This window comes from Astatotilapia calliptera, chromosome 15 (genome assembly GCF_900246225.1).
Source record: "Astatotilapia calliptera chromosome 15, fAstCal1.2, whole genome shotgun sequence".
In the NCBI taxonomy this organism is placed as follows: domain Eukaryota; kingdom Metazoa; phylum Chordata; class Actinopteri; order Cichliformes; family Cichlidae; genus Astatotilapia; species Astatotilapia calliptera.
This window is the reverse complement of record NC_039316.1, coordinates 26,048,441-26,187,179: the sequence shown is the minus strand read 5'-3', so window position 1 is coordinate 26,187,179 and position 138,739 is coordinate 26,048,441. Positions and strand designations below refer to the sequence as shown.

The 138,739-nt window shown below is 44.2% G+C and overlaps 5 protein-coding genes across 17 annotated transcripts; 2 read left to right on the top strand and 3 right to left on the bottom strand.

Annotated features, from left to right (window-relative positions):
- Nucleotides 1-34,755: 34,755 nt before the first annotated feature.
- ccr6a (chemokine (C-C motif) receptor 6a) lies at nucleotides 34,756-44,085 on the bottom strand. The gene is made up of 2 exons (XM_026194949.1): nucleotides 42,917-44,085; nucleotides 34,756-37,455 (listed from the first exon to the last, which is right to left on the bottom strand). Exon 2 carries the CDS (start codon nucleotides 37,403-37,405, stop codon nucleotides 36,215-36,217), a length of 1,191 nt encoding a protein of 396 aa, XP_026050734.1. The 5' UTR covers nucleotides 37,406-37,455; nucleotides 42,917-44,085; the 3' UTR covers nucleotides 34,756-36,214.
- A 1,865-nt stretch (nucleotides 44,086-45,950) lies between these two features.
- cep43 (centrosomal protein 43) lies at nucleotides 45,951-78,053 on the bottom strand. 5 transcript variants are annotated; one of them, XM_026194942.1, is made up of 19 exons: nucleotides 77,864-78,053; nucleotides 76,899-76,952; nucleotides 76,302-76,356; nucleotides 61,413-61,501; nucleotides 59,890-60,027; nucleotides 58,603-58,659; nucleotides 58,440-58,510; nucleotides 58,277-58,338; nucleotides 58,111-58,172; nucleotides 57,927-57,989; nucleotides 57,153-57,200; nucleotides 56,153-56,310; nucleotides 55,577-55,651; nucleotides 54,290-54,358; nucleotides 53,434-53,543; nucleotides 53,115-53,180; nucleotides 50,307-50,340; nucleotides 46,194-46,281; nucleotides 45,951-46,119 (listed from the first exon to the last, which is right to left on the bottom strand). In XM_026194942.1, exons 1-19 carry the CDS (start codon nucleotides 77,945-77,947, stop codon nucleotides 46,039-46,041), a joined length of 1,464 nt encoding a protein of 487 aa, XP_026050727.1. In that variant the 5' UTR covers nucleotides 77,948-78,053; the 3' UTR covers nucleotides 45,951-46,038. The 5 variants fall into 5 exon arrangements, with proteins under 5 accessions (XP_026050727.1, XP_026050730.1, XP_026050729.1 ...); XM_026194945.1 differs by lacking the exon at nucleotides 77,864-78,053 and adding an exon at nucleotides 77,140-77,817; XM_026194944.1 differs by lacking the exon at nucleotides 55,577-55,651.
- A 3,044-nt stretch (nucleotides 78,054-81,097) lies between these two features.
- On the top strand, nucleotides 81,098-93,133 carry mboat2b (membrane bound O-acyltransferase domain containing 2b). Its single transcript, XM_026194951.1, has 13 exons — nucleotides 81,098-81,330; nucleotides 83,188-83,333; nucleotides 83,871-83,948; nucleotides 84,374-84,469; nucleotides 84,554-84,609; nucleotides 84,684-84,738; nucleotides 88,759-88,942; nucleotides 89,142-89,334; nucleotides 89,510-89,613; nucleotides 90,767-90,831; nucleotides 90,922-91,054; nucleotides 91,203-91,354; nucleotides 91,611-93,133. The coding sequence occupies exons 1-13, from the start codon at nucleotides 81,241-81,243 to the stop codon at nucleotides 91,780-91,782; spliced, it is 1,524 nt and encodes a 507-aa protein (XP_026050736.1). The 5' UTR covers nucleotides 81,098-81,240; the 3' UTR covers nucleotides 91,783-93,133.
- A 5,642-nt stretch (nucleotides 93,134-98,775) lies between these two features.
- Nucleotides 98,776-118,926, top strand: kidins220b (kinase D-interacting substrate 220b). 9 transcript variants are annotated; one of them, XM_026194936.1, is made up of 30 exons: nucleotides 98,785-99,021; nucleotides 100,775-100,930; nucleotides 101,226-101,324; nucleotides 101,462-101,560; nucleotides 101,649-101,747; nucleotides 101,885-101,986; nucleotides 102,308-102,406; nucleotides 102,510-102,707; nucleotides 102,788-102,886; nucleotides 103,267-103,365; nucleotides 103,446-103,544; nucleotides 104,002-104,179; nucleotides 107,487-107,651; nucleotides 107,748-107,927; nucleotides 108,016-108,181; nucleotides 108,262-108,413; nucleotides 108,509-108,798; nucleotides 109,134-109,274; nucleotides 109,532-109,769; nucleotides 110,130-110,218; nucleotides 110,473-110,617; nucleotides 110,789-110,951; nucleotides 111,026-111,204; nucleotides 111,325-111,560; nucleotides 112,136-112,261; nucleotides 112,739-112,768; nucleotides 114,187-114,324; nucleotides 114,400-114,498; nucleotides 116,063-116,293; nucleotides 116,374-118,926. In XM_026194936.1, exons 2-30 carry the CDS (start codon nucleotides 100,799-100,801, stop codon nucleotides 117,565-117,567), a joined length of 5,265 nt encoding a protein of 1,754 aa, XP_026050721.1. In that variant the 5' UTR covers nucleotides 98,785-99,021; nucleotides 100,775-100,798; the 3' UTR covers nucleotides 117,568-118,926. The 9 variants fall into 9 exon arrangements, 8 of the variants coding, with proteins under 8 accessions (XP_026050726.1, XP_026050721.1, XP_026050719.1 ...); XM_026194934.1 differs by having other exon boundaries at nucleotides 110,127-110,218; XM_026194935.1 differs by having other exon boundaries at nucleotides 100,772-100,930; nucleotides 110,127-110,218.
- A 5,313-nt stretch (nucleotides 118,927-124,239) lies between these two features.
- On the bottom strand, nucleotides 124,240-126,298 carry sox11b (SRY-box transcription factor 11b). The gene has a single exon (XM_026194948.1). It carries the CDS (start codon nucleotides 126,105-126,107, stop codon nucleotides 124,830-124,832), a length of 1,278 nt encoding a protein of 425 aa, XP_026050733.1. The 5' UTR covers nucleotides 126,108-126,298; the 3' UTR covers nucleotides 124,240-124,829.
- Between the last annotated feature and the right edge of the window lie 12,441 nt (nucleotides 126,299-138,739).

Sequence of the window (138,739 nt, the reverse complement as noted above, 5' to 3'; positions counted from 1 at the left end):
TCAGGAAAGCGATTCCGCTCCCTGAAGACCAACACAAAGAGACTGAGGAGGAGCTTCTTCCCGCAGGCGATACGGTCTCTCAATCACACCACCACACAGTACTGACCCACACATATAGTTCTTACACACACACTGGACTTTCTGGACATTGTTTTCACTTCATCACTTAAATCACTTTAAGCATATTTGCACTGCACAAGACATAATGTGGATTGCACAACACTGGACATTATATTCTTCATTTCCGGTTAATACTTGTACAGCTGCTGTTATTGTATATATATTTATTTATATTTCTTCATACATTCTTATATAGTTCTATATTGTGTATTTTGTTGTACAGTTATTTTATTTTCAACTTTAATTTATATATTTTATCTTATTCTTTCCCAGTTAAATTTACCCTTCATTCTAATTTGTGTTGTACAGTTATTTCATTTTTAACCTTAATTTATATTTTATTCCTTCCTAGTTAAATTTACCCTTTTTAATTTTTCATATTTATTTCCTATCTTATTCATAGCCTTTTCCTTTTTTGTTTTCTTTAGGTCACGAGCAGTTGTCCAAGCATTTCACTACATATCGTACTGTGTATGACTGTGTACGTGACAAATAAAATTTGAATTTGAATTTGATTTGAATTTGAACAGATCAAAACACTGACAGAATCCATGTATGGCAGGCTTTTGAGTGTCCTTGCAAAGAAAGGTGGCTATATTGGTCGCTGATTTGTTTTTGTTTTGTTTTTGAATGTCAGAAATGTAGATTTGTGAATGTGGAGATGTTATATTGGTTTCACTGGTAAAAATAAATAATTGAAATGGGTATATATTTGTTTTTTGTTAAGTTGCCTAATAATTATGCACAGTAATAGTCACCTGCACACACAGATATCCCCCTAAAATAGCTAAAACTAAAAACAAACTAAGAACTACTTCCAAAAACATTCAGCTTTGATATTAATGAGTTTTTTGGGTTCATTGAGAACATGGTTGTTGTTCAATAATAAAATTATTCCTCAAAAATGCAACTTGCCTAATAATTCTGCACTCCCTGTACAAAGAGGACACTCTGAAAACACTCTGAGACTTCTAACAATCAGAGAACAATAAGAAACATGACGCACAAGGGCATCAGTGAAATCATCCAGAGGGGCACCACAATCATTTTTTTTTCAGGACCCGTCTTTGATATCGTGTACACACTTAAACAGAGACATCAAAATAACCGGGAAATAAAATTTGGATGTCATCAGCAAACTTCCTGAAAATCATCAGCAAGTGCGATGAAAACAGAGTAGGACCCAAAGCAGAGACCCGTTGTACACCACAGGAAACACAGGCTGAGGAAGAGGAGGATTTCGCGATGGCTACAGAAAACAGCCTTTCTGACAGACATGAGCCTTCAGGACCAACAGCATGCTCCAGTTTAGATGAATGAATGTATGATCACCACAAGAGTCCAAAGCAATCTAAAAAACACATGCAAGGACATTTTTGATAATAGGCTTCAGCTGGCACATTTAATAAAGCATTTAATAAAAGTAAATTATAATAAAATATACTGTACTATATCCCTGGCCCAATAGCGTGGAGCGATTCATTAAGAAGACGACAGGGGAGGATATCTGGAATGGAATTAGAAGCTCTTAAATAAGAGATTACTTCCTTTAAAACAAAGAAATGTCCCAGGCTCAAACAGCAGTGTTTAGGAGGTAAGAACAGGCCCAGCACAGCCTGTTAAAGCACAGATTTTATTCATTCTCACTAAGCACAGAAGAAGCCTCCACAGGAACAGTCACAGGTTTGGACACAGCCAGGGCAGTAACGGCTGCCATTAGTGAAACAAAGAGTTGTAACATGAGGTCTGTCTGTCTCTCTTCCTCACTGTAATGCGTTTGGAGACAACGACAATGATGCAACTCTAGATTAAATTTGGCACTCAGGAAACAGGAAGCAGAGCTCAGGCGCTCACAGCCAAATCATGCTGAGAAACCGCAATGCCACAAAGCTGCTGATGAGCCTGTTTTATAGTTTCACACTTCAGTCATTCACACAGCTTTATCAGCACACATCTGTTTAACCCATTGCTGTAAAGTCACTGTGTGCACCAGGGGGAGCATCTACACTGCGATAAAGGGACAGGAGGATCCAGACGTGTGAAGGAGCTGCTGGTTTCACTGGAAATGCAGATATTATGTGGACTCGGTGTCACTTTATGACATCCTGCTCTGTGTGAGGCGCCTCAAGTCCTCACAATCATAACTGACTCTTTCATCTGCTCCAGCAGTGGATTTCAAATGGAGACATAAGGGAGAGGCAGCACGAATGCAGCTCTCGGTTTCTGAACTGGTGACATCGAGCTCAGTGCTGTTAATATTCCCACAGCTACAGCGTTCCCTCGTCTGCTCGGAGAACACACTCCTTCATATTTTATCTGCTGGGCGATACAGGCAAGCCACCCTGCAGGCCGGTCTCCACAAATGACTGGATTTTAGTGTGCTCATTTCAGTGTGAGGAAAGCTGCAGACTCCACAGTCCTACAGTATCGATCAATCAATCACGTCCTCTAAAGAATCCAATCAGAGGCTGAGACCCCCCGTGCATTCTGTGCTATCCCAAAAACAACCACTTACAGACTAACTGATGTTTGTGTCTGCGCATGTTTTAACAGAGCAACAGCAAATCAAAAGTCAGACTCACCCACAGTGGCCCCAGCAGACTGTTGAGCTGCACTCCAATCCCATACGTGAGGTATCCGCCAACTCCCTTCTTCCCAGTTCTTTTTTAAATTTTTTCCGTGTCAGTGTGGAGGGGCTTGTGGAAACACAGACCCAACATTTATTTGGTCCTTCGAGCTGGATCCTAAAACATCGCATCCACCGAGGAGCGGGAGAGGACGCCACCGCAACGTCTGGGATGATTGACGTAAAGCCCTGGTGTTTCACTTTGCTTTGTTACCAGGCCGGGAAGTTTGCGCCTGAACTCCCCTCGGGATGGATGACGATTGACGGGATCCAGAGACTCTTCCCATGAATGAAGACAACACGAACAGTAAGTACAGGAGGCCTTAGAGAGCGGCTACGTGATCCTGCGTTGAACACAGGTACGGGAGCGCACTAGCCGCGTGAGAGAGACGCAGGGTTCTCCGCCGTGTGGGGCGTAGAGACAACCTAGGTTTGGTGACTCCACCGTGAAGAGAGTCTGGAATCTCCGCCATTTGGGGCGTTTGAGAGTTTAACAGAGAGCGCTAGCTGTGCGTGTAGACGCAAGCGGTAGGCCTATGTTGTGTGTGTGCGGGCCAGACGTGGTCTGCATGAGTGTGGCTGATTGTTGTCTTGTAATGGGGAATAAACTGTGTAAGCCTGCCTTGAAAGAGGATGAAATACACTGCAAAGTCTTTAGTGGGCAGCACGTGGTGTGTGGATCGCTGACGATTACTGTGAGAAAGAGTGTATACACCTGCGCAGCGCTAACATTTACATTTCTTTTTACAGCAGATGGTTAATCATGTGATTTGATCATGTGATTTACAGCAGGGCACAACTTAATGATGTTTTTCTACCACAGGATTACTGAGATTTTGTGTGAAGAAAACTGTAGTTACAGGCTATATGTTGATGATGAAATTACACTGTGTTGTTGAGAGAATGTTGGAGAAAATGTGACTGTTACAGGGGAGAAATTAATACAGTGTGATGAGACCATTGTTACTTTTTCCACAGCGAGTGTTAACTTTATGACTTTTCACAGCTCCTCTGGAATCTGGATGGCCGACACCTGACAACCAGGATGAACCGTGTGTTTGGCTAATGTTTGTTTTTCTTTAAGAGTGCTTGTAAAGGATTCAGCACAGACAGACAAGTGACAATTGAACAGATGTGCAGTGGTTACAAAATAGTTACATGGGGCTCATTATCTGACCACTATTGGGCTCATGGTGAGTAACAAACTTAAGGGAAGTCACTGATTACAATGTGGAATGACGTTGAGATGTTAAATGATTTGGCAAGGCAAGGCAAGGCAAATTTATTTGTATAGCACAACAAGGTGATTCAAAGTGCTTTACAAAGTGCTTTACAGAGACATTAGAAACAAAAACAAATAAAAAGTATGATTTAAAATTGATTAAAACAAGCAAACAAACAAACTAACTAAACACACACATTTCACACCTGTTCGCGCGATCTGAAACCTTATCGTAAGGGGAGCTACCAGTCCTTCTGTGGACGAGCTACTTTCTATTTTAAATTCCCTGAATTTAAAATACTCTCTAGACCCAGTCTAGACCCAGCTGGGGAGCTACCAAGAGCTCTAACCCACTTAACAAACAAACAAACAAACAAAACAGTATGTAAAATCAAAACAGATAAAATCTGAACAGTAGATAAAATCAGTAGTTAATGTAAGTTTTGAAATTTAAGCTTAACTAATTAACAAACAAACAAAACAGTATATAAAATCAAAACAGATAAAATCAGAAATAGATAAGATCAGTAGTTAATGTAAGTTTTGAAATTTAAGCTTAAAAGTTTGGAACAAATTATGGGAAAAAGTAGGAGTTTAATGAGTTTAGAATAAACCTGCAATGATACTTGTCTCTGTGACGCTGAATACTTTATTACTCTTATGATCTATAGTTGGTTGCAAATGTGAAGTTGTTTTAACTTAAAGACTTTTTCTTCTAGGATACAGGCTCTGGGTGGAGCTGGGAGCTAAACAAGCAAAACATTTAATTGCTGACTAATGTTTTTACACAGGGTTACAGCTTGGAGTGAAGCTGCTCCAAGGGACAAACCCTGGAGATTGTTTTAGGGAGACTGTGCAACATTCTTGTACATGTCTCATTGGGGAGTTGACACATGGCGAAAGCCGTGTGGCAAGAGGAGTGTCATTTTTTAATTTGTAGAGACAATATACCCTGATAGCCAGTGTGAGAACTAGTAGAACAGTAAAGTTAAGACTTAGGAAGACAGGCAGGTAGGGATGGGTATTGATAAGATTTTAACGATTCCGATTCCATTTTCGATTCTGTTTAACGATTCGATTCTTTATCGATTCTCTTATCGATTCTTATTTTTAAAAAAGGAGAACACTAAGGTCGATTAGCTTAGAACTTTGTTTTTTATCTTCTCTTTGAACAAGATAGAAATTTAGGAGTAACATGGCCTTACAAACCCAACAGTGAGATCTTAAGAGATCCAGCCTACGGCTCTTCAATGGGGTGTCACAGGGTCCCCAGGAAAAAAAATGTAAATGTAAAATAATAAAATAAATATTCTCCTGTAGCAATAACAAAGTGTAACATAAATTATTCTGTAGCAATTACACAAGAATATCCAGTAATGTCCTGCCTACAATTAAACACATTCACTTACCAAAGTGAAATCGGGGCATCTGCTGTGGCAAATGGGTGCAAGCCTTTGACCACAAACTCAGTCACTGCTCGGTGACATTCGTCTATCCTGGCCTGAAAGGAGACGCTACCGGTAGACTGCAGTGAGAACTGCCAGCATCTGAGCCAGACTCTGTCTGTCTCTCTCGTCATGGTCACCTAAATGCACAGTAATGGCAGGTTTTGTAATAAGGCAGATCGCGCTAACATAATATGCACTGTTAGTTGATTATTTACCTGCCGCATTAACGGGAGAGGACGTGTAAACGTTACCGCTGCTGCTGGGTTGAGATTCACGAGTCACTGATTTCTAGAATCGATTCAATTCCGATTCACAAGGTCCCGAATCGATTCGATCCACGATTCGATTTAATTCGATTTAATTCGATTTAATTCGATTCGATTCGATTTAAATCTGGGAAATTTTGACAGTCAGAAATATTATAATTCAAATCAGTACATTTACATATTTTTGTATCAATAAAAAGGAAGCTGACACACGACATTCATTTAAGGTTATCACGTGTTTTGTGAGCAAATGCTTTTGCATATTCGTAGTGTTTCCTCCCTTAAATGAAATATCTACTTTGCAAGTATTGCAAGTTGCCCTGTTGTCATCCGTTCTCGTAAAGTATAACCAAGCTTTTGAGCATTTGAGCCGCTGGCGCCATGTTTCCTGCCAGGTAAATGACGCTCCGCAACGTGGTGACGTCATTCGGGGCGACTGGAATCGATAAGGGAATCGTTTGCAAAAATGGCAAACGATTCCAAGGAATTGAAACAGTGGGAACCGGTTCTCAACAAGAACCGGGTTTCGATACCCATCCCTACAGGCAAGACATGGTTAGACTGTATAGAATTAGTTAGGATATACATGAGGACTACTCCAACAGAGAACGGTCTGACTCTTTGAGATTACATATGTTAGAGCATTTAGAGTTCTAGTCTTCTATAGTGATGATAGAAAAGCAGAAGAGAGCATATTAGCAGATTAGATGCTTGAAATGTTTAAAAATAAAGAAGTCTTGAGAACAAATGATCTGCCAGATGATTCTGTTTCTCCGCAGGAGCAGAGTCTGAAGTCTGGAGATTGGATGTTGATAAGGCCATGGAGAGGAAGTGCTGATCCAGTCCGCGATGGAAAGGTCATATCAATGTTTACCTCAAATATTGTATGATAAGTAGGGCTGGGTATCGTCACTGATTTCTAGAATCGATTCAATTCCGATTCACAAGGTCCCGAATCGATTCGATCCACGATTCGATTTAATTCGATTTAATTCGATTTAATTCGATTCGATTCGATTTAAATCTGGGAAATTTTGACAGTCAGAAATATTATAATTCAAATCAGTACATTTACATATTTTTGTATCAATAAAAAGGAAGCTGACACACGCAAGACTTTATCAAAGGTGTGAGCATCACAGCAGATGCCTTTGTGTCAAAGTAGCTGAAGATAAAACAAAGAAAAACATGAAGGTGATTTTCCTGGCCTGGGATTTTATAAAAATATTCTGCAGTACATCAAAAATGAAAGAAAACCATTAACCCTTTAAGACCTACCATAGAACCAAGTCCGCCAGAGCTTATATTATATTTTTACATGCTGTGGAGCCATTTTTGGGAGCATTTCAAGTTGCTATACATCAATACAACCATTATAGCCCAGATGTTAATAATATGTATTCATTAAGTGCATAGTAATTACATAAATTGCAAAAAAGTGCAATAAACTACAAAAAAATTGAAAATCGTTTTTGATTTTTTAACATATATTTGTAGTTAGAGAAATTTAAGAGGCTTATCCCTCAAAACTGTAAATACAAAAAAGTTGCACAAAATAGTTTCCCACCACAGGAAATTTATTTTGAGTGTCTTCATAGTTTTATTTTTGAAATACACCAATTTTTATACACTGCAGGAAAAACAAAAATAAATATTATACTGCAAATTTGCAAAAAAGCAGCATATGCATCAAAATAAACTATTTCCAGCAGTGCAATATGAGTCCTAAGCATCCCAGAAACGACACAGAAAGTCATAAAGTCAAAGATAACTTTTAAAAAGAGCAGTATAGGCCCTGAGGCCCTGATCGCAAAAAAGACTACATTTCCGCGAAAATGACGTCACTTCCGGTTTCGGCCAGGTAATGGCGGAAATGCAAAAGTTCGCGCTGACGTCTATTCCAACGTAGGAAGTGTTTTGATCAGCTGATCGGACCGGCAAAGCGTGTTTCTGGAATATTATGTTTTTGTTCCTGCAAGCGCTTTTTATGCAGTTTTTGCAGAGCTTTATGTGGAAGGAAACCGTGACCTAGGACAAGCTGATGGCACAATATGTAAGTAAAAAAAATTTTGCGCTAGCTTACGTGGTTGCAGTGCTACCGGGATTTAAAAATAGTTACGCATAACAGAGCGTTCCCACTCCGATCGGCTCTAAAGGGTTAATCAGCATATGAACATTACCTCTGAAGTTACAGCGGTTTTATTAGAGACACGGTTAAGCGTTTTGCATTTTGAATAATTTTAAAAAGTTTACATTTGTTCAGTAGTGAACAGCAGAAATGAGGTTTTCTTTTCGGAAGAATGTAAAAGGGAAAAAAACAGTGGCTGACAGCGCTGTAAACTACGGTAGACTGGTGCGTAACAAGCAAGCGAATAATGAAGAAAGGGAAACTGTTCTTGAAGTACAGAGAGAGAGAGGGGGGGGAGGGAGGGGGAGGGAGAGAGAGAGAGCGAGAGAGAGAGAGCTGTGCATCGCGGTGGAAGCAAAACAGTAAAAGTCAGAGTGAATTCATGACGATTTTATGTGAATCGTTTGGATCTTCTTTTGCTGCTGGTTCGGTCAATATTGTTTGGAGAGAGATCTGTCATGATCCTGGGTCGTTGACCCAGCGTTTTGTGTTTCTTTTTGGGTTCATCTTGTGTTTGGTGTTTATTCTGATTCTGTATTAATTCTTTGGGTTGGTTGTCGTGTTTATTATCCCTACCTGTGTCTCCCCTCTGTGCTCCGTTCAGGTCCCTGTGGTTTTGTTGCAAAACAGTCTGGGTGTTTCCGGTTTTACTTTGTAGGTCTGCCTCTCATCATGTCCATTAGTATCAGCTGTGTCCACCCCTGCATGTCATCTCCTCATTACCTAGTGTGTATTTATAGTGTGTGTTGGCTTCTGTTCATCGTCGGATCGTCTGTGTTTCTTGGTGTAACTACGTCTCTCTGCATTGTCCGCTCCCCGTTTCATGCTTAGGTTTGTTATTTAGTTTTCCCAGTCTAGGTTTTTTCAGTTATTCGTCTTGTCTCACTACCTGTTCAGTCGCTCCACTTCTGCAAATAAAACTTCATTCTCATCACCAGTCAACTGCCTGCATTTTGGGTTCTTTTCCTCCTACACCACACGGCTCACGCCGGCAGCCGTGACAGCACGATCCGACCATACTATGGACCCCGCAGGCTCCGCCCGTGAGGAAGATATTCTCCGCGTACAGTGTCTGATGAGCCGAATAACCCGCGCCACGGACCCACGGACAATTTCTGTTGGACTAAACGCTATTAAGGCGATCGTCGAAGGAAATCCTTTCCTTCGTGAGCTTTCCTGCTATGGAGATTTCATGGGAGAATTAAGCCGAGGCCAGGAGGCGTGGCGGGCTCGGGAGCGGTCAGAGCGCGTCGATTCCCGGAAGGCCTCGCTGCAGTCGCAGCCGATGGAGATCTCTGCAACGCAGCAGCAGACTTTACCACGGAGAGCTGTTTCCGTGCCCGTGCCAAGGAATTCTTCAGCCTCCGCGTCCCGCTCTGATCACTACACACCTGCCTCTTTCCTCGCGGCTATGTGGTCAGACGATGAGGAGCCAGCTTCCTTTTCCCCATCACCACTAGCCTCCTCTGTCGTCTTCTCCGCCTCCTCCTCCCGCAAGAAATGGCGTATGCGCCGCCAGCGCTCCTCTCCTCAGCTGGACTCTGAGATTATGACACAGCCAGCTGTGGTGAGTGGTAAAGACTGTCTTTCTGCTTTCTCCGAACTGCAAAGTGTTACCCCAGAGACTGAATCCAAAGTTTCTATGGGCTCAGGATCAGATATCACTGTCTCAGTTAATGCTGAAGCGGCAAAATTAAAGACTGTGGTTTCAGAGACCATTTTTTCCAGTCCCAGGGATTTAAGGGGCTCTCTTCATGCACCCTCTGAATCCAGGGATGCTTTAAAGGGTACGGTTAATACTGACTCCAGGATTGGAGATGCTAGCCCTGTTTTTCAAGGGACTGCGACCCCCTCCGGGGCCTCCCCAGAAGCTGAGCCACCTTCCTCAGCTGATTCTGGACCCCTGGAGGTTAAGGAGCCAGGGCAGGTCGTTCAGGAGCAGTCGCCTTTCCCACTGTTAGCACAGCCGTTAGCTCAGTCTCCAGCATCAGCTGCTCACTTGCCCTTAGCTCAGTTACCAGCTCAGGTTGCAGGTCAGCTATTAGTTCCACCACCTGTTCAGCCATCACCTTCACCTACTCCTCCTGTACATGCAAGCCAACCCATAACGAACAGTTCAACAACTTCTTACTCTAAACAGAGAGACAAACCCAATAACAATGGAAACATTCCTCAAGAGCTGGCCAGTTCTGAGACTGAGACACACTCCAGGGCCTCCCCAGAGGCTTGGTTTCGGCCCCCAGCTGACTCTGGACCCCTGGAGGTTAAGAAGCCAGCTGAGGACTGCACCGGACTGTCGCTGCCTGAGCTGAGTCACTGCTCAGTGCAGCTGCAGTCTGCTTTATGTTTGCCAGAGGCCCGTGTGCCTGCTGGTTCTGTTGCGTCCCTGCCAGAGGCCCGTGTGCCTGCTGGTTCTGTTGCGTTCCTGCCAGAGGCCCGTGGGCCTGCTGGTTCTGTTCCGTCTCTGCCAGAGGTCTCCGCACCTGCTGGTTCTGTTCTGTGTGTGCCAGGGGCTCCAGTGCCCACTGGTTCTGAGACTGTTTTTTCTGGGGGGCCGGAGGAGCCCGTCCAGCGTCCTGCCTCGTCAGCTGGGGGGCCCGAGGAGCCCGTCCAGCCCCAAGACTCGTCAGCTGGGGGGCCCGAGGAGCCCGTCCAGCCCCAAGACTCGTCAGCTGGAGGGCCCAAGGGGCCCGTCCAGCGTCCTGCCTCGTCAGCTGGAGGGCCCGAGGAGCCCGTCCAGCCGCCAGCTGCAGCCTCATCATCCTCGCCAGCTGCAGCTTCATCCACGCCGCGGGCAGCAGCAGCTTCTTCCACGCCTGCAGCGCTACAGTCTCCGGCTTCCACGCCGTCGCCTGCTGCAGCCTCATCATCCTCGCCAGCTGCAGCCTCCCTGTCTTCACCCACACCGTCGCCTGGTCCAGCCTCTCTGTCTTCACCCACACCATCGCCTGGTCCAGCCTCCCTGTCTTCACCCACACCGTCGCCTGGTCCAGCTTCAGCTTCATCAGCTTCGCCGTCGCCTGGTCCAGCTTCAGCTTCATCAGCTCCGCCTGGTCCGGCCTCCTCATCAGTGTCATCAGCTTCGCCTGGTCCGGCATCTGCTTCAGCATCCTCCTCGCCTGGTCCAGCGTCTGCTTTGGCTTCATCCGCTTCGCCTGGTCCAGCCACTGCTTCATCCTCGTCTGGTCCAGCCACTGCTTCATCCTCGTCTGGTCCAGCCTCCGCTTCATCCTCGTCTGGTCCAGCCTCCGCTTCATCCTCGTCTGGTCCAGCCTCCGTGTCTTCAGCATCGCCTGGTCCGGCTCCAGCACCCTCATCAGCTTCGCCTGGTCCATCAGCTGCTGCCTAGCCTGGTCCAGCTTCTGCTTCTGCTTCAGCCTCGCCTGGTCCAGCTTCTGCTTCTGCTTCAGCCTCGCCTGGTCCAGCTTCTGCTTCTGCTTCAGCCTCGCCTGGTCCTGCTTCTGCTTCTGCTTCAGCCTCGCCTGGTCCAGCTTCTGCTTCTGCTTCAGCCTCGCCTGGTCCAGCCTCCGCTTCTGCTTCAGTCTCGCCTGGTCCAGCCTCCGCATCCTCATCATCCTCATCAGCCTCGCCTGGTCCAGCCTCCGCATCCTCATCATCCTCATCAGCCTCGCCTGGTCCAGCCTCCGCATCCTCATCATCCTCATCAGCTTCGTCTGGTCCAGCCTCCGCTTCCGCCTCGTCTGGTCCAGCCTCCACTTCGCCTGGGGCTGCAGGGGCCACGCAGCCTTCAGGTCCCCTACTACCGCCTCCTCATCGTCGGTCATCTGCCGGGCCGCTTGTTGGGCATCTCCGCCACCGTGGACGCCCTCCTGAGCACCCCCCTGAACGCCGCCACTGCCTTCCGCGTGGCCGGCCCCCTTCTCCCATCACTCGCGAACAAGACCCCGAGATACTTGAACTCCTCCACTTGTGGCAGGAACTCATCCCTGACCCGGAGTGGGCACTCCACCCTTTTCCGGCTGAGAACCATGGCCTCAGATTTGGAGGTGCTGATCCTCATTCCCACTGCTTCACACTCGGCTGCGAACCGTTCCAGTGCGAGCTGGAGGCCTTCACCCGATGAAGCCAACAGAACCACATCTTCTGCAAAAATCAGAGATGAGATTCTGAGGCCACCAAAGCGAAAGCCCTCCGCCACTTGGCTGCGCCTAGAAATCCTGTCCATAAAAATTATGAACAGAACCGGAGACAAAGGGCAGCCCTGGCGAAGCCCATCACCCACCGGGAACGAGTCCGACTTATTGCCGGCAATGCGAACCAAGCTCTTGCAACGGTTGTATAGGGATCGAATGGCCCGTAGCAATGGGCCAGACACCCCATATTCCCGCAACACCTCCCACAGGACACCCCGAGGGACACGGTTGAATGCCTTCTCCAAGTCCACAAAACACATGTAGACTGGTTGGGCAAACTCCCATGCACCCTCAAGTATCCTGGAGAGGATAAAGAGCTGGTCCAGTGTTCCTCCTGTATCCGAGGTTCGACTAACGGACGAACTCTCCTTTCCAGCACCCTGGCATAGACTTTCCCAGGGAGGCTGAGGAGTGTGATCCCCCTGTAGTTGGAACACACCCTCCGGTCCCCTTTCTTAAAGATGGGGACCACCACCCCGGTCTGCCAGTCCACAGGTACTGCCCCTGATCTCCACGCAACATTGCAGAGGCGTGTCAACCAGGACAGCCCTACAACGTCCAGAGCCTTCAGGAACTCGGGGCGGACCTCATCAACACCAGGGGCTCTGCCACCAAGGAGTTGTTTAACTGCCTCAGTGACCTCGCCCCCGGAAATTGGCGGGTCATTCCCCTCATCCCCAGACTCTGCTTCCTCCTCGGAAGACGTGTCAGTGGGATTAAGGAGGTCCTCGAAGTATTCCTTCCACCGCCTGACAATTTTCTCAGTCGACGTCAGCAGCGCTCCGCCAGCACTATACACAGTGCAGGTAGAGCACCGCTTTCCCCTCCTGAGACGTCTGACGGTTTGCCAGAATCTCTTCGAGGCAGTCCGAAAGTCTTTTTCCATGGCCTCTCCGAACTCACCCACACCCGAGTTTTTGCTTCAGCCACTGCCCGAGCCGCATTCCGCTTGGCCTGTCGATACCTGTCGGCTGCCTCCGGAGTCCCACAGGCTAACCAAGCCCGATAGGACTCCTTCTTCAGCCTGGTGGCTCCCTTCACCTCTGGTGTCCACCATTTGGTTCGGGGATTACCACCACGGCAGGCACCCACCACCTTGCGGCCGCAGCTCAATGCAGCAGCTTCGGCAATGGAGACTCTGAACATGGTCCATTCGGACTCAGTGTCCCCAGTCTCCCTCGGAATGCTGTCGAAGCTCTGCCGGAGGTGTGCGTTGAAGATCTCGCGGACTGGGGCCTCTGCTAGACGTTCCCAGCACACCCTCACTACGCGTTTAGGTGCACCAGGTCTGTCCAGCGTCCTCCCCCGCCACCTGATCCAACTCACCACCAGGTGGTGATCAGTTGACAGCTCAGCCCCTCTCTTTACCCGAGTGTCCAGAACATATGGTCGCAGGTCTGCTGATACGATTACAAAATCGATCATCGACCTACGGCCTAGAGCGTCCTGGTGCCACGTGCACTTATGGACACTCTTATGTTCGAACAGGGTGTTCGTTATGGCCAAACTGTGGTTAGCACAGAAGTCCAATAACAGAGCACCGCTCGGGTTCAGATCAGGGAGGCCGTTCCTCCCAATCACGCCCCTCCAGGTCTCGCTGTCGTTACCCATGTGAGCATTGAAGTCTCCCAGCAGGACAACAGAGTCTCCAGGTGGAGCACCCTCCAGCACCCCCCCCCCCCCCCCCCAGGGACTCTAAGAAGGCTGGGTACTCTGAACTGCCACTCGGCGCATAAGCACAGATGACAGTCAGGACCCGTTCCCTGACCCTAAGGCGCAGGGAACAAACCCTCTCGTCCACCGGGAAAAACCCCAACGTACCGGCAGCAAGCCGAGGGGATATTAGGATACCCACCCCAGCCCGCCGCCTCTCACCAGGGACAACTCCAGACTGAGACAGAGTCCAGCCCCTCTCCAGGAGACTGGTTCCAGAGCCCAAGCCATGTGTAGAGGTGAGCCCGACTATATCTAGCCGGTACCTCTCAACCTCACGCACTAACTCAGGCTCCTTCCCCACCAGAGAGGTGACATTCCATGTCCCTATTGCCAGTCTTGGCAGCCGGGGGTCAGTCCGCCAGGGCCTCCGCTCCTGGCCGCCACCCGGCACACAATGCACCCGACCCCTATGGCGCCTCCTGCGGGTGGTGCCCGGCCTCTCGGCCTGGGGCTCGGTCACTCAGGCACAGCTGGCGGCCGGCGGAGCTCACGGGCGCGTCACTGCAACTCCCCCTGGCTTCTGCTCCGCGGCTGCTGAGTGAACCCTCATCTGGGACTCTCCTCAGCTCTTACTGGAACAGTGGCGCGGCTGCCCCTCTGTTGGTCTTCCATGGTTTCTTGTGTTCTGGGGGCCTCTGGATGTCTGGAGTTTTGATCTCCTCCATACCTGCTTCACACCCTGGAGGACGGGGCTGTGGCCCCCCCACACTCCCTAGCAGATCGTTACATGGAGAAACCTTTGGAATGCAAGCATGCTGATCCACACAGGTATGCACACAGGTGTACACATGGGTATTCACAGACGCGGACTACAGCTTTCTTGGCTGCTGCCTCAAAGCACATTGTGCGCTGTCTATCTTGCGTGCTGCACAATATCGTTTATTATTTAGTATCTACTGATATCTACTGCTAGCTAGTTTATTGTGATGGTGCTGTTTTTTTTTATTATGTTGCTCTTTGTTGTTTGCTTTCTCTTCTGTTTTTTTTCTCCATACAGGTGACCCAGGTGTTTTGTTTTTTTGTTTGTTTGTTTTTTTCTTTCTTCCCCCCCTTCTCACCGTCTCTTCTCCCCTTTGGTTTTCTTTCTCTCCCTCTCTTCCCATATGGAAAAGAAATAGTAAAAACATATATGATTTACTCATGAAAGTGGCCAATTTCTCATTACTTTCATATATTTTTTTAGTAAGTATACAAAACATACAAGTTTCATTGTATAATTTTTCAAGGGATCTTATATGTGTTTTCACTCTTGTATGCTTTTCGTACAAGTTTCATACAAGACAGATAAAAACTTTATAAGATTTATATATATCTTTTCCATGTGGGTTTCTTTCATTCTTTCTCCCTGTCCTATCCCCCAGTCATGTCTGTCCCGTTTGTAGCAACTGAAAATAAAATAAATTCATAATTATAATAAAGGTCAATCAAATGGACCAATATGGCAAGGCCATGATGATCCACTTGGTAAAATAAATCCGCTTGGCATCTTTCTTGGCCTTAAGACAACAATTCTGATGGCTAAAGATCCAAAAGGGACACAAAAAAACAAACAAAAACAAAACAAAAAAAACACAGCGCTGTAAACAACGGTAGACTGGTGGGTAATAAGCAAATGAATAATGCACAAAACAGATTTGAGACGGGAAACTGTTCCTGTGTGTGGGGGGGGGGGGGGGGGGGGGGGAGGAGAGGAGAGGGAGAGAGAGAGATGAAGTGTGATTTTTTATAAAAGTCAGAGGGAATTCATGACGACATTGATCAAATGTGAAGCGTAGTTTGCTGCTTCTTTTGCTGCTGGCTCGGCGAATTTTGGTTGGAGAGAGTCAAAACCTGCAGCTCAGAATCTAGCGCAAAAAAGACGTAAACACCCGGAACCGACGCATCGGAATCGCTAAGCTCCGACAGTGTGTCCGTGTACAGGCCGTCGGGTGAGAAAGCCGAGAAAGACAAAGCTCTGTGTTTACGTCTTTGTGTGGAATCCGTTAATGAATTGATATCGCTTTATTCAAGCTACTCACCTCTCTCTTCCACCTGCACTTTCAACTGGACCACGGCCAATCAGAGAGGTCCCGCCCCTGACTATCTCTGATTGATTTAGTCCACTATAGGGGCATAATGTGTGTCTGCTGTTGACCAGTTTGGGGTTTTTTTGTTACCCGAATTTATTTATTTATTTATTTATTTTTGCGACCAAATTGGTCACACTCTAGAGCCCTGAGTGTATATTTATTTTTATATATATTCTTATATATATTTTTTGTTTACTTGCACTGCTGTAACTGGAGCCTCGCTGTCTCGTCTCTCTATATCTCTCTATACTGTATGTAGCGGAGATGACAATAAAGTTTACTTTGACTTCAGCAGCAAGCAGGTGCACCGAGGGCTCTCGCGCTCACTTTTCACGTATAGAATTTTGAAAAAAAAACATTGGTGCAAATTATAAGTCTGTATCATAATGTCTGGTGTTTTCGTGTTTGTTTTTATTTTGTTTTATTTTGCGGGTTGGTTATTAGATGCTGCTCCAGCCAGCCAGAGAATCCCCCGCCGCCCCGCCCTCTCGTCTCTGGGCCACAAGCAGCAGGCGCACCTCGCAAATGGAGGGCGCCCTTAGTCCCAGCAAATGGGCGATAGAAAACTGATAAGTGCCTATGCCATTCCCAATATGCGCTGGCATGATGTCAGGGAAGCATGAGTATGAGCTTTTTTTTTTTCTTGCCGATTCCCGTGATGCCGGCTCCCCACCACAATGCCCGTGTCACCCGTATCAAAAAACGCTAATGCAAACACCCATTGTAAAATCCCCCTATGGTGCATCATAAACCCTAAGGCATTGAGTGTGTATGTGTATGTATGTGCACGTGTGTGTCTGTGCGTGTAAATGGGGTTGCATTTGTGTGACTTCCTGCTCCCAAAAGGGTCATCTCCCCCACCCTGTATATGGCTTAACCCCTTTAATGGTCTCACCATACACAAACACAGGTGAGCACATAAAGGGCAGGAAGTAAAACATCCTCACTAAATAAGAAAAAAAAGAACCCTCACATAGGATGTCCCTGTAGTTAAACAGTATAACCTCCCCCACCATTCAACACACTGGGGAGGACAATAGAATCACAAAAATGTTTTTGATCATACAGTTTAAGGCAAGGCTTACAAATTTAAGTACAATAATCAGGGCTGCACATAAGTGGTCCACAGGTGCGCATTCGCTGTCAAAATAAAAGACGCGCACCAGATAAGAAGTTTGTGTACATAAGATTTTCTGGATGAGGACGGACATTTGTTCAGAACTCTTAAAGATGTCGAAGAAGCAAGCTCCGTAAGCAATTACTTTGGTGTTCCTCCACCGCAAAAGAAGCGCAGAAATTCTGAGAATATGCGCTTCTTTTGTGGTTCGGACTCCTTCTGATGTTTCTTCGGAGGTGGGGGAACACCAAACACCTGCGGACCACTTATGTGCAGCCCTGACAATAATGGCAACATTTAACCATTTCAACCTAACAGTAATTTAATAATTGGAGGTGAATTTAATTCAGTATTAGACCCATACTTAGATAAATCCCTCTCCAAAAAGACCACAATGTGTAAAGGTAGCAGCTTATTAGAATGTACATGGATAAAATGAGCATTTGTGATGTCTGGAGAACTTTAAATCCTTCAGGAGGAGAGTACTCTTTCCACTCTTCTGCACATAATGTTTACTCTAGGATTGATTATTTTCTGATAGATGGAAAAATGCTCCCCAGTGTCCATAATGCAACCTATCACAACATCATTATTTCTGATCATTGTCCTGTCACCTGGTCTGTTACACTTGGTAACTTCACTAAAACACATAGGAGCTGGAGATGTGACCCACAATTGCTGAATGATTCAAAATTTCAATAATATAGAAATTCTCAGACCTCTATTTTTTGACATAAACATAAACTACACCTGATTTATTATGGGAACCATTTAAAGCCTATATTTAAAGTATAACATCGTATCAGGCCTCACAGAATAAAAATAATAAACCAGAACAGGTAAAATTAGAAAAAAATTATTCATGATTTGGACACTGACAATGCAAGGGTTCCCTCTTTAGATGAATACAACACTATTTGTGCATTAAAATACAAACTAAATCAGATACTATCCAGTAACATTAATAGAGCGTTCACCTTTGTAAGACAGAAGTATTTTGAATTTGGGGACAAGCTACATAAGCTACTAGCTAGACAGCTAAAGAAGTTAGAAAATGACAGCATGATTCACAAAATTAGATCGTTCAATGGAAACCTTGTCACTTCACACAAAGACATCAATGATAGCTTTAGACAGTTTTATGAATCTCTTTATACTACTCATTCCACTGCCAGGCCTAAAGACATGCAGGACTTTCTAGACAAATGTGACCTCCCTGTGTTGGATCAGGTGGATTGCAAGATCCCTAATGCCAAGATTTCAACTGAAGAAATCTAAATCTATTGGTTTATTAAAAAAATGGTAATGGAACCCCTGGCACAGACAATTCGTACTTATCCTGATATACATGGTTACGACACAACATATACCTCTAATACTATATCGCTCTATGGTGATGACATTTTACTATACATAACAAAACCCCAAACTTCTGTCCCAGCAATTCTCTCTGTTTTTGACAAATTTGGCTTGTAAACGTCAAAATTTGGCTTTTTTGACATTTACAGGATCAACTGGCCCAGGAATTCGCATGATAAGGTGGGGCCAGGTTTCACAATGAACACACCCGAAACTCTGGCTGATTGGGTCCCACACCCAATTTCACACCTTGGCTCAGGCGATTAGAGGATCATCAGGGGGTCCTTTTGTCCCTCTGTGGGGGGTCACTCCCACTAGGTTTATATCTGGGACTCTCCACCATTTGACCTTAGAACTGAAGAAGCTTCTCGGATGAGAGGTGAAACGTCTTCAAGCAACTTAAAGTCCAGACGCTTTTCTTTGCAAGCTCCTTTGACCATATCTGTGAGTTCAATAAGGATGGTCTTTCTCCTGCAATATCTGCACTTGGTACAAAATATCCCAGTGTTTCATTATTATGCCGTTTATTTGGAATTACAAAACACATAGAATAAAAAAAGAACATCTCTCTAAACACAGATCTCTTGGAGGACTTGCTCTACCTAATTTTATACATTATTACTAGGCAACAAATTTAAGAATAATTTCTCTCTTGCTGGATGATACAGCCTTACTCCCCAAAGGCCTGCAGATGGGGAATTTGTAAATTAAAAGACTTATATTCAAAGGATACCTTCATGTTGCGGAACCTGCTATACATTTCCCAGAGGTGGGTAGTAACGAGTTACATTTACTCCGTTACTTTTACTTGAGTACATTTGTGAAAAAGAAACGGTACTTTTACTCCGCTGCATAAATTCGACTCGTTAGTTTTTAAAAAATAATTAGTTTAACACATTAGATAACATGCCGCCAGTGGAGTTTCTGGTAACTTTTTTACCAATCAGATGTGGCCATGCAGTCACATGACCAGTTTGAAACTGTGGCAGGCAGAGCCGCCCAAGCGTTTCAAAGTAGCGGACACACAGAAAGAAGAAACACATGAAAACATGGCATAGCCAATTGTCTACGCTAGAGCTGAAGAGGATGAACACCCTTGGCCTCATATACAAAGAATGTTTCGCATAAAAGCAGTAGCCTACAAAAGAACAGCTATGTCTTCAGTGAGAGCTAAAACAAACCAACTTTTCAGTGTGAAAAAAACTCCACTTGTGTAACTTGAGGAAAGTTTTCTCTAAATATCTTTTTAGCTGTGGTTAGCTGGATGTCAGTCTTATGTTACAGCAGCTGTGTCGAGCTTGATCTGCGAGTCATATTTTCGGCGCTACGTTGTAGTGAGATAAGTTTGTGGGTGTTTTGTGGAGCTTTGGCTGTCCTTTTAACTGCTCACTGGTTAGCTAGCGTAAGCTATAAGCTAACAGCTAGCCTGGTTAATGACGCTAGAGTTCAACGCGCATGCAAACAGCTTGTCTCTACTGCTTTAACTGTTAAAACAGAAGGCAATACTGTGGCTGACAGGGTTTATTATGTGAAACAGCAGCTTGTTTAGTTTAAACAGTCTGCATTAAGCTGGGCAAACACTGCGATTTTTTTCAGTCACGTTATTCAGCTCCTGCTCAAACTGTACAATTGAATCGCAGGGGTTAAAAGTTCATAGGTCACGATGCAGGGTCTCACACTATACGGCCTGATGCTCTGATGCAACTTGAGTGCTCAAACTGTGTGTCCATAACATGAAGCTTATCATACAAAATCTGTCTCTCGCTCTCCCTCTCTATGTCTTACACACACACACACCCTTTGCTAAATTACTAATGAAAAACATTGAGCAGACAGCTGCAATTGAGCAGCAGTGTCCATCCAACTCTTTTCATGGTTGTTGTAGTCGTGACAATTTTGTGAGGCCACATTGAAAAGCCTCGGATACGGAAGCGTGGTACGGAAGTGTAGAGCTGCAACCCAGGCAAAAGAAAAATAGAAAAGTATATTGTTCTAACAATATACTTTTCAAGTTTGTACAATATACTATCATGTTAGTACAATATACCTTTCACGTTTGAACAATATAATATCACGTTATTACAATATACATAATTATCACGTTCGTACAATATAAATATTATATAGGCTACATCGCAGTTCCAGTCACGCTTCCATCACCGTCTTTCTCGTCTTTTCCCAGAGTAACAGCCAAACAGGAGGATCCATTGGCTAGCACTGCTTAGCCTTGCACGCATTCTTATTTTAAATTTAATCTGGAATTCATTGCAAACTGTTTGTGCGGGTTATGAATGACAGGATTTTGTTTTTCTACAAGAGTTAGTAAAAAACATCTCCAGTGTGATCACATCTTCTTGCCAAACATCTGCAGCTTGACAGTGTATACAGCACTATAATAACCAGACCTAATTCTTTTGAAAACCATACATCTTTCCACAGGTCTCAACTTCATCAGACATCACCTAGACTAAGAGCTGGATGAGGCCAGCACAAACAGCGGCCTAACCGACTAAGATGATGGATCCATGGGGTCAGGAAAGCCAGAAGCAGGGCTGGAGAGGTACCTTTCATGTCCATTCACTGGAGGTGTGGTGTCCATTCACTGGAGGCATGGCGTTCCTCACATCAAGAAGCTGTCGATGAGACCCTGCATCGTGACCTATGAACTTTTAAGCTGTCGATCAAAATCGACAGCTCTTCATGCATCTGGAGCTTGTGAAGGACTTCTCAGTCATGCAGGACTCCTGTTCACTGCTAAACAGTTACAGCTTCACAGAAAGAACCTCGAGAGCAAACTGCTGCTGAAGCTTAACCATCACCTCACTGAGTGAAGAAATGGCACATTTTTGCTAAATATGCAGAAATAAATGCACACCCATACAATTTATGGTAAACTGAGCTCCCTTGTATGTACATATGTTGAAGATGCCTCATTCTAATGTTTTCTCTGAGGCTGCTGTGCCATTTGGAGCAAAAATGAATACAAAGTTTACAGCATATCTTGTCACTGGAAATTCTTTGCATTGTTTATGTGTTTATATTATTTACTGTAGGTTAAAAAAAAATTATGTTGTGAAAAACTGAAATCTGGAAGTTAGAATTGTTGTACCTTGTTTTGTTTATCTTTTTACATATATTCCTGTTGAAAATACAAATTTTTTTATATTTATTTATTTTTGTTTGTCTGATAGCATTTATTTAAAAAATAAATCAGTACTCGCTACTTGAGTAGTCTTTTCACCAAGTACTTTTTTAATCTTACTTGAGTAACTTTTCACTTTTACTTGAGTAATAATATTTTAAAGTAATGCTACTCTTACTTGAGTACAATTTTTGGATACTCGACCCACCTCTGATATTTCCATAGGTAAAGCCACAGTTCTTACACAAGATAATATGGTGTTAAAAAGCATGGTCATTATTTGGCACAAAGTCAGGTGCCTGGAAGGATATGATAATTGTTTCTCCCTTCTTACTCCCATTCATGAAAATTCTGACTTCTTACCTGGTCTTTGGGCTGGTTTTGGACTCGGCATCCAATTCTATTTGGGAGAAGAAGTTTAAACTCTTACATAGGCTTTATATTACACCCGAGAAGAGGCACACAATGTTTCCAGCTTTGTGAAATCTCTGAAACAAATGTCAGTCTGCTGTTGGTTCTTTTTTTCCCCCATTGTCTGTGGACCTGTCCTGTTATTCTACAGTTTTGGAGATCACTCATAGACAAGTTATACATCATATTTAATTGCTGACTGCATCTGGGTCCAAGGACTTGCTTGTTAGGACTAAATGATGAGCTACCTGCCAACTTCCACAGAAAAGATCAGTGTAACCCGGATCAGAGTGCAATCTGTTTTACTAGATTTTAGTCATTTCCTACACTCTTCCTGCCATTGAACATTCCATGGTGTCCTGGGTGTGCATTCCTGGAATGCACACCAAGCCTTTGCAGCCTGCTAAAGATCACACATCCTATCACTACACAATTGATTATACACCTCTAAGCATATATGGTTAAATATTTCTAAGCATAAATGACAATCAACAATACAAAACCTAACAACCATCTTTAAGTACAGCTGACTCTGACATTATGTTCATGAACTGTTTATCTTCTACAGACATTTCTGCACGCTCATTACACTGGTTCTCCACAAAATCTTGATTATACTGTTTAACCAGCATTTCTTCTAAACTACTTATAGAAATGCGGTTTACCTGGACAAAACTAGCATCATGCTCATCCTTTTCACTACCCTGATTGAGTGGCCCATTGACAACCCAACCAAGCTGATTTAGCACAGCATAGGGTCCATTACCCTCACTGTTAATGATTCTCCAAGGTTCTAGTGCTTTGGAGAATTTACACCAATAAGCAGCCCAATGCCAGCATTTATCAGTGTCAACTCAACATCTTTTAAGTAAGGCCATTTTCTTAAGTCTTCTTCTTTAGTGACTGGAATAGCCTTTTGAGTGTACACATCAGGCAACCTCAAATACTCATTCTGTTTTAAAGCAGCTACTTCCATACCAAAAAGTTTATAGCTACTTACTGGCCTTTCCTGACCCATAGTCTTTAACATGATTTCCACTTTCTTTCCAGATGCATTTAACTGCATCATCAACGCCTCAGTGCAAAAAGTTGCAGAGCTGCCAGGATCAAGAAAGGCATATGTCTCAACAACCTTCATCCCATTTTCCAACTTCACTTTTACTGGAATAACTGACAAGGCACATTCATTAGCCCCAGCCCCAGTATGGCTACCAAAGTTCAAAGAAACAAGAGCATTTGAGACTAATGATTCTTTACAGACAGCTTTAGTTGCTTGCCACTGCCGTTGTTTTGAGTCTATGTGGAGAACAGTAGGGTGATTTTTATTACAGGTGTGGCACGTCAAACGATGTGGACAAGATTTACTTATATGGCCTCTCTGTAAGCAACCAAAGCATAAACCTTTACTCTTAAGGAATGTCACCGTTTCTTTGTTGGCTTTTAGTTTGAATGAGTCACATATGTCCAAAAAATGATTTTGGTTACAAAACAAGCACCGAGTTTGATCCAACCCTTTATCTTCATGGCTTATTTGAATACGTTCCAGTTTGTGTTTGTCATTGTTCTGTTCTGAAACTACAGCAACAGAAGTAGCAAAGCTACTGCTTTTAGTTTTAAACGGTGCCTTTGAAGCCATCTTTTCTTTTGTGTTTTGACTCTCTCCAAAAACAGGATCTAATGCAGCTCTTGTTTGCTTTTCAAGAAAATCAAGAAGATCTTTAAATCTTGCTCTGCGATTGCACTTTTCTGTTATATCAATGACTATTATTCGCCATTTATCACGAAGTCTAAAAGGTAACTTTGAAACAAGAATCCTGATATTGGTTGAATTTCCCATCTCATCAGTAAACCCGGCTTCATCCATTGTGTTAAAGTAGCTTCTCAAAAAGAATGTGTAAGCTCATAATGCTGAAGCACCACCAGATTTTAAAACTGACCAGTTCAGAGCCTTATCTATAAATGCAGATTTTATTTTTGCTCTGTTACCAAAGTTTAACTCAAGCTGCTTTTTTGCTTCAACATAAGCTTTCTGTGGACTCATGTGCATGCACCTTCTCACTAAAATTCTGGGCTGTCCTGTAGTAAACTGTTCTAAATAATAAAGCCTATCCTGCATGTTATCAGTCTTAGTTTCTATTCCTTGCTCAAACGCCTTAAGAAAGGATCTAAAATGCAAAGGATCACCACCAAAAACAGGAATTTCTTCTGCTGGAAGCAGTGACAACCTCTGTTGTTTTACAAGCATCTCAGTAATCTCATTTTTCTTTCTCATGATCTCTGTTAGGGCACTGCTGTGGACATCAACCTGAGAAGAGATTGGCCTTGGGCTTTCCCCTTCTGGTTTAACCTTAGCAGGTGCATGTGTCTCTAGGGGCATTGGCAAAGGTGAATGAACTAAAGGGGCTTTCTTTGTTCTTGAAGCCTTTTTGAACTGTAGCAGCAGGTATGAACTCAGTAGATGTTCCAGAAGGAGCTGTAATCCTGCCTTCTGATTCAACCTCAGGTGAAAATTTGCATTTTTGCATCTTGCCAAAACCAACTTAGTTCTTAGAGCCAATGCTTCTTTTCTTGCTTTTAATTGAACTTCTTCCAGTTCGAGCGCATGTTTTTCTTCCAGTGCGTCCACCTCCACTTTCAAAGCGGCTCTTTCCAACTCAGCTTCCATCAGCGCCATTGAAGCTGCACGCGAGCTTTTACTCCTTAAACTTAAGGCTGCAGTAACATTACTGGGCGCTTTACTAGAGCCCTTGCTGACAGGTTTAGCAACTCGTTCAGAAATCATGTCGCTCATTTCTTACTTGTGAGACACTGTCAGGCTGCGCAATGTCACTGTCATGAGATGCTACCTTTGATTCAACATTAGAGGCTGCAACTTCATCCTTTTGTGGATCACGGTCTGCATTTATCCAAGTGTCGATTTCATGCAGAAATTCTTTAAAACCGATCAGCTTAGGTTCATACCAATCGCTGTGATCTGTTTCCTTTTCATCATCGTTCAGCAATTTTTGAACTGAAGTCTGTAAGTCCATAAACTCTCCCAAGTAATCATTAAATGTTTTCATGTGTTCATCTATGGAAGCTTTTGATTCTCCAGCATCAATGAGAGCATTAATGTCATTTCGTTTTTTTGTCAGAACGCCAAGTTTCGCTCTGCATTTTTTAATCAAATTAAAAAGCTCTCTTTCTTGTTCCTCCATTTTAACCACAAAATTCGTTTCACAAGGTCAAAAAGATAATTGCTTAATATAAATGTTTCAGAATGTGACAGGTGAGACCTGGAGACTTGGGACCGCCCCTGGTGGGCGGAGCGGGTCTTTGCTCCTTTCATAAGCGCAGGTGTGGGCAGTTGGGTATTCCTCTGTAAACCTGAAGCTGCGAGTGCTTGGTCCGAGTTGGGCAAGTTGGTGTTTTTTAACGCCTGTCTATGAAAGTCTGATACGGGTCCTCCCCTAAACTTCTGTTAGAACGGTGGGAAACATTGCTCCCGTGAGAACGGTATATTGGACTTCATCGCCACTGACCCACATTTATTAGGGTGTGACACGCACTTGTGGACAGAGTACCGAGCTGCTGCTTTGCCAGGTGGATTTCTGGCTGCGGGCAAAGGACCCGACACATCAGTGTGTTTTAATTTGTTTTAACCTGGTGTAAGTCGACAGACTGACTGCTGCGGCTGTCGATGGTTTTGGTTTTTTGTTTTAATCTTTTCTGTATCAGTAGGCACCACAGATATTGATTCTTTTAGTATTTTAACCCCTTTATATATATACATACATATATATATATATATATATATATATATATACATACATATATATATATATATATACACACATATATATATTAGGGGTGCAACGATATTCGTATCGATATTGAACCGTTCGATACAGTGCTTTCGGTTCGGTGCGCATATGTATCGAACAATACAACATTTGTAATTTATTTTATCAATTTTCCTTCTGACGATGCTGTCTGTGTTGAGCGCTCAGTGAATCTGTGTTCGACTACTCCGCCTAGGCTGCACTGTCGAGCGCAGATCCACTGAGCGCTCAACACAGACAGCATAGTCAGAAGGAAGAGCACAGGGCAAGCTAGCGAGACAGAAGTTAAGCTCTACTTGCAACAGGCAAATTGACCCTCATTCAGATCTGGCGTTTGGAATTATTTTGGTTTTCATGTGACGTATGACCCTGAAGGTAAGCGAGTCATGGACTAAAGTAAAACAGTATGTTGGATGTGCCATGCAATGCTCAGTTACATTGGTGTGAACTAGTGTGTTAGCGCAGTTAGCTCGTTAACATGTTGGCCGTCTAGCCCCATGCACGGAGCGATCGGCGGTAGCTCGTTAACGGAGATTTGCCGTGTTGTGGCGTTAAGGTCATTTCAACGAGATTAACCTGAAAGCACTAGTGGGAACACAACGAATATGACTGCACATTTACGCCGACATCATCCTAGTGCAAAGACAAGTGGAAGCAGACAAAAAAAAGCAAGCATGCTACTAACTTTAGCCGAGTCATTTAGACAGCTGTTAGCACATGATTCTCCTTATGCTGCTGAGAATATAGCCCAGAAGAAGCGGATAGTATAGCTTTTATTTTGGAAAGAGCCATTTCTCTGTAATAAACTCTCTTTTCAAAAGATGAGTGATTCCTCAATCAGATACAGGGCTCGCAATATCGCTAGCCCGACGTCCTGGAGCTAGCGATTTTTTTCAGTCGGGCTACCAAAATCTATCTCTTCCCTGCCCGTCGGGCTATTGTAGGAAAAATATATGTCAATGCTTTTGCATTCTTTCAGAAATGTAGCTGGGTAATTATGTCATTGGCATCGGTGAGCCACTGTCAATATGTGACATATTGAAGTCGCGTTTGAATTTGCGCTTGTTTTTTTGCTTTCACTTTGCAATCGTGCGAACTGTGTATAGAGAGTGACAGCACTGATCTGTGAGTGATGATAATTTGTGCACCAATTCCTCTGACATCGTCTTATTAATCGTTAGCTTACTATGCAAACATGACAAGTGAAATCTCCCGCAGCTTACACATGTGAGAGGTTGATCGCGCAGAGAATCGCTGAGCTTATGTGAGTGCGTGTGTAAAAGCATTTCAGTTCTGCTGAGCCAAATAAGACAGGTCAGGGTGAAGAAGTGACAGCCAAAGAAAAGCTTACCACAAAACGGAGAAGTTATGACAAATCAGACTATAAGGCAAAAAGAAAGTGCAGCTTTATGGTTTCATGGACAAAAGAATTTCTGTGGCTGCGATATGATGAGCTAAATAACCAGGGCTGCACATAAGTGGTCCGCAGGTGCGCATTCGCTGTCACAATAAAAAACACGCACAAGGGTTAGGGTTAAATTTAAAAACTGTACTTTTGAGTTAAAATATATATTTATAATTTTAATAAATGACAAATTAAAAATGCATGAACATTTTTTTGTATCGAAAAAATATCGAACCGTGACACCAAAGTATCGAACCGAACCAAACCGTGAATTTTGTGTATCGTTGCACCCCTATACATACATATATACATATACAGAAACTGCTGAAACAATGGTTCACCAGGGCAGTGGGGATGTACATTACTACTGGACGCTTGACCTGTTAACCTCTAAACCAGACCAGATAAGCCATAAAATGTTGACCACAGCTGAGGAGAGATTAGCTGAGGGCTATCATAGACAGGTGCCAGATGAAATGCATATCACACTTAGTTTTAAAACTACACCAGGACCTGATGAGGCCTACACTGAAAAAGTAATGAAATTAGGTCCTCAAAGAATTACTGTAAATGCAATATACACTGATGAAAAACAAATGGCAGGATGCAGTGCGATAATTTCTGAAGCAGCTCAACAACGTTTTAAGGGAAAGGTGCCACATGTTTTGTTAAGTGTAGCACAGCTGAGTGAAGAGATTTGGCATTCTTAGTGGAGCAGGGAGAGCACACTGAGTGGCAGCAAGCTGCAGGGGAATGGGAGGCAGATATGCACAACAGTATCTTCCGTAAGAAACTGGGATGGGTGACACATGCAACACCACAGATACACTTACAGGGAAGTGAGAATGAAACAGCAGAATGATATATGGTAGATTTAAATGATCACCCTGAGCTCAAACAGATCCCAGACATTTTGTGGTCAAAAGGGAAGACTGATGTAGGGTTAATGATAACAGCAAACCCAGTAGTAATTACAGCCTAAAACCTCATATAGACCCAGAGTGAAACAATATCCCCTCAAACCAGATGCAGAAGTAGGGATCAAGCCTGTAGTAGAAGACATGATTAAAGCAGGAATACTGGTAGAAGCCCCAAATGCAGCATGTAACATGCTCATTTTTCCAGTTTAAAAAGCAGATTCCCAGTCGTGGTGCCTGGTTCAAGACTTAAGGGCTGTAAATCAAGCTGTAGAGAGTATTGCACCATGTGTCCCAGACCCCCATACCTTGCTAAATCAGATAAAACCAGGCATGACATATTTCACAGTGGTAGATCTGAGTAATGCTTTCTTTTCCATACCAGTGCATGAGAATTCACAAGATTGGTTTGGATTTACACACCAAGGTAAAAAATACACCTACACTAGATTACCACAAGGTTTCTGTGACAGCCCTACCCTTTTTATGCAGGCAATTACTAATTGTTTGTCTGATTTCAAAATACTATCCCATTCACAGATACTAGTTTACGTGGATGATATTTTGATAGCGTCTGACTAAGAACAAAATTGTAAAACCACATCTATGGCGCTGCTGACACATCTAACAAAAACAGGGAATAAAGCGTCACTTTAAAAGTCACAGTGGATACAAAAGGAGGTGAAATTCTTAGGTCACCAGCTCAGTTCAGCAGGGAAAAGCATACACCCAGAGAGGAAAGCAGCTATTAGCAGCTCCTAGGCCAGTGACAAAGAAACACGATGCAGTTTCTAGGATTGTCTAATTATTGTCGTTCCTGGGTGACTAACTTTGCCGAAGTGACTCAACCACTGTTAGATATGGTGTATAGCCAGTCTTTAGCAATGTCAGATAGTCTGAGCTGGAAGCCAGAGGGAGAGCAGGCATTTTGCATGTTGAAACAACTGTCGACAAGTTCGACTGTGTTAGGATTGCCTGATTATAATAAGCCGTTTGTCCAAACAGTTGACTGTAAAGGACGTTTCATGACTTCAATGTTAGCACAAGACAGCGGGGGAAGAATGAAGCCAGTAGCCTACTATTCTAAAAGATTAGATCCAGTTGCTTGCGCTTTGCGTGTGTGAGGTCAGTATGTGCAGCGGCTCAAGCTGTACAATGTTGTGGGGAAATAGTTCTATTTCATCCTTTGACACTGCTAGTTCCATACAAGGTAGATGTTTTACTGCTGCACACTAAAATGACGTTTCTGTCACCTGCAAGACACTTGTCTTTAATGTCACTGCTACTCTCACAACCACACATAACCATAAAGCGGTGCACAACTTTGAATCCGTCAACCCTTCTGCCGACGGAGGATGAGGGCACTCCTCATGAGTGTAGAGAGCACGTGGAGAAGGAGTGTAAACCAAGAAATGACTTAACAGACATGCCACTTGTTGGGGGAAAGGTTTGGTTTGTTGACGGTTCAAGTTTTGCAACAGCAGAGGGACAGACTAAAACAGGTTTTGCTGTAGTAGATAGTGAGAAAGTTATCCGTGTAAGACAGTTAGCATGTTCCATGTCTGCTCAAGCAGCAGAAATAGTAGCTTTAACGGAAGCGTGTAAAGCTGCCAAGAAACAAAATGTGACAATATACACTGATAGCCAATATGCATTTGCTACATTACATTTCTTTGCAGTGCAGTGGGCAAGACGAGGTATGACAACCTTGACAGGGAAACCTGTAGAACATGCCAAGCTCCTGCAAAATTTGCTGGAGGCAGTATTATTGCCCAGCAGAATTGTTGTTTGTAAATGTGCAGCACATGCCCGAGGGAATGATCCAGTCACATTAGGGAATGCTTTTGCAGATAAGATTGCAAAAGAGGCAGCTTTAGGAGCACATGGTGTTCACATTTTAGTAGTACAACACCAGCAGACAATCCCTATTACACAATGGAAGAGACAGGCAGGACATGGGTAGACTGTATAGAATTAGTTAAAATGTATATGAGAATTACTCCGACAGAGAATGGTGTGACACCCTTTGAGATTATATATGGTAGACCATTCAGAGTTCCAGTATTCTGTAGTGATGATAGAAAAGCAGAAGAGAAGAACACATTAGCAGATTGGATGCTTAAAATGTTAAAGAGTAAGGAAGTCATGAGAACAAAAGATCTGCCTGATGATTCTGTTTCCCCACAGGAGCAGGGCCTGGAGATTGGGTGCTGATAAAGGCCTAAAGAGGAAGTACTGGTCCAGTCCGCGGTGGCAAGGTCGCTATCAGGTGCTGCTGATGACGCCCACAGCAGTGAAGATAGCTGAGAGGCCCACCTGGATACATTAAGCGCACTGCTTAATGTAATCTGAGGAGACCGTGGCTCAGGGGGTTGGGAATCGCATCTGTAACCGGAAGGTCACCGGTTCGATCCCTGGGCTCTCTGTCCTGGTCGTTGTGTCCTTGGGCAAGACACTTTACCCTACTTGCCTACTGGTGTTGGCCAGAGGGGCCGATGGCGCGATATGGCAGCCTCGCTTCTGTCAGTCTGCCCCAGGGCAGCTGTGGCTACAACTGTAGCTTGCCTCCACCAGTGTATGAATGTGAGAGTGAATGAATAGTGGCATTGTAAAGCGCTTTGGGTGCCTTGAAAAGTGCTATATAAATCCAATCCATTATTATTATTATTATTACTGCAAGAGGGTAACACACTTCCTGGCCGACTCTGGGTAATGGTGAAAAGTCCAGGTACAAAGGGTGCGCGACTTTTAGTGTCGTTTTGGTGTCAAACTGGTGAAGAAACCAACGGATCCTGAACCCAACTTAGCATGGCTGGGTATGTGCTGTTCACCTTCTTGGGCCTGTTGACCCTGTGTGGGCTGACAGGAGCACACTGGGACAAAGGAAACCACACCCAGTACCCACATGGGTTTTCAACAATTACTGGTGGGAGTTTATGAACACAACCGCTTACATAAACAACAAGACAAATTGTTATGTTTGTGCACACATGCCACTGTCTACACATTCTTCTGGGCTATAGCCGTATAGTATCACTGAGAGCGAGACAGTTTGTTTGCTTGTTTTAGCCACACACCCAGGAGGAAAACGTACTTGGAATAGACTATTTATAGTGATAATGGCCCACACATTGTAAATGAAGTGATTGGGTACATGGCAATCTCACCCTAAACTCTGGCTTATTGGGACCCACACCCATTTTCACACCTTGGCTCAGGCGATTAGAGGATCATCAGGGGTCCTTTTGTCCCTCTTTGGGGGGATACTCCCACTAGGTTTAAATCTGGGACTCCCCACCATTTGACCTTAGAACTGAAGAAGCTTCTTGGATGAGAGGTGAAACGTCTTCAAGCAACTTAAATGGTAAATGGCCTGTATTTATATAGCGCTTTACTAGTCCCTAAGGACCCCAAAGCGCTTTACATATCCAGTCATTCACACACTGGTGATGGCAAGCTACATTGTAACCACAGCCACCCTGGGGCGCACTGACAGAGGCGAGGCTGCCAGACACTGGCGCCACCGGGCCCTCTGACCACCACCAGTAGGCAACGGGTGAAGTGTCTGTCCAAGCCGGGGCTCGAACCGACAACCTTCCGATTACAAGGCGAACTCCCAACTCTTGAGCCACGATCGCCCCGAACTTAAAGAAGTCCAAACGCTTTTCTTTACAAGCTCCTTTGACTACGATGACCTGGATGACTGAGAACCTTCACAGACATACTTGGAATACTGCCAACTTCTCAACTCCCCTGAACCTGAATGGAAAGGTAGAGTCACCAGTAGCTGGTCCTCCTTGCATCGCAAGGAGGAGTATGCAAATTGATAGGTGAAACATGTAGTACGTTTTTACCAGATGGATATACAACTGGAGGAGACATTTATGAAGCACTGCAGAACTTAACCACACTGCAGAAATACATGATGAATCGCACACCGGGAGGAGATGCACCACAAAGCTGGATAGCTTGGTTAATGTCTGGACCATGGAGGCATCTTCTTTTGAAAATGTTAACTCCTGTTTTTGGACTGTTAACATTGATTTACTTATGTATAGGATGCATTTTACTTTGTATAAGATCAATGCTAACTAAAATGATTTCTAATACATTTGTTAACTATGTACTTTTGCAACAATATGAAATAAATGACATGACAGAAGCCTGTGTATAAATGACGCCTGCACTGAAAATGTCAAGCAAGTGGTGTATGGATAAGAATATATTACACAGAAATAATCTGACATGACAAAACAGGAGGGAAATGTTAGAGTGAATTGTTAAATGTTGAAAATTTTATGCTTACCATCTCTACATTGTTTCACACTGTATGATCAAAGACATCCCTTTGTTTCTGACCCCCTCCCCAGCGTGTTGAATGGTGTGGGAGGCTGTAGTGTTTTATTATAGGCACATCCTATGTGAGGGTTCTGTTTTCTTATTTAGTGAGGATGTTTTACTTCCTGCCCTTTATGACCTCACCTGTGTTTGTGTATGGTTAGACTGTTAAAGAGGGGTTAAGCCACGTACAGGGTGGGAGAGATGACCCTTTTCTGAGCAGGAAGTCACACAAACGCACCCCCAAACACTAACACACACACTCACGAGCACACACACACACAGTGCCTTATCGTTTATAACCATGGGGGGGGGGGGGTTTACAATGGGTGGTGCTTGTGTGTACTGTAACTGCTTTAAATAAAAAGGCGGCAAGCAGAGACCTGGGTCGGAGTCATCTGCGGTTGGATTCAGAGTGCTTTTCTGAGACACCGACCGGGGTTTCCCTTGCGCAAGTTAAAACCGATCAGTCGCTGTTTGTCTTGCTTTGTTAACGGGAATACGTTTCTGAACCAGCAGGGCTGCTGAAGCGCAGACCCAACAAGAACTGTGCCAGTAAAGCTCAGATATTTTTGTAAAATCCAGTTGGGAGCTATGAGAATGTTGTGTATTGATTTTACTTTTCTTGTTGTTACTTCTAGTGTGGTATAGGTCTTTAAAATGTGCTAACGCTACCAGTGTGATGCTAGCTGCTATGTGCAGGATGGAGGAAAGTATTCAAATACAGGAACTTGTTCTGGTTTTATTGAAGCAGTCAGGTTTTAGTAGAAGCAGCCTATCTCAGGATTCAAAATGTTTGTAAATGAAGTTATATTTGGTTGTTAAAAGGAAAAGTGATAATCAATAGTTATTATCACCATTTGTGTTTATTAAATCTTCATTTAAAAAAAAACACACAACTTAACTGCAATCTGAAGTTTGCTGACACCTAGCAGTGAAAATGTTACACATTGTACCATGAAGAGTAGAAAACATCACTTCAAATATACCATACCCGTTTGTATCATTATACTGTGACAGTGGACTGATGAAAATTCATGCCCAGAAACAAATCAGTACATGAAGGTTGTGACTTTAACACTCCTGTGTTGGACAGTCTGTGTTTTTCACTCATGCATCGGTCTGATTTAATACGCTCACATATCCACAGTTTGTCCTCAGTGTGGTCATATCATTCATGTGCGTCCTTCTGATTCATGCGTGTGAACTCAAGTCACAGACATGGTTTTATTATTTACCAAAAGGCAGGACAGATGACAGAACACTGACACTGAGACTTCGGTATGTGGAGTCCAGAGGTCCAGTTAGTGAAGAGACACGCTCCAATTTCCACTGTCAGATAGAGGCTAAAACATGCATTGCACACAGTGAATTCACCGCCCAGTGTTACACTGTCAGCAGAGCTGTCAGCAGCAATTTAAGTGTGATATCGTAGCAGAATTAACACTGTCACTCTCCGTCAATGGTCTAATTGGAATATTTCCATTTTTTTTCTTCTCGTTTTTTTTTTCTTTTTTCCGTTGTCTTTTTTATGCCGCTCACCCTTGTCCTTGGTTTCTTTCTTCTTATTTTCTTTCACTGCTTCCATCACCTACTTCCAGACTCATCCACAAACAACATCCTTTATTTCGACATATACGTAAAGCATGATCACGGACAGTCATGCGCTCAACGGCAGCACATTTACATCAATCACACAGTGCACACAGATGTATAGGATACACACACTTAAGTCAAGCGTACTCATATTAGTAAATATGCACACACATAATCAGACTCATGATGTATTCTCTCCACCTGTCTAAGCGACACACACAGTGGCCTCTATACCTCGGGGAGTGGTGGGGGGAGATAGGCCTCCATAAGGCTATCTCCCCCCACCACTCCCCCTGCCAGTGGCAGACGCCCTCAGACATCGGTGCATTGGTGGTTCTTGGTGTCTGGGGATGGGCGTCCAGGTACACACCGGCTCACTCCTGGTGGCTGCTAGTTGGGGCCTGGAGCCTGGGGCTCACTCGGGGCCCTTTGGGGGGTGGGGTGCCCTCGGCCTCTGGGCCTGGGGCTCGGTCACTCTGGCACAGCTGGCTGCTGGCGGAGCTCACAGGCACGTCACTGCAACACTGCATTATACAATAAAATAATGTGATTAATACATAAGTAAAAGAAATTCCTATACAGCCATAGTCCTGTTTTTGTGGAGTCTAATTCTGCAAAGAGTCTGAACATTGAGGTCATGCCGTAACTCAGCTGAGTGCAACAAAGTACTCCTTTAAAAGTATTTTGTTGCACTCCTTTAAAAGGAAATCAGTAAACGTCCTTTAAACACCAGAGCTTTAAATCCCATTAAAGCCACAGAGACGTTAAAATAAAAACTCAGACTCGTAGAAATAGACGAAATAAACTGCATTTATTCTGAAAGGCACAAATCTGACAACTGAGCTGTAATGTTACATTCAAAGGATACATTGGGTGTCATAAAAATAAACCCAGGCACGAACAGTTAAAAAAAAAGAATGAGAGGAATTGCAACAAATAAGAGTTGGATATGAAGAAAAGCAGAGTTTTTGAAATGTTTGAGCCTTGAGACAAAATTAAAACTGAAAACCTGTATTTCATCAGGGCTTAAATGAGGATGTGAAAACCTCTGAAAAGTTTCAATTCTTAATCCTGGAAATCACCTGTGAGCAGATTAGGATTACACATTCACGTCAATGCAGACTACTTGCACAGTTCTGATATAAATGAAATGACAAACAGCAAATTAACATTAAAAAAAAATTCTTAGGTACAAAATTTTAAAAAGGGATTGAAAACATGCCTGTAATGTGGGTGATGGAGCCTATCAGCTGTTATTTGTTGGTAGGTTTTAATGGTCAATGTCCAGTTAGTCTGCTGAGGAACCTTCTAACAGGTCAGGGGTCAGGTTTAGGCTCATCCCTTATATGGATATATTTTACTGTGTGACACACTTACATGACAGAATCACTGTAACATTGATCATCTGGCTGGAACACATCCAAACTCTAAGCCTGACCCCTGACCCTGATGACCAGTACTCCACGCAATGCCAGCCATCTTTTATTAATCTGCATTGATGGGTGGTGGCTGGCAGCGATATGAGTAAAAACAGCTCATTAAAAGTTTTCACAAAGCAATCACAGACATTGTCACCAGACAAGGAGCTAGAAGGTGTTGGTCTGATGACGAGTTTACTACAATGAGCTGATCAGGTGTGTTGGGGATTGGACAATCCCCCTCACTCTTAATTTGAAAATTCATGTGCTCGCTGTCGGGGTTCCTGGTACAGATGGTCCGATTAGAGTGGGTTTAGTTCTGGTTCTGCTCTTGAGGGTCTCTCTAACCAGAAAGTGCAGCAGGTGGAGAACTGGTTCATGAGCAGAACCAGGACCAGGGGGCGTAGTTCAGCTGTGGGAGGAGGGACTCACTGGAGAGGCAGCTGATTATTGCTGCCTATGCAGGTCACATAGCTATTTTACCTGAGCACAGGAATATTTCAGGTGTGCAGGACTACACATCAGAGCCTGTTGCATCCTTTCTGGACCTTCAGAAGACAGGAAACACTCAGCCTGTTGGGAAGTTTCCAGTCGCTATCAGTCTTTTCAGGAACACATCAGTCAGAGAAACTCTTCAAGGTTATTTTTATCCTCGCTTAGAGCTCATCATCTGCAGCTGCAGGAGATGTTGAGCTCTGGGCTTCAATTGTGTAATACAGACAGCAGGAGGCTCTGCAGGAGACTCGTCTTCAGTCAAATGCAGGAGTTGGAATATTTCTCAATTAAAATGATGAAGTACAACAAGATGTGCAGCATGGTGTTAGATCTTTTTATCTTCAAAATATTTCACTCTGGATTAAGAATCTCGTCGGTAAAACAGAAGTGAGTCAGGAGAGGTGAGTTAGAGACTTGGAGCTTCAGAGATCAACACATGGATGTCTTCACATGGTGAAAGAAGCGCCACTGTTGCTGGACCCATCCATCGATCGACGAGTGGAGGACATGTAGAAGTCAGAGGTGACTCTGGAGAAGCGGCGTGGGGCCATGTACTTCTTTCCAAGACACCACAGGTCCCTGAAGATCCTCCTGAAGTGGTTCCTGAAGTTCACCCCTACGAAGGCGTACAGCACTGGGTTCAGGCAGCAGTGCATGTAAGCAATGGTCTGGAACACCGTCTTGGCCATCTCCAACATGTCCGCCTCACCACACGAGACCTCCTGAAACAGGCTGACCGTGTCATACAGCAGCACTATGTTGTAAGGCAGGTGGCAGATGATAAAAACGGCCACAACCACCAGCACCACCCGTACTGCTCTGTGCCGCTGGAAGTTTTTGGCCTTCAGCAGGGTGATGATGATGGCACTGTAGCAGAAGATCATGATGAAGAGTGGCAGAAAGAAACCCACGCTGATCTGGGTGCTGGGGATGCCCACCTTCACCGCAGCGGCTGTTTCTGAGTCTTTAAACTTGAACTCACAAACATGCGTTTGGTTATTAGGATCACTCAAGTGTGATGGCTCGTACCAGTTGTAGAAGTAGAAGCTGGGGACGGACACAAGTATAGCGAAGATCCAGACGATGGTACAGATGACGCGGCTGTATGACAGTGAGCGCAGTCTGAAACTACGCCGAGCCTGGACAATGGCGATGTAGCGGTCAGTGCTGATGCAGGCAAGCAGCAGCATGCCACTGTACAAGTTCACACTATAGGAGCCACGCAGCAGCTTGCAGGCCACCTGCCCCATCGGCCACGACCACTGCTCGTTGTAGACGATGAATGGCAGCGCCAGCACGAACAGCAGGTCAGCGATGGCCACGTTGAACAGGTAGATGTCAGTCATGGACTTGGTCCTCTTATAGAAGGCGTAGGTAACAATGACCAGGCTGTTTCCCACAAAGCCCAGGATGCAGATGATAGAGTGGATGTACGGGCCAATCACCTTCGCCGCACTCTGGTTGTTGGGAAATGAACAAAATCCACCGTAATCTAGGTAATCAGTGACATTATTGTCATCATTGGACGTCGACATAGGGTATGCTTGGTTTGACATATTTGTGGTGTATGACTGGTTGGACATATTCGTGGTGTATGATTGGTTGGACATATTCGTGGTGTATGATTGGTTGGACATCTCCGTGGGGTATGATCGGTTGGACACCAAATCCTCTGCAGAGTAGATCACTGTAAAGCAAGCAGAGAGAAAACATCAAACTACAGCACATGTGTCTGATGGACTCACAGTGAAACAAAGACAATGGCAAGAGGAAGACCAGAGAACACATGATGAAGAAGCTGTGTGAATGGTATAGCATCTTCAGTTCGCACATTAATCAGCTCTGTATTTTCATAAAAAATTAAATGAAATCCACATGTTATTCAACTACATCTCTGCAAACACTTAACAGCTAAGGGCTGGTTCAGGTGCAGGGTCACCTGAACCAGCCCTAACTACAGGGAGTGCAGAATTATTAGGCAAGTTGTATTTGTGAGGAATAATTTTATTATTGAACAACAACCATGTTCTCATGTTCTCAATGAACCCAAAAAACTCATTAATATCAAAGCTGAATGTTTTTGGAAGTCGTTTTTAGTTTTAGCTATTTTAGGGGGATATCTGTGTGTGCAGGTGACTATTACTGTGCATAATTATTAGGCAACTTAACAAAAAACAAATATATACCCATTTCAATTATTTATTTTTACCAGTGAAACCAATATAACATCTCCACATTCACAAATCTACATTTCTGACATTCAAAAACAAAACAAAAACAAATCAGCGACCAATATAGCCACCTTTCTTTGCAAGGACACTCAAAAGCCTGCCATCCATGGATTCTGTCAGTGTTTTGATCTGTTCACCACCAACATTGCGTGCAGCAGCAACCACAGCCTCCCAGACACTGTTCAGAGAGGTGTACTGTTTTCCCTCCTTGTAAATCTCACATTTGATGATGGACCACAGGTTCTCAATGGGGTTCAGATCAGATGAACAAGGTGGCCATGTCATTAGTTTTTCTTCTTTTATACCCTTTCTTGCCAGCCACGCTGTGGAGTACTTGGATGCGTGTGATGGAGCATTGTCCTGCATGGAAATCATGTTTTTCTTGAAGGATGCAGACTTCTTCCTGTACCACTGCTTGAAGAAGGTGTCTTCCAGAAACTGGCAGTAGGACTGGGAGTTGAGCTTGACTCCATCCTCAACCCGAAAAGGCCCCACAAGCTCATCTTTGATGATAACAGCCCAAACCAGTACTCCACCTCCACCTTGCTGGCGTCTGAGTCGGACTGGAGCTCTCTGCCCTTTACCAATCCAGCCACGGGCCCATCCATCTGGCCCATCAAGACTCACTCTCATTTCATCAGTCCATAAAACCTTAGAAAAACCAGTCTTGAGATATTTCTTGGCCCAGTCTTGACGTTTCAGCTTGTGTGTCTTGTTCAGTGGTGGTCGTCTTTCAGCCTTTCTTACCTTGGCCATGTCTCTGAGTATTGCACACCTTGTGCTTTTGGGCACTCCAGTGATGTTGCAGCTCTGAAATATGGCCAAACTGGTGGCAAGTGGCATCTTGGCAGCTGCACGCTTGACTTTTCTCAGTTCATGGCCAGTTATTTGGCGCCTTGGTTTTTCCACACGCTTCTTGCGACCCTGTTGACTATTTTGAATGAAACGCTTGATTGTTCGATGATCACGCTTCAGAAGCTTTGCAATTTTGAGAGTGATGCATCCCTCTGCAAGATATCTCACTATTTTTGACTTTTCTGAGCCTGTCAAGTCCTTCTTTTGACCCATTTTGCCAAAGGAAAGGACGTTGCCTAATAATTATGCACACCTGATATAGGGTGTTGATGTCATTAGACCACACCCCTTCTCATTACAGAGATGCACATCACCTAATATGCTTAATTGGTAGTAGGCTTTCGAGCCTATACATCTTGGAGTAAGACAACATGCATGAAGAGGATGATGTGGACAAAATACTCATTTGCCTAATAATTCTGCACTCCCTGTATATGCTTTAGCAAAAAGGAAAATTTGAAGCCTAAGGAAGAACAAGTATTATACAAGTAATAAATGCATGAACTAGTTTTTCAGCATCACTCTGAGACAGGATATTTCTAATGCTAATGCACAAGAGAATTTAATTCTTCTTCTTGTTTTTCAGCTCCTTTCTCTAGCCATGTGATCATGTGCATTCATCTTCTCCTATCCAAGCATCCTCCTTTGTCACACCAACCCTCTGCATCTCCTCCTTCACTAAATCCATGGACCTCCTCTGAGGTCTTCCTCTTCTCCTCCTGCCTGGGAGCTCCATCTTCATCATCTTTTTTCCAATATATCCAGTCTCCCTCTGCACATGTTCAAACTATCCATCACAGCAAGTCTCACTACTGTTTTCAAACCCACCCTTTATAGCCTGCTCTTCCTTCTCTCTTTCTCATGCATGTATGATGTGAATAAGTATTGGTCGCAGCATTGAAACCTGTGGGTCTCCATGACTAACGCTGTGTGTGATGACAACTCTGTTTTTTGGAGTCTATCAGAGAGAAACGACTCAAACCAGCGCAGTGTTTCTTTTTAACACCAGCGTTTTATTGCAGTGAAACTCTAGGAGCACTAAGATGAGTTCACTGTCCAAGGCTGTGAGACAGTGGAAAGCAGCCTGAGCTGGAAATCCACAGAACTGCCTGTGGATCCCAGACACGTCATCCTAAATTACCAACTCCAAGAACTAAGTGCCACACTATTACCATAACTTTAACCTGAAGCAGGCATGTTTCCGGCTGATGAAACAGCATTTCAAAATACCACAGTGACTCTTCTTATTCATTAATTTAAACACTGTTTTTGGTGACTTTGATGCAAACACAGTGACAAAGCTTCACAGTGGGTGTAAGCTTATTTCTTTGAAACGTCCCATTGTCCACTTGAATGCTCTAAATGTTCCCATTTTCCCATAATCTCCCTCTTAAGAATCTGAAGAATGAGTTTTATCTCATTTTCATGTTGCCGTTGCTGTTCTCTGCATGTGTTATGTTCATGTTCCTGCACTGTGATGTGATCATTGTTGTGTCATTGTAAACTAGGCAGAACTCTGCGAGGCTCCTGGTCCTCGTTTGGGTTCTGAGCTCAATGTGAGGCTGATGGTAAGTGTTGGTTACAGCACAGACTGAGGTGTCTGTCAGTGAGATGTTTTTGGAAACAGCTTCTGAGGAAAGTCTGGATTGATTTGTAAAGAGAAAACAGACAGTGTCAGTCACAGAAAGCTTTGAGATGTTAATGAGTGACACACTTTACAGCCTCCAGATTTCAGCGCTTGCTCTTGATCTGACTCATCCCCGCTGAGCTACGAGTCCTGAAACCTAAACGGGACTTTGACATGTTAAACGTGTGAAAGTGGTGCAGAGACCGGTTACATTGAGCTGCTGCTGCTCGTAAACTCAGATGAAGACATGCTTGTTGCAGTGCCAATGGTGTGCGCGTCACGCCATTTCAGGTGTTTGAGCTTTTGCAGGAAGTTTGCAGAAAAGAGGTCAGAAACAGCGAGTGACCCACTTCGTGCATGCATGGTTTCCCCCCTGGTTACTTCCCCCACAATCCGCAGCCAACAAACACCTACCCCTCTTATATTCTTCTTCACATATTCACATTTTTACCTTCATATCAAATGGACTGATTCTGATTCTTATATAGCGCTTTTCTACTTTCCCGGAGTACTCAAAGCGCTCTATACAACATGCCACATTCACCCAATCACACCCATTCTCACAAGCACTGACACTAAACTGAGTGCTGTCTAACTACATTTGCACACATTCATATGGATGGATGCATCGGAGAGCGGCAAAGATTAAAGTCGAGCCGAAAGAGCCAGGTGTGTCTAACTGACAGGCTCAGGTGTGTTTTTTTATCGATGTGCTTCCTGTAAATAAGAGAACTTCCTCCTAACCTTTAGCTGCAGTTAGTCATCAATAAATGTCCAAATGTCACTAAATGCTCTATGAATGCAAGGCACAAGTCAAGTTCATTTCATGTTACCAGCTGTAATCACCCAGTGTGAGCAAAAGTAATGAAAAGTAACTTATATTTATCATCTTTTTAATGTAATTTCATTTTTCATTTTTATTTGATGTATTTTCATTTTTATATCTTTATATTTTTACCTTTGTGTAATTTATTTATTCTGCAGTTTGCTGTATTTTATTGTATTCTTCATATTTGATTTTTATACCTTTAGTTTTCTTTTAAACTTCATTTTGTTTAATAGTCTGGTTTATTTTGTATTGTCTTCTTTTCTTTATTATAATTCTTTATCATTTGCATAGGTTAAATTAATATAACTGTATTTATTTATTGTGTTTTTAAGCTTTTGTTCTGATTTGGTATAAATAAAAAGTATAAATAAAACTAAACTGAATATAGTCTCATGTAGTCTACAGTTTTTATTTTTATCTTTATTATTTTCTTATGTTAAATTAATGCAACAATATTTATTTGAAAGTCTTGCTTTTATATTTTTATTGTGTTTTTAATTGATTTTTGATTTGACAGGTGTGTTTGTGCCTTAAATAAAGTTCAGTCAGTCCATTAATCACAGGACGGGAAATGTAATAGATTATTTGGAGTATGCGGGCAGGTGTGCTCAATGCTGGCCTGAGATCAGCTGCTGGTTTTCAGGAAGTTAATTCACAAACACCTGAGCAGGTGACAGAAAGACACAAACGAGAAGTGGCCGTTTCCCACCACTCGCACGTCCGATGTTTGGGGCAGCGTGGTGGATGAAATCGTCTGAGGTCTTCTGGACCTTTCGCTTCCCCGCAGGTGACATTTGAAATACAGGAAGTCTGAGGGGACAAATTAGAGCCGAGGGCCCTGGGAGCAGAAGTGCAGAGCAGGAACCCGAGGTGTTTGAGGAACTATTTATTTCTCCTTTAAGATCAGTTTAACCTGCACGACACAGATGCCGCATCGCCGTTCCACCAAGGCTCATGGGAAGATTTCTATTCTGCTTGTGGAGAAATGTGAGCTGGCAGTTCATGACAGCTTGGAGCTTGCCTGGGCTCGCACGTTTATACTTAGAGTCCTTCTGAGAGTAGCCACTCACCCACATTTGGGTAGGCCAGAGGTTATTGAGCGTTTCTGACAAGTGGAAAAGTTCAGGCTCCAGAAAACGTGTTAAATTGATTCTAACGGTTTTTATTTCTTTGTTTTTCAAAGTTTAAAAATCAGATAAAGTATAAACATGATATTTTCTGCTTTGATGTTTCTGTTGACAATCATTAACCTGCATCTGACGGCAACCTCTTCTTCCAGCAAGCACAAACTTTATCCTGCAGTGATTTAACGACAATGTTTCTGAGCTGCAGAGATGCTGCACAGCTGATGGACTCAGTTTCTCTTTGATTAAACTTTGTTCTTGATGCAGTAAAGAGGAATTTACTGTGTGGTTTCTGTGCTCATGCGAGCAGCTGACAGAACGTGCCATTCAGAGGGAAACGTTGTCTTATCGATTCGATCAACAGAAAACGCCTCACTGCACCACACCTGATCTTATCTAAAAAATATCACACATTACATCATTTAACAGAGTTTAACCTCAAACTTTCTCTCATGCTGTATTGAAAAGCAGGAAAAACACACCTGAAGGTTCAAAGTGCCACCTCTGAGCTTCAGCCTCTGTTTCCAGCCTGAAATGTTGACACAGCCTGCAGAGCAATGTGGAGAAGCTGGGGTCTGACCGTTCAAGTCAGCGCTACAGCAAAAACTCCAGTCAGAGAAAACTCACAGGTGTGGCGGTGGATGATGAAGCTGGCTGCTGAGGCCACACAGGTGAAGACAAGGATGAGGAGGGCGATGATGCAGCTGCACAGCATCCAACAAACACTAAGCGCTGCAATTAAAGAGAACTACAAAGCAGTGAGAAACCCCAGTGCGAGCCTTCCTCTTTACCCTGCCCTCTGTGTGTGTGTGTGTGTGTGTGTGTGTGTGTGTGTGTGTGTGTGTGTGTGCCCGGCTCAGCACACATTACTGTGATGTCAGCTCTTCGTCTCAGCTTCCTCTCACAGTTTGATAAAAGAAATAAAATAAAAGTCAGAATTGTTCCATTTTTCTGCTCAAGGTCTTGTCACTTCGTCTTTACTCACACTGAACTTTATTTATATCTCCTGTGGAGACAGAGCATTATAACATTTGGGGGTCGCTGCTGTAAGATTAAAGGCTGTGTGTGTGTGTGTGTTTGCTGATAAAAATCATTTTTGTATTATCTGTTGTGTCGGTTTCCTGTTGTGGTTCCTCTCGTGCTGTGGGGGGTTAAAAGTGCCATAGCAGCATTACACATGATTTATTGTTTGTAGTTTTGCTTCGCCTCAGATGACTCTCAGACCATCAGTGACGTTCAGACTCTCAGCTTTAATATAGTTCTGCATGGACCGCTCAGCATTACAGACGTGTCAGAAACATGTAGTAACACAGTCTATGGCATCATTACATGTTTAGATTTTCTGTAAAATTACAGTGTAATTATATTTACATACAAACACATGCTGTAAGTAAGCTTTGCCCGTGTATAAACTAAGAACATCATTATAAGCTTGCATAGGCCTGCAGGTTTATTCTTTATTGGGAGGGAGAACAGTCATTACCACGTTCATATCTGTAAAAGAAAAGCTGACCTCCCTCACGCACAGCAGCAGAGTGAATATTCAATAGAGATGTAAAAAGGAAGATTCCCTCCGTAATGCGGCACACACCCTGAGGACAGACCTGCAGAGCCTGGAGAAATAGTTTGTTGCTTTATAAGAAAGCCCTCCTCAAAGCCAGAACATCTTACTATTCATCACTGATTGAAGAAAATAAGAACAACCCGAGGTTTCTCTTCAGCACTGTAGCCAGGCTGACAAAAAGTGAAAAAAAAAATGACTCATAATCATCTCAGATGTAACATTACCTACAACTACTTTCAGTACCATTGATATTCATTTAGAGTCTTTCATTTAGAGGCAGTATCAACAGAATGCATAGCATACATTTTCGCTATGAATATGACACCCAACTTTATCTATCCATGAAGCCAGATAACACACACCAATAAGTTAAACTGCAGTGATGAGTATGTCTTAAAGACATAAAGACCCTGATGGCCGCTAACTTTCTGCTTCTTAATTCAGATAAAACTGAGGTTATTGTACTCGGCCCTGAATATCTTGGAAATATGGTATCTAACCAGATTCTTACTCTTGATGGCATTACCTTGGCCTCCAGTAACACTGTGAGGAACCTTGGAGTCATTTTTGACCAGGACATGTCCTTCAATGAACATATTAAACAAATATGTAAGACTGCGTTCTTCCATTTGTGTAATACCTCTGAAATTAGAAATATCCTGTCTCAGAGTGACGCTGAAAAACTAGTTCATGCATTTATTACTTTTAGGATACTTGTTGTTCCTAGAGTATTTAAAAGTAGAATGGGAGGCAGAGCCTTTTCAGGCCTCTCTTCTGTGGAACCAGCTTCCAGTTTGGGTTTAGGATACAGACACTATCTCTACTTTTAAGATCAGGCTTCCTACTTTCCTTTTTGCTAAAGTATATAGTTAGAGCTGGATCAGGTGACCATAAGTTATGTTGCAATAGGTGTGGGATTCCCATGATGCACTGGGTGTTTCTTCTTCTCTCACTATGTGTTAATAGACCTCTCTGCACTGAATCATACTTATTAATCTCTGGCTCTCTTCCACAGCATGTCTTTTATCCTGTTCTCACCCCAATCGTTCGTGGCAGATGGCCGCCCCTACCTGAGCCTGGTTCTGCCCGAGGTTTCTTCCTGTTAAAAGAAAGTTTTTCTTTCCCAGTGTTGCCAAAGTGTACAGGGGGTCATATGATTGTTGGGTTTTTCTCTGTATATGTTACTGTAGGGTCTACCTTACAATATCAAGTGCTGTGAGGCGACTGTTGCTGTGATTTGGTGCTGTATAAATAAAACGGAATCGAAATATTCTGTGGACTGACGAGACAAAAGCTGAACTTTGTGAAGCATTTGAGTCCTGCGTCAAACTAACAGCATTTCATAAAGACATCACAGCAACAGTCAAACATGGTGGTGGTAGTGTGATGGTCTGCTAACACTGCAGCTTCAGGACAAACCATGAATTCTGCCTTCGACCATTTTCTGGTACAGAGCGGAATTCATGGTTCTGATGGCCATCATCATTTCCTGCCCTAAAGCTTACTGGGTAAAGACTAGTGGGCCAAAATTTGTCCACAGCGATGTTAAACACTCATTGAATAATAATAACAATGGATTGGATTTATATAGCGCTTTTCAAGGCACCCAATGCCACTATTCATTCACTCTCACATTCACATGAATGTGAGAGTTGTAGCCACAGCTGCCCTGGGGCAGATTGACAAAAGCGAGGCTGCCATATCGCGCCATCGGCCCCTCTGGCCAACACCAGTAGGCAGCAGGGTAAAGTGTCTTGCCCAAGGACACAATGACCAGGACGGAGAGCCCGGGGATCGAACCAGCGACCTTCCGGTTACAGATGCGCTTCCCAACCCCCTGAGCAACGGTCATGATAGCACGCACGCACGCACGCACGCACGCACACACGCACACACGCACACACACACACACACACACACACACACACACACTAAAACCCAGGGAGGATGTATTGATTTATGAACACAGAGCTTTATTCTTCACTGAGACTGTACAAGCTTAAATATCAGGATATAAAGAAGAGGTGCATGATGGGAGGCTCAGCTCACGTCCTCCATGTAGTCGGCTCCATGACTCTGACTGAGCTGGGAGATGCTGACGTCCTGAGTGGATTCATCCACCTGTGGACAAAGACAGAAATGAGCCTGAGGCTGCAAGTGGAGCTACAGGTGGAGCTGCAGGGGCATGGTCTCACCTTGTCGCTGTGGTCGGGGCCCTCAATGGAAACCTCCTCGATCTCCTCGCCGATGCTCAGCTCGCTCTTGGAGAACTCAGAGCGGTGACTAAACAAATAGAAGAAAAAAAAGTGAGACAATCCTCCACCTGCTCAGCCTGACCGCAGGACAGATATCACTTTAATGCAAAACATGACAGTGGCTCTGTGGCACTGCGGTCAGCAACACATCTGTCCTCTGTTCCTTCGAGCTGAATCTGAACAGCTGCTGTAAAGGTGTGGAAGGTTTCAACTACTTTCTATTTCTATTTATTTATTTATTTATTTATATAGCACTTTTAATTACAACAGTGGTGTTGACCAAAGTGCTGTACAAACATACAAATTACACAATAAAATAGCAATATCAATTAACATCAATACCAAACAGCTAATAACAAATAAATAAGTAAATAACTCTCATGCAGAATTAAAAGCCAGTGAGTAGAAATGTGTTTTAAGATAGGATTTAAAAAGGTTGAGGGTAGGAACCAGTCTAATGTGGAGAGGCAAATCAATCCTCAATTTAGATGCCACGACTGCAAATGTACAATCACCTCCAAAAACCAACCTCGACCTTGGTGTGCCCAAGAGCAAAATATTATCCGATCTAAGAGTTCTAGGGGGCGTATAAGGCTGCAGTAGGTCTGACAGATACCCTGGGGCCTGTCCATTCAGTGCTTCATAAGTTACCAAGGTTTTTGTTTATTGATTCTAAAACGTACATGGAGCCAGTGAAGCGAGGCAACCACCGGGGAGATATGTTCATTTCTCTTCGTTCGTGTCAAAAGACAAGCAGCGGCATTCTGGACCAGCTGGAGCCTTGAAAGACAAGTCTGACTAATGCCAGAATATAAAGAATTACAGTAGTCCAGTTGGGATAGGATGAAAACATGAATTGCCCGTTCTAGGTTTTTAAAGGACAAAAAAAAGATCTCACCTTGGATAAAAGCCTCAGTTTAAAGAAAGACCGCTGTACAACTAAGCTAATCTATTTCTCAAAGGTGAACTTATTGTCAAATATAACCCCCAAATTTTTAGCATGCGATTTGATAAAAGGTTTTAAACTGCGAAAATTAAAATGTGAGGTTCTAGAATTGCAACTTGGTCCAAAAAACGATCACTTCAGTTTTATTTTCGTTGAAATTAAGGAAATTAGAGGCCATCCAGGCCTCAACTTCGACGAGACACTGAAATAAAGGTTCTAGCGAGGCAGAACTGTTTCTCTTTAGCTAAAGATAGATCTGAGTGTCGTCAGCATAGGAGTGAAGACTAATGTTACTGTAACTGTCCCTGAGACAGTTAAAATAAAGTTGGTTATTTCATGTTTCTGTGATAGATTCATGCTTAATTTAGTTCTTTTATTTACAAGATAAGATGATAAAAGTGTAACATTAATTAAAAAACATGTCTAAAATATGTGATTACAAAATATGGGTTTGTTAAATATGTAAAGTGCTGTAAAGTTTGTATGAGGTAAAGTTTGTAATTGTCACATGACCAGAGTTTGGTTGAGAGCACAACCATGGCATTGTGGAGCTAGCATGGATACATGGCTACAGATGCATCTACAGCCTCAGCGTTAATGTTATTCTGCATGTGGTCCAAGAGGCGCACACGGTATGGTTTCATGTATATTGTTTGTATAATGTTGCATACGTGTTCTACACTGGTAATGAGAGGACATTTTTTGTGATATCCATTATTGTGCATTTTTCTGTTCTGCTTGCACAAGACTGTTTATGGACACTGATATGAGAGACTGAAAAGCTCAAAACATTTATGTTGTAAACTTTGTGTTTCTTCAGTTTTCACGGTGTCTGAAGACAATAAGAGTGAGAGAGAGAGAGAAATAAATTTCCGAAGACATCAGTATGATGCGTGGCCATTCTTTGTTGGACCCCTGTAGTTACAATTACATTTCCTGAAAATAAGACCCAGAGGCAACATATAGATAGAGAATAGAATTGGCCCCAGTACACAAACCTGGGGAACACCACAAGTAAAGGGGGCTGTGGAAGAAATAAAATCTCCAACCTTCACTGAGAAAGTCCTATCACAGAGGTATGAGATCTGAACCACTCTAATGGAGTACCTTTGATGCCGCAGTGCTCCAACCGAGAGATTAAGATGTTGTGGTCAACAGTATCAAATGCAGCAGTCAAATCCAAAAGCAAAAGCACAGCTGAGACAGTGGCTATTAAAAGTTCTTAACGATCTTTTACAAGTGCTGTTTCAGTGCTATGAAAAGCTTTAAAACCAGACTGAAACCTCTTGAGAACATTGTGACCATATAGAAAAGATTGCAGCTGAACAAATACAACCTTTTCTAAAATTTTTCACAGAAATGGGAGCTTTGAAATAGGCCCGAAGTTTGCAAGAACAGAGGAATCAAGATTAGGTTTTTTTAAGCACAAGCTGGCACAACACCTGATTTAAGACTATTAAGGCTATTAAAAATGTCAGAACTGACAACCTTTTTTTAAGAAATGTGTTGGAACAACATCATTTGGACAAGATGTCTTTATGCCATTACAAAGTTCTTCCACCTGATCAAAACACACAGGCTCAAACTGATCAAAATCAGATGAATATTGCAAAAATGTCATGTGAAGGCAGGGCGGTCATAAATCGAAGATGTTTTATCTTATTTATAAAAAAAAAATGCAAAAATCTTTCACAAGTTTGTGTGGAACTATTTATGTGGGAAGCAGGAGAAATATTCAGGGCAGAGTCAATGGTTGAGAAAATAAGCCTGGGGTTGTTGAAGGTATTCTCAATAATACTGGCAAAAAACTTTGATTTTTCTGCTTTTACAATGTCCTGGTATTAGACAGGACATTAGACAGGCTGTCTCTCAGCATCAGGAAAGACACCTGCAACCCATCTTTTTTCCACTTACGTTCAGCCTACCTGCACTCTCATTTGGCTGAATGAAAAAAGTTTTAAACGGGGCAATCTAATCAAGAACAATTTTGCATTTATAATTAAAAGCTGATACAATCTGCTCTTGACACTTTTTTAAAAGCAATAGAAAATTGTCCTGTTGCAGATGGTTTAAATACAGGGTGTTGGAATAAAAAATGTAGTATGGCAATAGGATAAAAGTATGTCAAATACAACAGGACAGTGGTCAGAAAAAAAAACGTGTCACATATTTCCATGTTTGAGACTGGTAGACCTAGAGACAGCACAAGATCCAGCATGTGACCCTGTTTATGGGTTGGTCCCGACAAAAAACTGGGTAAAAAAGTCTCTGGCCAGTGGATTTGAAGAACAGCACACATGAATATTAAAATCACTAACAATTAAAATTTGGGACATTTCCTGCTAAAAAATTTGAAAACTCTTGGATAAAATCTTTATGGAATTTTGGAGATCTGTAGACTGCTGTGACAAGTGTCGGTCGAAGATGCCCCACATCAAACAGCAAAAGTTCATAACTTGAATAAGAGTCAGTTAAAACTTGTTTACATGCGAGCTTACTTTGTGCAGAAACATTTAAAAATCCCTGAAATCTGGGAGCAGCAAAAACGTTGCAAAAATCACAGCTGTGACGTCAAACACTGATTTAATCCATCATGCACATCAGTGGTTACCATGCAAGAAAAAACACAAACTACTTTTCCTGTCAATGTCTAAACTCTGGTCTAACACGCTTTTATGAAACATAACTTCATTTTGCCACTAGATGGTGCTATGACTGCCGTTAGCTGTGTTCGGGGTTGGACTTTCATCAGACATCTGGAGCAGGCTGGATTTCTCAGTGAAAGATCAAATAAAGTACTAAAGTAAGTACAAACACGATGCCGTAGAAAAAACGCTCTGATGTAATAATAATAATAATAATAATAACAATAATAATAATAATAATACTAATAATAATGATGATGATGATGATGATGATGATGATGATGCGTGGAGCAGATCCAGCAGCACCTTCGAAGTGTGAGTGCTCGACTCACAGATATCACAGGAACATCAGACCCTCTGAATCCTCGTGAATAAAAAGGACGTGAATAAAAAACAAGTGTGTGTGTGTGTGTGTGTGTGTGTGTGAGTGTGAGAGAGAGAAACTCACACACTGGTACGTACCTGTTGAAGTCGTCGTCGTACTCGACCTCGTCATCTGAGGGAAAAAAGTGAAAACCTCGTTAATCGTCTGACTTCATCCAGTTCAGAGTCAGGGTGGTTGAGGACCTATTTGTTTGTTTGCGTTTTATTTATGTTTCTGTCATTGAGCAAGAAGAACATACAGCTAGCTGTATGCGCTGCTGCTGCTCACTTCCTGTTCCTGCGGTGGACACTTGTGTAAACAGGAAGTTGTCAGTACCAGCTAAAGGTGTGCAAGCTCAGGCTCATCTGAACTTCATCAGTAAATTGTTTTTTAAATCTTGCACCTGTATGATGTCACAGAAGGGGGGGGGGGGGGGGGGGCAGTTATCAGGAAAACATTTTGTGAAGGGGAAGGAGCTAAAGCAGTTAGTTTCAGACAGAGTATCAGACAAAGAAAGCAGCATCTGATTGATTAAAGGAGTACACCATGGGACTTCCGTTGACGCCATGATCTAGTCAAGCAGCATAAGGAACGAGCTCCGTCCAGATTAATACAATACTCCTAACTACAGTTTTTAAAACTGCAGTTTTTAAAAATGCAATTTCCATTCTAACCAACATGGCATCGTCCCTGAGAGGCAAGGGATCCAGCAAACAGGATCAAAATAAAGATAAAGGCGAGCATTTGACGCAATTAACTCTGTCCTTGAATGCAGATGCTAATGCTACTGCTAGCACTTGGGATGCAGATACGAGGATACTAGCAGAACTAGAGAAGATAAGAAAAGATAACAAAGATGGGCATATGGAAACACAGCAAGCTCTGACAAGACTGGAGGCATCTGTCAAGAATCTGAGAGAAGATATGACAAAGCTGGAAAACAGAACAACGGAGATGGAGGAGCGTATTGGTGACAGCGAAGACTCCACCAGGTGCCATAAACGAGCCCTCCGGTACTTCTTGCATAGAGAAATGGATCTCACTGCACGATGCGAGGACATGCAATATAGACTAAGATTGGAATAGAGCGAGCACACAGAGCCCTCGCCGCTAAGCCCAAGAACCCTGTCAGCACCGCGCTCGCTGGTGGTCAGATTCTGGGACTTCTCTGTGAAAGAGACCATCCTACAACAAGCCTGGGATCAGAAGCGAGTCTTATATATGGGCACACAGATATATTTTGACCATGATTTTTCCCCGGAACTGCAAAAGAGGAGAGCACTGGTACGAGATGCAGTAAAGCAATTAAATCTGAAAAACATAAGAGCCAAGTGTGTGTTTCCAGCAAAACAGAGACTGTTCAAGGATGGTGGTGAGAAGACGTTCTCAAGTTTGATGGATGCCCTGCTGACGCTTCAAGAGCTGGGGATACAAGTGCGAGTCGACCAGACGGAGTGCATGGAAGCGGAGCTATCCCGGTGCCGATGGTCAGCTGAGGGAACTAGGGCAGGTATGACCCTCTCCATTGCAGAAAATGAAAAATGTCTTTATGGAGCACTGAGATATTACTCTTGCCGAGTTCATTTTAGTTTTTCTTGGACATAAATGTTAGGAAAAGGTAACCAAATTTTGCTTGTTCAGTGGATGGAATGTGCACACACAAGTAGATACCAATTCCCCACTTATATAGCCGCAATGAACCGATCTGCGAGCGGGCAACAGTGACGACGTAACACATTGTGTTTTCCCCCCTCGGAGGACTCGTCACCACCCTCCGCCCTGGATATACCGGGGTCTGGATTACTCAGGTTGTTCTGAATTCAGTCGGGTACGTGGAAGCTACTGTTCTTAATGTTCTTTATTTGTTTACTTCTGAATGTTTTTCAGAAGTAAACAAACTCACTCACTCTTATGGGGAGGATTGAATGTATAAGGATGAATATTCTTATTAATTATAAATCACCACTCTTTCACAGATTTCTTAAGACCTTGTTTATAGAAATTTTTATATTATTGAGAATAAAAATAATTCAATTCAATTCAATTTTATTTATACAGCGCCAAATCACAACAACAGTCGCTTCAAGGCGCTTACAGTCACCTCAAGGCGCTTCCACACCTATTATTCCTATTTCAGAACCAACCCATTTTGATCCCACAGTCTGCATTCAAATTATTACAAAGCATTACATCTAAATTTATTTTGCAGAATAAAGGACCAAGGGTCAGACTCAAAATGTTAATGGAAAAGAAAAAGGGGGCCTCAAATTGCCTAACTTCAGAATGTACTACTGGGCAGCTCAATTAAAATCAATGGCTGCCTGGATTATTCATAATTCAGAAATGCAGTTGGTATCTATGGAAGAGTATTCATTACCAGGTATCTCCCTTCGGAGTCTCCCATTTCTCAACCCACAATCACGGGAAAAAATTTTTTAATAACTAATCCGTGGGTCAAGCATACTGTAAAGATTTGGAACCAAGTGTTAAAAATGCTAAAAGGGAATTTGACCATGTCTTGAGCTGTTCCCATAAATGGAAATGTTGAGTTCCTTCCATCATTGTCAGATCGGAGTTTTGAGAGGTGGGCGGAGAAAGAACTGATTACAGTCAATCAGCTGTTTGAAAAGAATACTCTTAAAAGTTTTGCCCAACTAAGGGCTAAATATGCTTTATCCCCAGGGGACCATTAGAGATATTTGTAGTTAACAGACTACATTACCAAACATAAAGATTGGGACAATATTAGAAGAGAACCAATCGGGTTAGAAAAACATTTTATAAAAAGGAGTTTTGACCTTGTTCGGGTGTTTGTACAGTCATATATTGTTAACGTGTTTTATATATGTTTCATGTACTCTGTGTTATGTGATCTGAACCTGATGCGTGTCAGCCCTGAATCCTACCTAAGTGCAGAGATCCACTTCTGTCACTTGGAGCCTTGAAGCCTCTGTCTTTGTCCTGAGATGCTCCTGCAGAGAAATCACGAGTTCCATTTTATCTGTCAGCACCAACAGCGTGACTGAGACTGCTCCAGATCAAACAGGAAGGTCCACATCACCAGACCACACAACCATCCAACCACACGAACATCCAAACACACAACCATACCAGTTGGAGTCCAGAGAACGGCCATGTTCAGGATCACAATCAGTTTGTTAAAGATCAGGTGACCTCACAGAAACACACTCGACCCAAACTCGCTCCGAGAGAAATCAAACTGACCGTTCCTGCTGAGGTTTGGCTCCGACATGCTGCTTTGTCCTTTTCCTCCTCCTCCTTGACCCTCCAGCGACCCTCCTTGACTCCCCCTGGATCCGGACACCTCCCCCTTCCTGTGAAGAGGAGACCGCAAAGACTGAAGACCCTGACAGACAGTCCAGCAAGTCAAATTAATCAGACACCCCCCACTCCACCCCAGATTAGACATCCTCTCTTCCACCTAACCAGAGCAGACAGCATCAAACAGCAGACTGAACATGGACCAGAAACAGCGAGAGAAGAGGAGGGTTGTAAAGCGGCTGGTCTATCAGCTCCGCCTACAGCTGCACAGTTCAGACTGCTGGTTCCCATGCTGTGGGGCATGGCCCTTCACCAGGTCAGGAGATAAACCTTAGGGGTCGTAATATGAACACTCAGAAACTTTTCGTAGATTTTACATTTTCTGCACAGATCAAACACTCCTGTTAAGTCAGCAAGAGTCTGACTGAAAACCGAAAGGGGTGCACTTGATTTATGACAAAGAGAAGCCAGCAACAGCTTCAAGGCAAAAATAAATATAGAAAACATGGTGTTTAATCAGTTTATCCTGTCTTTATGATTTCTAAAGTCATCCCTGAAACTCAAAGCTGACCTATTAATGAAGCCTATAAATCATTTGACTATGTAAGGAGATCCCCTTTCTCTGACATCAGACAGTTCCAGGAATATAAAAACGGTTTATCAAAACACTTTCGTGCTCACGAGAGGAACCAAAATGTCAGAGCAGAGAGGAAAGCCTAGAGGTTTGATGCTGACCTGCTTCACCTGGAAGGATTCATCAGTGGCCAATCACATGAAGAGAGGTGCACCTGCAGCTCACCTGAGCTCAGAGGGATCAGAGAGAGGCTCGTCTCGCTCGCCCTCTGAGTCAGCAGCCAGCACAGACAGGCTAAAGCCAGGAGAAAGAGGAAGAGGAGAAAAGAAGGAAAGAAAGGAGTCAGTGAACATCAAAGTCTGAGCTTCTATTGAGGAGGACGTAATCAGCCATGAAAACTGTTAAACGCCCTCAGAGTCATGAGCAGAGGAGGAAGAGAAGCTTGGAGCTCCCCCGTGACCCACTTTCTCCACAAACGTCAATAAAGTTTTACATCGCCACCATCAAACTGTAATCTGAGCTGAGTACAGCTTAGTCCACGGGACTGGCGTCAACAGGGATGCTGATTTAACTCACGCGTAATGAGGCAGACAGGCGAGCAGCTCCGAGTTTACCTTCCCCAACACGTGACACGAGGCACAGCAGGGCGGGCACAGGTAAGAGCAGGGAGATCTTCGGCAAGTGTTTCTGTGGTCGCTCCGTCAGGCGGTGCTTACACGAGTGTTATTCCTGTATCTCTGTGTCCATCTGTGGGTGTGACGCCCCCTGCTATTAATGGGCAGCAGCGTGCAGAGCCCGTCACGTAGACAGGGAGCAGGGAGATCAATAACATCTGCTCATTGCTGATCGATCACTGATCTAAAAACTGTTTGATCAGACTGACATGGTTTCAGGTGTTGCCCAGACTCCGGCTGCTCCACTTTCATCACAAACGCTGAGCTGAGACCTGCGTCACGCTCTACAGGAGGTCACCCACATAGAGCTTGGCCACACCCACATAAAACAGTCACACACACAAAGACAGCTCGGTCACACCCACAGAGGGCTCAGTCACAGCCACAGAGGGCTCAATCCACACCCAGTCCATCTAGGGAACACCAACACCGTGATCCTGCTCCACATTCAAACCCCAGCTCACAGCTCTGAACGCCTCCTGACAAACTGTTAGAAACACAGGATCGCTCCCACCATGGAGGAAACTCTCCAGCCAATCATCATCATCCTGGATAAATCTGAATGTTTGCATTCGTCAGTGAAACAGCCCAGAGCACAGAGACACTTCAGTGAAAATCTGCTCATTAAGAACAAATACAAATAAATTATAAATAATAATAATAATAATAATAATAATAATAATAATAATAATAACAACAACAACAACAACAACGATTCTTTACGCAGTCTGTAGTGAAGTGTGTCTGTGTTGGTCTCTGCGCATCTGTTTCACTAAAGTTCTTTAAATAAAGAACGTACAGCTCCTCTGATTGGGCATGATGGGACGTGCACACTCACTCGCTCAGACTTTTGCCTCGTCTCATGGAGGACACGTTGGAGCCAGAGAGACTCTCCTCCAACACAGGGACGGCACTACCGCAGGAGGAGTAGGAGGAGAAGGAGGAGAAGGAGGAGAGGAAGGACAGGGAGCACGTTCAGACACAGCACAGGTGTGAACAGCACAGACAGGTAAAGTTCTATGGTGTTATTTTTGTGCAACTATTTGCCACTATTTCAAAATAGTGGCACAAATATAACCCCATAAAATTCAGGTGTGAGATGAAAGAGAGAAAGCTGGAACAATTTCTTTTAAATGCAGAAAATTCAGTTTTCTATTACAACATGTTTGCATGTATCAAAATGTTCAGATTGTTTGCAACATTTATTTTATTGAAACAATTTGTAGGAAAGAAAATCTTAAAATTATTTTCCTTTTTTGGATTCAGCAAATATTTTCTGGAAATTTTCCTTTTATTTTGGAGGGGAGGGTAAATGTGAGGGGGAAGGATAACTACTGTGGTTTGAAGCTGAAAGGAAATACGTTTGACCCACAAATTCACACTGACTCAGAGGTCAAAGGTCAGCCAAGCTCACCAGCCATAGGTCTTCTGCGGTTTGGGCAAGGGGTCGTCAAAGAAAGAATCTCCTTCATCGAGGTCTTCCTCCTCCTCCAGGTCCAGGTGCTCCCTCTTGTCGGCAGAGATCTCCTCCTTCTGCTGGAAATCTCCTTTACTCAGAGAGCGTTCTGAGTCCTAAGCAGCGACATGACAAGTTCAGATCACACCGTGCACCCCAGACTGGAGGTGAGCAGGTGATGAAGACGCGGTAAAGAGGAAGATGTGGAGGCCGATTAAAGCTGTAGTAACGAGGTCACAGTGTTTCAGAGCAAAAAAGTTAGATTTGATCATAATCAGCTGCAGGTCTCAAACAAAAGCTGATGTTCAGCAGCCGGGAACTTCCTGTATGTTTCACAATACAAGCTTTTAAAGAGGCAGCAACACAAGTTAGAAAAATGTTCACGTCTTCATTCAGAAATAAACAAATCTATTTAATCAGTAAAACTAAAGATGTGTACTCTTTTGCAGCTTTTATTCTTAAAGATGCGAACAGGAAGAAGCCATTTTATCACATAAACACAGAATAAACTAGGTTTATGGTGGCAGTGATAGTGTCTGGTGAATTCAGATGCTGTCGCTCACAGGCTTAGTGTACTGCCCCTCAGCAGGCTTCCTGAAGTCCGCCAATCAAGAGAAATACAGCAGTGAGGGGAAGGAGGTAAAACGTATTTTCCCATAATCGGATAACTGATTATTCTGAACTACGACTAATGCAAAAGTACTCTGGAAAGTTGGGGATGTTTGAATATTAAAAGATTTAAAGTTAGAGCCTTTCATTTTATTTCCTAACCAGAAGAGCTGTGATCATTATAGCTGATGTCTTATGAGATGAACATAAGTCATAACATGAATAGCTTCCTGTTTCTGAGCTGTGACAGAGGAGGCCAGAGAGGAGCGTTAGTCAGAAGTGCTGCTGTTTATGGTGATGGTTAGCAATAGCACAAAGTGAGTCTCTCATCTGCTCCTCATTGTGTTACCTGGGCTGCTGTCTGACTTTGTCCTCTGAGGCCTTTATACCTGGGGATCTGTGCAGGACAGGATAGCAGCTATCAGCTAACAGGCTAACATCAGTGCTACACGGCTATCAGCTAACAGGTTATATCAGCTCTACATGGCTATCAGGATAGTATTACAGCTAAATGGTTATCAGCAGAGCTATCAGGCTAATATCAGCACTACACAGCTATCAGCTAAAAGGCTAACATCAGTGCTAATATCAGCTCTTAACATTACAGCTAAATGGTTATCAGCAGAGCTAACAGGCCATCATCTTCACTACATGGCAGTTAACAAGCTGAAATCAGTGCTAGCATTAACTCAATGCAGCTACCAGCAGAACTAACAGGCTAACATCAGCATCTTCATCTTGGTGCCAGCAGCTGTAACTGTGTTAGAACACAAATTAAACTGTTCTAATTCTATTTTGTGAACTATTTATCCCACAGTTTTCCTTCTATCGTGTACACATGTGCTAAAGTCTGCTGCAACCTGACCTTTAGTGAACTGTTTACTTTTAGGTTTGTTTCTGTATGTGTTTTAAATATTCTTTTAAATATTCTTTCCTTATCCAACTCAATTTTATTTTATTTAGCTAGCACCAAATTACAGCAACTGTCACCTCAAGGCGGTCGCGTTTGGGAAAAAAACAAAAATACAAACCCAGAATCGCTGTGATGTCACCAGCTTTAAATACAGGGAGATGAAGTAAAGCGGAATGACCTTTGACCGGTCAGATGACAGAGCAAACGTACCTTACTGACTTTCTGCTCAGGTAACTGGCTATGAGTCACACCCATATCAGAGTCCTGAAGCACCTGAACAAAGATGAGACCTTGTGAGACTCGGAGTTTCTGAAGAGCATTTTCTCGGATTTATACTCTAAATGTTTCACATTAACTCATAAAATGTGATCAGAAACCAAAAATTGAGTCTCACCACACTCCTGCACTGAGAGAAGAGCCGCCGGTACATCCCGAGGAACTGCTGGAAGTCTATAGCTGTAAACGTATTGATCAAATCAACCAGATCAATCAGACACAGATCAGTCAGAGCGCCATCAGAGTTTCTCATCAGTGTGATTGGTTTAAAATCGTTTTCTTACTTGTAGAGAAGTCTTTGTCTGAGGCTCTGAGCTCATCAGTGACGAACCTCTCCAACAAGTTCCTGTAGATCACACAAACAGATTAACCTTCATCATCATCGTCATCATCCTCAGACTCTTTCCGTGTCCCTCTTCACTGTCTGAAACAGGAAGTAAAACCTACTTGTTCACAGCGGGGAACAAATCAGTAAAGATGTTTTTCAGATTTTCTCTCAGCACTGAGCCGCTGTGGTCCTGCCGGGGGTCAAAGACAAAAGATCAATACTTGCAGCCTGTGGTTGGACAATAGCTGATGACATCACACACAGGTACAGTGTGGGGCTCACCTTGTCGTAAAAGTCAAACTTCTTATTGGCATTTGTGATCTGTTTCTGAGTCAGCTCCTACAACGAGGGGAAGGAAGGAAGTAGTTTATTTGCTGATAAGGATCAGATGTGACACGTGTGAACCTGTGACCTCACGCTAAACCTCTCTGAGCACGCTCAGTGATCAAAGAGCTGAAGCAAGATATTGGCTGAGATTAGATTGCAGCTCACAGAAAACAAACCACAGATTAAACCAAACCGGTGCAAGCAAACACACACACACAAAACACACGCCTTATATATACACACAGACACACATTGAACAGAAACCTTGGGGGGTTAAGGGATAACTCTGGATTATTTAATCTCACACTCAAATTGGCCTCTGAGTGATGCCACGGATGGAAAAATTTTCAGAGACCACGCCCACACTAACCCATAAATGCCCCTAACAGCAGGACGGGTTGACGAACTGACCAATCGAGCTCCAGAAATAGCACGGAGCCCCCCCCTCCTCTCCACGCTCCTCCTGACTCATCCATCTGTGGCGTCAGTGTTCAGTTGGAAGTGAGTTAAATGAATCATTTTAAGTCAGATTCTCATGTTTGTGTCAGCTAAGCCGTTTCTTTCAGAAGGATCAAACGTGTGCAGCCTAATTTTACATTTTGGTCCATTTCAGTTCTCATAGTCGCTCTGATCTTCTGTATTGTTCTTCCTGTTAGCTCCACCTGACTGTCAGGGGTGAAGCCCTGCCCACCTGCTGCTTCAAATAATCCTTACTGATCACCTCATTGTTTACTTGCATGTAACCACCAATGTGATTGGTTAGCTTCTGTCATCCACAGACTTTTTTAGCATTTAAACGAATAAAAGTCCAAATGTCTTCAAACTACACAAAAATTAAACAAACTTGATGTGGATCATACAAAGCTGCCGTGTCAGAGTCCAGAGCTGAACAGAAGACTTCATGCACGTTACTATCAGTACTAGTGTCAGTAGCAGTACTGTAATACCAGTACTGTGGGCTGGTTGCGTGTGCTGCAGAGTTCGGAGCAGAAACTAGGACACCCTGAGATCAACAGGAAACCAAAACCCTCCATCTACTGACATCATGACCCAGAATAACCCACACAGACACACGCACCGACACACAAACACACCAACACACACACACACACACAGTGAAGGAGAAGTCCGCTCATCTTGGGAATGCTCCCTCCTTGGTCTCCCTGCTCTCACACGCACACATTCCATCAATAACTCTTCATCACTTCACTGACATCATCATCCTCAGGAGGTTTGTCTCACCTCAGCCAAGGAGGCCGTTTTGTCCCGGTGGCGCCCCCTCCTGACAAGCTCCAGCAGCAGTGGAGACTTCCTGTTCAGGTCCAAGTCGGAGAGGCCGAGCTCCCTGGAGACCTGATCCCGCCCATCCAGACAGCTCGCCTGGACAAACACAGCAGCAGGAAGCAAATAAAGCTTTATCAATAAAACTAAACCAGAACTCGTCCAGCCGGCACAGGCCTCACGTTCAGCAACAGCATAAACATCCTTTATTGGCTGATACTGGCTTCTTTGTTTAAAAAAAAAAAAAAAAAAAAACCACACAGACAAAACTTTATTTAAACGCTGAGCAGACATGGAGCGGACACTTAAAGGTCGTGTTGCATTTGTCAGCAATAATGTTTGCATTATTGCAGTCCGTTCACCCTCATCAGTGAGCCATCGGCACCCTTACTCGCTGACAGCGTACAGGTTGAAGTCTGAACTCGCGAGTGGGCTGAATGTATCACCCCTGAGCCTCCCAACGACACCGGCGCTGTCTGCACACCTGTCAGCAGGCCTCCCTTGCCCTGCAGCTTCTCATTGAACCCTTCATCTAAAACAGAAACAAAGTTCTTACTGTTGTCACCATGCAGGGTGGGCGGCGTGAACACGCTAGTTTGCAACTGTGAGAACTTGAAAACAAGGCGACACAGGAGCCTGAAATTGACTCCATCAGTGTATCTACTAAAAATCTCAGAGGAGTTCAAATCTTAGTGTCCTCAGAGGTCAGAGATCAAGTGTTCTGAAAACGACAGCAGGAAGCTCCTGCTGAGTAAAGTCAGGCCTAACAGAGTTTAATCTCAGCATACCAGTAAAATCATCATCATCAGCCGATCTGACAGTCATTACTGTTACCGATGGCTCTCTGCACGTCTAGCTCCATCTGTGCTGGTCCTTGAAACACCTCTGCTGTAAGGTTGTATGAGGGGATGCAGAGGTGGAGGTGCAGCTGGATGCTTCTCTGCTTGGGCCGAGCAGTTTGTTCTAACGTGGGAGAATCGCATCGTCCTCGAGGGTTTGTGAGCTTTCCAGAGTTTGTAACTAAACAGAGAACAGAAACCGTCACACAGTCGAGGGGAAGCCAACCAGTGATCTAAGCTTCAAACCCACAAACCACGAGAAGGAAAATTGAGTCAGTTTGTGGTCGCGAGCGCGCCTCAGCGAGTCCTCGGCTACAGGAGGAGGAAACCGCTCGCTGTGTGGCGCTGAGCTTCAAGTGTTGAACACGGCGTTCAGGAGCTGCTTCGGTCCTTTGTTATTTACACATCATCGCTCACATTTTCTTTCCAGTCACAAGCCGCCATCATCACGCCTCTGATTTATCGATACACTGGAATATGTATTATTATGGATCCTCTACTGATACCACAGCTCTCATAGCTCAAACACTCAAACAGCAAATACAGCTGCACTTTCTTCACAGCTTCATGACACCTGAAAGCAGCATGAGGAGTCAGCGGCAATGACGAGGAGGAAGAGGTGGAGGAGAAGCTTCTGGTACTCACAGAGTTGATCTCTGGCTCGAAGACGGCGAGGCTGAAGTCCAGGTTAAAGACCTGCAGGAAGTCCACGATCAGACTCGCCACCAGACGACCTGCAAGGGCATGATATCATCACTATCACCATAATCAAGATGCATCACAGGGAAAACTTCTCTCTCAGCAGCTGAGATCATCTGATGCTGTGTTCAGAGACAATCTACCAATCCTTATCACTCATCAATCACTTCACGTATTGATTGATTACCTGGCGTGTCACTACTCATGATCTGTAAGACTGATCAAACACTAAAATCTGATTGATGTGACTTTGCTCGCATTGTCCTGACACTAATTTTAATGAAGCTTTTTTCTTCTCATTGTTTAACATCATTTAATTCCTGAAGGCCACACGAAGCATCAGCATCTCATCACTTATTCACACAATTTAATCCCAAAAGGTGAAAAACATCCTGCTGGAGATGTCCAAACTCTTCACATGCCTCTGAAGCAGGGAACACTGTGATGAGCACTGTGATGTCACTAGGAAACCAGAAAACCATTTTTGGTCAGACGAACACGTCCTGACCTCCAACTCTCTGCTCGGCTTTCACACCACTGAACGTGGTCACTACTCATGCCACAGACCAACCAGGACTCAGCTGCAGGCCTCCAGTTTGACCCCAGTGGTTTAAACGAGCGTATGTCTGTGTGCATGTATGTGTATGTGTGAGCATGTCTGTGGCGTCCTGCTGCTGTGTGTTTGTGTGACACCCTCAAGGGCCAAAGAGATCAAAGCTCTGATCTTCATCATCATCAATGTGACTGCTGCTAAATAAAGGACAGAAAATCACATACCAACAGGAAGTCACATAATGCAGGAGTGACCCAGAATCTCAGGGTGTGAGTTGGAGTTAGCTCTGATTGGTGGATTCCTGTTAATGGAGCACACCTTATAAAAATACTGACACCATGTAAACGTCACAATGAACACCTAAAATCCAGGTGAACTCCTGCTCGTCAACTCTGTCTGCTCCCTGCAGTGGTCTGAGATAAGACCAGCTGACAGCTGTAGCCACAGTGCCCCCCTGTGGGGCACATAGGAGCTGCAACGCCTGCTGACCGAGGTCATTGCAGCCTTAACCTTTGCTGTCACAGCTCCAAAGAACGCCAACTGGTCTGTTCAAGAAAACCGGACTTACCATACACAAAGAAATGTATAACAATCATATCTTGTTGTATAAGGACTGCACTGCTTCAGCCAAATCTACATACTATTCTATGTATTCTATTAAACTATGGTTTAATCAGTTCTAGTGAAGGTAACTCCAGGTCTCTCGTTTCATTGTTTAGTAAAATTACAAAACCTCCGGACTGCTGATTTTTGCAACTCTCATATCTTTTTTCACTCATAAAATCGCTGATATCCACCAACAACTTAAATCTGTAGGAGCTTCTAGCTGTGAAGTAGACTTTCTGTTTTCCTCTTCCCTCCATAGCTGATGTACCAAATCTTACTCAAAAATCAAAATCAACCACTTGTCAGCTCGACCCTCTTCCCACTGTGTTAGTTAAAGCTTGTCTCCCTTCATTGGCTCCTCCTATAACTAGTATTATCCACTCTTCCCTTAACACTGGAATCATTCCTCCATCCCTGAAAACTGCTTCTGTCACTATAATTCTCAAAAAGTCTGGTGCAGATCCCAATAATTTTGATAATCTCCGCCCTATATCAAACCTCCCCTTTATTTTGAAATTTCAGTCTGGTTTCCGCCCCAATCATAGTACAGAAACGGCTTTGTTAAGGATTACTAATGACCTTCTGATGGCAGCTGATTCTGGTCTTTTAACCATCCTCATCCTTCTCGATCTTAGTGCGGCATTTGACACAATTTCTCATGGTATCCTCCTGAGCAGATTAGCATCCATTGGCATTAGTCACACCCCCCTTGCCTGGTTCACCTCATAGCTCTCAGACCGCACTCAGTTTATCCAACTTAAATCACACTCTTCAAGTTTCTTTCCCGTTTCTGCTGGTGTGCCCCAGGATTCAGTATTAGGGCCCTTTTTCATTATCTACATGCTCCCTCTTGGCCAAATATTCCAAAAATATAATATCAATTTTCATTGTTATGCTGATGACACCCAGCTCTGCATTTCCTCCAAACCTAATTCATCCCTTCCACCTACCTCCCTCTTGAACCGTCTTATGGAGATCAGATCATGGTTCTCCTCCAATTTTCTCAAACTTAGCAGTAATAAAACAGTTTTACTCACTGGCACAGCCTCTATCTTAACCAAATCTAACAGTTTCTCCATTAAAAATTCCCCCATCCTTCCTTCCCCGCAGGTAAAGAGTTTGGGTGTCATACTTGACAGTCCTCTCTCATTTCATAACCCGATCTGCATACTTTTCACTTACGTAACATTAACCAGCTTCATCCCATCCTTAGTCAAAGCTGTGTCCCAGATGTAACACAGGCACTTTTATTAACATACAGCGTAGATGTACATTAAAAAATTACTCAAAAATAAATTATCAGCATTTATTAATAGTGCTCCATAAATAAAAGAAAACAATGTTGTTTTTGTGATAACAAAAATCTCACAATTGTGCAATCAAAATGTAAACTAACAGACGCTGAGTATAATAACAAAGAGACAGATTTCACAGCTGCTCTGTTCCCAAGTTCTACAGCGTGACTGAAAGCCTGGAGTTTGAAATCCTCTGTGTAACCGTGTCTTTTAACAGGAGCCATTTGAGGTCCCAATACGCACACAATACGGTAACATTACGTTGAAGCACAGTACGTATTACTCCGCAACAGTGGCGGTCCTAGCCTGTTTGGCGCTCTGGGCGAACACTCCCCACTTTTCTTGTCCATCTTCCATTGGTTTTAATTTTGCACTCCAGTATGAACACCCATCCCTCAACTCGAGGATCACCACAACATAATCTAACACACCTACACCTTAGTTCAGCGTTCCCCAACCTTTTTTGCACCACGGACCGGTTTATGCCCGACAATATTTTCACGGACCGGCCTTTAAGGTGTCGCGGATAAATACAACAACATAAAACTAGCACCGGCACCGAAAAAAAAGAAGATTTATTCATAACACACGTGAAAAGACCCAGGAAAACCAAGTTAACAATAAAAATGATAACAAAATAACGCCAAAAACTGATAAAAACCCTGAAAACCATGCATTTCACACCCGAGCCTCAACTCTCGCGGCCCGGTACCAAACGACTCGGCCCGGGGGTTGGGGACCGCTGCCTTAGTTCACAGATTCACTTTGTCTAGGGTGCATTTCTGAGATTTCACACAACCCAGGATTCAAATCGTGAATAGATAATGGGCTTGGATTTACAACATTATAAATTAAATGTGCTCTATTTGGAAGCAGCAGGGCCCCCTCCCCTTTCGATGGGTTGTGTGTAAGACTTTAAATCATCAAACTGTAAATTTTAAATTGTTATTGATCCCTTTACCCCTGGTCCTAAAGTGTATATTTATTTTCTTACTATTCTTATATTTATTGTTTGTTTACTTGCACTGCTGTAACTGGAGCCTCGTCGTCTCGTCTCTCTGTATACTGGACTGTATTTAGAGGAGATGACAATAAAGTTTACTTTGACTTCAGCAGCGAGCAGGCACACCACTTTTCGTGTATAGAATTTCGAAAAAACATGGGTGCAAATTATAAGTCTGTATTATAATGTCTGGTATTTTCGTGTTTGTTGGTTTGTTTTTATTTTGTTTTATTTTGCGAGTTGGTTATTAGATGCTGCTCCAGCCAGTCAGAGAATCCCCCGGCGCCCCGCCCTCAACTCCCTGTGCCGCAGGCGCACATCGCAGACGAGGGCGACCTTACTCCCAGCAAATGGGCGATAGAAAACCGATCGGTGCCTATGCCATTCTCAATATGCGCTGGCATGACGTCGGGGCAGCATAAGTACGAGCATTTTTTTTTTTTTTTTTTTTTGCCGATGCCCGTGATGCTGCCCCCACCACGATGCCGCCCCGGGCAACCGCCCGTGTCGCCCGTATCTAAAACCGCTACTGCTCCGTGAGGCTCCAGACTACGGTAGCCGTAATGCTCCAACATCATCCATCAAGCGATGCGGCTTCGTAGTTCGTAGCTTACCAAAGTCGTACTAAAACATTTTTTGACAGATTGCTGAGCGCCGTGTACCACATAAAATAGGTTCACGGTCATTAAGAACAACCAGAATTCATACATAACGTGCACTGTCAACTTTTGAGAAAGCTGTTAGCGCGGTTAGCTCGTTAACACGTTGATGCGTCCAGCCCCACGCACAGGGCGATCCGCGGTAACGGAGATTTGCTGTGTCCGTCTTGTTGTTGCCTGCAGGTGAAGCGATGGGGGAGGGGGACTTGTGTTCAGTGAAGGAGAGGCGAGGCCGAGTAGAGACAAAAGAGAGGCAAACTTGCGGCTCCACAAGTATAATTATAACGCAACATATACCATATCGATATAAACGATGCTGTCACATCTTATATCTCGTATAAAAATATATCGATATTTTTAAAAAAAAAAAAAAAACCTCGATATATCGCCCAGTCCTACTGCTGCCATCCTTGTCCATAGTCTTATTACTTCCTGGATCGATTATTGCAACTCTCTCTTATTTGGTCTCCCTAATAAGTCCCTCCATAAACTTCAACTTCTTCAGAATTCTGCAGCTCGGGTCATAACTCTTACGGTGTGTTCACACCGAACGCGATGGACGCGAATAGAGCGTCAGGTTTACATGTAAAGTCAATGGAAAGGCGCGATGACGCGCGATTGCGGGTCCCGCGAAAATTCGGAAGCAGATTTGCGTCGCGAAAACGCCAAAACGCGTGAAACGCGCGTCAGTGCAGCGCGTCTGGCGCGTTTGACTCGCGAATAAAACCACGCGCGTGAGTTTTTGTGTTGCATTTTGTGCATACGCGCGTTTCGCGTCTACCGCTCGAGTTGGAAAAATCTGAACTCCAGCGTCAAATCGCGCCGCGACAACCAATCAGGAGCCTGGTGACGTGGCTGTTACCTAGGTCAAAGGGGCAGATCCAGCCAAAGCCTTTCATACTTCAATGGAGGGGAAGGCTAATCAATGCGGTAGCAAACAACTCGGAGCTGTACAACACCAGCTGCTTTCAGTACCGAGACAGGAATAAAAAGGACCGAGCTTGGAGGAAGATATGTGAAGAGATCGGGCAACCTGGCAAGTTCATTCATTTCTCTTTTGAAAGTTTTCACTGACCCGGGAAGCCGCACAAAAGCTAGCAAGCCACCGCTATTTTCCCACTGACGTACAAATACCGTTCTGCTTTTATGCATGTTGTCATTTAGGAATATATTTTATTGTTTATTAATAAACAGCACACAGTGGTCCCGCTGTTCATCCGTCACTGCTTTGCTTTTTCGCTGATTTTTTATTGCACAGTACAGCATTGCATTCTGCAGCCTGATTGACAAATCTCCTGCGCTTGCCAAATTTATCACGTTTGGTTTTGATAACCATCGCGTCCAATAGAAAAAACAGCACAAAAACACCCATAACTATGAGCCTCATTCGGAAATAGACACCTGCACCGTGAGGGAAAAAGGCGCACGAAAGTGGCGGGCAGATGAAGACAAACCGCGGCATAATAATACTTTTACGTTTTGCAATCTACAAAGGTTTGCACTTTGAGAATCAATTGTGAGAACCGTGACCAGGGGCTAGTTATTCTGAGAACCCCTGCAATAAATGAGGGACCACTGTCTACTCTACGATTATTATATCCAACCTGTTAACATTTAATACTGTATTGATAGAACCAACTGATTCTGCAGCAGAGCATCCCCAGTCCCTGAGCTCCTGCTGCTGCACCCACAGATATGTACAGCAAGCACTGATACCTTTTTAGTCGGTGGGATTCCCTTTTACTAAATATCTACAACCAATCTGATTATATCCTGTTATTGTTTTTTTGTTTTTTTTTTCAATGTTGAAATTAAAATCTAGTAGCAGCCTTCTCATTTCTTTGTGTTTTGTGCTGTTTTACAGGCCCACAGAGGAGGACGGCTCCGAGGCAGATGAGGGACGGGTCCCAGGACGGTCCATCGGCGGTGGAGCTGGCCATCCTGGAGTCCCTGAAAAGGCCACACCAGTCTCCAATGGAGCATTTCCTCCTCAGCCTTGTTCCTGCTCTGGAGAGCAGCTGGTCCTTTTTATTCCTGTCTCTCTGTAAATTCTTATATTTTATATATTTATGTTTAATGTTTTTCTGTTTGAGACTTTTAATATTATTTCAAATAAATGTTTATAATGACTAATGTCTCAGTTCTACTACACAGCAAATGTTGGCACACAACTTGACACATGTAGAATTTATTTCATATTATACTAATGACAAAATATACTGATACAGTGGGATGCAGAAGTTTGGGCAACCTTGTTAATAGACATTATTTTCCTGTATAAATCGTTGGTTGTTACAATAAAAATGTCAGTTAAATATCATACAGGAGACACACACAGTGATATTTGAGAAGTGAAAAGAAGTTTACTGGATTTACAGAAAGTGTGCAATAATTGTTTAAACAAAATCAAGCAGGTGCATCAATTTGGGCACCACAAAAAAGAAATGAAATGAATATTTAGTGTATATCAATGTGTGTGTCTCCTATATGATATATGGGGTGCCTTTGTCTGGATGTGCTTCCCATCCAGAGCTGCACAGCACAGAGGAAAGTTCCAGCGCTCCTGGAATCCCTCTGTGATGGACCGCCAGTCTCCAGGTGAAGGCACAGCCATGAAGTCGTCCACTAGACAGTCCCAGATGGACGTCGCTGCCTGGGGGGTGATCTGGCTCACCGTGGACACACCGACTCTGAAACTGAACGCGATGGTCCTGAAGGAGTCCCCGGTGACAAGGAACCTGGACAAAATTGTTCAAAATCAGTATTATGTGTACTGCAGTTACAAAATACATTATTCAAATTCCAAAATACTTTTGTGATGTCAGATATAAATCACAAAACTTAAATCTTACATAAAACATTTTGTAATTATAAGGATAATTACAAAATGTATATTAGATAATATCTAAAACAGTTGTGTTTTGTTTTAACTTTAACATATCATAATTTGATTGGTAGCAACTTTCACAACTACAGTGAGCCAATCACTCATAATTCCTAAACATGTCAATCAGGTAGGAATGAAGTGAGACATTAATAGAAATAAAGAGTTGTGTGTTGACATGTAGCCCTTTCCTTGCTTAAATCATTAATATTTTTGAAAAATTAATCTGTGATAAGACAGCTTATCAAGATAGAACCATGTAACTAGAGATGAACCAAACTGTTCACAGTTTTATCTAACTCTGTTTTAATAAAGGCTGGTGACCCCTGCTATAGAGTCTGACAGCTGCAGGGATTATATACAAATATTCAACTATCCCAGAATTAAACCAGGTCTAAATAAAAAGGAGTGAGTATCACTACAAAGGTTAACTCAGTGGTCCTAATACTACAGTTTGATATCAGCAAACACCGAGCGCATACATTGATGTGACACCACAGCCATGCTATCATGCAAACACTGATAACAGCATAAATCGAATTAAATCGGGACTTGATGAGAGCTTCTGAGTATCACTAGAAATATTATAAAGAGTCGTCTCTGTACCACAGTTTGCTTTCAGTAAACACCGACAGCATTCACTGTTAGCATAGCACATCCATGTTAGCAGTGTATAACTGGATGGATTAGCATATTAGCACAGATATCAATAAAGGACTACCGTATTAAATAGTTTTACTAACCTCAGGCAGACGGACAGGCGCTCTGCAGGTGGGATTGAGCGTCTGTAGTTGGTGTCTAGGCGGGCGATGCTGGGACCGACGAGGGAAAGCAGGTCCTCAAACTGGCCGACGGTGATAGCGCTGGAATCGGCCGTCATCCAGGCGCAGCTCCTGGAGCAAGTGGTGAAACTCACCAAACTGCTCATGCCTCTGGAGGACCTGATGGACCCAGGTACGGCGAGGACGTCTTTTACGCTGCTGCTCTGCTCTCCACAGTACATAGAGAAGGGAGACTCTCTCTTCAAGCGCTAGCTCGATAGCTGCCATCTTGCAAAGATACCGGTCTGGCACAACTCCCTCCCACATTCCTCCCACATTTCCGGTTCACGCGCGTCAAAATGGATTTTTCTTGGACACGCGTTGAGACGCGAATCTACACGCGTCAAATTAGGGGCGTTTGGGGCGTTTTATTCGCGTCCATCGCGTTCGGTGTGAACACACCGTTACTCCCTTAAGAGACCATATTACCCCAATTCTTCAACAGTTTCACTGGTTGCCCATAGAAGCCAGGATAAACTTTAAAATCTTAGTTCTCACATTTAAGTGTATTCATAACCTCATCTTACCCTCCTTATCTCTGTGATCTGCTTCATATCCCCACTCTTACCCGCTCACTCAGATCTTCATCTGCCACTCATCTTGTTGTTCCTTCTACTCGCCTTATCACTATGGGGCACAGAGCTTTCAGTCGCTCTGCTCCTCGGCTCTGGAACTCACTTCCTTCAGCCGTAAGAAATATAGATTCCCTTCCCTTATTTAAGTCACAACTCAAAACCTACTTGTTTAAACTGGCTTACTCGCTTTAATACAGATTTTACTTGCTGTCAAATCGTGTTTTTTTTATTTTATTTGTTGTTTGTGGTTGTATTTTGTGTTTTTTGTATTTTAATTTATTATAATCTATTTTAATCTACTGTTTTATTGATGTCTTCTTCTCTTTGTAAGGTGACCTTGGGTTTTAGAAATAAAATGTATTATTAATATTATTATTACTTGTTGCCATTGTAACAAATACTGCAGTCTGATGATCAATGACATCAGGATAAGAAAGAAACGCATGGTGAACCTGCGGATGCTCCGCCATGGTGCTCACAGGCGGTTTCACTCTTAGTGCAAGCTGCTGGATCAGTGAGGGATTCTTTAGAGCATGTTTGAAATTATTTAAACCTTTATGAACTCTCTCGCTGATGAGTCTTTCTGTTGGACTAATTTTAGTAAAACTGTAAAATAACGGCCATGAAGCAGTGTGACCTTCATGTTTGTCAGCTTCACTATCCAAGGCAGCAACAGCACTGAACCAAGGTATGAAGGATATAGGCATAATTGATGTGTGGCGAAACCTCCATCCAGGCCAGAGGGACTTCTCCTTTTTTTCACCAGTACATAATACACACTCTAGAATTGATATGTTTCTTGTACCACAAAATATGATGGCAACAGTGATAGATTGCTCCTACTTAGCAGCTACTTTTTCAGACCATAATCCCATTAAACTTTCCTGGGCTACCAATATGTCGCAAAGTGTAACCTACAGGTGGAGGTTTAAAAATTATATGCTAGGAGACTCTGATTTTATTTCATATATGAACACTAATATTGAAATATTCCTAGATGCCAATTCAAACTCCTCTTCACATACCAATATTTGGGAAGCCCTCAAAGCCTATATGAGAGGTATGGTTATGTCATACGGTGCCAATAAGGTTAAAAAGGTCAGAGAGAAGATAACTAAATTGGAGATTGACATTAAAAACTTGGAACAGGAATATATTGCTACCAAAAAGGAAGAATACCTCAATATATTAACAAAAATAAGGTTGCAATATGATAATTTATGCACCAGCAGAGCAGAAGCAGCCATGGCCAGAACTAGATATCACTACTACGAATTTGGAAACAAAACAAGTAAACTACTGGCCTGGCAAATTAAGAAAGAAACATCTGATAAATTTATACGGACAATATTAACGGAAGATGATAAACTTCTTGATGAATCAGCACTCATAAATGCAGAGTTTAAACGGTTCTATGAAGATCTGTATAAATCTGAGCAAGGGGTCGACATAGAGCTGGGCGATAGAACGATAACGATATGTATCGCGATATAACTTTTACTCGATAGAGAAATTAAGCTATCGCGATAGACCTCGCCGCTCTTGTCCTCTTAAAAAAAAAAAAAAAAAGGTCAGCCAATCCAAATTAAGCAGCGCAGAGCCGAACCAATCACAGCCGCAGCGTCACGTCGCGTGACTTGTTACGTACAGCACAAGTGCCAAGCCGCACGTGTGTTTGTTTGGGAAACAGCCAGCGGGTAATGGAGCCAGCGCGTAATGGAGGAAATGAGTGTGCCGACTAGAAAAATCAACCGAGCGTGACCGAAGAGAAAACAGATGATGGTTCCAATGCCGGAGAGATTGTCGAACGGAAGAGCCATAGAAGTTCCGTAGTGTGAAGGTATTTCGGCTATTTCAAGTCTGACAAAAACAGAGTAGCGTGCACTGTAAATGTGCCGAAAGCAAGTCTGGAAATACAATAAACTGGTGCATGCGTCACACTGTGCGCCACGTTATTGTTTCGGTGAAATGAATTTCTACAATACTGTTACTGTTAATTCTACTCTCTGCAGTGTTTAAATGCTTACATATACACACAGTTACTGTCCCTCCACACATACGACTCGGTTCTGCTTCTATGCCCCAGCTTTGTTTACTTTTTCCCGCCGAGGCTTCTAGACTTCTGATTGGCCAACATTTCTGCACGGTTAGGAATCTAGCGCCACCTGCTGCTTTGGCATGTTCATAGCAGCGTTTTCCTTCATTTCTGCCTTTATGTGTGGACGGGATTATTTTTTAAAACGAAAACGGAAAATCTCCGTTTTCAAAAATACCCGTGTACGTGTGGACGTAGCCTCAGTCTCTGACTGGAAGCGCTAATTCGTCATTCGGCTTTTGTCAGACTAAAGTAACTGTTAAAACTGTTTGAAAAGCTAAGCTATACAACAAGGAGAGATTGAGAATTTCCTTTTAGTTCTCAGTTTATTTGATATTGACAAAGGTTAGTCAGTTTTGTCTGTTCTTCTGTAAAACAAACTAAGATTTATTTTTAGAATTAATATTTTGTTTCTAAGTGGAATTGACAATTTAGTCTGTTTCGTTTGTTCTATTTTGAAACTTAAACGCTTTAGCGGCTGCCTTTTGTGTAGTTTGCAATATTTGCCTTTATTTATCTGAAAAAGTCTCATGTTCCTTAAGTACATCTACCCTGTTGAACTTATTATGGGAAATAAATATTTAAATAAAAACAAGCTGCTGATTATTTCACATTTTACTTGTGAGCAACGGCACATTTAAATCTTACAAATATAGTTATTTGGCTTATATCGTGATAGATATCGTTATCGCCTGAAATGAAAAAAACATATCGTGATATGAAAAAATCTCATATCGCCCAGCTCTAGGTCGACAGTACTGCTGCAAAAAGATTTATAGATGGAATAACTTCCTAAATTACATAATGAGGACAAAGAACTGCTTGATGCAGATATATCTGAGATGGAGGTTCTTCAAGCCCTCAAGTGTTTACAAAATAATAAGACCCCTGGACCAGATGGATTTCCAGTTGATTATTATAAGGCTTTTTCTAATAAATTATTGACACCACTTACAAATATGATTAAAGAAGCTTTAGAAAATAATAAATTACCAGAATCATTGGAAATTGCAACAATCACATTATTGCCAAAACCGGGCAAGGACAAACAGAGATGTGACTCTTACCCTCAGCCTTTTAAATGCAGATTATAAAATATTATCTAAAATAATTGCACTTAGATTGGAGGACATTATGCCTAAGATAATAAATGCCAACTAAACAGGCTTCATTAAAAACAGACATGAAGCAGATAATGTGCGGCGTTTGCTCCATATACTGAATACTGCTTAAAAAAACCAAGACCCACTGCTAATAATCTCCATGGACGCTAATAAAGCATTTGACAGGATTGAGCCAAACTTTCTATTTCAGGCAATGGAAGCCATGGGCTTCGGAGAAAAGTTCACCCGCTATGTTAGGACACTTTTTAATGCCCCCAGAGCCAATATCATAACAAATAATGTGCTTTCTGGCACTTTCTCTTTAACTAGAGGTTGCAGACAAGGTTGTCCAAATTCCCCCTTGCTCTTTGCGATTGCGATCGAACCACTAGCAGTTGCCATCCATACTAATGCCTCCATATCTGGAATCAAATTCGGCACAAGTGAACATAAACTTTCTCTATACGCAGATGACCTCCTACTGTATATAACGGACCCTCTTAAATCAATTCCCTCTTTAATGAAGTGTCTTAAAGAATACAGTGCAGCCTCAGGATACAAGTTAAACTATACCAAAAGTGAGATTATGTTATTAAATATACAAGATAGCCGTATTAGAGCTCTTACTGACCCATTACAGTGGTGTAATAATGGATTTACGTATTTGGGTATACAAATTGGTAAATCCGAGGATCAAATATTCAAATTAAATCATATCAAACTGTTGGAGCAAACCAAACTTAATATTCAGAGATGGATGGATTTTCCATTATCTCTTATAGGGAGAATTAATGTTGTTAAAATGAACATTTTGCCTAAGTTTATCTACTTATTTCAATGTCTCCCTACAAATGTTCCTAAAAGTTTCTTCAAAGAGCTTAACAAACTCATAACGTCTTTCATATGGCAAAAGAAAAATCCAAGAGTCAAACTCTCCTCACTACAGGCCCCATATTCAAGGGGAGGACTTAATTTACCAAACTTTAGGAACTATTATCTTGCCTCCCAGTACCGATCAATTTGGATCTGGCTACATGCAGAGAGGAGTGAGGTTCGATGGGTTCCAATAGAACAACATGAGGTGAACCCCATACCATTAAAAGATGTTCCATTTTTAGGTACAAAAAAAATGTCTATCCAAGCTCACAAACAATTTGATAATATTAAACACCTTCTGTGCCTGGCAGGAATCCCACTCACTTCTGAAAATAAATATCTCTTTTCTTAGAAGGACACCCCTATGGGGCAACCCTGATCTCTCTTATCATATTGCTGACCCAATATTGCGGGGATGGAAAGACAGAAATATTCGAACTGTTGCCAACTTATACAATAATGATACATTTATTGACTTTCAACAACTAAAGGAAAAATTCAAACTCCCAGGACAAAATTTCTTCAAATTCCTACAAATAAGAGATTGGGTCAAAGAGAAATCCAAAGGATTATTCCCCGAGATTCCTAAAGAAACTCCTCTTGAAACGCATCTTTGCACCAAACCATGGAAGTCAATAAAAGGAATAGCATCTTCTATATACACTATTATCAATGAAAAGTTACCTGACTATAATAAAGCGTCTTTAAAAAGAAAATGGGAGACAGACCTGGGCTATGTCTATGAAGAGGTAGAATGGCACCATTTATTGGAACAGGCACAGACCATGTTAATTTCTACAAATCACAGGCAAATGCAATTTAATATATTTCATAGGATATATTATACCCCTTATAGGTTACATAAAATTGATATTAATTACTCCCCCAAATGTTTGAGATGTAAGGTGACAGATGGTGATCTCCTCCACATGCTGTGGAATTGCCCAGTGATAGAAGAGTTCTGGAGACGGGCCATTGAAATAATCTCAAGGGTAATGGGGATCCAAATCGAACTGGACCCAAAACTATGGATTTTAGGTGACACAGGTTCTATAAATGTGAATTATCACAAGAATTTTTTTATTTTACTTGCGAGTGCTGCAGTGAAAAAATGTATTCTGCTACATTGGAAATCTGAAAACTCTCCAACACTGAGACACTAGATTAATGAGCTAGCGTCCTACTGCACACCTGAGAAGATATTGCATAGTGTAAAAGGGAAATATGGAACCTTCGAAAAAATTTGGGGCCCCTTCCTGTCAGTACTACCGTCTTTGGACCTAACAGATCATAGAGATGACGCAAATCCCCCTGGGTCTGCCTTGAGTTGATCCCCGGTTAGGCCCTTCTGACTTGATTTCCTGAATGCTGTAGTTTTATCTTGTGGGATGTTGATTCCTGTGTATGAGAGTTTCTATAGATAGGTGTAAATATGGGCTGTCTGGATACACGAATGTGATGAGGTTGAGAGCCATACAGGGGTAAAGGGGTGGGGGGATGGTGGGAGGGGTTCACATGATGTGTTTTCTGTTTTGCTCAATTTTTTATTTTATTTTTTTTTGAATTCTTTGTTCTTTGTTTGTTTGTGTGTTTGTTTTAAATTTCTGTAATTACCAATATTGTCATTATTATTATTATTATTATTATTATTATGCCTGTATTTTCTGTGTTTGGTTTTCAGATGTTTGAGGTTATCCATGAAAGGCATAGATACAAGAGTGTGCACCTGGGAGTGCTTCTGTGGTCAGTTGTGAGTTTTCTGTTTGTTTGTTTTTTTGTTTTTGTTTTCTTTCTTGCTTTGTGTGTATGTTTGTTTTTTTGTTTGTTTCCAATTTAAAAATGAAAATAAAGCTTAGAAAAAAAAATTTGTTGTTTGTGGTTGTATTTTGTGTTTTTTGTATTTTAATTTATTATAATCTATTTTAATCTACTGTTTTATTGATGTCTTCTTCTCTTTGTAAGGTGACCTTGGGTTTTAGAAAGGCGCCCTCAAATAAAATGTATTATTAATATTATTATTATTACTTGTTGCCATTGTAACAAATACTGCAGTCTGATGATCAATGACATCAGGATAAGAAAGAAACGCATGGTGACCTGCGGATGCTCCGCCATGGTGCTCACGGGCGGTTTCACTCTTAGTGCAAGCTGCTGGATCAGTGAGGGATTCTTTAGAGCATGTTTGAAATTATTTAAACCTTTATGAACTCTCTCGCTGATGAGTCTTTCTGTTGGACTAATTTTAGTAAAACTGTAAAATAACAGCCATGAAGCAGTGTGACCTTCATCACTGCTAACCTGCTCGTGAAATGTTGCTGCTCAGTGAAACCGGCTGCAGGCAGGAAGAGGAAGTTGAGGAACTCACCGTCTTTGGTGTTGAGACATTTTTTCAGGCTCTCGTTGACCAGCGGACTTTTATTCTGAGGAGAAACATCAGCGAGAGCTCAGAACAGGTCAAAGCTGTCAGTCACACATCAAGACCATCATTGACCCCTCCCAACTTCCTGACTCCTCCCACCTCATTGTTCACTTTTCCAGACTACAAACTTAGATTTTAATCTAAACACACCATGAACCTGCTGTCTCACGTATTCCTGAATTTGAATACTTTATTAATGACGTAGTAATAGTCGCTCCAAGACACTAAAAACTGGAACTGACTAAACTAAAGTTAAAATATAGCAAAATAGCTCTTATTATAAATATTCCAGTATGCTACACAAATTAAATATATTTGGTTAAGATTGCCCTTGTTATGTGCAGATATTTTAGTGTGTGCTGTGTATTAGATGGAGGAGTTGTTCAGTGCTACATTACGTATAATCTCATGCTCTCGTTGTGACTGGCCAGCATGTCACAGAGTGAGTGGGAGGTATTGTCCGGCATTGTCCTGATCTTGGACTATGACGGACAGCACTGACTGATCAACACTGTGCTTGGAACTTCTGTGTGAATCACTCACCTCCAGTTTGTCCTGCTCCTCCATTGCCAGGAACACCGCCGCTCTCATCTCCGCCTGCAGGAACATGTCATCAATACAGGTAGTTATTGAAACCTATCAGTAAATATACATGTCATTCATGACAGATATTTCAAACTAAAAGGGTTTCCTAAATATTATTTCATTTCCATTCATCAGTTTTCTTCCAGTCATCGTATTCAGGGTCGTGGGGGGTGGAGCCTCTCCCAGAGGTGGGACACACCTGGACCAACCAGCGTGTTGCAGGACTAACAGCGTTTCATTCATTTGCTGTATTTCACATTATTTTTATATGAGCTCTCGGCGCAAATCTTCCTGGTTCCTGGATCAGATTTTAGGCTGACGGGTTCCAACTGTGCTGAAGTTAGCACGCACGAAACTAGACCTGCACAATCCACACAGCGCTTAGTTTAGATATAAGTCACAAACTGATCAGATATCAGTCACAAACTGATCAGATATCAGTCACAAACTGATCAGATATCAGTCACAAACTGATCAGATATCAATAAGAGTGGTTTCAGGTTTGGAGGTAAGTCTTTCTCAGCACCTGACGCTGTCGAGTCACATGACAAAAACAGGGCGTGAAAGGAAATAAAAAAGGAAAACTATTTCTATTTGTTCTGTGAGGTTTCTTCTTCCTGGCTGTGAGCTTTGAGGTTCTATGCTGAGCCACAGTTACACGTTATTAGTAATAAAATGTCTCATCTACTCTCACGGATGTTTAAACCGGTTTCAAAGGTTAGATCCTGCTTGATCGACAACAGCAGCAACAGAGCTCACACAGCTGCTGAACCTCTACACTCAGTCAGAACTTCATCTCTCCTCTCAGGTTAAATAAAATAAACCTGAAACAGTCTCTGAGCAGCCGGTTAGCAGTCGTTAGCTGCGAGTAGCTGTAGCCTATCCCGCCGTCAGGGCGTCTCACGTTAAACGTGACCTTTCACCTTCAGCTTGTTCAGAGCTCCGCTGTTCTCAAGATTCTGGATCAGCAGGTCCCGCAGTTCCGTGTCGTCCTCGGCTGCTGACATTTTTCTGTCTGAAGCTTAAGGTGCTAACGTAGCTAACTGCTGCTGCCAGGACAACACGCCAAAACAACCTGACGCAACTTCCGCCCTTTATTCTTCTGTTGCTCTTTAGCCGATCTGTACGCAGTTCAGCCTGAATGCCATCTGCTGGCTTGCAGTCGGAACTACAGCTGGATAATTTACCAGTTTAACAAACGGCGTTCACGGTCCGTGAGAGGGATTCAGCCTCACGTTTTTCATGTTATTTCTACTTTTATTATTTTTTACATTTAAGCCTTCAGTGTGGGACGGACAGATTTCGCAGGTCTTTCCTCCCCACTGCTGTCAGACTGTACAACAAAGACTCCAACTGATCAAACACACACATCCACACATGTGCAATAACACTAAGTGCAATTCTCTTTTCTTGCATCGTTGTATTTTTACTCAGTTGTATATAGAATTTGTATTCTATTTTTATCCTATTGTATATTTTATTCTATTTTATTCTACTGTATATAGTATTCTATTCTATTCTGTACAGTTGTGTACTGTATTTATTCTTATTATATTCTAATTTTTGCTACATAACTTTTGCACTGTCCACTTCCTGCTGTGACAAAACAAATTTCACACGTGTGGGACTAATAAAGGTTATTTTATCTTATGATTTCTAAGTTTCTGAGCTAGTTTGTGACCTTGTATTTATTATCTCTCCAGACGGAGTCTGTCTTCACATTAAATTAATAACTGCAATCGTTGCACGTCTGCTACAAAAAGCTTCAGAGGGGCCGAAAAATAAAACAGAAGACTCATAAGATCCCCGGTGAGTAGAAATACTGCACTGTACTGCAGGGCCGTGCAGAGAGGTTTAAAGGGGCGGGTGCTCGAAGTTAAAAGGGGGCACATTGAACCAGGCTGAATAACAACAACACACATTCATCAAGAATCTAATATAGGAAGGGCAGGGCTGTGTTGATCTGAGACTGTAGACATTAAAAAGTCCATAGGAGAGATGGTAGCTGATTAAACAAGTGTCATGAGATAATAACAAAATGCAAAGATTGGTGACAGCGCTTGGAACCATAAGGCAACAAAAAACTGTGAGATTTAGGCTCTGCCTGTGAATCACTCTTTGCTTCTCTTCTTCCTTCCATCCCATCATTTCATATATCACTCTCCACTTGCTGTCTACCTGAGAACAAGGCACAACTTGCTATTGCAATAAACTATAATCTAATTATCCACACCTAACAACTCTTGCACTTAATCTTTAATAAAATGATGACAGAAAAATGTTATAGCACTGCCTTTAGTAGCCTCACACAGCTCCTGCTGTTTCCTCCTCATGTCCTTACCAGGCATGTCTGGACAATGTTATATCATGAGTAATATTTTTTTTAAAAATCCATTTCATAAAACACACACATGCACGCACACACAGTGACATTTTAGACCTTCTTCAGAATACTGTATATACTATGGGCATCATGGTGCTGATCCAGAATCCTTACATTATTATTTATTACTAGAGCTACAATAATAAAGCAATGAGGAGGGGGAAGTAATAAATATGAAATAATGTATTTATGATGATTCCATTTGTTTCACTATCCACTCTGTGCAGGGGCAAAGCTTATTACATTTTTAAACTGTAGCGATACAATAATTTTACTGCTGTAAAATCCAAATTTTGTCTTATTTAAAATATAAATCTAATATAATCTGCTTCTTAATGTATGTTCTTTAAAATACAGCGTGTTTTTTAATATATTATAATTATAATAATGCATAATTATGTGGACATGCATACTAGATCGTTTTTTAGTGAAATATAATCCCTCCAGAAAGGCAGGAAAAGCCCTGTAACTTACTTTAAAACTAAATATGTTTCTTAATACTTTAAAACTAAATATGTTCCCTAAAACGGTGACAGAGCTGCAGATCCATGACAGCCTTACACAGGTAGCCAGCAGCTGTGACCAGCACTACTTGTGCAGTTAATAAAAGGACAGGTAATGTTTGTCGCGCTGTTGCACACACAGCACGCTCATTTGTTTCAGTTCGTCAGTTGCCACAAGACAACTTACCAACGTGTACGTAATAAGCTAATACTCCTGTGTGCTACACACTACAGTGTACGCTGTACACCTACTTACTGGTTTTGTCGCATCAGTCTGTGTCTCTGAGTTAACTTGTGTTTCTCCTACAGCTCCGGACCGCTAAAAATGCGCGTGCTCTTTGTGAGCTCGTTCCCGGCTCGTAACCAGCGCGTTCTGCCGTCAAGGGCGATCATTGGTTAAATGTGATCATGTGACTGATGCAAGCCAGATCCTTTTATTTAGCAAAACTGTGATTAATAGTTAAATATTATTGTTGAGGGGCACAGACAGGACTCCGCACGCACGCACACATAAATCTTTTTTTTTTAAAGTTGCCTCAACAAAAGGGCACTTTGGGCACCCACCAGGAAAGGGGCGAGTGCTCAAGCCCCTCTAGCCCCCCCTCTGCACGTGCCTGCTGTACTGCACAGAATACTGCATGCAAAAGGGTTACCAGAAATGACCAAAAAGCACCAATGAACGCCACAGTAAATCATTCCTACCTGTGGCCATCTCTCCTCCTTCTAATACAATGTAAACACTACAATAGTTACATCCTTTTGGCACACACTCTTTCTTACTCTGTAATGTTTCTGTCAATTTGTTAATATTTATTTATAATCACATATGTCAACCCTGAATATTTATTACTTGGTGACTTGTATTGTATACATTATGCTATTTCTCATATCTTAACATACTGTATTGATAAATAGTCTAGTTTGTTTTTGTTAATGCTACTGTACTGACACAACTGTAACCCATATAATTTCCCTAGGGATTAATAAAGTATTCTGATTCTGATCAAATCAGGAATGGCTCTCATATACAGTAAAACACCTTCAGTCCCTCAATTTTGAGTGCGACCGACAGACTTTTTTTTAATGAATGAATTTATTAATTTATTAGTTATTGATTCCTGTTTTGCCAGTTTTATCCTTGAAGACTTAAACGATTAAAAAAGACTTTGCCTTCAGATGCGGTGAGCTGTGTGTGTGTTCTTTAGCCAGATGCCAACAGATGTTTCTGAGACTGATCTGAAGAGAAAGCAGCAGGAGGAGGAGGCAGACGGAGGGGGAGAGGAGGAGGAGCAGAAAGCAGAGAAGCACGCGCAGACGCACGGGCACGGACCTCCGGTGGATCACGGAGCCTCCGCCGCCTCTGCGCAGCTGCAGCCGGTATCAGAAGCAGTACGGTCGGCCTAACATCGGAACTATGGCCGACGACGGAGCTCCATCCACGGCCTGCACAGGCTCCAGCCTTCTGCAGCCGCTCAGCGAGCTCACCGACCTGCCGCTGGACCAGGTAAGAGCCGCCGGACCTCGGCGGCCGCCGCTCCGGAGGTCCGACACGGGGGTACAAAGAGAGGCGAGGACGGGGAAGGGAGGAGGGCTTTGTCCGTAAAAGTAAAGGGCGGAGGCCTCGTGCAGACTCCTGCAGCTGTGATGGATGAGAGGCTTCATGCTGCTCATTCACGTAAGGAGGAGGAAGGGGATGTAGCTGTGCGGACTGTTCCTATTGTGATGATGATGAAGGGGAAAGGCATGTCGGTGGTGGTGGGGGAAGGGGGGGGGGGGTGATCTCTCACCAGTGATGCTCCTGAGGCTCCACCTTTCCGCTTAGGTTTCGTCTGCGCTGGGGTCAGGTGTGGAGCTTCTCTGACGCAGGTGTGGCTCAGGTGATAACCAGGCACAGCCATGACCTCCACGTCAGCTCCTGATTGGTCATTCCTCAGTCCAGAGCTCAGAGGGGGTGGAGCAGCTACTCATTCAGCAGATGGTAGATCAGAGTGTGGTTGTGTGGACCTTCACCAGGTGATCCTGGTGAGCTGCTGCACACACCTACCCTCTGACTGGCTGACAGCCAGGCCTCTGGAGCCGGTTCAGGTGACCAGCTGCCTCAGTTTACTAGTTTTACAGGGAAGTACTGATGATACCAGTATCTCCTGTGGGCTGATGTCATTGTGTGTGAGTCTTCAGAGAAAAATCCTGTTTCTACACCACACAGCAAGTTTCACGCCTCTGAGTGGAGGCTCTGGTGTCACTTCCCTCCAAGGCAGGAAGTGGGCACTGCCAGAGGTGCTCCGAGAAGGAGGCCGGGGGGTGCGACCCTCACCAAGGTCGCTCCTTCTCAAACAGCACATTTCATCTTCTGCTCGACCGTCTCTGATTTTCATAAATATTTATCGTCCATAGTGTGAACACACGGCCGCTGTAACCTTTAAACAGTTTGTAGATACTCTAACAGTACAACAGAGAGTATTACAGAGAACTGTTTGAAAATTGCTGCATCAGCAAACTTTCAGGCCTTTTTCACACATTCAAACATGAAAATCTCAAACCTGTAAAAGATCAAAGCCAGAGATCTCGCTGCTCCTTATTCCCATCGTCCTGACTCAGATGTGTACTTTGGGACAGGCACAGTAAAACCTGCCTGAGTATCATTTAGGTAGTTTCAAGGCGTCTTGTAACGTCTTATATTTCAGGACACTCTGATAAAAACTTCACACTGTAAGAAAATACCTCGTGACAGTGACTCAGTGATGAGTACTTCGACTTCACAGTGTTGCAAAAAAACACAAGAGAACTTTGAAAGTCAAATTCTGAGTTTTGAAGTACAAAGAGACACAAAGTACTGCAGGTGGTGATATCATTGCTCTGTTTACAAACACTCACAATACCACACACAATACTACAAAAACTGACAGCGCTATTGATACTCTGACATTACTACAGATATTAGTCAGATAGCACTCTGATGTTATTTTCTTAGTATTCTGGTATTAGTCTGTAGTAGACGGTGACTGGACAATAACATGGGTGTTACTGTGCTAATGATGATGAAGATCCTCCTCCTCGCCTTCTTGCAGGAGGAGCTGCTTGGAGAAAAGGGCAGCCATTTTGTGCTTGTGTTGGTTCTGAAAGAGTCATGTGACACCTCTCTCACACCCAGGAGGGGGCGGTGGCGCTCAGGTTTGGTCCTCTCAGCAGGAGGAAGGCAGGATTAGCCAATGAGCATGCAGCACCCCTCTGTGAAGGTGTTAGAGAAGGTGAGGGGTCAGCCTGAGGGAGGCGGAGCAGTCTAACGGTGGGCGGGTCTGCCCTCTCTCACCTGGATGTACTGAAGCACCAATGAGGTGCTGTCTGTTTGCTTCACCTGCAGGTGAACTTCGTAGCGTGCCAGCTCTGCGCTCTGATCTCCGCCTTCTGGTTTCGTCTCTTCCTCCATCCCAGTAAGACCAGTCCCATCATCCGGCACGTGGTGGCCACGCTGCTGGGACTCTATTTTGCCATGTTCTGCTTCGGCTGGTAAGACCAACTACGACTCAGGATCAGTAAAACTGAGCTCTCCAAAGTCTGACTTATCCTAAAATTGAACTCTGATAGAGGTCACACGTGCATCGCTCATCTCACCTGTAATGGAAAAATTACACAATAATGATTGTCAGGAGCAGAAAACATCAGATGTGGCTGGACTAAATAAGAATCCGCTGTTAGAGCAGCTTTGCATGACTCGCAGTCATAATAATCCTTCTTTCATTTTCTCGCCGTCTGAAACAACTTTTAGCTCCTCTCCCCCTTTAAGAAAGCTTTCTTCTGATTCGGTCTGTGTGTCAGATGACCCTAAAACAAACTCTCTATGACATCATCCAGATCCCAGAGGGAAAAATGCTGTGACTGACTGAGTGTTGAGGGCAGCCTGAGCGTTGGCTCACAGAGATTACTGTTTGTACACCAAGCTGATTATGTTTAATGTGAGCATCCGTCACAGGAGCAGCAGACACATCACGTGTTCTGGTCAGCTGGTGTCTGGAGATGACGCTCTGTGTTCTCCTTGTTTTACAGGTATGCTCTCCACTTCCTGGTTCAGAGCGGACTCACCTACGGCATCATGATCCTCACCGGAGTCGAACACATGCACAAGTGAGCGTCACACACGACATGCATTAAAACGCTGCTAACAAGCCATTAACAAGCTCAGGGTTAATGAGGAAACTTTTTATCACCTTTGATGTCAGGAGAGCAGCTCACAGTCGGACCTCTGTTATTTCCAGCTCTGTGAACATTAGGTCATGCATACTGGCACAAAAGGACTTCCACAGATTCTGATGTTGTAAAAGTAACAATGTGCTCCTTTCAGCCAAACAAACATGACTGCACCAGGTGTTCTGTCCTCAAAAGGATGCAAACTTCAGACTGGTGAAGGTCTTAAACCCGTGGAGCTTCACATGAGCTACAGCCAGAAACCTGAGTGAGCCAGATCATCACAGAGGTCCTCAGACCTCAGTGAGGCCGTCAGGACCGCCGACCCCAAGTTGAATAACAGCCTGTTCTCTGTGTTTTTCCAGGTACTGCCTAGTGGTGGCGCTCACATACCTGAGTCTGTGTCAGATCACTCGAGTGTACGTCTTTGACTACGGCATGTACACCGCCGATTTCACAGGGTAACGCCTCCGCTCTGTGGCCCATTCACTCCTAAACGCCTCTCCGTGTCCAGGCTCTAATCTCTGCCTCTGCCCTCTCTGCAGCCCCATGATGGTCATCACTCAGAAGATCACCAGTCTGGCGTTTGAGATCCATGACGGTGAGCTGCACTCTCAGACAGGCTGTTTTCCGTAAATCCTTCAGGTTTTACTGTCCACTCTGTGTTTCTGACAGGAATGGCTCGGAAGGAGGAACATCTGACGGCGGGACAGAAGATTCTGGCAATAAGGTTTGTTCATGGTAGAAACATTATTTACTGGAACAGAAATCACTGTGTTTAGGCAGGAGGGTGGAGCTTAAGACAAAATCCATGCCTCCATGGTAGACACTTGTCAATCAAAGGTATCTCCGCCCTAATACTTCTCCCTAAAAGTAATGCAACTTCCTGCTGTACTTCTGTTCATGCAAAACAGGTTTAGTATGAAAAAATAGCTTCACCTAAACTAAAAACAAAAAATACTCGGCTGAGTCACTTTTACTGGATCAGTCCTTCAAAACTCATGACATAGCGGAACCCTTTGAATGGTCTTCTTCCTGCTCTTAGTAGATCTTTGCATGAACAATCCTCATTCTGTGGCCTTCATTTTTCATCACGTTATCGGCAGTGTTGGAGTTCAAAATTGTTGATTCTGCTCGTCTGGACGTTTCGTCACTCATCCAGGTGACTTCTTCAGTCTCAGCTGACTGCATGTTTCCTCAACCTTACAAACAGTACATTTACACAATAACTGAAATTAGCCACTAAATGAACAATCAGCTGTGAGGTCAGTTCCTTGATCATTAATCAATCAATGGTAGGCAGCTCTGAACAGCACATCCAGAACACCTTGGATTTTATTGAGAAGGTGAGAGATGTCATTATGGAGGCAGATGAAACAATGGTCTCATACAATGTTACATTTCTCTTCACTTGTGTTCCAGTCACTGAAGCGTTGGAGGTAGTTCGTAAGACATTACAGGATGACCCCAACCTTAGCAACAGGACCACTCTCAGCATTGACCAAGTGTGTTTACTTTTGGAACTGTGTCTTAATTCCACCTATTTCGCATACAAGGGTCAATACTACAGTCAGAAACATGGGTGTGCCATGATTTCCCCAGTTTCACCCACTGTGGCCAACGTGTACATGGAAGAAGTGGGAATGAGGGCTCTTTTATCCTACTATGGAACATCACCAAGTCATTGGTTCAGGTATGTGGATGAAACCTGGGTGAAAATCAAATCTCAGCACGGGACGTACCACAATTCATGGATCACATTAACTCGATGGACCAACACATCAAATTCACAAGGGAGGAAGAGCTGCCATGATTAGTCGACTAGTCACGATTACGTCGACTATCAAAATCGTTGCCAAGTAATTTAATAGTCGATGCATCAATTTAAGCTTTTTAAGATCCTGCAAGACACAGGAATAAGTAGTAGGATTTAAGAGTGTAATAATGGACTGAAACAGAAGATGGCAACAATGCATGTACAAGGAGCCCAGCTGCCGTTAAACTCCAAAGAAGAAGAAGAAGCAGTCTCCGGTATCATAGCTGTGTCCAGATTCAGGGACTGCATATCTTCGGAAGCCACATTTGTAGGCAGATTATGTGACAGCGACGCAACGAAGGCTGTCACAATTTGAAGACTCCTCCAAATGCGACCTTAAGCACTTTGGCAAAATTACGTTCATCTGTTTTATAATGTCTAATAAGCCTCATAATAAGCACAGTCACTACATGACTGAAACACAAGCTTAATCTCTCTATCAATAAAAATAGTATACACGTATGCTTGAATAAAAACAAACAGGTGATATAGAACACTTTTATTTTTATTTTAGCATACACTCAAAAATTACAATAGACAGCTGCACTTTTGTAGGCCGAGTACGTAAAGGTGACGCGACAAAGGCTGTCCCAATTCAAAGACTCCTCCAAATGCGGTTGACAAATGCGTCCTGCTTTTCCCCAGATTTGAAGGATGGGTCAGGTGTATCCTTCGTAGCCCAACCTATCTCAGAATTCACAGTGTGGCCCAGCCAATTTCCAGTTTCCAACAATGGTGGCAGCTACTTAGTTTTAATATCACTCTTATTGCTCCTTCTGGGTCACAAAATAAACTTTTAAGATCAAGTCTGGACTTAAAGAAGTCCAGACGCTTTTCTTTGCAAGCTCCTTTGACTACGATGACCTGGATGATTGATTAGAGGATTAGAGGATCATCAGGGGGTCCTTTTGTCCCTCTGTGGGGGGTCACTCCCACTAGGTTTACATCTGGGACTCTCCACCATTTGACCTTAGAACTGAAGAAGCTTCTCGGATGAGAGGTGAAACGTCTTCAAGTAACTTAAAGAAGTCCAGACGCTTTTCTTTGCAAGCTCCTTTGACGACAATTTGCATATTAATGATCATAAACCAACCTCACAGCAAATTGTTCAATCAGTGGGCTGGTTTCAATTATTGCGCAAATCTACTGTTTATAAGATTAGGGAAACCTGCAGTCAACTGAGATTGAAGAAGTCGCTTGGATAAATGACGAAATGTTTCCCCCACTAAAAACGTTACATCCAGATGAACAGAATCACCTTTTGGGATTTACCTCCCTGGGTGATTTAGCATGCATCAAGACAGTGTTAGAGTTGTCACTCAAAAAACTAATCTATTGCACATTACTTGTTACTTATATTAAAAGTAGTGTTGTATGTTACTTAATTACTCACTGAAGAAAGTAATTTCTTACACAACCTGTTACATTACCTCCATGTCACTCCAACCTGAAGCACAGTCTGATAATTATCAATGAACAGTGTACACCTGAAGCTACAGTCGCACACTGACACAGATCTCTGTGCTAATGAGGACACACACACTCTTGAAGTTTGAATAAAAGCACAGTTAAAACGAGCCAAACAGACTTCAGAGCAGTCGTCATGGTGATTCTGCTTTAGAAACATGAACAGGTAGAACTGCCTTTGTTAACCTATTGAAGTTCAGGGTCTGGCTGCTAGACTGGGGTCTGCATATACTCCACTCTTTCATCACTCTTAGGTTCTTGGCTAGCTTAGCATTAGCATGCTGTCTGTGCAGATGTTAGCTAAATATCAGACATGATAAATGGATATGTACTTTAGAGAGCTTTTCTAACTGAGGTTTTTACTACAAGTCTCACTATGCCAATCACATTAGCTCTTTGTTCTGTGTTCTGGTTCTCCTTTACTGTCTCCCCTTCATTGGCTCCATTAAAAATCCAGAATTTAAATCCTGCTCCTCACATTCAAGGTCTTGAATAATCAGGCCCCATCTTATCTTAACGACCTTATAGTATCATATCGTTAGAGCACTTCACTTTCACACTGCAGGCTTACTTGTTGTTCCTAGAGTATTTAAAAGTAGAATGGGAGGCAGAGCCTTCAGTTTTCAGGCCCCTCTTCTGTGGAACCAGCTTCCAGTTTGGATTCAGGAGACAGACAATATCTCTACTTTTAGGATTAGCCTTCAAACTTTCCTTTTTGCTAAAGCATATAGTTCGGGCTGGATCAGGTGACCCTGAATCCTCCCTTAGTTATGCTGCAATAGGTGAAGGTAGCTGGGGAATTCCCATGATGCACTGGGTGTTTCTTCTTAACTCACGTCACTCATGTGTTCGTACACCTCTCGCATTAAATCATTGGTTCAATAAAAAGAGATTAGTACAAGAAACTGAACATTATTTATTGACATACAGAATTTAATGAAACCATTTTGCATGTACTCTGATGGCCCACCACAGCAGAACAGAATCCCAGCAGTGATAGAAATTAGGGCGTGTGAAAACAGATCTTTCATATACAACTTGTTCATTTATTATTAATCTCTGGCTCTCTTCCACAGTGTGTCTTTTGTCCTGTGTTCCTCCCCTCACCCAAACCAGTCACAGCAGATGGCCGCCCCTCCCTGAGCCTGGTTCTGCTGGAGGTTTCTTCCTGTTAAAATGTAGTTTTTCCTTCCCACTGTCACCAGAGTGCTTTCTCATCGGGGCTCATGTGATTGTTGGGGTTTTCTCTGTTTTCTTTGTATTCTTGTAGGGTCTAAGTTACTGTAAAAAGCACCTTGAGGCAACTGTAGTTGTAATTTGGCGTTGTATAGATAAAACTGAATTGAAAATTGAATAGTTCTCCATGCCTTCTTTCGGAGCACGGCTGTTTCCATAGCATACAACATTCACAGGAGTTGCCAATAGAAAGCATTGTGGTGAAATGGTCTTAACCCTCTATTTATTTAGGAGAATGCCCAGTCTGCTGGAGTACTTCAGCTACAACTGTAACTTCATGGGGATCCTGGCTGGCCCCACCTGCTCCTACAACGACTACATCGGCTTCATCGAGGGAGCCCCTCGACGCTGCAGAGACTACAAGGATGAAAGGAAGTCCAGCAGCAAGCTGAGGCACAGTGAGCCCTCCCCAAACGTAGGTCGCATGACTAAGGTATACCTGTATTTACAGTATGAGCAGTCGCCCCCGCTTGACATTAAACAGAAAGCAGGTTTAAGACATTTACCGTTGAGACGTTTAAACTGAGGAGCGTAATCCATTTCTTCTTTTGTTCATGATTGCTGACTGAATTTAAGACATACTGAACCTGAATGAATACTATGTTTCTCCACAGATGGAGGTCGTACGTAAGGTCACCACCTCCTTCTTCTGCCTGCTGGTGTTTCTGTCAGTGTGTAAGGTTTTCCCAGTGGAGCGAAACATCGACGACAACTTCATTGCCAACACACCTTTCTATGCTCAAGTGGTTTACCTGTACCTGTCCATGCTGACTACCAGACCCAAGTACTACTTCGTCTGGACGCTTGGTGGGTGGCTGAAATCTGCTTTGTGCAAATAAACTTTCATGTGCTGCTTTAGAGAAATTGGATTAAAATCAAAATCTAACCGATCATTTGTGCTGAAATGAAAATGCTGGGTTCACTGTTAGCACAAACACACTGTTCATACCTAAATTTCTGACCAGTCACATCTGTGCTACAGCTGACGCCATCAACAACGCCGCCGGTTTTGGCTTCAATGGTTACGACAGTGACGGCTCTGCTCGCTGGGACCTCATCTCCAATCTGAGGATCCTGAAGATTGAGGTCAGGACCATCACAGACCTGGACAAGTTTACGAGTAGGGATGGGTATCGTTTAGGTTTTATCCGATATCGATGCCAAACCGGTACTTTTGAAATGGTGCCGGTGCTTAAACGGTGCTCAAACCGGTGCTTAAATTTGAATTTGAATTTGAATTTGAAAGAATGGAGAACACAAAATTGGTCCAAAAACCTCTCATTTTCAGCTGTTTTTTTGTAAAAAGATAACAATGTTAGCCTTTTTTTATGGCATCACTCTTGGCTGGAAGCAGTGCTTAATCAATGGAAAAAACACAAACTTTGTCCAAAAACCTCTCATGTTTAACTGTTTTCCACTTTTTCTTTGGTCATTTTAGCCTTTTTGGCCAGGGTGAAGGGAGTATCTGCCATCAAACAAGAAGACAGCCGCATGTAGCTATGATGATGTTTGCTAGTTCACCTTACATGCATTAATTTGATAACGCTGTTAGCCTACTCAGCGTAAATTACACACGGACAACATTAAGCTACTCACGCAGAGAAGAACGGCTGCTGCTGCCATCATCATCCGTCATCATTTCTGCTACACTGGCAGGGCTAGGGGCCAGGACTCTATTCTTCGGGTTCTTGGGGGATGTTGCTAACTCAGGGTCCGATAACAGGCACCACACCCGCAGTAGATGTGCACGGTGTGAGGTCTCACAGCAAGCTATCAAATACGGCGCATTTCTCGGCTTTTAAAAAAAAAACGCTATGCGTCGCCAGGTGTTTCATCGGATTCGAGGTGTTACCTCCTTTGCACAGTATCACAGTATCAGCTTAAAGCACTTGTTGCTGCTGAGTTTGCATCTTTTGCTATGAAGTACAGCCAGACTTTTGACCGCTTTGCCTTGGTCATTTTTAATCTGTAGCTCTGCTCTAAAAGAACGTACGTACCTGGACCCGCCTACTATCCTCGGAAACGTAAAATGATTGGCTAGAATCTAAAGTGTATCACAGCTCAGGAAAAAAAAGCATCGAAATAAAGCACCGAAATGTGCACTGCTTTTCGGTCTGGTTACTACCGTTTATGTCAGAACCGGTGCCATAATGGCACCGGATACCGGTACCCATCCCTATTTACGAGTCACTAAAATGGTTTGATAACATCAGTCTAATGGATCTCTGTCTGCTTCCAGTTTGCCACCAGCTTCAAAGTTTTCCTGGACAACTGGAACATTCAGACAGCACACTGGCTCAAAAGGTCACACTCAGTTACCTGATCTGGAATCTGTACCTGGCATGTGTAAAAATGACTGTTTGTGACCTCTGACCCCTTATCTCTGATTGACAGGGTGTGTTATGAGCGATGTCCCTACCATCCGACAGCAGCCACCTTCATCCTGTCAGCCATGTGGCACGGAGCCTATCCAGGATATTACCTCACCTTCCTCACAGGGATCGTCATCACGCTGGCAGCCAGAGCGGTGAGCCGCTGTTAGCTATTAGCCGCTAGCTGTTAGCCATTATCATTTAGCAGTTAGCTGTTATCTGTTAACTGATGTTGCTGCTAAGCCTTTGAAATGAGACCTGTGTCCATTTTAGCAGTCATCCATGTTAACTTCTCATCCTCAGGTCAGACACAACGTTCGACCATACTTCCTGCACTCCTCCGTACACAAACTGGTCTATGATGTCATCACGTGGGCAGCCACTCAGATTGCCATCTGCTACACGGTGATACCTTTTGTCTTGCTGTCTGTGGGTCCATCCATGAAGTTCTACAGGTCAGTAAGTCAGAAAGGGTTGACCAAAGTTTAATCAAGATTCAATCCAGGTTTAATGCATGTTTAACACAGCTTTAACCCAGGTTTAAATCAGGTTTTACCAAGGTTTAATATAAGTTATTCCAGGTTTAACCCAGATATATTTCAGGTTTACTGCTGGTGCAGCCCAGGTTTAAACCTTGTTTAACCCAGGTTTAATTCATGTGTAACTTTGACTGCTCATAGCAGCATTTCTGAATTTTCATCTTCTCTGCAGTTCCTGGTACTTTAGCCTCCACATCGGCTGCATTCTGGTCGCATTCGTGCTGCCCGTCAAACGGAGGAATCTCCCTCTCAAAGACCAGCAGAAGAGCCCAGTGCAGGAATCGCTTCAGCGCCACCTAGAGGCTACAGACAGGACCTGCAGCCAGAAGGCGAAAACCACATGAGACAGAGGACAGAGAGCGATGATGTGACATCATGCATTACATGGACGTGTACAGAAAGTGGGCAGATGGAGCTTCCTGCTGGCTGGGTACAGAAACATGATGACGATTACTTGGAGTCATAGGGAGGGGTATGGAAACAGGCCCCGTGTTGTCTTCAAAAGGATTCGTGACTGCTCAGATTCAGACAGATGTGTGGTGATGGAGGATTCATGTGTATAAATACATACAGTGTAAGTTGACATGGAGCTGCTGTGTGGGAAGCTGAGCTGCCCCAAACTCTCATGATCACCTGTGTAGTGTTTCTTTGTGGTTAAACACCTGCTGACTGTTCATCTGCAAGGAAGAAGAACAAAGGAAGGACGGGAAGAGTGGCTGGATGAGTGAAGCATGCACAAATGGAAGTCAGGCAGGTTAAACCACAGCATGACAGTGTTCACAGGGGCCGATAAAGGTCCACTCAGCAGTCTTACCCGTTTGGGTTTTTGCAGGTGTTACCTGGAGAGGGTGGCATCACGTTTACATTAGCAGATGTCTGAATCAGGTGATTTATGTCATTTCATTCCAAGCAGTCAGGTGTTTGCAGATTTAGCTCGAAAATTAAATGAACTGAAAGATCAGTAAGGGTCATATGATCATCTTTCACGTTAAAGGAGAACCATTGAGCTAACCTGCAGCTCTACTCAGCTGTATTACCCTCCAATGATTCAAAAATAATAAAATAAAAAAAACAACAACTTTACTTTATTTAACTCTGGCTTCTCAGCTCAATAAACTCTTTTAGCTCCTCTCTCTTTAAAGTCATCCTTCTTTAAAATCCCACTTCCTTCTGATTGGCCAGCTTCTGAAAACCCACTGAGGGGCAGCACTCTGTACCTGTGAGCTGTGCTGCCCACAGGAGATGACCACATAAAGAAATCTAATGTAATGACAAAAATATAGAACAGCGTTGAAGCTGAGTGCTAAGAGCAGGCTTGAGACTAGATTACTTTACGTTGGGTTACTTTAGATTACTCTGGATTACGTTCACATGCTAGTGTTATTACTTTGACCTTGGGCCATGTTTCGTATGAACACATGCTAATATTATGTAAGAAAATAAAGAAAGTGCTTCGGGTTGGGTTCATCGTGGTTCTGTAGTCTGGTCTTCGGATCTAGGAGGACGTTCCGACAGGAAGTGCTATGCGTTTACTGCTGTATGTTTTTGTAAACTGAGGAAAACACATTTCTGTTTCCTGTTGCCATATTTGTATCGTCAGTGTTGTTCCTGGTGGAGATGTTCTGGGACACAGACACCTCTCTGTGGGCTTCATGGTTTTGTAAATGTGAATTAAAGCTGATTTTTGACACCTGACCAAGTGAACATGTGTGATTGTTGCTGGGATGGGTGGAAGTTTGAGTCTGCACTTTAAACTTTGGCAGGCTGATAGGAATCAAACTAGAGAACAACTCTGTTAATAATTCCTCAAATATCAGGTCATAAAGTCGCTGGGTGATGTTTGTGGTTCAGAGATTTCACCAGCACAGCATTAAACCCCCAAACATGCACGCACAAACACTTTATTTAAAGCTATCACTCAGTGGATTTCTATCAAATACACCAGATGTTCTGCTATCCTCACACACTCCGGCCTTTCAGCCTGAGCTTGCATTTTCCTGCTTCTTCCTTAATTCTGAGTTAACCAAATGTTCCACTGCACTAACTTTGGCTTTTGTACAGGGGTGCAGTCTGTTACAGTATGTATAACCTCAGTAAGTATCTGGGTGCTTTACATAGTACAGTCATGACTGAAGGACAAACAGTCATAATAATGAATTGCACAGCCTGACATGCTCAAAATGTTAAACACTGAGATAAATGTGATTATGAGGCAAAGGTAAGGTTTATAGTGAGGCTGGACTCTGAGGAAGGAGAGAAGGACTTGTAGAGGCAGAGAGACCGAGCTGAAAAGGATGTGCAGCAGGTGAGAGTGACTCCCTCCCATGTGAAGGAGTTACTAACTATCCTCGACCAGCTTATAAAAGATGTGAGAACATCTTATTTTGCTGATTTGATTAACGACAAACACAATCCAAGGTTATTGTTTGACGCCATCAGCAGACTCGTCAGTCTGCTGTTCACGTCCTGTTCTTTGACTTTAAACCAGTTTCCTCGACAGATCTTCTCAATATAGTCTCACACATGGACGCTGTCATCCTGCCCAGCGGTCATTATCCCTCCTAAATTCATCAAAGGCGTTATGCCTCATCTCCCTCAGATTCTTTCTATTATGAATCAATCCTTTTTATCTGGCTGCCTTCCAGATTACAGCTAGCATCTTTGCTCTGCTGTAAAACCCTACTTAGATCCCACTGTTTCAGATACTCACAGGACAATTTCCAAACTCACATTTATTTCTGAAATCCTTGAGAAAGTCTGTCAGGTCGTTTATCGTTTAAATTCCAGTCCGGTTAGAGATAAACCCACAGCACTGAACCAGTTTTATTGACTAAGGGTATTCTAATACAATCAGATAAAGCTGAGCTTTCTATTTTAGTCCCGCTCGACTTATCTGATCCCCTGCTGATCTCAGTAGGCGCCCCCATTCCCTGGGCCTGGACCCCCACCAAGGACAGGGGGTCCAGGCCCATCCAGACCGGGACCCACAGCAGTAGCACCACCAAGCCCCACAGAGCCCGGGGCTCTACTCCCACCCCATCATCCAATTATCTTCCGGACTACATACAGTGGGGCAAATACAGTATTTAGTCAGCCACCGATTGTGCAAGTTCCCCCACTTTAAATGATGACAGAGGTCAGTAATTTGCACCAGAGGTACACTTCAACTGTGAGAGACAGAATGTGAAAAAAAAAATCCATGAATCCACATGGTAGGATTTGTAAAGAATTTATTCGTAAATCAGGGTGGAAAATAAGTATTTGTTCACCTCAAACAAGGAAAATCTCTGGCTCTCACAGACCTGTAACGTCTTCTGTAAGAAGCTTTTCTGTCCCCCACTCGTTACCTGTATGAATGGCACCTGTTTGAACTCATCATCTGTATAAAAGACACCTGTCCACAGCCTCAAACAGTCAGACTCCAAACTCCGCCATGGCCAAGACCAAAGAGCTTTCGAAGGACACCAGGAAAAGTATTGTGGACCTGCACCAGACTGGGAAGAGTGAATCTACAATAGGCAAGCAGCTTGGTGTGAAAAAATCAACTGTGGGAGCAATCATCAGAAAATGGAAGACATACAAGACCACTGATAATCTCCCTCGATCTGGGGCTCCACGCAAGATCTCATCCCGTGGGGTCAAAATGATCATGAGAACGGTGAGCAAAGATCCCAGAACCACACGGGGGGACCTGGTGAATGACCTGCAGAGAGCTGGGACCAAAGTAACAAAGGTCACCATCAGTAACACACTACAACGGCAGGGAATCAAATCCCGCAGTGCCAGACGTGTTCCGCTGCTGAAGCCAGTGCATGTCCAGGCCCGTCTGAAGTTTGCCAGAGAGCACATGGATGATACAGCAGAGGATTGGGAGAATGTCATGTGGTCAGATGAAACCAAAGTAGAACTTTTTGGTATAAACTCAACTCGTCGTGTTTGGAGGAAGAAGAATACTGAGTTGCATCCCAAGAACACCATATCTACTGTGAAGCATGGGGGTGGAAACATCATGCTATGGGGCTGTTTTTCTGCCAAGGGGCCAGGACAACTGATCCGTGTTAAGAACAGAATGAATGGGGCCATGTATCGTGAGATTTTGAGCCAAAACCTCCTTCCATCAGTGGGAACTTTGAAGATGAAATGAGGCTGGGTCTTCCAACATGACAATGATCCAAAACACACCGCCCGGGCAACAAAGGAGTGGCTCCGTAAGAAGCATTTGAAAGTCCTGGAGTGGCCTAGCCAGTCTCCAGACCTCAACCCCATAGAAAATCTGTGGCGGGAGTTGAAAGTCCGTGTTGCTCGGCGACAGCCCCAAAACATCACTGCTCTCGAGAAGATCTGCATGGAGGAATGGGCCAAAATACCAGCTACTGTGTGTGCAAACCTGGTAAAGACCTATAGTAAATGTTTGACCTCTGTTATTGCCAACAAAGGTTATGTTACAAAGTATTGAGTTGTATTTTTGTTATTGACCAAATACTTATTTTCCACCCTGATTTACAAATAAATTCTTTACAAATCCTACCATGTGGATTCATGGATTTTTTTTTTTCACATTCTGTCTCTCACAGTTGAAGTGTACCTCTGGTGCAAATTACTGACCTCTGTCATCATTTTAGGTGGGGGAACTTGCACAATCGGTGGCTGACTAAATACTTTTTTGCCCCACTGTAAGACAATAGACACCTAGGTTGAGTTCATTCTCCACCTCTCCTATATCTCTCCCTCACCTGCAGAGTGAACTCCTGAAGAACAGAGACCTGCAAGGATGTAACAACCTCCCCGCCATTTGAAGGGACCCTCAGTTCTGCAAATGCACCAGAGGCCCCCCCATGCCAGGGCTGGGCCCCCATGCACACACCCATCCACAACCTCGGTGACACACCACCATCAGGACCCAAGCCCCTGAGGCCCAGCCAGAGCCCCAAGCCCCCAAACCTGACTACCAGTCCAGTAACCCATGTCCACCAGCACAGATTCTCCCCAAGCTCTGCTGCAGTGTAAGTTCTCATCACTCGTATGTAGAGTCCCACAGGGCTCAGTCCCTGGACCAGTTCTGTTTTCTTTACATACATTACCCCTGGGTCACCTGTCTAATGGTTTTAATGGAATCTCCTACCACAGCTATACAGATGACACACAGCTATACTTTTCTGTAAAGCCCAGCAACCTCGACAGCGTCTCCTGACTCAACAAATGCTTCTTTGCCATTACTGAGTGTATATATTCAAATTTCCTCCATCTCAGTTCCAGTAAAACTGAGGTTCTAGTGCTCGGCCCAGACAGCTTCTCTAAGGAGGTTAGCCATTGCTTTGCCCCCTTGCCAATAACATGAAATCATATGCTAAAAACTTTGGAATCATCTTTGACTAACTTTTACTCTCACACCTCAGAGCTCATCCAGTCTTTTTTCCTTCACCTCAGAAATATTGAAAAAATTGCACCTTTACTGTCATTCAATCATCTGGAAGCTGTAGTTCACACTTTTCTCTCACCTTGATCATTTTTGATCGAAATATCTGTAGAAGCTGGCGAAGGCATGCCTTCACCAGCTTCTACAGATATTTCAGAATTCATGTTGCACAATTCATATTAATTTAAAATCTACTTTAAAATTCTGTTACCAACATATAAATGTCAACACGGACTCGCCCCTGCTTATCCAGCAGTCTCTGAAACCTTGTCACGGCAGCTGGCCTCTGACCCTCTAACCAGGGTCTCTTAACTGATTTTAAAACCAGAGAAGATTGTGCTTTTGTGGTTTTTGCAATCAGGATCACTGTTTTTCATTTTCTTTATACGCCTGCTAAAAACTCATTTTTATAGGTTAGCTGTGCCTTAATCTTTTCCACTTAATTTTCACCCATAGTTTGCAACCCTGCATAAATGCATGTGTGTATGTTGAAATATGTATATTTATCTTTAATGTGTGGCATTTACTGAAACTGTGAAGCACTCTGCAACTCTGTGTTTTGAAAAGTGCTACACAAATGCAACAGTTAACAGACTGGTGTAGAGTCAACTGTCTTTGAACGTGGACAAAACAAAAGAGATGATTGTCGACTTCAAGAGAGCACAGAGAGATCACTGTCCACTGAACATCGATGGATCCTCTGTGGAGGTCGTCAAGAGCACCAAATTCCTTGGCGTTCACCTGGTGGAAAACCTCTCCTGGTCCCTCAACACCAGCTCCATAACTAAAAAAGCCCAGCAGCATCTCTAATTCCTGCAGAAACTGAGAAAAGCCCATCTCCCACCATCCATTCTCACCACTTTCTACAGAGGGACTATCAAGAGCATCCTGAGCAGCTGCATCACTGTTTGGTACGGTAACTGCACCGTATTGGATTGCAATATCCTACAATGGATCGTGAGAACAGCTGAGAAGATCATTGGAGCCTCTCTTCCCTCCATCACAGACACCTATCGCACCCACTGCATCAGCAAAACCATCAGCATTGTGGAGGAACCTACACACCCCTCACACACACTCTTCACCCTGCTGCCTTCTGGCAAGAGGTACCAGAGCATTCGGGCCTTCACTGCCAGACTTTGAAACAGTTTCTTCCCCCAAGCCGTCAGACTCCTGAACACTCAGTGACTGGACTGACACACACAGGTATACCTTCATACATCAAGTTACTTTTGCAAAATGCTCAGTCATTTTGCACAACCCACTGTCATTGTTTTGCTTTTCTACTGTGCTGTCTTGTGTCTGTATTGCTGTGCTTTGTCTGGTGTTGCACTGTTTTTGTTTTATTCTTTTATTCTTTTGCAATTGTTCTGCAATTTTTGCACACTTGCACTGTATGTAGTCCTGTCTTTATTGTCTGTTATATTTAGCACCAAAGTCTTGGAGGAACACTGTCTCGCTTCACTGTGTACTGTACCACTGTACATGGTTGGAATGACAATAAAGCCACTTGACTTGAAGGAGGTTGGTCCAGACGACACTTGTGCAGGTATGGGGAGGTCTGGGAGAGAGGGTGGTGGACTTTTTAATAGTCTGTTTAAAAAGTACAGCACAATGCTGGAAATTGAGCGGATGATGGAAATGAAGAAGACGTGTACCAGTTCTGAGTTTCGAGAACATGGTGATGTGCAGAGCTGAAGGAAGTACAGCGTGATGAAAACACGGGAACCAGGTGTGTAAGTTAGGTTAAGCAGAGGTGAAGAAGAGAGTGCAGGCTGGGTGGAGATGGGGGTCGGGGGTGATGTGTGATGAAGACGCGTTGGAAGTGAAAAACACACTGGGCTTAGAGTGCGGGTGTTTTATTTTAAGTCATTTTAAACTAACAGGAAACTGCTGTCATGTGTGCTTTTATCGTAGCAGCCGAGAGCGGAAGCGGCGAGCTGGCTTTGGCACGCTTGACGGGCGGTGGACTGCGATTGGCTGCCTTGTCTCCGTGCCTCCTGCTGTTGTTCTGATCAGATCAAGATGGCTGCTGTTGTCGGGGATGGAGAGTGAGCTCAGGCTGACATCCGAACACAGGCCGAGGACACGCGCACCGACCCGCTGATCTACGGGAGCCAAACCCCGGACCCGGACCGCCCGAACTCACTCTGATTCTCCGTTGAAGGTAGAGGGGCTCTGCTCCCGTCGCTCTCTCTGCAGCATCCTCCCTGCCATCGATCGCTGTTTGATTGACACGTCGCCGGATCGGTCAGAAAAATCAGATTAGGGTGATTCGGTTTGATTTCCGCCCCGACGGTAAAACATAAAATCTGAGTGCTACCGGTGTAATATGGGGCTTTTTGCTGGTTGGTTCGGGGGTGGTGGGAGGGGTGGGGGCTCCGGGCGGTGAATGGGTGAAGGTTATCCCGGTTACCGCGGGAGATAACGGCGCTGTTAAGGTGACATGGCGGCGGTGTTTCACCGGTAATGAGTCCGAGAGTCCGCTGCCCTCACCGGGACCAGCCGGGCCGGTCAGATACACCACTGCACGGAAACATGGCGGTTTCTTCATTTACAGTGTGGTTGTTATTATTAACACTGGACCCCAGAGAGTCAACATAATAACATAAATCATTAAATGACGTCATCAGGTACCTACTTATTCAGCTTACAATAAAACCTGATCAATCAATATAACTACAGACAAAAAAAAACTCCGCAGTTAATCGATCATTATTATTGTGACTGGATTAAAATTGTCTGATTTATCTACATGTATTTATTTATCTATTATTTATTTGTTGCTGGTCCTGAGCTGTAAACAGTGGGATTATCGAAGACGTCACTATTAGCACATTAATGAATTCTGTGACATATTGGAGCTGCTCCTCAGACACAGTTATTGTCTGCTCTTCAGTATGAATCCATAAAGATTTCAGTATCTGTGACTCTGCTCATGCCGGCATCTCAATCTTTGTTCTGGGACTTTGAAGCAGCTCTGACCTTTTTCTGACTCTTCTGTGTGACCTCTGGCCTCTAGACAAACTGTCCAACAAGCTCCAGTTTTAAAATTTTATTTGGATGTTACAGATTAGCAGATCTGTGCCGTGCCCCTCAGTAGGCTTCCAGAAGCCAGCGAATGAGGAGAAATGGGTTTTAGTGTAAAAGAGGATGAGTTGAGGTGTAAAAGTGAGGATCCACGACTGGAGAAATCCTGGAACATATTCACCTGGGTTGTTTTTATCCCTTGGCTCCTGGCAGAAAGCTGTGGGCGTGTTTGTGGCTGATTAGAGGGAAACGCTCGCTCATGTGGACAGACCTCAGGCTGTCTGTTCATGGCGGTTTGTCCGTTAGATGATGACTTCCTGTTTTATCAGGCATAGAGCAGAGCCGCCAGCAGATCTCAGGTCAGCTTGTTTCAAAGGAAACTGTCTTCAGACACTGGCTGATGTCTGCACCACAGAAATGTCACAGAGATTTAAACAGGCTGCAGCTGCCTCTCACTAAACCTGCCAGCGCCTCCTGCAGGCTGCTCAGCTCCCGAAAACCAGGAGAAAAACTGACACTTCAGTGTGATTATTGACAAACAGGAAGTACTCAAGTACAGCTAATTGCTTTTATCAGTAATTAAGATCTTCTTTGTCTCATAAACTCAAACAACAACATGCAGAAACACGTCTTTGTCCTTTAAACAGAATTCAAATAAAAACTAATGATGAGGGAATGAGGCGGTGGTAGTGGTGGTGAAGTGGGGGAGCTACGGGGGCAGCTTGATTTATACCACAGGACGGCATGTTTCTGCAGCAGGTTCAAAGGTCACTGTTTGGCTGCAGTTAGAGGAGCAACAGCTGAGTGAATCTAAGAGTTTCATCTCAGAAGTTCAGCTCAGTTTTACCCAGCAGGCCAAGCATTTCACTGCCGTGTTGTTGTGTCAGCAGGGGGCGCCGTGAGAGACCGCAGACATGGACACTACCACGTCCATCAAGATGACCACGTTGGCCATCCAGAACCTGTTCAGCTACGTGGAGGAGGAGAACCTGTCCGCCCTGAAGGCTCACCTGGATCGCTTCAAGGAAGTGGATGGACGCAGTGACGTATGTAATTGCGCTGTGATGGTGGCAGCGCTCGCTTCACAGTCAGAAGACATTTTAGAGCATTTGAGCACAGATATCCCTCCTTTAACTGTATTTAATGACATTCATGTTCAGTGTCATTGTTTGTACTGTAGTTTTTCTTTGAATTCAGTTCATTAATGCTGTTGTATTATATTATTTTCATTTCTGGTCACTTTTTATTTGACTTTTATTCTTTAGTGATTTTTACCTTAGTGCTTGTTTTATTTTTCTGGTTTGTTTACCTGTTTGTTTGTGTTCTTGCCTATGTGTGCAGAATGGTCAGACTCCTCTGATGCTGGCGGCCGAGCAGGGCAGTCTGGAGATCGTCCAGGAGCTCATCAGGAGAGGAGCCAATGTCAACCTGGATGATGTGGTGAGCGAAACGAGTGCTCTGTCACCAATGAGGAAAAAAAACCCTCCCCCATCCTCCGGTGCTATGGTTGCTAGGAGACAGGTGGGCAAGTTGGCCGGCTCCTGTTTCCATGGTAACCTTGTCTGTGTGTATTTTAGGACTGCTGGTCGGCTCTGATCTCCGCAGCCAAGGAGGGTCACGTGGAGGTGGTGAAGGAGCTGCTGGAGAACAGCGCCTACATCGAGCACAGGGATATGGTGGGAGCAAAGCCTCATGGGAAATGTCGTGCAGAGAATGGAGTAGCTAAACCGAGGGTTAACGTGTGTGTGTGTGTGTGTGTCCCAGGGCGGCTGGACAGCTCTCACATGGGCTGCTTATAAAGGTCGCGTGGAGGTTGCAAAACTGCTGCTGGAACACGGGGCCAACCCCAACACTACAGGACAGGTAACACACAGACAACACAGGTAACACACACGGACGAGAGAATTGATTTTGGCAGGAAGATTTTGTTGTGTTTTGGATGGTTTCAGTCCACAGTGTTTCAGTGATGGTGCTGACATGTCCTCCTGTGCCCCTCGCAGCAGTACAGTGTGTATCCGATCATCTGGGCCGCAGGTCGAGGACATGCTGACATCGTGAAGCTGCTCCTGCAAAATGGAGCCAAAGTCAACTGTTCAGACAAGGTGAGGGGGCGAGAGCCCAACAGAGAGCACACACACCTGCATGACCTGACCTGAAACAGCAAGAAACCACAGGAAACAGTGCAACACAACATCCGACTGACATCAAATAAATTAATCTCTGTGGGCTCGAGTGAATCGAGAGTAAGAAAGTAAAAACACCTGCACAGGAAACGTCCTGCAAAATAACACCAATACAACAATAAGTAGCATGATGGACAACAACAGGAAGTGACACAACACAGGAGCACACACCAAACACTATGGCATATTTCACAATAAAGCAGCTCAGAGAGGTGTGTGTGTTTCGTGTGTGTGTTACAGTACGGGACCACCCCTCTGATCTGGGCGGCGAGGAAAGGACACTTTGACTGCGTGATGCACCTGCTGGAGAACGGTGCTGACGTTGACCAGGAGGGGGCGGTACGACCTTAATCACCGTCACCACCTTCATCATCACCATCACTGCCGGCATGCCAGAATAATACGCGCCCACCTCTGTTAACTACTTCCTGTCTGTCCCCAGAACTCGATGACAGCACTGATCGTGGCGGTGAGGGGCGGGTACACGGAGGTGGTGAAGGAGCTGCTGAAGAGGAACCCCAACGTCAACATGACCGACAAGGACGGGAATACGGCACTGATGATCGCCGCCAAGGAGGGCTACACCGAGATCGTCCAGGATCTGCTGGATGCCGGCACCTATGTAAACATCCCTGACCGGGTGAGGCGCCAACAGGCATCGTCACATGACACACGCGGTTTCAATAACAGGGAAACTAAACGGCGTCCTGTGTGTTCCAGAGCGGCGATACGGTACTGATCGGAGCCGTGAGGGGCGGGCACGTGGAGATCGTCAGAGCTCTGCTGCACAAATACGCTGACATCGACATCAGAGGGCAGGTGAGGTTTTGGAGACACATTTCCTTCATCACATTGGAAACAGTGAGTTCATTTCTTAGCTCATTAGATGTTTATGAACATGAAAAATCTTTCCCATTTCCCAATTTCATGCACGCTGCAGTCAGACTAACACAGATTATATTTTATAAATGTGTCATCATTACTTAATTCAGTTGCAGGTTTAGGTTTGATTGTTTTGGCACTTGGTGTCCTCCGCAGTTTTGTCTCTGTTTTGATTTGCTGGTGTCTTCAACATTCTGATGAGAAGGATGACTGCTGTTACTCTGCGAGCATTCAGTAAAGAAGAACTTGAGGATCGGAGCCAATCAGATGCAGCGTAAAGTGATGTTGCTAATGTTATCTCTCTGCTCCACCTCCAGGAGAATAAGACGGCTCTTTACTGGGCCGTGGAGAAAGGAAACGCCACCATGGTGAGAGACATCCTGCAGTGTAACCCCGACACAGAGACCTGCACCAAGGTGAGAGCCCAGCACACCTGAGAACACCTGTCTCAGAGTAGGGGGTGGGGTTCTGTGGTTAACCTGAGTTTTGCTTTCAGGATGGAGAGACTCCGCTGATCAAAGCCACAAAGATGAGGAACATCGAGATCGTGGAGCTACTACTTGACAAAGGAGCAAAGGTGTCTGCTGTGGACAAGGTGAGAGCCAGATAGACTAGGGGTGGCTGTGGCTCAGGTGATAGAGCAGATGACCTACTTATTGGAAGGTTGGTGGTTCGATCCTTGGCTTTCTACATGCCAAATATCCTTGGGCAAGATACTAACCCCAAGTTGCCCTCCGATGCGTTCATCGGAGTGTGTATGTTGGTTAGTTTGCACTTGAGTTTAGAAGTGCTTTTATGAATGGGTGAATGAATGAGGCATGTTGTATACAGCGCTTTGAGTACTCTGGGAGAGTAGAAAAGCGCTATATAAGAATCAGTCCATTTACCATTTACCAATCAGTCCATAGACACAAGCATCACGTGTATCTACCTGCCCTTCAAAGTAAAAGCAGGTTTAAATATTTAGCTTGTTTTTTAGTCTGTAGATTTGTCACAGAGTGAAATGAATGAACAGGTTACAGAGGACCTGATGCTGACACCTGTTTTCACAGAAAGGGGACACTCCTCTCCACATTGCCATCCGGGGGCGGAGCCGGCGCCTGGCCGAGCTCCTCCTCAGGAACCCCAAAGATGGTCGCCTGCTGTACCGCCCCAACAAGGCTGGAGAGACTCCGTACAACGTTGACTGCAGCCACCAGAAAAGCATCCTGACGCAGATTTTTGGAGCACGTACGTCTTTTTCTGTCTCACCTCATAGTGGGCCTGAACTGCACGCAAACGCAGTGTTATGGTTGATGTTTGCTCAGCTTTGAGTCTCTTCGTCACTCCTTCAACCTTTAAATGAACCTGGGCCGATCTCACTGCTGAAACTTAAGAGTGAATCAGGTGAAAGAAGCTGTAATTGGAAAGTATGAAGTAATGAGGCAGCTTTACATGGTGCTTTGTGTTTTTGTAGGCTGCGGCTGCTCAGGGAGCCAGACTGGATATCCTCAGCTTGTTACACATAACTGGATCAGTCTGCAGTCAGAGATCAGAGTGTTATGAAGAAATCAAAGCCTGGCCTCAGTGCACAGCTCACAGTGATAACATCCTCGGCTGAAACCAAACTTCTTAGTTTTTCTCATATTTAAAAGTTGTGAGACTGTTTCACTATGTGGATCATTCTAAACAGTATCCCTTATAAATGTAGACCTCAAAATAATCTGCAAAACTTTCTCAAAAAGATAAGAAGATAACCCCCCTTTTAATTCATCCTGACCAAAACCAGCTTCGTAAAAGGTAGGCACTCATCAACAAACACGCGTAGACTACTTAATTTAATAGACTACTCATGCAGTAAAAACATTGAAACCACAATAATGTCTCTAGATGCTGAAAAAGCGTTTCCAGTTAACTGGAAATTTTTATTTTCAACTTTGCACAAATTTGGTTTTGGAAACTCTTTCATAAACTGGCTAAAATTATTATATAATTCCCCAACAGCTTGCGTCAGAACAAATGACCAAACATCCTCCAGCTTCTGTCTCCTGAGGGGTACCTGGCAGGGATGCCCACTCTCCCCTTCACTGTTTGCAATTTTTATCAAACCACTAGCAGCAGCTGGTAGTTTGGTCCTGCCTTCGCTATTGTGGTTGATGTGGAGGTAGGGATTGGCTTAGGCATCTGGAGAGTCCTTAGGGACATGTCTGTGAAGGTTCTCAGTCATCCAGGTCATCGTAGTTTAAGGAGCTTGGAAAGAAAAGCGTCTGGACTTCTTTAAGTTGGTTGAAAACGTTTCACCTCTCATCGGAGAAGCTTCTTCAGTTCTAGGGTCAAAAGGTGGAGAGTCCCAGATTTAAGCCCTGTGGGAGTGACCCCCCCAAGGGGGACAATGGACCCCCTAATGATCCTCTACCTAATCACATGAGCCAATGTGTGAAAACGGATGTAGGTCACAATCAGCCAGAGTTTCGGGTGAGCTCATTGTGAAACCTAGCCCCACCCCATTAAGTGATTTCCTGAGGTCACATGGCCTGGGATGTGAGTGGGCGTTAAGGCGTCTGGGAAGGGATCTCAAAACTGGATTATAGATGGCAGAGAGTTGGTGTCGTAAACCCCCGCCTCTGTTCAAAGATGGTCGCTCACAGTGGACATAGATGGCTTCTTTCACTCCTCTTTCAAACCATCTGTCCTCTCTGTCCAAAATGTGAACATTGGCATCCTCGAAAGAGTGTCCTTTATCCTTAAGATGCAGATGGACTGCTGAGTCTTGTCCTGTGGAGGTGGCTCTTCTGTGTTGTGCCATGCGCTTGTGAAGTGGCTGTTTGGTCTCTCCAACGTAGAGGTCTTGGCATTCCTCTCTTACTTAGGGACATTTTCCCTGGAGGGCTTAACCCGGGGGTTGTGGTCATGAAATGGTTAGGGGGTGTGGTGGCTCTTAGATGGTGTTTCCCTCGTGACTGCGTGCTGCAGGGCTGGGGGAGGGTCTGTGCTGGCAGACGTAGGTTACTGGCCTGGTAGCCTGGCTGCCCTGGGTGGGTCTGGGGCAGGCGTGGGGGCTTGGGGTTCTGGGGGTGCTCTGCCTCCGGGCTGGGGCCCTGGCTGGACCTTGGAGGCTTGGGTTACCACCACGGTGCAGGGGAGGCATTCCCCCTCTGTCCCCTTATGGCCACTTGTGCCTCAATTTTATTCCACACATCCACATTATCACCCTCTCATAACACATACATATAGGGCCTTGGGAACGGGCACGTTATACAGCGTCCAGAGGATGGTCTGTGTATTCAATGTCACCTCGGGGCTGTGCTGACACCTGCTGTTCTCTGGCAGGAAGCACCATGCCCTCCCGTGTTCTAAATGCACTTTAGAACAACACGCAGCAACACTACACATCAGCAGGTGAAGGGATGTATGGGGTCTTCACACACCCCTGTTGTCTGCTAGCCATCAGGGCGGAGGGGCTGGGAGGAGGTGTTGACCGTCCGATTGGGGTCCCGGATGCGGGGCCTCCCTGCTGCTACGGAGCCGGGGGCGGTCTGCTTGTCTCCATCCCGGGGGAAAGGGTAACATCTCCTGGGTCTAGTTGCTTTCTACGGGCGAAGGTACCTGGACCCGGGCTATAGAGTATGTTTGGGGAGTGTGATTGTGTGTACAGTGTCCATTTGTGTCTGTCTTCCCGTTGGGTGAGTGCTGAGTATTCGTATATGTGTGCATGAGGGTGGGAATGCAGGTTTGTGTCTCTGTGTGCCTGTTCGTCTGTGTTTATATGTCAGGTCGGGTCTTAGACTGCACCTCTCTGGGAACATCTCAGGCCCTCCAAGGTATGGAGGCCTATCTATCCTCACCACACTGCCTGATGTGTTTCAGTGCGTTGGTGGTTCTTGGTGTCCGGGGCTGGGTGCTCAAGTATGTACCAGCTCACTCCCGGTGGCTGCGTGGCGGGGCCTGGTGCCCGTGGCTTGGTCGGACCTCTTCCGGAAAATAAAATAAATAAATAATAACACCAAAGGTCGATCAAATGGACCAATACAGCAAGGCTGTGATGATCCACTTGGTAAAGTAAATCTATTGGGTATCCTTGTTGGCCTTCAGACAATTTTGATGGCTAAAGAACCAAATAGGACAGTCAAAAACAAAAAAAACAAAGATGAAGGAAAAACTTGTAGTTTATCTGCAATAAGAGCTGATTTATGGTTACTGAATGCAGAGTGAGTGAATGAACAGTAAAGTATCATCAGCATATTGACATATTTACACCCACTCACAGGAAATAATGTCATGAGTAGAAAATGAAGTTCAGAAGCTGCAGGCTTGAGTTCCCTCTGCACTCTCTGCTCATTCAGACTTGGTGTTTGCTGTAAATTGATACAAAGAGTGAAATCAGCCACGCTGGGACTGCTCCGCAGGCTCGTGTTAATCGATCAGCTCATCTTACCAAAATCATTCTGACTCCAGAAATCTGATTACAATGCCACAGCAGATTACTTTTATCTGTTCTGTCCTCAGGGATCCTCAAATCAAAAGAATAAAAGACTCTCTGTGTCTCCACCCCCTCCAGGTCACCTGTCGCCCTCGGAGACGGACGGTGACATGCTGGGCTACGATCTGTACAGCTCGGCGCTCGCCGACATCCTGAGCGAGCCCACCATGCAGCCGCCCATCTGTGTGGGTCTGTACGCTCAGTGGGGCAGCGGCAAGTCCTTCCTGCTCAAGAAGCTGGAGGGTGAGTTCGTGTTCGCCACGCTCGCCAGGCTCACCACGCTCGTTACACTAAGGGTACACCTGGCCAACACGTACTGACACTCCTCTTTCTCCTCAGATGAGATGAAGACTTTTGCTGGGCAGCAGATTGAGCCGCTGTTTCAGTTCTCCTGGCTCGTTGTCTTCTTGTCCTTGCTGCTCTGTGGCTCCATCGCCATCATCCTCGGCTTCAGTGTGGACCCCAAGCTCGCCATGGCGGTCTCACTCAGCCTGCTTGCCCTGCTTTACCTCTTCTTTGGTGAGAAACGCTTCGATGTTATGCCGCACGTTAACACATGACCTCCTGTACTGCCACCGGTGTTCACATAACCTTTTACATTCTGTAGTGGTGGTGTACTTTGGCGGCCGGAGGGAGGGAGATAACTGGACGTGGGCGTGGCTGCTGAGCACCCGCCTGGCGCGGCACATCGGGTACCTGGAGCTGCTGTTGAAGCTGATGTTCGTGAACCCGCCGGAGCTTCCGGAGCAGAGCACACGAGCGCTGCCCGTCAGGTAACGCCACCACATAGGGAGGTCATGATGTCACAGTAATGTCACGCTGATGTCATGATGATGTCACTTGTCTCCTGCAGGTTCCTATTCACAGACTATAACCGGCTGTCCAGCGTTGGAGGAGAAACATCGATGGCCGAGATGATCGCCACGCTGTCGGACGCCTGCGAGCGAGAGTTCGGCTTCCTCGCCACACGACTCTTTAGAGTGTTTAAGACCGAGGAGACGCAAGGTATTGCATCATGTCCTGTCTGGCAGCCTGCGCTTCTTGAGGTCACCTGACCCAAGTCCAGTTTGGCTCAATCTCTTCTTCTTCGGTGCTCTCAGGTAAGAGGAAGTGGAAGAAGACGTGCTGCGTGCCGTCCTTCATCCTCTTCACCGTCGTGCTGGCCTGTCTCGTCACCGGCATGGCGCTGCTGGCCGTCTTCAAGGTGGATGGCGAGAACCGGACAGTGAACGCGGTGCTGATCGCCATCGGCAGCGTGGTTGGCCTTGCTCTGCTGCTCAACTGCAGGACGTGGTGGCAGGTGACCGACTCGGTGCTGAACTCGCAGAGGAAGAGGCTCCACAGTGCCGCCAACAGGATGCACAAGCTGAAGAGCGAGGGCTTCATGAAGGTGAGGAGAGGACACAGTCTATGGAGCGGCGAGGGGGTCTCCTTGAGCCTGAGGGTCTTTAGTTTCAGTGTTTTTAATCCTCTGATGTCTCTGGTGGAGGGAAACAAGAGGCGGGGGCAAGGGTGTAGCTCAGGAGTCTTCCTGGTTCTGAATGAGCCCTTGAACGTAATTGGCTGGTTCTGCACACAGGAAAAAGCTTCATGTAGCTTGTGTGCTGTGGTGAACTTTCAGAATAAGAGCATGGGGGTGGTCATTTGAGTTTGTTAGTGTGAGCTCAGAGACTGAAGAGTCTGTCTGAGCTGAATTCTGATGCTTCTGCACACTTTCTCCTGCAGGTCCTGAAGCACGAGGTGGAGCTGATGGCAAGGATGGCGAAGACGATCGACGGGTTCACGCAGCACCAGACGAGGCTGGCGGTGGTCATTGATGGGCTGGACTCCTGCGAACAGGACAAAGTTCTGCAGATGCTCGACACGGTGAGACGCTCACACGGCTTCATTCAGTCAGTGTTTTTAAAGATAACGGAGCAGAAGCATGGACACAGTCTGACCTCATCGTCATCTTTAACGCAAACGTTAGCTGTGACATCACAGCCTTAGTCAAGCTGAATCGTGTTTTCATTAGATGAATGTGATCAGTCGGAACAGCTCAGCTCTCATCACGTGGGTCAGATTTACTTTGAAAGGGCAGAAAGTTACCTCAGATGGTCAGTGTGGGCATGTCCCTCCTGCAGGTGCGTGTGCTGTTCTCCAAAGGGCCCTTCATCTCCATCTTTGCCAGTGACCCGCACATCATCATCAAGGCCATCAACCAGAACCTGAACAGCGTCCTACGCGACTCCAACATCAACGGGCACGACTACATGAGGAACATCGTGCACCTGCCTGTCTTTCTCAACAGCAGGGGCCTCTCCAGCGCCAGGAAGATGTGCACTGCCACGCCCACCAACGGAGACGTCACCACCGCCGATGGTATCCACACACACAATGACTACGTTATACGAGACTTGCAGTTACATCGCTTTTTATCGTAGCCGATTAATGAAGCGTGCAGGTGACATCAGCAGCCTGTTGTCACATCCTTCTGCTGTCACGTGACCGCGTCTGCTCTGAAATCATGTTCGATGAAGTCTCACAGAGATTCACTCAGATTCAGTCTGGACCTGAAAATAAACCTTCGGTTTTATTTTTCTTACTAAGATAAAAGTATGAATTAGAGGAGCAGGAGTGCAGAGGCTATTCTGTAATCCCAGAATATCTGCACACATCATACTCACCTCTGTCTGTGGTTACAGAACGACATAATGTTTACATCTGTTTGTGTGTCAGCAGGGTGGCATGAGGAGCTAGACAGGAAGCTGTCTCAGCACAGTCTGGGAGAATTAACCAAGTTTGGCAGCAAGACGACGCTCAACCGTCGGGTGAGTGTGTGTGTCTGTGTGTGTGTGTGTGTGTGTTAATCTGATGACTTGTAGGTGGTCTCATGTTTCCTCTGATTGAATTAAATCCAGCTGCTTTTCAGGTTTTAATTTGAAAAGGGTGTGATGTGATTAGATGTGATCAGGTCCGTTTATTGACTGTGTCAATGAGCTGCTGTTTCTTGATTGACAGCTTGTGTAAATATACTCTATCCCTTGTGCGTGTGGTCATGTGACCTGTGTGGTGCACTTTGCAGGAAACGTACCGGCGCCGCCAGGTGCAGCGCTCGGTGACGCGTCAGATGTCGTTCGACCTGACGAAGCTGATGGTGACGGAGGATTGGTTCAGCGACATCAGCCCACAGACGATGAGGAGGCTGCTGAACATTGTCTCCGTCACAGGTGACCTCCATCACCTTCATTATTAGCAGGACACGGTCTGACTGCCGTCAGCCCGTCTGCCACTTCCTGCTGATCTTGTTGGTTCATTCCAGTATTTTTCATTAAAAAAACATTTTTATTATTATTATCATAATAATAATGCAGTTTTTAACCCCGCCTGCTCCTGTCCAGGCCGTCTGCTACGAGCCAATCAGATCAGCTTTAACTGGGACCGCCTGGCGTCGTGGATCAACCTGACGGAGCAGTGGCCCTACAGGACGTCCTGGCTCATCCTGTACCTGGAGGAGACCGACGGAGTCCCTGACCATGCCACGCTCAAGACCATCTATGAGAGGTCAGAGGTCACCCTCCCTCCACAGGTGTAAAACGACACTGCGTCAGCTGATCAGTGTGTCCTCTCTCCCTAAGAGTGTCTAAGAACATCCCAACCACAAAGGACGTGGAGCCGCTGCTGGAGATCGACGGAGACGTGCGCAGCTTCGAGGTCTTCCTGTCATCACGGACACCTGTCCTTACAGCGAGGGACATTCGCACCTTCCTGCCTTGCACCGTCAACCTGGACCCCAAACTCCGTGAAATCATTGCAGGTACGAGTACTGCTCAGTACTGCTGAAAATACTGCTCAGTGTATTGCTGACTGTACTTCCTGTTGCTCTCATGAGCGTGGCGTGATTTGATGACATCATCAGTTTGAGATTCCTCCACAGATGTTCGCGCTGCCCGTGAGCAGATGAACATGGGCGGAGTCACGTACCCACCCCTGCCCCTGCAGGAAGCTCAGCCCCGCCCCACATCAGTCTACAGTCAGGTGTCGTCGACGTGCTCGCCCTCTGCGTCCTTCACCGGGCCTTTCAACCCACCGGCGGGGGGCGTGGTCTCCCCGCCACCTCACAGCAGCTACTACAGCGGCATGGCCAGCACACAGCATCCCTTCTACAACAGAGTGAGTAAAGGCCCCGCCCCTGCCCACACCTCATGATGTCATTGAATCCTGTAGGTGGCTGAGCAGCAGGTAGCGTAGCGATGTCATCGGTTCACGTGACGACTGTCCCGCCTCAGTCCCTTTCATCGTTTGTGTTGTTTTGCTTGATTTGATTTCATTTCCTGTTTCACTGAATCCCTGCTGTCTCACACAGCCCACCGATCAGCTGACAGGCTGCCGTCCAGCTCCGTAGAGTAAAAGGAGTCGACAGAAAGCTTCACAGAGAGTTGAATAAAGTTCAACTTTCAGCTAGCTTCAGCTAATGATGATTTTTTTATTTTGAATGCGTCAAAAGTTTTGACATCATAACAAAAAAAGCACAGAAATACAAACAGAAACGACAAAAAACACAAATGTTCATGAAACACATTGAAATAAAAATTCAAAGTTTCACATTCCTGTTTTATTCTTGTCAATTGTCTGCTGACGCTGACCGGGTGTCAGGCGGCAGGGATTCGCTCTTTGATTTGACAGGTTTTTTTATGTTTCATCACATCCACCGACATTATTTAAATTTTTCACCTCCTCCCCCTCAGCCATATTTTCCCCACCACCTTTACCAGCTGCCACGCCCACTCGTGGCTTCCTTCCCACCACACCTCCATCCACGACCACCTCCTAAAAGCTCCTTCAGCAGGGATGCCGCTGCTCCCGCCGCTCCTGTAAGTACGGCCGTAGCTGGAAGCTATGACTCAACATGAACGTTTTTAACAAGTTTCTATTTTTCTGATATTTCGTCTTAAAATGTGAAAAAATAATGAAACTTGTCTGTTTTCAGTTTTTGAATCTGAAACTTAAAATGTTTAGTTTTATTACCTGGTGAAGAAGAAACATAAAATATTTTAGAATAAAATCTTTTCGAAACTCCGCCCACCAGATGTTTGTTTGCTCAGAGGTTTTCCTCTAGAAATCTAGAAAGAGTCTAAGTCAGAGTTTTAGTTTTCTTTGCTTGTGGTCTGTGAAGGCTCCTCTGTTTTCCCCTCTTTTACTGCTGCTGTTATTCTCCTCTTTGGTTTCTGGAAACACTGAACCAGTGGCGGTTTCTTAAAACTGTGCCTTCAGTAGAAATCATTGTGCTGTCCTGTCGTTCATCTGTGTTTCCTCATGTTTTCATCCCCAAACTGTCTGTCTGTCTGCAGTCTAAGAGTTCTTCTTTGAAAAGGAAGCAGGTATTTAACCTTACCTAACATGACCCTCCTTGTCTCTTTCCCTCCTTCCTTCCTGAAGTGTCCACAGCAAGCGTCCGCGTGTTTTGGTGTTGATCGCTCTCGTTCAGCCAGCTGACAAATCGGCCTCAGAAGTTTTCTGTGAGGTTCTCAAGGATGTTTCAGACACAACAGGTTCCCACAGGAACACTTGAAACATAACAAGTGACTTTTTATGAAATACTTCGCTTCACAACTGAGCATGCTCTGTTTTTATTTAAGGAGCAAAATTTCTGATTTGTAGTTACAGTGAAATGAAAAACAGATCCAAGCATGAACATGAGCCAGTGATTGAGCAGTGACCGATCTGAACTTCAGCCGGACTTGAGCCGGATGCTGTGGACCAAAGGAGGAAGTGTTCCAACCACTACAACCCCCCAGCATGCACCTTGCCTCTACTAGCATGTGGCTTCAAAAAGTAGTAGTGGCATAGATCAAAAATTTGTTGTTTGATCTATTCAGAAACTTTAACTTGACTTTTGACCCCTCACTGCTAACCCACACAGCTGCTCACCACCCCAAACTCCCCCAGCCCCACCTCTGCATGGTGAAAAAATGTCCTGACTGTGAGTTAAAGGTGCTCACAAAGCTTTAAAACATCTGTTGGACAGTAATTTTCTGTATGTCATTGGGGACATTTCTGTGTTTCAGGCCACGTTTCAGCAAAAAGTTATCTTAAAATTAAAAATTGGCCTAAAAGAAACAGATGAGTCCTGTGCTAGCTGTGCTAAGTCACGTGACATGGTTATCCAGATCCAGATAAACTGTACATCAGAGGTAGTACAAAACATGGACGTAGCTTCTGGGTCCAAAAAATAAAGCAGTCACGTGTGCCTTAAACTGTTTTGGATTTTATGGCCGCCAGGAGGTGACACTGTAAAATTTCTTCTGGTTCTATAGAAGTCTGTGGGATGACCTCTGACATTTATAAATACCTTCCTTATGTTGCTTAGTCTCTCATATCGGGTCAAAACAAGGTTATTCAATAAATTTTGGTCATTCTGAGCATGAGAGAAAATTTTCCAATTATGCATGATGATTTTCAGAGCTGCTGCTCTTCCTCACATCTGATTTCTAAAGACCAAGTTAACAGTGGTGAAGCTGATCAGTGGGCGATCTCACAGTGGCTACATCTGTCTTTTACATGTCTGTCAGGTGTACTTTTACCTGAGTTAGCGTTTATGTTTTTAGTCTGGTGGAGTCACTGAAGAGAAATGTTGAGCTAAAAGCATTAAGCTCAGGTTGAGACTTTAACCTGCCAGGATTTGGATGAAGTTTCTATTCATCTCACAGCTGGATGTCACATCTGAAAATAATGACATTTGTTATTAAAATCTAAAAAATGTTGGATATTTTTCCCTGGGAAATATATCTGTGTTCAGGGCTCCGCCTCCGTTGCGTCTGCCACTCCGCCCGTCCTCCTAAGCTCCATGACCACAGAGGCTGTCTGTGAGCGCGTGCGGCATATGGAAGGCATCGACCAGAGCATGATAGGACAGTACACCGCCACCATCAGGAAGGTCAGTGACACAACTTCACAGGAAAGCAGAAAGCCAGGGACCTGAGACTGAAATACAAATGTTTTTCATTTTCAGGCAAACGTTAACGGCAGAGTTCTGTCTCAGTGTAACATCGACGAGCTGAAGAAGGAAATGAACATGAACTTTGGAGACTGGCAGCTCTTCAGGGCAACGGTCAGTCCAGGCAGTGAATGCATTAATAATAATAATAATAATAATAATAATAATAATAATAAACTTTATTTATAAAGCACACTTAAAAACCAAGGTTATGCCAAGGTGCTTAACAAGTAAGATAGAGAATAGGTGGAGGATAATAGAAATAGGATCAAAGTAAGTACTAAGTATGCAAGCAGATAACTGCCACTGATACATAGGAAAGCAACAGGTACAGAGCAAACAAGAATTTAAATGAGCATAAAAGTGCATGATATAAAAGAAATATTAACTAGAGGGAAAGGTAAGATTGAATAAGTGGGTTTTTAATCGTGATTTGAACAGTGCAATGGAATCAGATGCGCGGAGGTCGAGAGGAAGGGTGTTCCACAGTACCGGGGCAGCCAGAGCAAGCGCACGGTCACCCCGGGACTTCAGTCGAGATCTGGGTTGGGTCAGAAGTAGTTGAGTGGCAGATCTGAGTGTTCTAGCAGGAGTATGTGGTTTGAGAAGTTCACTAAGATAACTTGGCGCTAATTTATTAATAGTTTTGAAAGTAAGGAGTAATATTTTAAATTGAATACGGTACTTTATGGGCAGCCAATGCAGGCTAGCTAGGACAGGAGTAATATGGCAAAATTTCCTGGTACCAGTCAAAAGGCGGGCTGCTGCATTTTGGACTGTTTGGAGTCTAAGAAGAAGAGAAGAGGGAAGACCGTAGTACCAAGAGTTACAATAATCCAACCTGGAGGTCACAAAAGCGTGAATAAGCTTCTCCAGGTCCTCATAATGCCTAGCCTTAGAGATAAGGCGCAGTTGGTGGAAGCTAGATCTCACTACAGCAGACACTTGCTTATCGAGTTTGAGCGAGCTATCCAGCAGTACACGAGGGATATTACTGTTGAACACCACAATCTCAGTCTTCTTATCGTTTAAAACGAGGGAATTACTCAGGAACCATTCTTTGACCTCCCGCATGCATTCTTGAAAGTAGTGCAGGGACACAGCAAGGTCGTCAGTAAGTTCAAAATAGATCTGTATGTCATCGGCATAACAGTGGAAGGCGATATTGTATTTTTCAAAGATTGCGTCTAGAGGGAGCAAATACAATGAGAAGAGAATAGGGCCTAAAACTGATCCTTGAGGCACACCACAACAGACCGGAGCAGAGGAAGAGGAGAAGGTGCCTAAGTGAACTGATAAGGATCTATCAGCGAGGTATGATTTAAACCAGTCGAGGGCAGTGCCTCTAATACCCAGTGTGCTCAAGTCTTAGTAATAAAATGTTATGGTCCACCGTATCAAAGGCCGAAGAGAGGTCCAGTAAAACTAGGACCATAGAGCGTCACTAATGCTAAGAATATCATTAGCATTACTGACTAATAGCGTAAAATTATCTCCATATAGGTGAATTTTCTAAAACAGAAACCCTGTAGCAGTGGAAAACCAAAAAATTGGGGTTTATTAAAACAGTTTTCAGTGACCTGCAGCAGCTTTTGGGTTCATTTCCACATAAAACACATCTTGGTTTACTGCTATGTAATGACTTAAAATAAGATCCACCTCCTCCTTCCTGCTGAAGGTTTTGGACATGCGTCACATTGAGAGCCAGGTGCTACATGAGGAAACTGCCAGCGAGCAAGGTAGCGTCATTGGCGGTCACATCGAGCCAGTAAGGCGAGTGATGGCTCCACCCCACGCTGGCGCCCCGAACACGGATGCATCACCAATGTACAGCTTCAACCTGAGCTTCGAGGAGCTGAGTACGGTGGGACTGGATGACCCGCAGCGACACGGAAACATGCCGTGGATGGTAACTATAGAACATGTGATCTGTGATGTCAGATGTGAGGGGTCTGATGCTGAAGAATGTTGTTTTCTGTCTGTCTTCAGGGTGGCGCTCACAGAACCGCCAGCATGACCAGTCTGAACTCGCAGGAGTCCTCCAATGACATCTCCAAGCTGACGGACAAGCAGCAGGCAGAGTACCGCGATGCCTACCAGGAATACATCGCCCAGATGGCCCAGCTGGAGTTGGGCGTCATCACTGGGGAGAAGCCCATCCAACCACAACCGGGACAGTTCATGACATCATCATCTGAGGATAAGAGCAAGGATGGCACCGAGCAGGATGGACGCAAATCCTTCAACAAGAGGAGCAGCAGCAAACCGGCAGCGGACAACACTGACTTTGCTTCCAATGGTGAGGCGCTAGATCCCATCAGAGAAGAAGACGAGAAGGGTGACCACGGGTCTTCCAAGTCAGTGCTCACCCGCAAGTCCTCAGCTGAAAGAGGCGGGCTGTTCCAGGGCGCTGCTGATCTCAAGCTGAAGGCCAGTGGTGGGTTGCGCTACCAGAAGCTGACCAGCGATGACGAGGAGTCTGAAGAGTCGGATCACGCCCCCCTGCTGAAAGATGGCAAGAAGGTGGTGGACCCCAAACTGCCCGGCGGTTCACTGGCGCTGAAAGGGAAGGACTACCTCTCTGATGCCATGCTGGACAAGAAAGACTCGTCTGACTCTGGCGTGAGGTCCAATGAGAGCTCGCCCAACCACTCGCTGCAGGACGAGGAGGCGGACCTGTCGCAGCTGGACAGGGCCAACCTGATTGAGCTGAATGAAGAGAGCCTAGCCCGGAAGCGTGGCCTTCCCAGCAGCCTCAGCGGCCTGCAGGACCCGGCGGTGGCGCGCATGTCCATCTGCTCCGAGGATCAGTGCAGCCTGCTGGCGAGCAGCCCGGAGGAGAGTTGGCCGTCGTCCAGGAGCTACAACCTGAACCGCACGCCAAGCAATGTCACCCTCAACAACAACACCAATGCCCAGCAGGCCAACCGCGCCCGCCAGCCCCCAGAGGGCTCCACCTCCTCCAACCCCTCCTCCTCCACCTCCTCCACCAGCGAGGTCATCATCCCCCCGAGCTCCGGGACCACCACAACCACCACAACTTCTACTCGGCCGGGGCCAAACAACGAGAACATCAGAGTGGTTCACTTGAAGCGTGGCCTGAAGCCCGGAGACCCGCCGGAGATCTGCACTGTGTCCTCCGACACTGTCACCTTCGGCGAGGAGCGTGAGAGCATCCTGTGACCTCACAGCGAGGAGGGGAAGAGCGCCAAGGGTCCACTGAGAGTCGCCTTTCAACTTCTGCAACCAATCAGGACTCTAGAATGGTTTGACGAGTTTGACGAAGAAAAAAAACATTTGATCAGTGAAAAAGAAAAAAAGCTCAATTTGACTGAAAAATTATCAAAAATCTGAAATTAGGAAGAAAAAATATGTTTAGAAGTTTTGGACTTTAAATCTGAGCAGAAGAAGAAGAGTGGCTGCTGGAGGACCTCAATTTCAGTGTTAATGGTAGATGTTTGTGCATGCTCACCTGTAGTCCGTAGGTAACATGAAGCTTCGTAGAGACGTAACGTGAAGCTGCTGCATGTCGTTATTGTCCTGCTCTGATGTGATTGGGCGCTTCCGGCCTGTTTACATCGTGACAGAGTTCATTATTGATGCTTATCGTTCACGCCCCTGAAAGCGATCGCCACTGACATCGCATCCAATTGTTTAACAGCGAGAGAGGTGACTTCCTGCTGTCAGAACACCACAAACTAATTGGCCAATTAGAGACAGACACCTAACCTATTTAGGGTCAAACCAGCCAATGGGAATGATCTGGTGTTTCATCAGTTAGAGCAAGGTTTCCATGGTGATACAAATCACCAGCTTCCTGTGAGTCCAGAAACATCAGCAGAGCTTCCTGATTGTTTAGTAGAATATCCTTCAAGGACCAATCAGGAGAAAGAGTTGGAACAACACCTGCTCTAACTGATCAAACAGTGAACTAGCACCCTGAGAAATTACCTGGACAGGTGAGCGCAGACTTCCACTTCGCCCCCTGGTGATATTCAGCATTACAAATGGGTTATTTACCCATTGCTGAGGTGTACTGCAGTCAGTTATAATCAGAAAAAAACCTTGTTAACTATTTTGCAATGATCTTCGTGAACGAGTATTTAATCGGCTTTTTGTGTTTGGTGTCACACTGACGTGGTGCTCTTACAGTGAAGTGAATCTGTGATCATGTCGTTTGGTCTGAAAATCTTTGAAATCATGGATGAGTTTAACGTCCTCCAATCATCAGGAAAAAAATTCTGACCAATCAGCAGTGAACGTGAGCTTTGTCGGACATTTATGAACGACAGGAAATGAAAATGAAGATACCAAAATTATCCAGATATCTTAAGATTTCAGAATAAAATAACAAAAATAAATGTTTCCTTCAAAATAAATAATGAATAATATAGCTGTTTTCAGTGTTAGATTCTAAAAGCATGTTTCTGTAACGCTGTCGTTTGTGTCTCGCGCTCTCAGTGATCATGTGACCTGTCTCAGGACGAAGTTAATGGAAAAAATGTTTCTGTGAACTAAAAATAAAAAACCTGCATGTTGAAAGTATCAGAGTACATTTATTGAACAATGAACACAGTAGTGAGCATTTTAAATAAATAAATATTTTATTTTGTTCTGAACACTTTTTAGGAACTTTTACAGGAAATTGGACATAAAGAAGCAAAAACAAATATTTACAGTTTCTAAAAGACATTTTTTATTTTTGTGTGTTTATTTTTTTATTTCAGTATTTCATTTGGATTTTTTAACTTTTGGCCTTCCTTAGTTTAAAGGGAAAAATCCAAAAACTTATGCTAGGTTTCTTATTTTCATTTTACAGACCCTATACTTTTTTCATTTGAGTGGAAAAATATTTTTATTAGAATTAATGTTTAAAAATATTTTCATAAACTATTTACATTTCAATATTTTAAAAGTTTCAGCCGTTAATGGACAAAATGTCTGTCCCCACGAGTTTGAAGACATGTCTGAGACTCAAAATATGGTTTTAGTGTCAGGGTTACAGTTAGGTTAAGGTTAGGTTTAAGCTCAGGGTTAGAATTGGGCATTCATGTTGGCTGTTAGGGTTAGTGCATAGGGGAAGTATTATCTCAATTAGATGTCCCCACAAAGATATAAAAACAAGTGTGTGTGTGTGTGTGTGTCCTGGTTTGGATGTTCCAGCTGGATCGGAATGCTGTTACCATGGGTGATAAGATGCCAAACATCTGCCTCTCCTGCAATCACATGACTCTGATCCGCCTGGACTATAGCAGGAAACAGCAACAATGAAACATGGTAAACATGTTGATAGTGAAGATGTGATGATGATGAAGGCTGTTCGTCCTTTGTCTGTGGAGCTGAAGGATAATTAAAGTTTTTAACAGTGCTTTATTTAAAACTGCAGTTCATCAGACAGTCTGAAGCTGATTAAATGTTAAATCAGAGACGTGTCAGCAGGGGGCAGAATTTGCTGCCATCACATAATTCCCACAGTGCTGAGCGGCCCATTGGATTGTGACACAGACCTGTTTTGACCTTTTATAAATGCCTCAGAGTCTGTCAGACACATGCAGGGGAGGGGGGATGTGAAGGAGATTTGAGCACCCGCCCTTTCAAACATCTCTGCACGGCCCTGGAGTCTGTACTGATACATCTCTGGGGCATGACTAGCATAGACTGCTAACTATTGTAACTATGGCGACGCTCCATGATCTGCCATTATTGCAAAAAATGGTCCACAGGAGTGACTGGAATGACACAACTCTCCCCTTCATTGACTCTAATTTGAGCCAACCAGGTAAAAGTGAGGGTATGATGTGAAATGTAGGAATGAACTGAACCAAATGAGCCTGCTGATGTTCATCAATTACTTCCTGTGAGGAAATAAATCTGTTGATGTCTCCACTTCACAAACAAATAAGCAAACAAACATTTGTGGCAAACAAATCTAAACCATTAGGATAATTTTAAAAAGTTGGACTTTAAAGACTTTATTTTCTTCACATATTTAATTTGACTTCTTTGGACTTCTTAAATTCAGATTTATATTTGGATTTAATTGGATTGGAGATATGGTTACTATATATATATATATATATATATATATATATATATATATATATATATACATAAATTTCACTTTTTATTTCTAAATGCTGACTTTGTTCAATAATGTATTTTTTCTTCATTTACAATTTTTTTGACTTGTGAAGTTTCTTCTTCAGCTGCTCTTTTCTGAAACTGCAGGAGCAGAGTGGAAGATGGGAGTTGTTGTCCAGCAGGTGCCACAAATGAGCTGTTTGAAGATATTTGTTTTATTTAATTAAGTTTTATTTTGTATTCTTTTATTTTTTGAGTTATTGTTGTTAATTTATCAAACATCACAAATGTAAACACAGCTGATCAGTCAGTTGACGCTTAGATGTCCTCAATCAGCTTCAAAGAAGGTTAAAAGCATGATGGGAAATGTAGGAAGAAGTCTGGGTGACTTTGTCTGTGAAGGTTCTCAGTCATCCAGGTCATTGTAGTCAGTGATGGAGGAAAGAAAAGTGTCTGGACTTCTTTAAGTTGCTTGAAGACATTTCACCTCTTATTTGAAAAAGCTTCTCGGATGAGAGGTGAAATGTCTTCAAGCAACTTAAAGAAGTCCAGATGCTTTTAAAACATGAAGCTCAAAAATGCACGTCAGTGAATGCATTGCTATGCAGATGAACTTGATGGCAGTCCCTGTGGGGTGTCAGTGAATGCATCGCGGCTGCTGCTCTGATGTTTCAGATAAAAGCGAGTGGTTGATAAGAGTGCGATTTCACGCTCCGGTGAAAATATGCAAACACAGCAGAGGAAGCCAATCAGAGCTGAGATCAGATCCCAGATGTTCGCCTCCACAACTCACCAGACACAAGGCCACACCTGCCAGCCTGACAGGGGCGCTGCAGTCACTGTGGTCTGTGATGGTACCGGCGTCGGCTCCTATGTGTTTGTTTCTCTTCATGTTTTACTGGTTACTTTTCGTTTGTCTCTGCTGTTCTTGCTTCAGACGTCAGTGATAAAAAAAACCTCCAGGCTGAATTTCATTAAACTTTTTGAGGAGGTGGAGTCGGCCCAAGGAAGACGAGCTTTACCTTTGATTTCACAAAGCTCTGATTTTTGCAGGAGAGGCGACACGTCTTCAAGAAACCTAAAGAAGTCTAGTTGGTTTTCTTTCAAGCTCCTTATACAATATTTATTTTGTGGTTAATTACTCACATGTTTGTTGGGAAGAGACAGTGTTTCTGGTGCCGACCTGCTTCACTGATCTATTATTGATATGATTCACTGCTCAGCCTCTCGGACTTTTGCTTCTTTCTGCTGCTAAAAGCACATTTTTAAATATATTTTTACTTCCCCAATGACCTCGTCCTCTCATTACCCAGAATGCCGCTGTGTTGGCCTCAATTATCCAGAGCAGAACCTTCAGATTTATCAGGCCGGTGGGGATCCGGCTGCCTTTAATCTGCTGCCAAACATCTGATCAGAGAGTAGTGGGGATAGAGAGGTGAGCAGTCTGACTGTTTCCTCTGATTTGACCATGAGCAGCGACATGCGCTGAAGTCAGCTCACTCCAAATCCCAGACGTTTCCCGACCTCTGTGATGTATGCACAGGTGAAAACCAAGGAGGATCTTCTCTAACAACCTAGAGGTGAAGGAAAGTATACTGCTCTCTGATTGACTGTTTATCAGGCCTTGATGTCAGAGTTAACAACCAGCAAACAACTGAACAAAGACAAACTATGCTCTGCAAACAACAGCCAATCAAAACCAACCTTCTCAGAAAAGACACCAGTAAGGTGTCTGAAATCTGTGGTACTCTTGACCTTAGACATTACTGCACATAACACAATAATGTATCTGATACACTTGTGTCGTCACCATTATCATCATTATGTTGGTTCAGGATCAACACTGCTGACCAGTGGAGAAAATGTGGAGAAAAAAAGAAAACGATGGCTTGGTTTGTATGAAACTCAAAAGTGTTTTCTTTATTAATTTCTACAATATAACAAATAAAGTACCAAGCTGTTAACATTTGAGTGTTTGTGGATGTGAGTGGAAGAGTAATCTGCAGAGAACCTTAAAACTGGGCCAAACCGACCAGTGCGTGCAGTTTTTATGATCTTTCGAGCGTTGGCTTTAAAGTTATAGGGTGGTACTAGCTAAAATAACTGTCCAGAGGCATTACCATAATGTGTGACAAGACACACACACACCTGGTTAGCAGGTATTGAGCTCTCCATTTGCCATCTAAGCAAACTCCATCTTCATCCCTCCTCCTCTGTATATTTACTGATAACACATTTTCACAGTGCGTAATAAAAGCATGAACATGTTGCTGCTTAGGTCAGGCCAGTCCTCTAAAACAGGTTTGAATATAGATCATTGGGACTTCCTGCTTAAATAGAGGTTAGATAAAGGTCCATGTAAGGTCATCATTTTGAGACAGAGCTTTTTAGAAGTTCAGACCAAACATCAATAGGAGTTGGAAAAAGAACAAAAGCTGCAGTTCCTCTAGCGTCTAGCAGAGGTAGCAGTGAGTCAGTCAGTAGAAATAAATATGTTTCCACCTGATACAAAAACTCTTTTGGTATCTATAGCTAATTTAAAAATTCCGTTATTAGGGGTGTGGTCTCTGTGACGGACAGGTGAATGGTGATACAGGTGGCTGTAGCTGCTAGCTGTCTGCTAATTTCACCTGGACTAGACCTCTGGCCCATGTTTGTGCTGTTGGAGCCTTTTTGAACATTTTAATGACATCATGTGACCAATAATATGATTGCTGTGAGGTCATTGTACTAACAGATGGTCCAAGAAGACAGTACTCCAGTTTTGCATCTGATGGTACCAAACAGTCTCTGGCTGTAGTACAATAATCAAGAGTTGGCTGATAACAGACTGTCCTTTTTATTTTTTAAAAATTTTTTTAAAAATTAAAAAAAAAAATGATAAGACTGTCCACAGGCCAGTGAGTTGTGCTGTAGCGGCCATGTTTGTATAACATCTTTGGGACTGTTTAAGGGTCCTGGGAATACTGTAGGTCAGAGAAGGTCCTGTTTTTAAAGCTGCGGGAGGAAAAACCCTCACAGTGCCTCCGATGATGTCACTTTCTCTTTTCTGACTCCTTAAAAATCTTAACTTCTTGACTCTTTCATGATCAGTTTTGAAGTCCACTGATTGTTAACATGAGTCATGTGACCACTGAAAACATCATGCCCTGCTCTGCCTTGCTCTGATAAACTGGGAGGACTAGTTCACACTCTGGAAACGCCAGAAGAGGTCAGACATCACTGGGGTCATCAAAGTGTGGAAGCTTAATCTCATTTAATGTGATGCATGCCTGCAAACAGCCTCAGAAACACCAGACGTGAAAAAAATAAAGTTTCACTTACACAGACAGGCTTCAGATGTCTCAGGTGCAATTATGCTGTCCAGCTGAAACATATGGAAGAATCTATATATAGATATCTCTCTCTCTCTCTCTATCGTGTGATTAAAAATTTAAATCTCAAGAAATTCTAAATGATCACAGCATGAATTAAAAATTAAGTTACTGATCATTTAGAGAAAAAAAGTCCAAATGTTGCTATGGCCTCTCATTGTGTCTGTGACACAAATTGTGTTCACCGTACGAGGCTGTAACCATCGATGACTTCGCGTCTGTCCACAGCAGCAGCTCATTTTGCACAAATCTGCCCGACGTGGACTGAAAACGGAGTTTGACCTAACCAACAGTCAAAAACATGAACATTACAAACTGATGGAAGGTTTAATAAAGCAGCAGGGCTCTTAAAGGAGCCAATCAGATCCCAGGAGGATCAATAATGAGACAGAGGCGCTGATCAGTTTGCAGCTGATTTATTCAGCTTCACATACACACTCCATCATAACGCACAGAATCACTGGTTTTTGGATTTCCCTTTTTTCCTTCATATTGCACCAAAAATAATGAGCAAACAACAGCATGAAAAAGCAACAAACTTCTTGTTTCCCTCAAACCTTTTTACACACCAGTAGGTACAGACAGGCCTGAATGTGTGTAACCAGTAAAACAAGGGAGTAAAGCAAGGCAGGCCACACGGGTTTGAACCCTCACATAGGAGACCAGTGGAAGAGTCTGACATTCCCTTTGACTGTACAAAAATAGGCTTGAAAATATTTAATCTAGTTTCCTTAAAAAGATGAGGTATGCTCGGTTCGGTAATATCACAAATATCCACACCTGAACGGGAAAAAAAAAAAAATGTCAGTCGGTGTCGTCCGGGTCCGACCCGAGCGGCAGAAACGAGTCCATAAAAGCCTATCGGTTCATCTGCTCACGAGCACCAAGTCCACGCCAGAACGCAGCCAGCCACAGCGCTTGGAGCCCGTGCAGCAGCAGCCGCGACACCCCGCTCCCTGACCGGAGCTCGAACGGGGGTGAAGGGTCAGACTAGCAGGTAAACACCAGGTCCGTGAAGTCGGCCTTCAGCCAGTCAGCGGCAATCATCTCGCTCAGCTCCGGCGTGCAGTAGTCCGGGAACTCGAAGTGGGACCCGAGGCTGCCCCCCTCCGTGCATCCACAGGCGTCCAGGTCCTTATCCACAAGCGACAGGCTCAAGCTCCCCGAGGCCGAGCTAGACGACGAGTTCCACGGGTCAGAGCAGGACTGCAGGCCGCCCAGGAAGTTGGAGGTGAAATCCAGCGGCTCCACGGGGAGGTCATCCAGGTCTTCCCCGCAGCAGGAGGAGGCGGAGGTGCAGACGGAGCGGGAGGGGGAAGCTGGGGAGAGGGAGGCGGGGTGGACCGGCGTGCTATGCCGTGTGAAGCTGAAGTAGAGACGGCCAGAGGACGGGAGCGTGCTGGGTCCCACAGCGGAATCCCGGGGGGGCAGCTTGGTGATACTGTAGCAGGGCAGCTCTTCTTCCTCCTCCTCCTCTGAGGATGATGAGGATGAGTCGTCATTGTCCTCCTCCTCGCTGTCCGTATAGTCACGTTTGCTGAGTGTAATAGCGCTCGGCACGTACCGTAACCGGTGATCCGTCTGCCGGGCGCTGAGCTGATAGCGGGGGTTCAGTAGCTGGTACTCGGGGTCCGGCTGCTGGTGTTTCAGCTGGTACCGGGAGTTTAGTTGCTGGCACCGGGGGTCTAGTTGCTGGTGTGGGTTATCTCGGTCCTGTGGTTTCCGCTGGTGGCGGGAGTCCGTCTGCTGGTCTTGCGGGGGGAGACTGCCCGCTTTGACGGCCCCGCCCACCGTCTTGCCGGCTCGGGGGAACTTCTTCGCCGCAGCAGGGGTCTTGTGAGACGGTGTGTCGTTTCTCTCCTGGTACTGACCGGCCGACCTCCCCTCGGTCCGGGGCTTCTTCTTGGGCCGGTACTTGTAGTTAGGGTAGTCGGCCATATGCTGCAGCCGGAGGCGCTCCGCTTCCCGGATGAACGGAACCTTCTCGTTGTCGGTTAACATTTTCCAACGCTTCCCGAGCCACTTGGAGATCTCGGCGTTGTGCATGTCCGGAGACTGCTCCATGATCTTCCTCCGCTCGATTTTAGACCACACCATGAAGGCATTCATGGGCCGTTTGATGTGGCCCGAGGCAGTCTTACGCCGCTCCGGTTTCTGCGGCGAGGGGCTGCCGGCACAGGCCCCCACCGTCCGGCTCCGCTCCGGGGCAGCTGCTTCACGGTAGCCGGCGGTGAGCCTCGCCTCAGTGGGCTCCTTGTGCAGACCCATCGTCTGAAATAATCCCTGAAAGCCACCGGGCCGGACCGGCTGATCCCGCTGATGTTCCCGCGGTTTCCTTCAGTTTCTCAGTTTGTCTGTACTCGCGCCCCTCAGTCACGCTTAATGCATTTCGTGCGCGAGCTCTCAAACCGGCGTCTTTTTAACCGAAGTAGAAGTCGTTCCCGCCCTCAACCAATCAGCGTTGTTTTGCAAGAACACCTTCCCGCCTCCGCTTCGCCCTCAGCGAGTCACAGTGTAGAGCTCCTCCCCCGCGTGTTAGCTCACCCGCCTCAGGCCGTTACTCCAAATCATTCTCAATAGATCAATCAGTGAAAGTAATCAATGGTTGCGGCTCTCTATCGACAAAAGAGAAATATTCCCATTGTGTGTGTGTGTGTGTGTGTGTGTGTGTGTGTGTGTGTGTGTGTGTGTGTGTGTGTGTGAGAGAGATGGTTCAGTGTGAACAAACTGGTGGTCACTTACATATTGAATAAAGCCTGGTTTATTTCACTGTTTAATAACAATCACAGCTGGATCTCATGTGTTTCTGATATTAAATGAGTGAAAAGCTCAGCGCTCAGGTAACAAGCCCTCTAAGGCTCCTTGAAGAGTCCTTAAGGACATCCCAGGAATCCTTTAGGAAGGCTGGGAGGTTCCTGGAGTCTTCAAGGAGTTCCAGTTATTCTGCTTAGATAATCTCAGTTCCTGATGTGGAGCTGGTTTGGCTTCTTCCAGAACCACAGTTGGACCCCAGGAGAACATTGAGCTCATCAGGAGAGACAGTCAGCATCAGAAACTGAGCAAACCGTGTTTGCTTACGTTACAGTTATGAAGGACTTCCTGTGCACGACCACAAACAAACACACACAGGAGCCCCACAGAGACACTGCCTCTCAGGGGGTCACAGGTCACTGTTGTTGCTGCACTGCTTTAATGCTCTCAGGTAAAAGAAGTCTGAAACCAAAACTGCTCCCCCTCAGCTGAACAACCGTCCTCACCCAGTGCCCTCAGCCCCCCCTCGCCCAGCACCAAGCCTTTCTAACTGCCCTACAGGAAATTTCCATCTGTAAGCAGCGTGTGAGGACAGTCAGGTAGACAACGCCCCCCTGGCCGCCCTGCAGAGATTCCCACTTGTACAGCAAATAAACATCCAGACATCAGCTGACACAGGTCCGAGTCCTTGGGAACATGTGTTTAAGGTCACATTTCAATAAAAAAAAAATCACATAAAAAAACCTCCTTCTGTGGATAAAGTTCCTAAACCAGAAAAAAAAAAAAAAAAAGAATTTACACACAACGTGACAAGAAACCAGGAGCAGTGCATATGAAGCTTTTGTAAGCACAGCTCGGCTGCTGCTGGGGGATTCAGGCCCTTTAAAATGTAAATTAAAGCTTTTAGAGAGCCGTTAGGACCTTTTATCCCTCCGAATGAAATAATTAACCTGGTGTTTGTTGAAATGCAGGTACAGTCAGGGCTTCTACCTGCCAGCTGCTGTAACAGTTGACAGGTAGATTGTGGATGTTTATAAAGTGAACTTCTGGATAAAACAGTTAGTGCGCTGTCTGATTTAATGATTCCCGAATCCAGCTGGTAGCTGCCGATCCTGCACCAGCACACGGTCCACGTGTGTGTGTGAGTGTTTCTGTGTGTTTGTCTGTGTGTTTGTATGTGTCTGCAGCTCAGAGTTTCTACTGAAAAGATCTGAACTTTAAAGTTTTTAACCTTTTTAAGGTTTTGAAGACAACTGTTATAATTGTTAGAAATGAGTCACGATTTTGACTTTTATTTCATGTCTTTTAGTTTAATTCAATTACTTCAGCATATTTGTTTAACCTTCATACTGTGAACACTTTGAGAGGTCACAGGGGTCGGGTCCTGTGTTTTAGATCATCTTTGGTCAGCAGTTCATCGGTGCAGCAGAAATCTGCATGGACGTTCAAGTTTTACACCCCCAGGGTGCACCTTCAGGCTCCTGTCAGCACTGACCTAGCCCCGTCCCCCAGGGCATGAAGCAGGTGATCCAGGCCCCAGACATCCAGAGGCCCCAGAGTCTGAGAGCCCAAGGAGGACCATCGGAGGGGCATCCGTGCCACCCTCCTGGGAAGAGCTGAGGAGAGCCCCAGACAAGGGGTCACCCAGCAGCCACGGAGCAGAAGCCAGAGGGGGACCTCCATATCCAAGGCTGGACTGGGACAAAAAATCGGCCCGGGCATTTTGACTAGAGACCGGCCCACCAGGATAAAGATTGAAAATGTGATGTCATTCAGGGGTAAAACCGCAAAGGATTCTGGGAACTTGTGGCAAGAGGTACTAGCGCACGCAGGCTTTCAATTGAACTGTTACACAGCGCTTAAAAGAAACCCAAAAGATGGCAAGAAGCTGTTGTATTATTAACTGCAATAGCCGGTCGCATGACAGCCACGGGAAGCCGACGGGTAAAGGGATCGGTTGTTATCGGATTACGTCGTTGAAGAGAAATTGTTCGAGCCATGTTTCCGAAGTAACAAAGAGGCGACGGATGGCCTGGATATACCAAATATAACGTCTCAGAACACTCCAGCTCACATGTTAGTCTGCTCCAAGCATTCCCACAAAGGTCAGAGTTTTGTAGTAGTTAATACGTCATTTTTCTTAACATAATTGGTGATATAGGTTACAAGCAAGTCTGGCGCTGAACAGAAATTGTCGCGCTATGCTCCTTTATTTATTGTGCATAAATAGTGAATTGTCCTGACACAATATTGCGTTTTGCTTCTGTTATTATGGTACATTGACAAAAACATATACTTTTATTCACAGGATAAAACAGTTGTTTTGTATCACTAATTGTCCATTGCGATTACAACATACAATATTATTGTCACTGCTACATTTCTGTAATGCTACCAGAAATTATTTCCACTACTAATTAATTAAATGGTAAATGGCCTGTATTTATATAGCGCTTTACTAGTCCCTAAGGACCCCAAAGCGCTTTACATATCCAGTCATCCACCCATTCACACACTGGTGATGGCAAGCTACATTGTAGCCACAGCCACCCTGGGGCGCACTGACAGAGGCGAGGCTGCCAGACACTGGCGCCACCGGGCCCTCTGACCACCACCAGTAGGCAACGGGTGAAGTGTCTTGCCCAAGGACACAACGACCGAGACTGTCCAAGCCGGGGCTCGAACCGGCAACCTTCCGATTACAAGGCGACCTCCCAACTCTTGAGCCACGATCGCCCCCCTAATTACCGTTGAGCTCAAAGGTTATATTAATAAACGGTTAACAAATGTGTATGTCTGTGAAGGTTTTCAGTCATCCAGGTCATCGTAGTCAAAGGAGCTTGCAAAGAAAGGCGTCTGGACAGTGTTTTAGGTGTTTAGCAATGTTATAAGTGGCTGAGTTTATGCTACTGACTATGGGTCTGAGTGGGACAGCTTCCTTGTGGATTTTAGGAAGTCCGTAAATGCAGGGTATCGCATCCCCTGGGTAAAGGCGGTGATATGTAAGGCGGTCAATAATTTTGTCCTTTTCAAAGTCTTGAAGGCAAGCTATAACTTTCTTTTTGTAGCTGCTTGTGGGGTCTCGCTTTAAGGCTTCGTAGGTATTGTTGTCACTGAGGAGAGTAGTGATCTTTGTATGGTAATCTGTAGTGTTTAGGACCACGGTGCATCTTCCCTTATCAGCTGGTAAAACAGTGATGTTGTGGTCTTTGCTCAGGGAAGCGACGGCCTTCTTTTCCTGTATTGTGAGGTTGGATGGAGGGAGCGTGGCTGAGACTTTCATCCTGATTTGCTCTGCTTCTGTCTGTGATAATTTATTAATCCGTATGACAGATTCTGTGGCTGTGATGAGGTCCACTATGGGCAACTGTTGTGGAGAAATGGCAAAAATTGCTACCATCCTTGCTCCTCTTGTGGGGAACACCCCACACCACATCAAGAACTCCACCGACTTCACCGACAAGGTCCAGAAACTTACCCTGGATCCAGATGAAACCATGGTGTCCTTTGATGTAGTCTCTCTCTTAACTTGCATACCCACCACGGAGGCCGTGGAGACTGTCAGAAAACAACTACAAGAAGACAGCTCCTTGGAGGACAGGACCAACTTCACACCCGATCAGATCTGCACACTGTTAGACCTCTGCCTCACCACTACATATTTCAAGTACAACGAAGGCTTTTACAGACAAAAACATGGCTGTGCCATGGGCTCCCCCGTGTCACCTATTGTAGCCAACCTTTACATGGAGGAAGTGGAAAGGAAAGTGGAAAGTTCAAAGGAAGAGTACCCAGCCACTGGTACAGATATGTGGACGACACCTGGGTCAAAATCAAGACATAAGAAGTGGAATCCTTCACTGCGCACATTAACGTGGTGGATAAAAACATCAAGTTCACCAGGGAAGACACAAAGGACAACTGTTTGCCTTTCCTGGACTGCGCTGTGCACATTGAAGAGAACGGCAACCTCAACATCGAAGTTTACCGGAAGCCCACACACACGGACCAGTACCTCCTCTTTGACTCCCATCACCCTCTGGAACACAAACTTGGAGTAATTAGGACCCTACACCACCGGGCAGAACATGTTCCCTCTAAGCCTGAAGGAAAAAAGAAGGAACACACACATGTAAAGGAAGCACTCAAAACGTGCGGCTATCCTAAATGGGCGTTCTTAAAGTCAGCAAAGAGGCACAGAAAAGAAGTCCAGACACCAGCGAGGGAGGATAAGAAAGACAGACGCAACAACATTGTCATCCCCTATGTAGCCGGTGTATCAGAAAAACTCAGGAGAGTTTTCTCCAAGCATGACCCAGCAACACGCTCAGACAAAAACTGGTTCACCCGAAAGACAAAACGCCAAAACACAGACTTAACAATGTGGTGTATGCTGTACAGTGCAGCGAGGAATGCTCAGACCTCTACATTGGAGAGACCAAACAGCCACTTCACAAGCGCATGGCACAACACAGAAGAGCCACCTCCACAGGACAAGACTCAGCTGTCCATCTGCATCTTTCTTAAGGATAAAGGACACTCTTTCGAGGATGCCAATGTTCACATTTTGGACAGAGAGGACAGATGGTTTGAAAGAGGAGTGAAAGAAGCCATCTATGTCCACTGTGAGCGACCATCTTTGAACAGAGGCGGTGGTTTACGACACCAACTCTCTGCCATCTATAATCCAGTTTTGAGATCCCTTCCCAGACGCCTTAACGCCCACTCACATCCTGGGCCATCTGACGTCAGGAATTCGCATGATAAGGTGGGGCCAGGTTTCACAATGAACACACCCGAAACTCTGGCTGATTGGGACCCACACCCAGTTTCACACCTTGGCTCAGGCGATTAGAGGATCATCAGGGGGTCCTTTTGTCCCTCTGTGGGGGGTTACTCCACCTAGGTTTATATCTGGGACTCTCCGCCATTTGACCTTAGAACTGAAGAAGCTTCTCGGATGAGAGGTGAAACGTCTTCAAGTAACTTAAAGAAGTCCAGACGCCTTTCTTTACAAGCTCCTTTGATTAACGAATGTGTATTTATGACGATGATTTGTGAGACTGGTAAACTTACCTTTGTTCGTACGATGGTCTTTCGTTCTACACGGTGCATTTCAAGGTCCTGTCCCATCCGTCGGTAAACTGTACCTGGGCTTGTTGCAGTGACCTGAAGTTACTAAACTTCATGAGTGTATGCACTCACTCCAAGAACCGTATAATTATAAATCTGAGCGTGATGAAAGTTGGGCAGCACGCTAACGTCTTTTGTCCACTCTGTGTGCTCCTAAGGGTCTGACCCTTTCACTCCTTTTATTTTTTCCTCGTATCTTTTCTTTGTCTTTTTGTCGAGTCTGTCTTTGTACGGACCGGCATTGTTCTCCTTTTGTTTTGTACATTCCTTTTTTGTGCGGCAAAGAAAAAAACAAGAAGGTATTGGAACCGGAGAATGAACGTTTTGCGGTGCTGCAAATGCTTGCATTTGCTGCGGTGTTTGGATTGTTTTGCCACGAGTTCCCGGCATGCAATGCGCAAAAATCACGTGATTGCTAAACAAGGGGGAGGGTGCATCCGGCCTCCTCGGCTGTAATTGGTCCAGCCCAGAGTCGATCATGACCAATTGGCCAATCCAACACCTTTCATTATATATACCCTTCCTAAAAAAAAAAAAAAATCCATCGGCCCATAAAAACAAAAAATCGCCAGCGGCCCACCGGGCAAATGCCCGGTATGCCCGATGGCCAGCCCAGCTATGTCCATATCTTTGGGGGCCTGAAATCAGCTAGGTTCAGTTTGTCCAGTTTGATCTGAAACATTTAATAAACCATCCTCCTGCGTCTGGTCTTGCTACCTGAGTGTTCACGCCTCACACCGAGGCTGCAGAAACAGAAAATGTTGAACCAAACAGACTCAAAGACTTTGTTAAATTTACATATATTTCTCTGGTGTGGAGTAAATTCTGCTTTTATTTGATAAAACTGAATTAGCAATGACTTTAATAACTCCAATTTTAAATGGTCAGTATCGTCTGCAGCACGAAACCCAACAGCAACAATGATTTCTTAAACCACAGAGAAACAAAGGCAACAACCCGCAGTGAGGTCATGCATCAGGACTGAGCTCTCTGTGGTGATGATGATAATGGTGGTGATCATCATCATCATCATCATCATCATCATCATCATCATCATCATCATCATCATCATCATGTGGATTGGTGGGATCTGTGAAAATAAAACTGAGGTTTAAAACTGGAAACCTGTGGATGTCAACATAACCCTAAACATGGATGGATGGAATCGCAGCCGGAGTTACAGGTTGAGCAGCCCTGTTCTAACCTGTCAGCAGGTGGGGGTGTAACCTTGGATTTATGTTGCCATGGAAACAGGGTCCATGGTGCATGATGGCTGGAGTGTCAATGTACATGTATTTGTACATTTGTACATGTACAGGTGTTTGCGTGTGTGCACATGTGTGAATATTGATCAGTCAGTGTTGCATCCAAGCTGATCAATTCATGTGATCAGTACAGACAGAGTCACCTGACAGGTGAGGACCTGTCAGGTGACTCTGAGCTCAGTATCTTTATTTGAATGATGGATCCGAGCAGGTGTTCACAATGAATGAACACCTGCCTGAGCCTGGAGCAGCTGCAGGAGGAAACAAACGTGCTTTGATGGACCGACTCTCAGTCTGCTGGTCCTGTTGTCCAGCAGGCCCAGTGTATGCTGGGAGGTCTTGTCTTGCAGCTCCATGTTTCCTCATCTGAAGGCTGTGTGCAGCTGCTGAAGGCGGTTCTGGTTCTGGTGTGATCGGTCAGTCTAACAGGAAGTTTCGAGTTGTTGGATGAAACCCTACGAGCTGTTGACGCTTTTTGAGTCTGAGGCTGCGATTTAAACTTTATCTGATCTAATTGTGTTTTTTCAGGGACGATGCTGCTTTTTGCTTCAGAGCTATCAGGCCTGTTATGATTGATGACCTGCTGTCACATGACCCCTCACCACAAAATAAAGTAATCAGTGAGATTATGCGCTGCTAATCTAACAGACAGATGAAATCATTTTTAATCTTAATCATTTTGAAAAGAAAGATGATCAGTGATCTGATCAGTGTTAATGGTGGGTGATAATGCTTTCAGTCGCAGCTCTAATATTCTCCACTGCTGGTGTCTTAAAATGAGGAGCTGGTGCTCTGCTGGTCACATGCTGTGATGGGCATAACACCAAGTAATCTCCCTAACCCCTGGTCTCTCAGATGGCCACCCCTCCTTGAGCCTGGTTCCGCTGCAGGTTTCTTCCTGGTAAAAAGAAGTTTTCCTTCCCACTGTCTCCAAAGTGCTTGCTCATCTGGGGTTGTCTGATTGTTGGGGTTCTCTGTATTACTGCAGGGCCTTTACCTTACAGTGTATAACACCTTGAGGTGACTGTTGTTGTGATTTAGTGCTATATAAATAAAGTTGAATTGAGTTATATGAGAGGGCTTTTAGCTGCAGTAAAGATGTATATGTACACAGGATGGGAGCAAGAAAGGATTCTACGTGTTTCTTTTATTCATGTGGATAAAAAACAAAGACGATGAGTTGCTGAGAAAACATCCACAATTGTCATTCACGTTTGTGTTCCTTGAACATGAGCCAGGTTTAACCGCACAGGCTTGTTTTCCTCTGCAGTCCTGAATGTTAATGGCATATTAAATTAATCAAGAAATCCAAACGTACAGAGGACTGTGAGCATAAAGACAAGACAGAAAATATGCCAAATAAAAGCCACGTGACATATTAAAGATCAAACGCACTTATACAAAGTCCCAAAGACAGACACAGACTTTCAGTGACACTTCATCACTAACCTGGTCCTGTTTTATAGATTCAATATGATGCTCCTTATTCCTGCTGCTGTTCCTGACGTTTACTGCCCTCAGGGTTTAACAAGAATATCTGCAAGTTTAATCGTGTTTTAAAAACACATACTTACAATGATGAATTTCTGTTTTTTCTAATGTTGCAGGTTCTGCTTTTAAAATCTTTCTAGTCACCATGAATCAAACAATAATGAATGATATAATGAGATAAACTGGTTGTAGTGGTTAAACTGGTGGTTATAATAATAATAATTATTATTATTATCCCATCATCATGCACTGCACTATTAACCTTAACCTATTAACCTTCGGATTAGCAGCTCCACCCTCAGGGTGATATCTAAAACCTGCAGGCCCCTGAGGCCTGGAGTTCGACACCCCTGATTTAGACTAAAGACTGAAAAACTCCCCTCTGTTTCTAACTACTTGGTAAGATCCCACTTCCCCCCTAATATATAGAAGTTTGGAATTTCCCATTTCCTGTTTGGCGGTCTGGACCTCAAAGAGGGTAGCAACATGGAATAGAGCAACCTTCAAATGTTCTGGTAGCACTGATAATCCACCCATGCAAGAAATAGGTTTAAATACATGAGCCTGTACAGCAGATGCTTTGGAGAATGACCAGAAATACACATTTGATTCCACCTGGTCCACAGCAGCTTTAGCGGCACACTTCAGGTGTGAGCATGTTTCATGTCTGTACTGATCACACGAATTGATCAGCTTGGATGCAACACTGACTGATCAATATTCACACATATGCACACACACAACAACCTGTACATGTACAAATGTACAAATATATGTACATTGACACTCCAGCCATCATGCACCATGGGCCCTGTTTCCATGGCAACATAAATCCAAGGTTACACCCCCACCCTCCAATCTCAACATGTAATTGGTAGTCATGGAAACCGGGCTGCTCTAAACTCTCCTGATGGAGGAATGACATCCATCAGACCACCCACCTCCAACCCAGAACTCCCAGTGAGATGCTGGGAGGTGGTGGAGGAGATGGAGGAGGTGGAGACTTACAGATCATTTTGTTAATCATTTAGTGTTTCATGTTTTAGTTTTGAGTTTTGACTCCAGATTTATTGATCTGGACTTCAAGAGTGTTCAATGAAATGCTCCAATTAGTTAAGAGTGAGAAAAAAATGTCTTGTTATAAAGTATTTGAAATTTAAAAACAAACAAACAAAACACTACATTTTCAGAAATATTTGTGGTTGTTTTCTTGTTTGTTTGTTTTGTACTACTTGAACACTAAAGTGGCCCTACAATGAGAGGACAGTGCCAGCAGTGGCCCACATCTCATTTAAGTTTGAGACCCCTGCTGTAGTCAGACAGCCCCCTGTGAACAAGTGCTTTGGCGACAGTGGGAAAGAAAAGCTCACTTTTAACAGGAAGAAACCTCCGGCAGAGGTGAGGGGGTGAGGGGCATAGACATGCTGTGGAAGAGAGCCAGAGATTAATAATAAGTAATGATTAAATGCAGAGAGGCGTATAAACACATAGTGAGTGAAGAAGAAACACCCAGTGCATCATGGGAATCCCCCAGCAGCCTATATCTGTTGCAGCATAACTAAGGGAGGATTCAGGGTCACCTGATCCAGCCCTAACTATAAGATTTGTCAAAAAGGAAAGTTTGAAGCCTAATCTTAAAAGTAGAGATAGTGTCTGTCTCCTAAATCAAAATTGGAAGCTGGTTTTCATTAAGAAAGCAGTCCTACATATTTATTTTATATGTGCATTGAAGGACATATCCTGATCAAAACTGACCTCAAGGTTCCTCACAGTGTTACTGGAGGCCAAGGCTCTTGGTTAGATACCATATTTCTAAGATTGGTACAACAACCTCAAGTTTGTGAAAATCCACATACATTCTTTTAACCAACCTTTGTTACTTAAAATAGATACATTTTATCATGAAATATATTTTTGACATGATGCTGAGGACATCCTGGATTAACCTCTCTGACTCATACAGGATCCCAGTTGTTCACTGTTCACTGAAACCAGCGATCGAGATGGAAACTCATCAGCAAAATTCTCTGTGGAAATCCCAGGAAGTTGATCCTTTGTCTGGATGTTGTGTTCTCAGTGTGAAACGCAGCTTTGAGTGTCAGCTGACCCTTAGAAACATTTCCATAATGACAGTAACCAGCACTGTTGATGAAGAATGGGCCACATGCTCAGTCTCATGGTCATTAAAATGCAAATTATAATGACTGTTGATGAGTGGTCATCAGCAGCATTCCCAGAGGGCTGCGGATGGCTGTAAACGTCACCTGGATGAATCGTTTCTCCCAAAACACAGCAGGAAGTGCCTCTGCAACTGCAGGTATCGCCTGTTTTATCCCGTCTGCGGTTCAGTTTTGGCATTTGCTCATAAAGCTCACGAGGACATGTGTCACCTTCATAAATGTGCCAAAAATCAGGTGGAAATCAAACTTGTACCTTCCACTGCCCACAGCTCAGTGTTCCTGTAACTCTGTCCACCCCTCAGCTGTCTGTGGTGAGTGTCATGTCCAGACATGCCTTCAGATCTCACATTACCACAGGCCTCATTAGGAGTAATTATGCAGCTGTCAAGTAAACAGCACACCTGTTCAGGTGTTCCAGCTGAATCGGGGCATGCTGTTTTTTCTTCTTTGTTTACTTTGGAAGCTGTTTTTTTCCCTGTGTTCTCTTCCTGATTTTTTTGTGAGCTCCTCCAACACATCCAAACACACGAAACATAAAGCGACAGCATCTCTATGAGTTTATTCTGGCTGTAACTGAAACATGCACAAACTGGTTCTACCACCAACACCTGCAGTTCCTCTGATGTTCATCAGAGGCAGCAGTGAGTGCCCCCCCTATAGAAAACGAACTCATCACTAGTGCTGTAAAATTGATAAAGAGCAGAATTCAAACAGTTTGTTCTCTAACATCTTGCTGGACAAGAAGATGTTCCTCGGGGATCAGATATGATTTATGTTCAGGCTAAAGAAGCGGGTTTAATTCTTTAAAAGTCAGAGGCTTACAGATCAAGCTGTATGTGTTGCAGCGCTAACCGTCATACAATACAAAAACCCACAGCCATGGGGGTCAACATAACAAGCACAGAACTAAAGACAAAGGATGAGCTACAAAGAAATAAAGAGCCATGAACACCAGGAGATACCAGAACGCTAAAGATCACCAATCCAGAGCACAGAAGCATCAAAGATGATATGCACACAATCTCAGCCGAAGGACCACGAAAACGACCCTCAGGCCTTCATTAGCAGCTTCATGTCTGTGAAACCAGTGCTGTGAAACTGCACAAAGTGCATTCTGGGTAACCTTTCAGGCTCCAGCAGCCTGTGGGACAGGTGAGAGCAGGTTCTTTACAGCCTGGATGTGTCTCACTGATGGGGATCGTTTACGTTTTAAGGTGTTCATGGTTCTCAGAGCTCAGGATCTGTGGATGTGACATTTTCCTCCTGCTCGTGTCGGCTCACTTGCGTGTCAAATGTTAGATCAGCCACCCATCAGGAACATCTGGAGGAGAGTGGAGGACTCCAGGCTTTCCTTCACTTCTTGTCTGTGTGAGTGATCAGAGCGAGGATAGTGGCGGTTGTTCTGATTGAGGTGGGACGATGAGCTCTGACAGGCTCCAAACAGAAGCTGTCATTGTCATGGCGGCGTCTATACCTCCAGATGAGCCGGTGATGGATTTAACTGTCTGAACACATTCCTGCAGCAGTACAGGGTGCCATTATTCTGCTGTGATTAAGTGGCGAGTGCCGAGGAAGGACGCCTCTGTGACAGCAATCAGCACACAAACCGAGGATAAAGGACGCTCTGCAGTCCGAGCTGCGCTCAGGTGGAAGACAGGCCATCTTTATGTCAGTCTGCCTTCTGATGGACTCTTGCATTGAAAAGTGAAACGGTAAAAGAAAATGAGGGCCACGAGGGAACATCTGCAGATTACTACTAAGCTTCAGATGTTCTGAAACACAAAGCGGATGAAGTTTAAGGGGGTACAACATGAGTGAAAGGGGTGCACAACATGGCCTACTGAAATCAGCAGAATGGAGGAGAAGTATAGTGACATGCCAATTTTCTGTCCCCACAAAGATGTCTAAACATGTACATGCCTATATACACACACACATGCTGAGCAGAAGTTGCAGTGATGCACACTAATGCCTTTTGCCTCCCTGGCAAAACTTTGCTAGATCCGCCTCTGCACAGTTACCAGCCGTCAGCTGCGTAGAAAAGGATCCTGGTGTAGAAAGTAATATTAAATAAATTCTA

What these genes read in the sequence shown, in the direction of transcription:
- ccr6a (XM_026194949.1), bottom strand. Translation starts at nt 37,405, where the DNA reads ATGTCCAACCAATCATACACCACGAATATGTCCAACCAATCATACACC.
- kidins220b (XM_026194934.1), top strand. Translation starts at nt 100,799, where the DNA reads ATGGACACTACCACGTCCATCAAGATGACCACGTTGGCCATCCAGAAC. An exon ending in ACGTTGACCAGGAGGGGGCG is followed by an intron (nt 102,407 to 102,509) that starts GTACGACCTTAA and finishes GTCTGTCCCCAG; the next exon opens with AACTCGATGACAGCACTGAT. An exon ending in ACACCGCCACCATCAGGAAG is followed by an intron (nt 114,325 to 114,399) that starts GTCAGTGACACA and finishes TTTCATTTTCAG; the next exon opens with GCAAACGTTAACGGCAGAGT.
- sox11b (XM_026194948.1), bottom strand. Translation starts at nt 126,107, where the DNA reads ATGGGTCTGCACAAGGAGCCCACTGAGGCGAGGCTCACCGCCGGCTAC.
- cep43 (XM_026194942.1), bottom strand. Translation starts at nt 77,947, where the DNA reads ATGTCAGCAGCCGAGGACGACACGGAACTGCGGGACCTGCTGATCCAG. An exon ending in AGGAGCAGGACAAACTGGAG is followed by an intron (nt 76,357 to 76,898) that starts GTGAGTGATTCA and finishes GTTTCTCCTCAG; the next exon opens with AATAAAAGTCCGCTGGTCAA. An exon ending in TTGTTCCCCGCTGTGAACAA is followed by an intron (nt 58,339 to 58,439) that starts GTAGGTTTTACT and finishes TGTGATCTACAG; the next exon opens with GAACTTGTTGGAGAGGTTCG.
- mboat2b (XM_026194951.1), top strand. Translation starts at nt 81,241, where the DNA reads ATGGCCGACGACGGAGCTCCATCCACGGCCTGCACAGGCTCCAGCCTT. An exon ending in GGAGTCGAACACATGCACAA is followed by an intron (nt 83,949 to 84,373) that starts GTGAGCGTCACA and finishes GTGTTTTTCCAG; the next exon opens with GTACTGCCTAGTGGTGGCGC. An exon ending in CAGAAGATTCTGGCAATAAG is followed by an intron (nt 84,739 to 88,758) that starts GTTTGTTCATGG and finishes CTATTTATTTAG; the next exon opens with GAGAATGCCCAGTCTGCTGG.